This window comes from Zootoca vivipara, chromosome 10 (genome assembly GCF_963506605.1).
Source record: "Zootoca vivipara chromosome 10, rZooViv1.1, whole genome shotgun sequence".
NCBI classification, from domain to species: domain Eukaryota; kingdom Metazoa; phylum Chordata; class Lepidosauria; order Squamata; family Lacertidae; genus Zootoca; species Zootoca vivipara.
Genome location: NC_083285.1, coordinates 31,874,219 through 32,018,397, shown reverse-complemented (window position 1 = coordinate 32,018,397; position 144,179 = coordinate 31,874,219). Strand labels below are relative to the sequence as shown.

General features: G+C 40.9%; 1 protein-coding gene across 4 annotated transcripts; it reads left to right on the top strand.

Annotated features, from left to right (window-relative positions):
- The first annotated feature begins 32,653 nt into the window (after nt 1-32,653).
- PPP1R12A (protein phosphatase 1 regulatory subunit 12A) lies at nt 32,654-133,751 on the top strand. Of its 4 annotated transcripts, XM_035128544.2 has the most exons (25): nt 32,655-33,056; nt 62,178-62,308; nt 75,367-75,485; nt 87,044-87,203; nt 89,382-89,526; nt 93,075-93,149; nt 94,797-94,885; nt 95,413-95,570; nt 97,971-98,089; nt 103,154-103,366; nt 104,269-104,486; nt 105,309-105,476; nt 105,889-106,062; nt 111,318-111,408; nt 112,364-112,561; nt 113,134-113,284; nt 114,338-114,456; nt 115,425-115,490; nt 116,813-116,829; nt 119,104-119,230; nt 120,254-120,358; nt 123,385-123,432; nt 123,920-123,950; nt 124,613-124,663; nt 131,368-133,751. In XM_035128544.2, exons 1-24 carry the CDS (start codon nt 32,820-32,822, stop codon nt 124,642-124,644), a joined length of 2,991 nt encoding a protein of 996 aa, XP_034984435.1. In that variant the 5' UTR covers nt 32,655-32,819; the 3' UTR covers nt 124,645-124,663; nt 131,368-133,751. The 4 variants fall into 4 exon arrangements, with proteins under 4 accessions (XP_060135661.1, XP_034984435.1, XP_034984434.1 ...); XM_035128543.2 differs by lacking the exon at nt 123,920-123,950; XM_060279678.1 differs by lacking the exons at nt 105,889-106,062; nt 123,920-123,950 and having other exon boundaries at nt 32,654-33,056.
- The last annotated feature ends 10,428 nt before the right edge of the window (nt 133,752-144,179 follow it).

Here is a 144,179-nt window from a genome sequence, read left to right as displayed (position 1 = left end):
GCTGCCCCTCTGAGATTCCCTTAATTTATAAATCAGTTTCACAGAACTGAGAATAACCATTAATTTACCATTGAACCAATTATTTAAAGAAAAACCCAAGACTATTTCCAGCCCTTTGATGTGGTCAAACAAGCAGCTACTAATAGAAAAATTATAAGCAGTTTACATATGAAGTCTATTTGACTCATCAGTATTGATAGAAGTCACAGTTTGGGGTTTAAAGGCACCAGTACACCCATTATGTAAGAAATTGCCTTCATTAGCTCTTCCCAAACTTTGTGCATGTTTGCAAGACTACCTCAAGTGCCAATAGATTTGGGGCTTCTTTTACACCGAATGACACTCAAGGCTCTGGGGTTTTTCCCTTCCTAAGAGTGTGCCAACCTATAACCTAACATTCCCCTGGATCTGAGCATCTCTGGAGATGTTTCATAATGAAGCAGTGCTTGCCTTTCAGGGACATTTGTCTACCCTAAATGTTATCACTGAAGAACCCCAATAAACTTCTTAGGAATACAGTTTGAGAACCTCTGAAAAATCTGAACACCCAACTCCCTCTCAATCCAAATATGTTTTGGTTACATCCATGGGGCACATGGAGAAATCATCATATAGAAAGACAGAGATCCTGCTACTGATAATCTGGGATGTAGTTCAAACTTTTGCAGCAGAAAAGGAAGGTGACTAGCCAGACAGGCCATTTTCAAGAAATGTAAATTATCTTGCAGGCTTCTAAGCTCTCAGTTTGTCCACCATTCTCTGAGGGTACCCTTCCTTTGACATCTGGGGAAGGGGCAGAAAGTATAATGCTTATTTCTATTCTCTCTGCTTCTGTACAATGCCCAAAATGAAACATCTCCTCAGCTGTGAGATATGTGTGCATGCTTCTGATGTAGAAATAGCTGGTGCATCTTAGTGCAAGGGAAGCTGGCTGTACCATCTCCAGTTCAGATATGATAAAGAATAATAGAGAGCAGGAAGTTTAAGTCAGCCACACTTCCTGTTCCCCAGCATCTTGAATGTCGAAAAAAAATACCGTTGCTGATTTTTCATCCGTAATGATTTTGTTCTTTAATAAATCTTTCTTTCTTTTTCAGTGCACTGCCTATGTAACAATTCTAGAACCCTTTTAAGGCTTTGTAATAGTTGCTCATAGCCCTAGAAGCTGTCAGAATTGTACACGTGACACGCACACCTTTCTAGATGAATATAGCCAATGAATCAGCACATACCCCTTTGGTCACCCTGCTGCCCATAATGTATATTTCTCAAGCTAATCAAGAAGTTGCTTTTGAGTAGCTTTCATTTTGCCTCTTGCTAGAGAAGAAAAACTATACACGATACAGCAGGGAACATGTTATTCCTCTGAAACAGACACAGCTGCGTGGGCAGAGCAGCCTCTTAACAGCGAGGATTTTGTAGGCATTAAGAGCCTGCAGAAAAAGATTTGCAACCTTAGTGGAAGAGGAAATGATACATCCATCAGCTGTTTATTATTTACAAGGGAGCTAAAGGCTTTGGTTAGCCCAGCTGGTGGCTGCACTAAGATGTGCATTTGGAAAAAGGGGAAATGAGGTTTAGTTTTAAGGGGAGATGTAGTGGACAAATGTGGGTCACCTGTCTCCCTCTCAGTCCATCCATCCATCCATCCACTCTGAGCTTGCTCACATTTTTATACATTATTATGTAATGATTGCAGGGCGTTTTCTGTCACACTGGTGTTGGGAGCAACAGATAACATACCTTTCTCATCATCATTACGGCCAGTTAGTTTTGCCATTGTTCTACTGGCTATTTGTTATTTATTCTATATCAGGGTTTCTCAACCTTGGGTCTCCAGCTGTTTTTGAACTACAATTCCCATCATCCCTGACCACTGATCCTGCTGGTTAGGGATGATGGGAGTTGTAGTCCAAAACAGCTGGACAGCCAAGGTTGGAAAACACTGTTCTATATGATTTATGTTGTGATTGTGATGTTCTATTATTGTTTGTGAGCTGCTTCGTGATTTGTGTGAATGAAAAGTGGCATAATATAATATTATGAGTGCATACGGAAATGGCTATGCAATGACTGCAAATGCCCTTGCCCAGGTGTATGCCCAGCTCCCCTTCTTATCATTCTCTCCATGGATGAGGGAAACATTTAGAAGGATATTGGCTGTGATCTCCATCCTGCTCTGTGGAAGGGCAAAGCAATGAAGATGGTATAAGACATCTTGCTGTCAATTCTAAGTCAGATCATTTGTCGAATGAGTCAAATATTGTCAACAGTGACTGACAGGGTTTCAGTCTGGGTCTTTCCCCACCTTTCCAGGAAATGCTAGGGACTGAACCAGGAACCCCATGCAACGCAAGTGCTCTATCACTATGCAATGTCACACAGGAGTCTCCCTGATGTTATTTGTAGCACTGTGACAGCAAATGCCTATGAGACAATACAGATGAGCAATCACATGTAAATTCTGGTTCATCTTAAATTCACACTGAAGGCAAATTTAGATTACTTTAAAATCAGTTTAAGCATATGGCTTTTGCCCTCTTGTTGCTGGAGCTCAATCTACTGTCCGTAGACAACTGAACGGTCATCTCTTCATAGACCTATAAATATGTGGCTTGATTACATGACTCAGCTAAGCAGGCAAAAGGTCTTCCTGACGAATAACATGATGTTGCATTTATGATTAAAGTTGAGCAATGAAATGTTATAGTAAATAAACAATGGTCCATTACAACAGGGTGCTGTTGCTCACTGTGTTGTTTCTTTGCTTACACATGTGCTTGTGTTACACCCTGAAGGAATCAGGAACTTTTTACAAAATCAAACATTGTTTTTTTTAGGGTACAGAGCAAGCAAAGAAATTCATACTAAATGTAGCAGAACTGGGCTTATTCCGCCCCGCCCCCCAGAGGAAGCAAAATTAAAGGATGTGATGTTGGAGCAAGGGGCAAGCAGAACAGCAGGAGGGGCAGAGGAATATACAGTGGTACCTTTGGTTAAGAACTTAATTTGTTCCAGAGGTCCGTTCTTAACCTGGAAGTGTTCTTAACCTGAAGCACCACTTTAGCTAATGGGGCCTGCTGCCGCCGCCACGCCACTGGAGCATGATTTCTGTTCTCATCCTGAAGCAAAGTTCTTAACCTGAGGTACTATTTCTGGGTTAGCAGAGTCTGTAACCTGAAGTGTTTGTAACCTGAAGCATTTGTAACCCGAGGTAACACTGTATTGGGAATGATGAGATCTACATAGTTGCTCAAAGTAAAAAATAACCGCAGTCAAACTTGAAAGATACAGACGACTTGCTACAAGATGAGCAAGGGCATTACTTACAAAAAAAAAAATTAAGTCATGTAGATCTCACCTTCAAGTTATGCCCACTTCTTCTTCTTTGGCAATCACTCGTAGCCGAGTAAGATTGTCTTCCATGAACATGGTTTTAACAGTAAGTCTGTAAGCGACTATGGAAGCCAATTCTGGATCCACACGTCCTTCCACAGTAGGGACATATGTTTCCAGATGGGAGTTGATCATAGTGAGGGTTTCCCAAGCATGCCTTCCTCTTAGCATGTTTCTCCCTTTCGTCCTGAGTTCAAGCGTCTTCAAAGTCCATGACACCTTTGGTAAAGGCTGTTCTCCAGTATTGCTAGGAGCACAATGTTTGCATGGGAAGGAAAATGGTTGGAGGTGGTGTCACGGCAGGAAAGAAATAGCACTCAAAGATCCATTGAGGGCCAGAGTGCTGGGCTAAGGTTCAAATCCTCACTCGGCTTTGAAGCTTGCTGGGTGACCTTGGGGCAGTCACTGCCTCGCAGCCTAACCCTCACAAGGTTGTTGTGGGGATTAAATGAGGAGGGGTAAATCATGTACACCACACTGAGTTTCCTGAAATGGCAGAGGTATAAACATGTCCATTAGAGTCAACAGTGAGCTCCTAATAAATTTCCCTTCCCAACCACATCAGACTGGCTTGGTGAGACTGGCTTAACAGGATGAGTTGGAATCGAGGCACCTCCACATTTTGGAGGCAAGAGTTGTGGTTGCCAGGGTGTCTGAAGTCACATCCACACCATACATGTAAAGGGCATTTAAACCACATGGCTCCCACTGCCAAAGAATCCTGGGAACTGAAGTTTACACACAGCTACAATTCCCAGCACCCTAAACAAACTATAGTTCACAAGATTCTTGGGATGGGGGCATGCGCTTTAGATGTGTCTTAAATAAATGTTAGTTGGTTAGTTTATTGCAGGTCCAATCACAGCAAGACACACACACAGGGGGGGGGGCAGTGGCTAAATGTAAGATGTGATTAATCTACTCAAGCAGACAACGATCTGGATTAAAAATAGCCACAACTTTATTGATTACAGATATAGGTGAATTTTTGGTTCAGTTATTGGGTTTATAACTGTTCCAGTCCCCCCCTAAACAAAATAATTATTATTTAATTTTTAAAAGGTAAGGGAACTCTGTTCCCCTGAGTTCCTGCTAAAAAAAACCCACAACAACCCTGGGTATGGCCTTGTATGAATGTGCATTTACTTTATTTCCGTGGCCATCTAAAAATAGGTGTTGGGGAGGAGTGGAAGGATGTGCCCAGAGCTTTCCCCACATACCTGCCAGTCTGATGAGCCATCACCTACTCCTGTAGGAGGGTAGCCCAATGATCCAGCATCTCTCTAGTTGCTATAGAAACCATTTTAGGGTGATAATAAGCCTTCTAACTGCCACACTCAGCCCATCTGTTTCCTACAAAGTGCCGTTTTCGGCAGCTCTTGAAAGGAAATGATGGAGTGAGCTCTAAACACACCAGTAGCTAAAGCCCCCAGGAAGCCTATAAAGTCAAAGGAAGACACTTGAAAACTTCTAGTCACAAGTGGGCAGGGGGAAGTCAAAGCAGGCAGCAGGAATCACGTGATCATCTCAGGAAGTTACCTCGATTTCTCCCCTGTGAGTTGCTGGGAGATGTACACAGAATATGTGTTTTTAGGGCTACAAGCTTGTCCTTGCACTTGACTAAACATCTAAAGCTCAAGTTGATTCATTTGTGTAGTGTATAGCAGATTTTTATGGTTTGACAGCTATTAACAGTGAGGCTGAGTATTTTTTATTGTATTATTATTATTTTATTGTATTTTTATCAGTGGGGCTGACTACTGAGAGCAGACTTTTTGTTTTCTGGAATGCTTGGTTCTAGGCAGGGCTTTTTTTTCCAGCGGAAACTCACTGGAATTCAGTTCCAGCATCTCTCAGGGGGTGCCATTGCTATTATAAGAGAATAAGAGATGCGTTCATGGTGAGTTCCAGCACCTATTTTTTTCTAGAAAAATAGCATGGGTTCTAGAGCATTACGCTAACAAGGAATGAAAAAGAAAATATGAAGTAAGGTGCTTCCTCCTAATGACAGCTTTTGTTTCTTGTGTTGTAAGTCACACTTTTTTTTCAATATTTTGAGAGTCACAGGTGCCACTTTGGTGACCCCTCTGCTAATGGGATAATTTCAATTCAATTTAGTCAATTCAGCTAATTGACTAAAATTACATAGATGACCCAGATATTTGTATTTGCAAATACACTTTGGATTTATATGTGTGTGTATATGGATTGCAGTGTTTTAAAACTGAAATATAGCACCATCCTTGACAATGGTCCTGGAATAGCAGCATGTTCCTTGTTTATATCTGACAATCAACAATACACGTGTGAAACACTTTAGGCAAGGCAAGAACCAAGGACAAGTAACTCCACATGGCTTCAAAAGAGCCAAATGCATGACCTTTCACCTCTTCCAGCACATGCCTACCTAAGCCCTAAGATCGTTTCCTGAAGACCCTGCTCTGAGGGCCCGTGCCAAGTGAAGCGAGGCAAGTGTCTACCAAGTACTGTACCTTTCCAGGAGTGGCACCCAGGTTATGGAATAGTGGCCCCAGAGGTGTGTATTCTATATAGCCTGTTTGCCACCAGGCCAAGACATTTTTACTCGGTCCTGGTTTTTCAACTGTGCTTTTTTTTTAAACTATATAAATTGTTCTTTGCCATCTCTGCTGTAAGGACGTATTTTTGGCTCTCTTTCATTGTTGGTTTTAATTATTTCCATAAATACATCAGTTTTTTACATCAGGCTAAATATTCAGCACTGTTGCTGCAGTGCTGAATAGTTAAGTGCTGAGATACCCAGGGGACACTGGTGTTCTAACCCTGTCTCTTGATTTGGCTGTGATTAGATTCCTGTTAGTTTCTAGAATGCCCTCAATGAGCTTTCTGTGATTATAGAACACCATCCTGTCAAATCCTTGGCTTATCTCTGGAATAAGCAACTGAGCAGTTAATGTGATTGCTGCTGCATTTGCTCTCCAGGATTTCAGCAGTTCTTCCAGCCGGCCACCACTCCCCATTTCACATGGTCCAGCGGAGCCCACAACCCTCCCGATGCTTTTCAGGGGGCACAGGGAGAAAGAGAAGGAGATGGGAAACGTATAGGCCTTGTACCAGAACAGAGTTCAATGATTAATCCATCCATCATCTGTGTCTGCTTGGATAGGACTCACCTGAAGATGAGAACAGAGCTCTGATGACCCATACGCTCCAATATTCCTGAGATTAAAATAGGGACATTCCATTCAACATCACCATAGAGCCAACACCTTGCTGACGTCTTCAACCAGGTGACTCACAGGCAGAGCAGCTAAGAGTGGATCAGGGCCCAGAAGCACAGTCTGATAGCACAGCCATGTTGTTTGGGTCTACGAGTGAGGAGTAGCTTACTTATGAGTATCCCTTTATTCCTGAGTCATCCTTGTTCCTTAGGCAGGCATTGCAGCATCTGGCACCCAGTTGAGTCTGTAACTTTAGGTGCCTGCACTCCCTACAAATTGGTGGCCACTGATTCCACAAAAGGCAATGGTGCATAGCTGTCAAGTTTCCCCTTTTCTCACGAGGAAGCCTATTCAGCATAAGGGAATTTCCCTTTTTTTAAAAAGGGAGAACTTGACAGCTATGCAATGGTGGTACCTGTGTTTTGGAACTCTTTCCCTAGATCACCCCGCCAATCTCCTTAACTGTTAGCATTCAGGAAATGCCTGAATATTCCTAATATGACAGGTCACTGTACCAAACATCCAAACTCACTGGGAGTTTTATATTCGTCTACTTCCTCCTGGTTAAGACTTTGAATCCTGGGGCCTTGCTTGTTTTCAGAAAGCAGTTTCTTGACTCAGATCAAGCCTTCAACACTGAGTTTGCCAAGTACCACTTACTCACTAGAATGCATTGAACAGCTACCAGCATTCAATGTTTATCATGCTGTCTGAATCATTAATGGTGTACCCTTATTAACACAACAATGTAATTGCAGGCGTTCTTTTGGTACTATGTATAAAAACAATTATTCATATATATGTGTAGATTATATTTATCTGGCAGCCACCCCTTTGGTTATGCAAATTTGAAAGCTAGCACATTCCTGATCTAAATAGTTGGAATTTGATACTGCCTTTTCAGTTCTGGTGCATATCTGCTTTGGTATCTAATATATCAGGCAATATATATTTGCCTGCAGAGCAGTGAAATAAATAATATTCCATTAAAAAGATTATTTTTGGCCTCTTTCAAACCAGAACACACACAACCCCCCCCCCTCTCTCATACACACACACACACACACAGCCTGATCTTGAGAGATGTCCAAAACAATAAAGTTCTGAATACTGTGATTCTGTTCTGACGCAAAGCCTTGGAATGTCTCCCACTGCTAATTTAGGATTTGTTGTTGAGAGGTTTTAAGATGGGAGTATTCACTATAATTCTTCATGTTGCGAAGAACTGTAGTATCTAAAACAAGCAAATGAAACCCTGGATGTTCACAAGCATGTGATTTTCACTCATTTGTTGATGGAGAAGCTGGGAGAGGTTAGATAATCCTCAAATTCCTTGAAACTCTATGATTTAGGAACAGCCTATGATCTCATATACTGTACAGTACTTTGTTTTCCAGGCAACCTGCTTGCAGAGAGTCATATTCATGTCCCAAAATATGCCCACCAATATCTCAATCACGTCATTGGCAACAGTTTTTTTAAAAAAAACTTTTGGAGTTCTTCTGGAAAGGGTCAGTCCAGATTAAGGCTGTATACACCCCCACTCATTCATCTGCATCTGCTGGTTTGGGAAGTGGTGAACGCAGGACGTTAGACCCAGTTCATATCTATGCCTTATATATCCTGTAGTTTCTTATAAAATACCGGTATTGCATTTTGATGTGTTTCCTGCCCCACCCCCACCCCCAAAACAGCTTCAATGTGAACAGAGAAAAAGAACAACTTAGTTGTGTTTTAAGGGGGCAACGTGTGCAAGATCTAAATGGGAGGAAAATAACAGACTGGCATTTTGATAACAATGATGTCATATGTACACTGCAAAAAAGCTTGCACGCATGAAGAGGACCACCGATCCCAAAATAAACACCTGTTTGGAAGCACCCCCAGGATCTTTTCTACACAGTCTGTGTAGAAGTCCTACTGCAGCGTATTTCCCTGTAGCATATAAATCAGGCATCCCCAAACTCGGCCCTCCAGATGTTTTGGGACTGCAATTCCCATTATCCCTGACCACTCGTCCTGTTAGCTAGGGATGATGGGAGTTGTAGTCCCAAAACAGCTGGAGGGGCAAGTTTGGGGATGCCTGATATAAATATTAGGTTAGGCCATATTTAGAGTACACACGTTGAAAGTGATGGGGGATGAAGGTGGTCAGCAAGACTTTAATTCTCATTAATTACAGTAACACAAGGGTAGCTGTAATTCCTATTGAATTCAATGGTTCTTACTCCCAGGTAAGTAGAAGTCGGGATTACCTCTAGTTTGAATCTGATGCATTGTCCCCCATAAAGATCATTAGGCCCTTAACTAAGTACAAAGGAAGGTAGAGATAGTATCTTTGGAATGAGACTGAAGGAGTTTGCCAAGCTACCTTGACATTTATTCCTTTGCCAGAAAGTAGAGCTTGTCCACAGAAGTTTACCCCATGAATATGCGTCTGGTATTCTTCCTAACTGTCAGCTAGGAAACTCTTGCATTTTGCCATGCAATAGTTATCTGTGCTGTGCAAGAGAGCCAGAGGGAGATGCAAGCTATAAATCCAGGTCCCTAGCTTGGGATGGAATCTATACACATATAAAAACTGTTCTGAAAATGCATTTTTTTTTAAAAAAAGGCATTTAAAAAAATACATTGAATTTTCCATAAGGCTCACCATCTAGTATCATATTGTATACTACACTTAAAACATTTTATCTGAAAAAGTATGCACGCACACGAAAGCTCATACCAATGACAAACTTAGTTGGTCTCTAAGGTGCTGCTGGAAGGATTTTTTTTATTTTGTTTCGACTACGTCAGATCAACACGGCTACCTACCTGTAACTAGAACATTTTATTTGCAGCTGTATAGCTGAGTCCAGAGTTACCAGAAGTCCATTGATTTCAAATGAACAATCTTTATTCTAGGTAATACCAACACTGCAACATATTAGGGGTGCCTTCTCCTAGAGAACACCATAGTTCCAGTGCTATCCAAAGTTGAGTTATAAACCAGCACATTCTCTTCTGAGATTTCTACCCTTCATTCAGGTTTGGGTGCTGCAGCAGACCTGTATGTGCACAGTGTCCAAATTTCACACTTCAGTATGTGCATTTCAGATCAGGATCACATATATGCAGTGCTATTTTTCCAGAAAAAGAAGTGCTGGAATTCACCGTGAACATATCCCTCATTCTCTTAGAATGGCAATGGTGACCACCTGAGAGTTGCTGGAACTGAGGTCTGGCTGAAAAAAAAAAAGCCCTGCACTTCTGTGTGCCTGTACTTCTTCCAAAATATATGGTACTGTGGAGACAGTGCTGAGTTTAAACCAGGGGTCAGCAAATGTTTTTAGGAGGGGGCCGGCTCACTGCCCCTCAGACCTTGTGGCGTGCACACATGCACACGGCGTGGGGGGGCTTCTCTCTTCCCCCCTCTCCAAGCCCCTCTCTTCCCCCTTCTTTTCTACCTCCTCCACTGCTCTGCCTCCAGTTGGGTGGCGAGGCTTTGGAATGGCTGTCACCAATCAAAGCCCAGCTCCCTTCCTCCTCAGGGGGGTAAGAAGCCAAGAGGAGGGAGGGGGCACTGCCACAGTGTGTGAGAGGAAGGGTGCCTGAAAAAAAAATTGCAGGAAAAAAAATGGCACAGCCCGAACGATCATGCCAATCCAAGCGGTGATTCCAGCGCCGTCTGCGGGCAATTGGGCCTGATCCATGGTTTAAACAACTGGAAGTTCGGCTTCAAATCCCCACTGCACTATGGAATGTGAGCAGAGGCAGAGAAAGCAGCAGATAACAAAAGACAAAATGCAACACTTTCCTAACTGCCACTCATTTTAAACCCCTACTTTAAATAAATTACATGAACTTTAATTCTATTGAAATTTGGGGAAGGGATTTACATCTGAGGAATTTGAGTTTGAAGAGATATTGGCACTTGTCTACCCCAACCTCTTGCTGAATGCAGAATCTGCAATGTGGGAAGCAACAACAGCATCTTTGACAGATGGCCATATAGTCTCTGCTTACATACCTCTAGTAGCAGGGTAAGAGAGATGAAAATAATGCCAATATATTTCACATCTGGCAACCAATGGACCCCTTTGGTTTCAGATACCGTAGTACACAGGTAGATGAGTCTAAAAAGCCTGGGACACAAATTTTCATGACCCTCTAGAGCAAGCATCCCCAAACTTCGGCCCTCCAGATGTTTTGGACTACAATTCCCATCATCCCTCACCACTGGTCCTGTTAGCTAGGGATCGTGGGAGTTGGAGGCCGCAGTTTGGGGGTGCCTGCTCTAGAGGCTATGGTGGATCATTTACCAGAAGCAATGTCTTTAGCATTAGCTCTGGAAGTCTGTACTGAATTCCGACCAAACTAAGCCTCCAGGCATATATTTTGCTCTTGGAAGCTTAGTTTGGGAAACCTTTGGGCTTAATGGGTTGAGGTAGGCATGGGCAGGATTGTGCTGCAAACTTATGTTTGATGGCAAACTTATTTTGTGTTAAGTGTGAAATGAACCCTCAATTTGGGAGCAAGAATTAGTGAAAGCAGTGCCAGTATATGTGTCTTTACTTTCCTTGGTTACAAATGGAGAATGTAAACAGGTGGTTTTGTTAGTTTTCTTTGTTGAGTGAGGCTTGCTATGACTGAGTTTAAGGATTCAATATGTACTTAAACCAGGGTTGTTACTGCTTCAGTTCTCATCTAAATGAGTTAATTTATTGATACAAGCTTAACTACTTTAGGTTTCAAATAAACAGTATTACACAGAGTTTCCACTTGTTGGACAGTCCTGACTTTTTAAATAGTTTGTTAAAGCTGAGCAGTTGGGTCCCCCCCCCAACCAAGGCCCACCTTTTGCTTTCCAAACTGCAAGTTATTCGCTTCGGTTTTCTGCTTCATCTTATTTGCAGTGCCATTCAACTTCCATGGTACAAAAGTACTCATTGGTGAACACTGCCAGATCAAGATTTCAGAAAGTTATACTATAAAGCTGTGGTTTGTGGTTCAGCTCTATTGTAAAAGATATTAATTATGGTCTGCTTGACTGAGAAGCTCCAGCCCACGCTGAAATGTACTGGTAAGAACTAGCCTCAAAAGAAGAGTTTCTGTTTAAAAGGAAAAAATAAAATAAAATTTAGCAGCACGATCCTAACCATGTCTACTCATAGTCTGTTTGAATTCAGTGGGGCTTACTTCCAGGTATGCGTGGTCCGGATTGCATCCTAAGAAAATCATCATATTTCATCTTCTTGCTGTAAGAAGCCTATGTTTAAAAAAAGGGAGGAGGAGAAGGATTAAGGGTAACAATCATATCCTGGGAAGTTCCAATAGGCTTCACTCATCTCACCACTAACACAACAAGATCTACTAGTATTAACAGAGTTGCATAGGTTCCACATAGGTTTCTTGAACACAGACATGGATTCCTTATGCTATAATGATATCCTTGATATAATGAGCTTTCCAGATCTAGCGAAAATATATGTTTGAACCCATCTAGATTTTTTTAAAAAATTACTCTACAGCCCTTTAGTCTGCCACTGAGGCATTACTTTCTCACAATTTAGGTGAAACAGAGTTGATATGTAGTTCCCACACAAGCATTTATTGTACTACTGTATCATACAGCATTGCCTTTCCTTATGGCCAGTATCATCCTATAATGTTTGTTCACAGATTTAGCAAAGGGTCTCAGAAACACTGGCTAAATGTTTCCTACATGTTGTTGCTTTCATATGAGAGTTGTTGGAAAATTAGTGTTGAAGAGTGTATCTCCATTTGCTCTTGAAAATTTGCAGGCGGAGTCCCGCCGGTCCGCTGCACAGCTGCGCACGGCGCCCACCTGCCCACCGCGCTGGGAAACGGGGCGGGAGGGCGCCGGAGAGATCGCGCTCTGCCTGCCCGCCTGCCTGCCGCACAGCAGCGCCGCGCCCACCCGCCCACCGCGCTGTGAAACGGGGCGGAAGGGCGCCGGAGAGATCCGGCGCACCATGGTGACAGTGGCGCTTAAGACGGCGCTGGCGAAACCTGCCAATGCAGGAAAATCCTTTCCGACCCTTCACAGTGGCCTTGACGTAGCAGCGCCTGTGAACCTGTAGAGAAAAGGTTAACCTGCAAAAGAACTTGAATGAGGGTGTGGAGGGTGGGAGAACCAACTGGTGCTCAGAGGTAAGATTCAAATTCTATTGTGTGAGCCGGACAGTCCCTCCCCTTACCTGGCCATCCTCTGGCAACACCTCCCCAGGCAGGATTGAACACTAGGCTTGGGTAGGCGGAGACCCCTGGCATCCTACCTGGGAAGGCGGTGCCAGCCCCAAACTACCAGGGAGTCGCCCTCTGGGATCAGGGGGCTGCACGCAACCACGCAAAAGTCGCCCCCCCCATTGATGTGTGGAGCAGTCATTTCTGCTGACCAGAGGAGAGGGGGGCTTTAGTTACTGATTTTCTCTCAATTTTTTTTTCTTATAATTTTAATAGTGGAATAATTGTCATGACTCACAACCAAGAATCTTGCAATGGGTGGTGGAGGTCTCTTATGAGAATAGCATATAGGCTACCTCCTGTACCTTACTGGGAACTTTCCTGACCAAACAACACAGCCCCACCACTATCTTCCTGCAAAATAGGGTGAGAGACATTTAACCAGCCAGCTGCTTCCTCCAGAGAGGCAGAGCTTACTACATATTAGGTCTGGCCAACCTCCATAAGGCTGACTCTAGCTCAGGGGTCAGCAAACTTTTTCAGCAGGGGGCCAGCCTACTGTCCCTCAGACCTTGTGTGGGGCCAGACTATATTTTGGGGGGCCAGACCATATTTTTTTCACCTGCCTGCAAAGAGGCCTGAAGATGCTTCACTTTACCTGTCCCAGTTGTCGTCCCAATAGCTGGGCTTCTCCAGCCAGCCAAGCTCCGTGGCAGGGTAGGAGGCTGTGGTGGCCGGTGAAGACAGAAGCAGCAGCCCCAGCAGAGGAGCTGCAGATAGAAGTAGGGGAACCAGGGCATCGCTGGAGCTTTTACCCACCACCTGCTGCTGCTGTTTCCCGAGAGGCACCACGGAGAAGAAGACAGAACTGCCCACCAACCCGCAAGCAGTGGCCATGGCCACTGCAACAACCCGCCTGAACGCCATGGGAGGAATGAAGGAGGAAGGCTGGGAGGCAGGCGGCAGCAAAGAAAGCGCGCGATGAAGTGGCGCAGAAAAGGAGCACGGGGAAGGAAGGAAGGAAGGAAGGAAGGAAGGAAGGAAGGAAGGAAGGAAGGAAGGAAGGAAGGAAGGAAGGAAGGAAGGGCAGACTGAGGGAGAGGCCAGAGGAGCAGGAGGAAAATGCAGCACCAGCTGGCAGCCGGCATCACACGTCCCCTTCACAGCACCACCCTGCTGAGGCAGGCAGGCGAGCCAACTCCTGCTGTTGACGGCGCCCAGCGTGGGACAAGATTGCTCTGTCCCTGAGGAGAAAAGTGCCACCGTGTGAGGGAGAGGGAGGGAGAGGGAAAGAACGTGCATGCTGGTGACCCACGCGCTAGCGATCCACGCGACGATTCCCAGACCACCCACGGGCCAGATCTAGAAAGTAATTGGGCCTGATCCGGCCCGCGGGCCTTAGTTTGCCGACCCATGCTCTAGCTCCTTGCAGAGGCAACACCTGTAGCTTCAGAGAACAAGGCTCTGCTGGAGCTGTCCAAGGTCCTGCTCTTGTCTGCTCTCAGCTTGACCTTGGCGTAGACTGGCCACTGCCTGTTTCCCCTGTGAGCTCCAAGCCCAGGCAGAACTGAACAACTATACCATATCCTTATAAAAATGAGACTAAAACATTGAGGGAAAAATGAATGAATGAAAGAAAAGCAAGCAAACAGAATCAAAGCCTTCTACTCCCTCTCTCTGTCATTGGAACAGAAACTGACACTGGGCAATCAAGCAGGGTTATTCAAGGGCAATTAATAGGTCATTCAATATTAGTTCCCTCTCCGGCACTCATAAATAAAGCATAAAACTGGCAGAAGCTGCACTTAGGAAATGTCCTATTAAACACAAAGGAGCTCCAATAAGGCTTAATAGTACTTTGTCTAACCACACTGGAAAAGTTGGTGCTGCAAATGTATATTATTATTATTATTATTATTATTATTATTATTATTATTATTTATTTTATATCCCATCAACACAGAAAATTAATCACAGAACAAGTCTGAAAAAACATTGGAAACCATGAATGCTTTGTAAAAACTAACAATGCAATCTTATGTGTGTGTGTTTGGAAGCAAATCCTGTTGCTTTAATGGGGCTAACATCTGGGAAATTGGAATGGTTGTCTCTATCATGTAAGCTTCCCAGGAGCATCTAACTAGCCAATGTTGAAGACAGCATCCTGGATTAGATGAACTTGTGGTCAAATCTAGCAAGATCATTTTTGTTCTTGTAAGATCTGGGTGTGTCCTTTGAAATAATACAGTCAGTTTAGCATCAAAACAGTCCCTTTGCAAGAATATATATCAGTATATATAAAACAAAAAACTGCTAACACTCAAAAACTACACATTAAAAATCTTAATAAAATAGAAAAACAGCTAAGCAAAAAACAAAATTTACAACTACATAGAGACAGAATCTCCACTAACCCCTAAAAGCCTGGCAGAATTAAAAGTGTTTTCACCTGTAAGCAGAAGCCAGTGTGGTGTACTACAGATGTTGGATTGCAACTTCTGACAGCTCTAGTCAGCATGGCCAACAGTCATGCTGTGTTGGCTACCCCTGATGTACACACTTCTTGGGAAGAGTTATCCATAACTCGGGGCTACCGCAAAATGTCCCTGCTTCTCGCAGACTATAACCATACACCATTAAAATGAAATAAAGCAGAGAGGGCTCATAACTGCCAAGTTCTCCCCTTTTTTAAGGGAAATTCCCTCATGCTGAATAGGCTTCCTCGTGAGAAAAGGGAAAACTTGGCAGCTATGGAGAGGGCTATACTAGTCAACCTTAAGGCCTTGTGAGGTAGTGGAGGAGGTTCATACATGAGAAAGTACTCCCTGAAATATTTGGGAAGCAAACCACATTTCATTTTTGTCAAGTAAATTGTTACACTCAGTCCTTTGCTTTATCTCATCATACATCAGATTACCAATTAGCAAGTAATCCTTCAGAGATGAAAATCTTGAAAATGATGCAGGTCTTACTCACTTGCCTACCTCTTTCTTGAGTACCATGATACCGTGATCACAATTGTATTGCATTCAAATCTCACTGCAGTATTTGAGAAATGGACAGATTCAATGGTGCAAAGATCATGCAATGATTTACCCCTGGGGGGCAATTTGTTCCAATTAGTGCCTCAGCAAGCAATTATTGCGGTACAGAACTTTGATTGTTATTCCTGCCTGAGCCAGCTGACTCAGAACGATACAATACTATGAACAAGTGGGACATGCATAGCAGTCCAGTGCCCTTTCTAATAAAGATCTATTGTTAAGGCTCATTTTCCAGTCTGTTTTTTGAATGAAGTCTTTTTTCACTTTCAGAAACATCCATCTTTTCCAAACAATGGCAGATGATGTCTGAAAAGCAATACGTCCCATGCTGAAAGTCTATCTGTACACTAGAGTTAATTCAGCTCATTTCAGCTGCCATGTGACACATTTTGATGAAAATCTAAATTATCCAAAGAAGGGTTTATTGTGCAAAGTGATTTACCATCTTTATGTTCACCCTCATGAGGGCACTTCAGGCAGGTTCCTATTCTTTACACATGGAGTGACAGCACTAGTGATTTGCCCAAGGCCACCCAGTTGGCGTTCTTGGCTGAGGTCTCCCAGGTTTAACTCCCATACTCCATTTACCATTATGTAATGAAAAAAGAAAGAAAGAAAATGTCCATCGTGTAATTGGCTCTCTATCATATTTAAAAATAAATCTGTAACACTGAGCAGAAGCAGGGGTGGAGCGAGGGAAGGGGAACAGCCTCTGGATATAAAACCTTAATGATGATGATGTTTAGGAAAAAAATAATCTCTTTGGATCCCTTTTTTTAAGCATTTCATTTTGCTGACAGCGAACAACCATTTAAGTCAGAGGCAATGTGATTTACTGCAGTGCTAACTGCAGTTCTGACTTTCATACATCTATTTTCCATGTAAATATAGTCAGGAAAACGGAACCACAGAATTGTAGCTTCTCTTCTTGTATCATCCAAAATGGAATACAAATAAGAGATCTGGTTTCATGGAGCATCCCCCATCAATTCTTCTTTTCCTTTTGGCACTCCCCACAGCCCATCACCCGCATTGTAAGAGACTACAAAACTCAGGTTGGCAACTAGCATCATTAACACCCCACCACCACCAACATCATTAAAAATTAAGAATATGGGCCAGCAGTAGGGCCTCTACCCAACTAGAGCTCTGGAGCAATTGGTCTAATAATTGAATCATTATAATCCATTCTATCATGCAACAGGGAAAGACTTCAGAAAAAAATGGTAGGAAATGTGACCTTTCCCTGTTCCCTCTTCCTTCTCTCTACCCCCTCCCTGCCTTCATATTCTTGAACTACTTTATTTCAGGCTTCCAACCTTGTGGCATGGTCTGGACTCCATAAGGAGGAGTAAAAATGAAGGGGTTGATGAACTGCACTAGAAAGAATTAATGAGGCTCAGATAACTTTCACAAGGAGCGACACATCTCTTATCCAGAGTCTAAACCTCCAGCACGTTCTCAAGAGGAACAATTAACTTTCTCCTTGCAGTGAGATTGTTTCATTCGCGTGGAGTAAATGGCATGCACTATAAGAAAACAGTTAAATGTTTGTTTCCCTGGGTTGCTAGACAACATATTAACTTTAATTTGGTTTCCAGTCATTTTAAAGCACTAACAGAGCACCCAATATTAAAGAAAACAATATGGTATCTTTATTATTAATATATAAGAACAAGGCTTCCGAGGGCAATTTGGCTAGCAGATTGTAGTTGCTTATAAATACGTATTTTATGTGTGAAAAAATGTTTAGTACATCAGTGCATAGGGGTGGGGAAATGTTTCAGAACCAGAGTCCTAGGGCTTCCCTTACTCTGCCTGTTTTGATGTTTTTCTTATATGTTCCTTTTGCCTATTGCCAACTGGAAAAGTGAGACATTGACATTAAACTGAGAAACCTGTACGGAGTGGGGAGGGGTTATAATTGTTAGATCCCTTCCCCCGTCACTTGATAAAGCTTTTATTATCACCAACATAGTATGTAAAGCATTTCCAACCTTGCACATTTGACATCTGAAGGGATATTGTTAGGTTGTTGGGGTTTTTTTGCAGCAGTCCCAACCACATTTATCCTGAAACCTTCAGAAAGCTCGGCAATGTACCACTACCTACGCTACTCCCCTGTGAAGCCCACCACCAAAATGGGTGGACTTTGGCCAGTGTCTATTATTTTTGTATCTCGGTGTCTACAGTATTGAAAACTTGTCTTTTAAAGAGGGATGTCTCTGAAGAGTGACTTGGCCATTATACTAGATGGTATCTTGCTTCTGCTTGCATGGCCTGCAAGAGGGCTTCCGGTTGTGTCACCTTGGAAACAAAATGCTGAACTGTAGCCTGAACCAAGAGGGATCTTTCCGTGTTCTTAAACTTGCCACATACTTGTTAAAGAAAGGATTTGATAACCTTATACCCTTTCTCCCAATTCCCTTCTATACCACAATATGTATTTTTATTATCTCCCTTTGGATCCCCTAGCATAACTTGAAATCATAATATAAATGAGCACCTTTTTGTAGCCTGATGCCACAAAAGCAGAAGGCAGATCTATTTCCAGATGTAAACTCTTGCATACATAACGTATGTCTAACTATGGTGTTAGGTGCTTAGAGTGCTATGATGCCAATATAATTCCTCCCTTTATTGAAACTTTGCCTTCTTATTTATTTGTTTGAAAAATGCATTGATTGCTTCATCATTGAAGAATTTCAAAGCAGCGCACAAGAAAAAGTTTTATGGAATCAGAATATACAACAACATTAAGAACACATTTTTTAAAAATGTTCTGTTTTGCAAAACTGACATTGAGCATGGCCGGGATCACCCTTCTGGGAAGGCTTATCTGAACTAAAAACGTCATCAATAGGCACTGAAATCCCAATAGGGTCAACGGCTGTCTGACGGCCCCACTGCATCCCTTCCTTGTGGGCATAAGCAGAACTATGAAACATACCAGTTTCCTGATTCTTCTGCTTCAGCTCTTTAATATTTTTATCGATTTATCTTAAACATATTTACAAACTAGCACATAACCATACAAACATTAGCAGAACCTTAAAAGGAGCATGTTCAGTATAAAAAACAAATTATAGAGATGTAGTTACATATAGCCAAGTTTTTAAGATGAATCTATATAGCAGGGGTCAGCAAACATTTTCAGCAGGGGGCCAGTCCACTGTCCCTCAGACCTTGTGGGTGGCAGACATTACATTCTACTCATGTAAAAACACCCGGCAGTCCCCACAAATAACCCAGAGATGCATTTTAAATAAAAGGATACATTCTACTCATGTACACATTCTACTCATGTAAAAACACCCGGCAGGCCCCACAAATAACCCAGAGATGCATTTTAAATAAAAGGATACATTCTACTCATGTACACATTCTACTCATGTAAAAACACCAGGCAGGCCCCACAAATAACCCAGAGGTGCATTTTACTCATGTAAAAACATGCTGATTCCTGGACCGTCTGCGGGCCGGATTTAGAAGGCAATTGGGCCGCATCCAGCCCCCGGGCCTTAGTTTGGGGACCCCTGCTATATAGCCTAACCACAAGGAGGAGTTCAGCTTCATTATTGACTATGGTTCATACAGTCAGCTTTGGGGATTATTTTCCACTCTGTGCAGACATTGCTTCTCGATTTAAGTCAAATGTGTGCATGACCAAATGTTAGTGTAGCTCATCTTTCTTCAAATGCAATATGAAGCTTTCCCTTAGCGTGCTGGGTGATGTTCCCCCATCTATGGTTTGTGCATGTTGGAAGCTGAAGCACAGAGACAGTTTTCTACATGCCCGTTTTCAACTGGGGGGGGCAGGGGTTAGGGAGGAGAGCGTACCCTCCAACACTTCTCCAATTAAAATAGGGATGTCCCATTCCATAATGATTATTTTACTCTTTATACCCCACACATCTTACTGGGTTGCCCCAGCCACTCTGGGCCCAGCATCTAACACATATAAAAACATAATAAAACATTAAACATTTTTTTAAAAAAACTTTCCCTATACAGGATTGCCTTCAGATGGCTCATGGATCGGATAACTCTATACCCTCCAATATGTATCCAGTGAAAATAGGGACACCCTACCATACCCTCTATCATTTATCCACTGAAAACAGGGATGTCCTAAGGAAAAGTGAGACATTCCAGGATCAAATCAGAAACCGGGATGTCTTCTCTGGATCAGGGACGTCTCTGTATAATAGGGACACTTGGAGGATCTGGAAGAGCAGCTGCACAGATTGATTTAAGTACACCCATCAGTGGACATACCTGCCCTTAAATGATGTAGCTCATTCAGCAAAAGTCAGCTATAAAATATCCCCACCGTAGGACTTTACATAAGTCTACCTAAGTAACTTTTCTAAATGTGCCGTTGTGTCTTGGCTCTGCTCCGTCCCAAATCCAGGCTCTGCCTTTTGTTTTGCAAGGAACCCTTTAGAAACTCTGCACTGGGCTGGTAATCGGGGCTTCCCTGGGGAATGGAGACGGCTGTTTGTCCTTATGTGAACTGTACATAAGAAGGCAAGAGTTCCATGTAGGGGCTCTGCTGCTGACATAAGCCATGAGAACCTCAGAGATGACATTCCAGCCTCTATTTACGTCCCTTTTCTGAACATACCCTTTAATAGAATAGTTTGCAAACGTTCTCTCATTTCTAAAGCCAAGTTCCAGAATTGCACAAGCAGCCTCCTCCTTTCTATATGAACAAGAGAAGGCTGCCCGAGTCATGTGTACCTGTCTTCTGACCAGCAGGCATCCAAAGTCCAGCCCTTTTATTGGCTGTTCCTCAGTGCTGCAAGGATAAATAAATATGCACGTCACACAGCTTGCTCTTTTGTACTACATCCCATCTATGGATCTCGTGAGCTAAAAGCCTGTGGAGCGGATTCTTTCTGGGGAAACATCAAGCCATCCCGCTTTCATTGTACTTTGCAGCCACAACAGGAAAAGGGAGTTTTGTGGCTGAACAGGGATTCGAACCCTGGCCCAGTGTTCTAGCCGCTATCCCACTGGCCCAAACTATAGTGGACTCTCCCATAGTCTGTTTATATCTGATTCACCAATGCATCATAGAAGTGAAACATAATAGTGGGTGAGAATCAGGTACTCACAAGCTTTCTCTTCCCCATAATTTTCTATGGAAAAGAAGGCATGTCAGCAGAGAACTGAGGTATGTGTGTGTGTACATATTAATAAGCATGGCTCTTCTGCAAGGAGGACGATAGCCTTTGGCACAACAACCTCTTATTCTCGATGCCCTAGTGTGACTAAGCCTGAGCATTTGTGAATAAAATAACCACATACCAATTTCCCATTTACCTCCCCCTCCCCTTCTTGTGCCCAACTTTAGACTGTAAGGTCCCTGGGGCAGGGACCTCTTCCTTTGTGGTCTGTAAAGTGCTATGCACACCAACAGGGCACAATAGTCCATGTTGCGCTACGAATTCCATTCTGCTTGCTAACAGAGAACCAGGACATGATATCCAAGTTCTCAGAGGACATTTCTGGCAAGGTCCTGGAAAACTGTAGTTGCATTTAACTATTGCAGTTAGCAGGAACAGCCACAAGCCTGAATCTCCATGCACCAGGATAAAAAAAACCTGAGCTGGGATTCTTATAAAACCAGTTATGGCAAACAGTCTAAAATTCCTCTTGCTCTTTGTCTTCTTCATCTTCTGTACCATAAAAGGAGGGCTTGTTGGTATCCTATGCATTTTGACACACATATTCCAAAGCATAAAGCAACAACTTATAACTGCAGCCGGTCATGAAAGCTCCCGAAAGCAGCAGCACATAAATAAAGAGCAGCCCACTGCTTTTTGCCAGCAGCTACATAGTTGGGAAACTATGCAACAGCTAAACAATGAAATTAAACACATAGAACCTGGTACACTTAAATATTTAAGTGCCATTTTTTTCAAAACAAATCATACTAATGCATAACTGCAAAGCTGACCTTCCTTAGAGTTGTCTGGCAAAGTCTAACATGTCCCCATTTATTACATAATAAAGAATGGGGTTTTTCAAATTGAAAAAAAAATATTAATGGGGAGAATATCCAGGAAGAAACCTCTGTGCATCCAAATTCAACCCCTGTCTGCAATAGATGAATATTCTGATTCAAGAGAAGCGTTAAATTCAACTATCCATCCAAAAGTGTAGAGTTAGTAAATGGAGGTGCCCACCATGAAAACAAAAAGGCTGTTTGGTTTTACCTATGGTGCTTCCTTCCCCACATTCTCCTCTAGCTTTTCCCAAGTCAATTTATCTGCAGATTGGGGCAATACTGAAGAGCAAGACACTGTGGGAGCACACTGACCTCCTCCTCTTCCCATATATTGAAATTGAGTTAGAAAAAATGATGTATGTTGATAGTGACACTCTGTATTTGGGAGAAAACAAGATTTACAGAAGAGTGAGGCTGCAAACGACCAGGCGGTCAGGCAAGTGTGGTGATGCAGAAGTCATCAGGAGAAATGAATAAGCTTTGGGTTCATGAGAAGACAGCAGTGGGACGGCCTCTGCAACAGCTTAGCTCTGATTACAAATGAATGCATTAAATCTTTAGAATCACCGCTGACTTCAATGCTCATCACCATTTGGCATCAATATACAGTCAAATCTTCTTTCTACTATGTAATATCTAAAACAAAACCTCATCCTCTGAGTAAGACTTGCAGCGAAATTATAATTAGATTGAAATGTTTTGCAAGACATTTGGGACAATGTCATGGTAACAGTCTTCAAAGCAGTGGATCTTGCTGCAATAGGACTACTCAATAGTAAGTAGTTTGGCAAATCTGACTATAGCTTGTTGCTAGTCTGATTCAAAGCCAGATAATTTATGAAACGGTTGCTATGATACGAGTTACAGTTTTGATGACTCATTTTTATGCAGTATCTAGAAGGTGACTCCCACCTCAAGCACCTCAAGTTAAAGTAAATAAAAACCATCAATAGGTCTAATGTACCGTTCTCAGATACATAGCTGCATAATTTTAACATCAAAATCAAGGCGACCACTGAGCAGCAGTGGCTCCATAGTGTGGCCCAATGGAATTCCCTTGTTTTCTGGATTCGTAACGGAACAAATCTGATGAAATACTTTCCCTTGCTCAATAGATGGGTTTTATTTCTACTTTGGAGTTGCTGAGTTTAAAATCCCTCCATAATTATTTCACGTTGTCTCTTCTTGGTTAAATAACTAGTGGGGTAGGAGAGCTGAAGAAAACACACACACACACACACACACACACCTGGCAACCAGTGTGCCCCTTTGGTTTCAGATAGTACATGGGTAGACAAGTCTAAAAAGCCTGGGACACAAATTTTCACAGCTCTCTAGAGCAGGGGTAGGCAACCTAAGACCCATGGGCCGGATGCGGCCCAATTGCCTTCTCAATCCGGCCCGCAGGTGGTCCGGGAATCAGCGTGTTTTTTACATGAGTAGAATGTGTCCTTTTATTAAAAATGCATCTCTGGGTTATTTGTGGGGCATAGGAATTCGTTCTCCCCCCCCCAAAAAAAAATATAGTCCGGCCCACCACATGGTCAACCGTCCCACGGCTGAAAAAGGTTGCTGACCCCTGCTCTAGAGGCTATGGTAATTCATTTACCAGAAGTAATGTATTTAGCACTAATTCTGGAAGTGTAGACTCGATTCTGAGCAAACTAAAGCCTCCTGATTTATACTTTGCTCTGGGTATAAAGAAGGACAATCAAATACATTTGATTTTGGGTGTTGAGTCTCATGTTAACAGAGGAATGACAGGAATTTGCAGTGAATTGCTGGTTCAGTTAGTTACAACGGATTGCAAAGCATACCTCTAGGTGTAAAAATCTGATGAATACTTTTAAGAGTTTTATTTATTTTTGGCTGGTAATAGTCTGCAATTGTTGACAGATCCTACCTTCCCCGCTGAAAAATTAATCATACCTTTTAATCTTTATCTATGTTGCATGTAAGAGATGTTGCTGGGGGGAGAGGGGGGTTCAACTACTGGAGAACGGCAACTGTACTTATCTAAGAAACTCTACATTTAGTATTTATTAGTCCACTTTCCCTTGATGAATAAGACTGCATAATCCTAATCCTCTTTTAAAGTACAATTTATCTTGGAACAGAAAATTAATACATAATTAATATGAGGATAACACTTTATGTAGAACACTATTACAGCAATGAGCTGTATTTCTTCTTTTTTCTTAAAAAAATGTTCCCACTCTCCTGAACAGCAGTAGTGCAGTTGCTTTACATACTATCACTCTGTGTTTATTTGTTATTTGTTAAACACTAGCAATGTGCTTAGTGCTGCTCAGGAAGCAAATGAAGGAGGAGCTTAAACTAATGTTTCCATAGCCTAACAGAGTTTGGATTCGATGATTTTGGATGACTGCACAAGCTTCACCAGCGCACTTCTGTGGTAAAGGAGCCCAGGGTTAATTAGCCGCCAGCAAAGTCAATTATTCAGAAAATATCCACTGAGTCCAAGTTCTAGCTTTCATTTGTCATTGCAAATAAACAGACACCTGTTCCTGCACATTTAAAAAACAGAGAGCACAAATCCCCATTCTGTGAATAATTTTTATGATTGATTTACTTATTGATCAATTCATTAAAAGCAGGCAGAGCTGTCTCGGGAGGGAGTTTTATAATTGGGATTGGACCACTGAACAAGCATTTTCTCCAATCTGACTGATCTGACCTCTGCAGGCTTGCTGGATATAGGAAAGGGGGAAAGGGAATGACTAAGTGAAGGCTTGGCTTTTGCCTGATTCAATTTATTCTGAGGATGAGAGGAACATCCAGAACGATGTTATGTAATCCCATAATTAGTGAGAAAAGCTGCTGGTGTTGTTGGCATTTTATTAGACCAAACTAAGGTGCGCAACATATGTTTATGTTATGTTGTATTGGTATCATCCAACCTCTATTTTTATTAGGAGCTCAGAATGGCTACATAAGATTATTACAGAACCTTATAATTAATAATATTATATTATTACCTCATATTATGTTATTCTATTCTTTTTGTTTATTAAATTTCTATACTACCTTTTATTTGAGGATCACACAGCAGTTTACAACATAAAAACACAAAACTGCACAACATAGTAACAAACAAAAGTAATACCCCTCCAGTTTAAAAACAATTGTTTAATTAGCCAAAGGTCTGGGAGAAGAGTAATGCTTTGCCTGGCACCTAAAGATCTGTAACAAAGGTACCAAGAGAGCCTCCCTGGGGAGAGCATTCCACAAACGGGGTGTCACTGCAGAAAACACTTGTTCTCGTGTTGTCACCTTCCTGACTTCTCGTGGAGGAGGCACACAAAAATGGGCCTCAGATGATGATTGCAGGGCCTGGCTCAGTTCATATGCGGGGAGGTGGTCCTTACAGTACTACGGTCCTGAGCCACTTAAGGCTTTATTGGTCAAAACCAGCACTTTGAATTGGGCCCAGAAACTATTTGGCATCCAGTGCAGTCAAGCCAGGATTGGTGTAATATGCTCAAACCATATTGCCCCAGTGAGAAACATGCAGAGAGTTCTGCAAGAGGAAGTTTCTGAACCATCTTCAGAGGCAGCCCTACATATACAGTACGTGTTGCAGTAATCTAACCTTGAGGTTACCAGAGCATAGACGATATAAGTTAGGCTACCCCTGTCCAGATAGGGGCACACCTGGGCCACCAGCCAAAGTTGATGGATGGAAGGCACTCTGGGGCACCAAGGATAACTGAGCCTCAAGCAACAGCAATGGATCCAGGAATACTCATAAGCTATGTACAGTACGGTACCTGCTTGTTCAGATCAAGGGCGTAGCCAGGATCAAAACTAGGGGGGGGCAAGCCATGATCATTCAGGGGCGGGGCCACAAAGTGGGAACGTGGGTGGGGCTACAGGGCCAGCTGGCCTGGCGACATCGTGGTGGCGGCAGCGGCGGCAGCGGCCACCTTGTGCTTCTGGGGCTGGCAACGGCGGCGGCTACCCTGCTTGGCTGGAGAGGACGGGAGGGTCGGGCAGGCAAGAGGGGGTGACAGGGTGGGCGAGGGCAAGGCAAGGCACGGCCGCAGTCACGACGGCTCTGAGGCGTTGCTGCATATCAGCATAATATTTCAACCATGTTGTGGGTTCAAGCCCCACCTTAGGAAAAAATTCCTGCATTGCAGGGGGTTGGACTAGATGACCCTTGTGGTCCCTTCCGACTACAATTCTATGATTCTATTGATATATTGCCATAGCATATGCATCATTCTGCTTTCTTGAATTGTCCTACTCCTAGGCATAGCAGCCAACTCCTAGAGGCCTAGGTGCCTCCCCCCCCAATTACTAGTAAATACCGTATGTCAGGAATGTCAAACCTGCGGCCCTCCAGATGTTTTGGCCTACAACTCCCATGATCCCTAGCTAGCAGGACCAGTGGTTGGGGAAGATGGGAATTGTAGTCCAAAACATCTGGAGGGCCGCAGGTTTGACATGCCTGCCGTATGTGAAAGAGTCATCCCCCCCCCATGTTGATGGGCTTTCTATGTGGGGCTTATCTGCCCCCCCATATTTTATTAAGAATGGAAGAGGGAGGGAAGGAAGGAAGAAATAGAGAGAGGGATAACTCATATTTGTGGGTGCCTCTGGGTGACGCTGTGATGCTGGAACTCTGCAGCAAGAGGACGGGAGGGTCGGGCAGGCGAGAGGGGGTGGCAGAGCGGGTGAGGGCGAGGGAAGGCATGGCCGCAGTCACGACAGCTCCGAGGCGTTGCTGCATATCAGCATAATATTTCAACCATGTTGTGGGTTCAAGCCCCACCTTGGGGGGAAAATCCTGCATTGCAGGGGGTTGGACTAGATGACCCTTGTGGTCCCTTCCAACTACAATTCTATGATTCCATTGATATATTACCATAGCATATGCATCATTCTGCTTTCTTGAATTGTCCTACTCCTAGGCATAGCAGCCAAATCCTAGAGGCCTAGGTGCCTCACCCCCCCCCAATTACTGGTAAATACCGTATTTGAAAGTGTCACACCCCCCCCCCCATTTTGATGGGCTTTCTATGTGGGGCTTATCTGCCCCCCCAGTATTTTATTAAGGATGGAAGAGGGAGGGAAGGAAGGAATAATAGAGAGAGGGATACCTCATATTTGTGGGTGCCTCTGGGTGATGCTGTGAAGCTGGAACTCTGCAGCAAGAGGATGGGAGGGTCGGGCAGGGGAGAGGGGGTGGCAGGGCAGGCGAGGGCGAGGCAAGACAGGGCCGCAGTCTCGATGGCTCCGAGGCGTTGCTGCATATCAGCATAATATTTCAACTATGTTGTGGGTTCAAGCCCCACATTGGGGAAAAATTCCTGCATTGCAGGGGGTTGGACTAGATGACCCTTGTGGTCCCTTCCGACTACAATTCCATGATTCTATTGATATATTACCATAGCATATGCATGATTCTGCTTTCTTGAATTGTCCTAGGCATAGCAGCCAACTCCTAGAGGCCTAGGTGCCCCCCCCCCAAAAGAAATTACTGGTAAATACTGTATTTTAAAGAGTCCTCCCCCCCCATGTTGATGGGCTTTCTATGTGGGGCTTATCTGCCCCCCCCCCAGTATTTTATTGAGGATGGAAGAGGGAGGACAGGAAGGAAGAAATAGAGAGAGGGATAACTCACATTTGTGGGTGCCTCTGGGTGACGCTGTGATGCTAGAACTCTGCAGCAAGAGGAAGATACCGGTACACCTGTACAGGAGCCTTGTAAGCAGCTTTCTCTCTGCTTGATTTACAGCAGGCACGTCCAACAGGTAGATTGTGATCTACCAGTAGATCACTGGATGTCTGTGGTAGATCACTGCTAGATCACTGGCACCCCTAAAAAAAGCTCACCCAAATTTTTCCTCCTCCCTAAAAAAAGCTGAACTATGACCTGAAGCCCTAAACAAAAATGGGCCTCCCTCCTTCCTAAAAGAAGCTCAACAAGTTTGACCTAAACCCCCCAAAACAGGGCTTCCCTTCCTTAAAAAAACTCAACAGCTTTGACCTGAACCCCCCAAAAGGGGGTAGATCACTCCCAGTTTTTAACTCTGTGAGTAGATCAGAGTCTCTTGGGATGTGGCCACCCCTGATTTACAGTATACAGATGCAGGAGGAGGGGCAGACTGGAACATCAATGCTTTTTATAAACATCACTGTGTCTATCAAAGCTACAGCCCCCCCCCTTCTTATTCACTTCCTTTTAGCCTTGCAGGGCCACCTTAGTCAAATTGAAGGGCCGCAGTCTCGATGGCTCCGAGGCGTTGCTGCATATCAGCATAATATTTCAACTATGTTGTGGGTTCAAGCCCCACATTGGGGAAAAATTCCTGCATTGCAGGGGGTTGGACTAGATGACCCTTGTGGTCCCTTCCGACTACAATTCCATGATTCTATTGATATATTACCATAGCATATGCATGATTCTGCTTTCTTGAATTGTCCTAGGCATAGCAGCCAACTCCTAGAGGCCTAGGTGCCCCCCCCAAAAGAAATTACTGGTAAATACTGTATTTTAAAGAGTCCTCCCCCCCCATGTTGATGGGCTTTCTATGTGGGGCTTATCTGCCCCCCCCCCAGTATTTTATTGAGGATGGAAGAGGGAGGACAGGAAGGAAGAAATAGAGAGAGGGATAACTCACATTTGTGGGTGCCTCTGGGTGACGCTGTGATGCTAGAACTCTGCAGCAAGAGGAAGATACCGGTACACCTGTACAGGAGCCTTGTAAGCAGCTTTCTCTCTGCTTGATTTACAGCAGGCACGTCCAACAGGTAGATTGTGATCTACCAGTAGATCACTGGATGTCTGTGGTAGATCACTGCTAGATCACTGGCACCCCTAAAAAAAGCTCACCCAAATTTTTCCTCCTCCCTAAAAAAAGCTGAACTATGACCTGAAGCCCTAAACAAAAATGGGCCTCCCTCCTTCCTAAAAGAAGCTCAACAAGTTTGACCTAAACCCCCCAAAACAGGGCTTCCCTTCCTTAAAAAAACTCAACAGCTTTGACCTGAACCCCCCAAAAGGGGGTAGATCACTCCCAGTTTTTAACTCTGTGAGTAGATCAGAGTCTCTTGGGAGGTGGCCACCCCTGATTTACAGTATACAGATGCAGGAGGAGGGGCAGACTGGAACATCAATGCTTTTTATAAACATCACTGTGTCTATCAAAGCTACAGCCCCCCCCTTCTTATTCACTTCCTTTTAGCCTTGCAGGGCCACCTTAGTCAAATTGAATCCTCTGCACCCTCATTAAATCGCCAATAGAACTGTTAATGCGATCCCTGAATGCCCATTAACAACTCCCACTGAATAACAATAGGGTGAATAGGGTGGACCTTGCCTGAAGGGATATTCTGCTCCATTGTCTTAACTGCTTAAGTACTGGTAGCCACTTTGCTTTATTTATTTGATGTGTTTTTGTTACAGCTGTGTTCCCGCCCCCAGCAAGTGGAGAGCTGCTCTTGCTAAAGCAAAGCCCTTTCCACTTCAGTTTTTGGAGGGGCAAAGTATTGGTTATGGTCTGTAAAATACAATAATTTTTTGCTTCTAGGGGGGGGGCAGCTGCCCCCTCCTGCCCCCCCTGTCTACACCCATGGTTCAGATGGAGTGTAACTCCATCAAGAGCAGGCAACCTCCCATCCATCTGGTCTAGGGAACCAACCACTAACATTGCCTTCTGTCTCATCTGAACTGAGCTTCCATTTGTTGGTTCTCTTCCAGTCCATTGCTGATGCAAGTCCAGCACATTCACTGCCACAACTGCAGATGAAAAGGAGAAATTGATGTGTGTGCCAAGAGCACATTGCTGCCAACATACTCCAAAGCCCTGGATGACCCCACTCAGCTTTTTCATGTAGATGTTAAACAGCATGGGTGATAAAGATCGAACCCTGAGGAACTCTACCTTGAAGGCTCCATGGGGACGAAGCGAACTCTCCAAGCATCACTTTCAGGATATGACCATCCATGAAGGGCGGAACCACTCTGTGTGGTTTGATTAAGAGATAATGCCTTGCTTAAGGTCAAATTGAACTTCATTAGTGAGCAGGAGCTTGATGGCATTTAGAATTGAAACATTCAGCAGAAATTAATTTTAATACGAAACCTCTGCTGGACACCTTACCCTAGATATAATCACATTGAGACACTGGGTTTGCAAAATAAGAGAGCTATGGCGGCGGTGGTGGTGGTGTTTACAGGGAATACTTTTGCCATGTAATATCCCTATCTAAGGTGGAGATGGGAAGAGCCATGCTTGTTCTTTAATCTCAGCAGAACAGTGTTCCAAGTATGCCTGCTTTCATAAGAACGACATGGAGGAGGAAATGAGGTTAGATCAGGAACAGAAGAGTATCAGTCTAACCTGAAGCAAGATCAATTAGGTTAGCACAAGTATAATCTAGGATACTTGGAAGCTCCTCTCTATCCTTTCTCATGCAGGTACATAAGCCTACAGTGCAAGCTGAATTGTGCTGAGACTTCCAACAGGACTCAAACCTGTGTTTCCACAACCCTGCCTTTAACCACCACAGCACACCTGCTTTCATAAACAGGATGTTCTATATTGGCCAAGCACTGCATCTGGCCCTAATGTAGCAAACAGTCATTCTGCCACTAAACCATCAATCTGCCATCTGCTAAGACCAACCCTGTTCTTACAAAATAACAACAATTTGATATTCAAATGAGTTTTAGGTGCCACTCAGTTACCATATCTTAGTTGCTTAGTCATGTAAGTTTCAGTTGATTGATTAAATCAGTATAAGTTTGCATACAATTAAACATAATGGAAATCTGCCTGATTAATCAGAGTAACCAAAAGGCAGAACAAAATTGACTGTCTTTTCACCAAGTCTCTGTAAGCAGCTCTGGTAGTATTTTTTTTGACTTGGGGTATAAAACAACTACAAAGAAATAAAGAGAATCTTAATCAAAAAGTTATTAATGCATTCAGTCAATCCTATTGAATAGTTAATAGTTGAAACCCTAATCTCACATAAGTGCTGAAAGGACTGTAGTAGCCTTATGGTAAAACCCCATTCAAAAGTACGTATGAGATCACTGCATAAACACACAAGCTTTTACCCCTTTGCTGCTGTCTGCAGGCAGTTTTGAACCTTGGTACCTTTCAGAAGAAGGTACAGTATATATAATCTCAGGTTTTAAAGTTGGAGTAATACCGGAGTAAGCCTCATTGAAGGTTGGCGGTTCGAATCCCCACGACGGGGTGAGCTCCTGTTGTTCGGTCTCAGTTCAAAAGCACGTCAAAGTTAAAGTAGATAAACAGGTACCGCTCTGGCGGGAAGGTAATCAGTGTTTCCGTGCGCTGCTTTGCTTCGCCAGAAGCGGCTTAGTCATGCTGGCCACATGGCCCGGAAGCTGCCTGCGGACAAACGCTGGCTCCCTTGGCGTATAGAGCAAGATGAGCGTCGCAACCCCCCAAGTCGTCCGCGACTAGACCTAATGGTCAGGGGTCCCTTTACCTTAAGCTTTATTAAACACAAAAATTCATTCCAGTAGCACCTTAGAGACCAACTAAGTTTGTCATTGCTATGAGCTTTCGTGTGCATGCATACTTCTTCAGATACCTTCTTGCATGCACACGAAAGCTCATACCAATGACAAACTTAGTTGGCCTCTAAGGTGCTACTAGAAGGATTTATTTTATTTTTTATTTTGTTTCGGCTATGCAGCTACCTACCTGTAACTTTATTAAACACAGTGAGACTTCTAAATGACATCTACAGTGTCAGTCTGCATACCTCAAGAGTATTAATCTTAGCTATGGCTACATGTTGTGGTCAGGGCAGGGCACGCCCAGGTTTAACTGCAGGGAAGACTGCAGCCCAACCTTCTGCACACAGGGCTTGTTTACATGGATGCAACCTCTTTGTGAATTGTTGACTACTGTGTTCATCATGTACGCTGTTCGAAAGCTCGAATAAAAACAAAAAACAATCCATCCATTTCGGGGGCACCTTAAAGACCGAAATACTGTGTAACAGATTTATTCCCCACTCTACCCCGTTTTTTTTTTTTGTTTCTTTGCTGAGGACTGCTGCTGCTCCTCGGGAATTTGTCGCGCATGTATAATACAGTACAAGAATGGATGCAAAAGCAGCGCTTGCCGAGACAGCCCGGCAGAGGCAGGCTCGTAGTACCGGCTCCGCTGCCAACATCGCCCACAAGCCCGGCACTTTCTGCCTCTGTAACTCCTCACTCCGGGGACTTTGCAACAATTTAAAGCGCACGCGCTTCCTTCAGGGGTAAAACCCTGCTGAAGTCAATGGAACTCGCTTCCCCGCAAGGGCGCGCACAGGCTCGCCATTGCAGCCTTTGCTCGGGAAGCAACTAAATCCCATCAACTTCAATGGGGACTTGCTCTCGCGTAAGCCTTGCAAGACGGAGATGCAAGCTCCGTGCACATCACACCCTCGTCGCAGCTGCTGCCCTTACTGCAGCCCCTCCGCCCGCTTCCCGCGGCACGCTCGTATCAGCGCCGGCCTCTTCCCTCCAATCACCGCCCGGAGCTCCCTCAAGAGCGAACTTCATTCGCCGCCCGCTTCTCGTCGAGCGCTCTCGCGAGATGTTACGCGGAAGAAGCCGGGCGCTCCTCTCCCCCTCTCTTTCCGCCCCCGCCCCGCCCAGCGCTTAACTAGTTAGGCAGGCAAGGCAAGGCAGAACAGGCACGCGGGGGGATCCTCTCGGGCGGCGCTTTGGGGCGCTTGTGGGCGGGGCCGAGGGAGCGCGCGCGCCAGCCAGCCAGCGAGCGAGGAAGCGTTCGGCCGCGCGGTGCTGTGTGGGAACCAGGCGGCGCTTGGGCTTCCCCGCCTCCCCCTCCTCCTCCTGGGTGCGGAGCGCCGCCGCTGAGGGAGGCAGGCGAGGCAAGGCAGGGCGGTCGGTCGAGTGATAGCTAGCTAGGCGATAGGGAGCGGGGGAAGAAGGGAACCAGAGCCGAGCAGGGCATGAAGATGGCGGACGCCAAGCAGAAGCGGAACGAGCAGCTGAAGCGCTGGATCGGCTCCGAGACCGACCAGGAGCCGCCGGTGGTGAAGCGCAAGAAGACCAAGGTGAAGTTCGACGACGGCGCCGTCTTCCTGGCCGCCTGCTCGAGCGGAGACACCGACGAAGTGCTCCGGCTGCTGGAGCGAGGCGCCGACATCAACTACGCCAATGTGGACGGGCTCACCGCGCTGCACCAGGTCTGTGTTCTGCCCCCCGCCCCAGGGGCTGGGGCCTAGCTGGGAAGGAGCCCTCCGCTACCCGGGGAGTTGGGTAGCGGAGGCAGCCGCCTGAGGTGCTTGTGTGTGGGGTGGGGGTGGAAAATGCGAACAAACATCCGTCTTCCCTCAGCGCAACGAGGAAGACGTTGGGAAGGACCCCCCCTTCTCTCCCGCCTCCCGGCCGTTAGAGAGAAGCCAGGCCGGCTGCGCGCATCCTTGTTTGTGCCGTAGGAATGTTGTGTTTTGCTGAGGAGGAGGAGGAGGCTGTTTCCCTGTTTGCTTGGGCGGGTTAGGCCGGGGAGCCGGGCCTTGCTTTTTTGCCTGCTTGCCTCCCCTCACCCGCTCCCGGCAGGCACTGACAATTGCGAGGCTCCTCTTCCTTCCTCTCTTGCACTTGGCAGGGTTTGAGGTGCGACGTGGGGTGGGGAGACTCCTCTGAGGGGGGAAGGGGACGCTGACTACCGGGAGGGAGGCTCGAGGGCTCCCCCATTCGTCCCCAGTATATGGCCAGGAACTGAGAGAAATAAGGACCCTTCCTTACCTTCGATAAAAGGTTTGCAACCTCTGGCAGTGATGGAAGTGGCTGCCTGTCCCTTTCCTGCCCCCATTGTGAACGCTGTCGTCTCCCTTCCAAAAGATTAGATTCGCTGCTCAAGCTCCCTCTCCTCCCGAATAGTCCTAAATAGTTCGTATGCTCGCTCTCTCAAAACAAAACAAAACTTGTGTTACAGGTCTTGAACGGTACTTGTTCTGCGCTGTGAAACGCAAACTCGAATTCGTGTTTGGTATGCGTGTTTTTGCCCCCCCCCCCAGTCGTTGTGGTAGTTATTGCGTTTTACCTTGTTTTTGTTTGGCCAACTCCTTCAAACTTAACGTTTTAGTGAAAATGGAAGGAATACCACTTGTGAGGTTTTCTCAAAATGGATGCTTTGTGCATGTTAAAGTTTTATAGGAGTCTGATTGGAATCTCATAATGTTAGCCAAATAAGGAAAGACTGTGGCAATCCAGAGATAATGTGGGTTTGCTTGAATACATTAAGGTTCTCTTAGCAGGCCAAAAGCAATAACAACATTGGGGTCGGTGAATAACAGAAAAGCAAGTATAATCACTTTGACAGTTTGATTTTGGTTTTCAACTCCAGTTGGCTTGGTAGCATCATAGAAATATGGTAATTGGACTCTCCTGTTGAATCAGGTAGAAATTATCTTTGCAGTATATTGGCTGGTTAAGTGTGTGGAGTCTTTTACTAATCTCTGAAATACAGATTTCAATTTAGTATGTATTAAAAATTTATGATGATGAAATGAATAGGAGGAAAGCTCTGTTGTGTTGCTTCAAGAGAGCTGAGGATGGCGTGCATGCTGTGCATATCTTGCTTTTTTTATTGTGCAAGGTCTATAATCAGTTGTGTCTCCTGAATAAAACCTGCCATTCTTCTGTTGACAGGTTGCAATGGTTCAGAGAATTCATATATGCACTATTTACAGAATAAATTACAGAGAGAAGAAACCAAAGAGTAACTAAAACCTGTTAGGATGAAAAACGACAAGACTCTAAAGACTTTACTTCACTGTGATTCTTCATCCTGAAGAAATGGCTTTATTGACAAGGCTGCATTTTATTGGGTTATAATCTATTTACAAGTACTAGAAAATCCAAACTTCATAGAACTACTTGTCACAATACTAAAAAGTTGATACTGCAGTGCTAATGAAGTACTGATCACCACAAGATTATAGGTAATGGTACCTCATTGGCTAGCAACTTCTGCACATTCTTGGTAGCATAATTTAACAATGTGGGCTTTGTCCGTGTTAAACTTCCACTTCTGTCCCCTTAGACTAATGTCAATTAACTTAATATCATAAAATTGGTTAGGCTATAATATCAGTAGGCATCTTGGAGGCTTTGTGAACATGTAGGTGGTTGAAAAGAAAAATCAATGCTTAAGTGGTGTACGTTGCTCTTGACTGCATATGTTTGGGAGCAAATCCTAGTGGAATTTTCAAAGTATGCATAAAACGTAGGCCATAGGCTGTGTATGTGGTGAGGAAATCTCTGAAGAAGTTCCATATTGGGACTGGCAAGGAATAAAGAACTTGGTGTGGGGAAGGAATTGCTACTGTCTCTACTGGCTGTATATTTTTTTAGGTGTAGTGGGCCATAAGAATCCCACACAGGAATCATTGAGCCTGCTTATCTCGCTGCAAGCCCCATTAAACACAGTGGAACTTACTTCTGAGTCAGCATGTAAGCCACGGAAAACCAGAGTTCAGTAACTTTGTGCATGATATAATGTGACTGAAAATATTGTTAACTTTCCAAGATATAGTGCATCTGTCAAACTGTATCCCCCAAATAAGTTTTTAAACCTGGAATTTCATCTACTACATAGAGCCAGTAATATGCTCTTCAACTTAAAACTTATTCATACTAAGGAAATGTCACTCAGCTGCTGTTAGGACCTTCTGTACTGTTAATGGAAACTGAAACTTTGCTGCTGCCATTGCTGGGCAAAATATATATGGTGGCTGGGTCAGTTTTTGTTGGTGCATATACATCATTTGTCAAGATTGAGTTCTGAATGCACATGCTCAGCAACATGATATGGTGCATAGAATCATAGACTTGTAGAGTTGCAATAACAGCTATTTACCTTTAAATGCAACTATGTGATTTAGTGTTTTTAAGTAAGGGCCAGTCACGCTGGTTTAATGAGGAAAGACTATTTTGGATCACTACTTTGTTTATTCTTTAGTCTTCTGTAGTGGTAACATGATTTTGGTTTAAAGAGATGAATAGGTTTTGTATATTTGTGCAGAAAGTAAGAAGTTCAGTGTATTCTCCTCTGATGCAAAATGAGAGTGAAAGATGGTTCAATATTGTTGTCACTTGATAGCAGTTATTAATATTTTTGAATTTTGGTGATTTCCTAGATAGGAAATTATTCTGCAGAAGCCATGTTTCCATATACTTACTGGTCTTTGGATGTCAAATCAAACATAACTGGCACAGAGCAGTAGCACTCTTTCTGAGATGAACTAGAATACAACTTCATCTCTTTCCAAAACTTGTATCTTCCTTTGTAAAAAAGGTACATTTTACTTGATGTCTCTTTTTGTAGGTAAATAAATATTAATGACCTCCAAAACCCGTTGTCTTCTAAAGCTCATCTTCATATAGATTCAAAATATATATTCATATGAACTGCATTTATGGCGTTTGAACTTAATTTTCTATTTAAAAGTTGTTTTGATGCATGCTAAAATGTGTTGTTGGCTAGAGTAACACATCTGCTTCTGGCTGTGCCTTTGTGCACATTACTTTAGTTAGGTACAACATTGCATTTCCAAATAGTTCAATGCAGGTTACAAAAATAAAAGTACATTTAAATTAGAAATGCTAGCCAATGAGTTGGAACAAAAAATAAAATAATCACTGAACATGCCAAAAACAATCAACCAAACACTGAGAAGATCATTTCTTTCCCTGAATGGACAAAGCATTCCAGAACAATGGGACTTCAGCAGAAAAGGCCCTCCCCTTGCTAACACTAAATTTATTTGGTATAGATAATGCATATAGAGCAGGGCTGGTCCCTTAGCTATGTGTGTCCCATGGTGTGACATTACATCTTAAAATGAGCACCTTGAATTGCACCAGAAGCACAAAGGCAGCTTTTGCACAGCACAAGTTGTTTGTGGGTGTGCCTTGCAACACCTGTTAGAAAGCAAACAGCCACTTTTGCATCAGATGAAGCTTCCAAGTCCTCTTTGACGCTGCCCCATTTAAAGTGTACTGCATTAGACTAGGTTAGAAGCTATAAAAGCATGGATCAGCATGGTAAGATAGGCATGCTAGCTTTGTTCTAACACAGCTTGAGAGAATCCCAATGGATATTTTTCTTCTTTGAACTACCCTCTTCACACATGCTGCAAGCAACACACAAAGGTGTTTTGTAAAATCATGTGACTAGTATGTTCATTGACAGGATAATGACCAGTTCCGTTTGCACTAATTCCTGTTTAGTACTTCACAATCGAGAAGTAAATTAAAAATAATAATGTAGAGGGTTTTAATTAGCAAGATGACAAATTACAAGGCTTAGTTTAACAGTAAGTCAATAAAACCTTAAGCAGATTCAGGATGGACTTGGAAAAGTGTCTTGAGGTGTTCGGCTGAAACTTTGGGTATGTTCCTGTGAAACTAAATGTCTTAGATCCCATTGTTTTCAATAGGAGAAGTGAGCATTGACTTAAATGTCTTCCACTAAAACCAGTGAATTGAGCTCTGTTTGGGGCATTGAGTATGTTAACAGTGGTAGACTGAGCCCTTGTCAGTTTTACTTTTCTAAAACGTTCAGTTGTCATTATTTTCAAATAGTTCAGCAAAAACTAGTGGTTTATCAGTTACCATATTTTAACTTGGTTTTATTGTGAGTTGACTTGAGCAGGTAGTGTTAGGAAGATAGTATAGAAATTAAAACAATACAATAACTAAAACTGAGTGATAGAGTTGTATATTGATTCCCCCCCTATTTTTCTTTAGGATTTTGAAAGAGAAGTTATTTCATAGTGCGGTGATACTAATGTGTTATTCAGTTGACCAGAGTTCATTATCAAGTAAGCTAAATGATTTTGCTTTTGGATGGTATAATTTGAAGCAATGGACATAACTATCTATGTATGCTCTCTTGCTAGGGTTTCAGCAGATCTTTTATTTGTTGCACAAGTAAATCAACTTGTGATAGTAACTCTTGGTGCTAAATGTTATTAAGTATCAAGCCTAAGAAGCTTTTAACAACAGGGCACATAACTCGGCTAAGGTTGTATAGATAAGCTACAGAGTATACTAGTGTGTTTGCAAGATTTTATGCCAATAGCACAAACATTGAGTTCTTGTTCTGTTGCTTTAGTAGTTAGTTGTTGCTGTATTGGTTCAAGAGAATGAACTTGTTCATTGTGATACCCTTGGTGTAAAACATACAGAAATTGAGATGCTAGGAAGAAATTATTAATAGTGTATCATAGAAAGGTAGCTAGAGTAACCAACCAGTAATATTTCATGAAATGCAGCCTGTCCTATGGGAAGAATGAATATATGTGATATATATGGGTCCCCAGACTACGGTCAGCGGGCTGGATACGGCCCAAAGGCCTCTTTTATCCGGCCTGCGACGGCCCATGCCTACCGCTCTTAGTGGTGCGGCGCGGCTGCCCACTTCTGGGTCGGTTGTGTGCCAGAAATAGCTTGCGCGCATGCGCAAGCGTAACTTCCAGTGCACTTCCGGGTCATAGGAGGCCCGTGCGCATGCGCACAAGCTATTTCCGGCGCTCCTCCGACCCAGAAATGCGCCGGAAATAGCGTGTGCACACGTATGGGCGCATGCTCATGCGCGCTCCCCCGCCCTCTGGCCCGCTGTGCGATCGGAGCTGTAGGCACCGGCCCGAAGCCGGGTATATATATCACCATAAGCTTAGGTACCATGTAAGTCTGCTGTGTCGACCAGATGCATGTAAAAAGACAACTTGGGGATAATCACATGTTAGAAATTAGCCAAATGACAGGCATGTTTTGGTGCAGGTCCAGTTGTGACCATGTGGAGATCTCTGGCTGCCAGGTTGGTGACTGACATCTCCATCTGGCTGGCCCTTCAGTCTTTCTTAAGCAGGTAAGCAGAATTGCTTATTTATTTAGGCAAACTAAGGCCTGGGGGACGGATCTGGCCCAGTTGCCTTCTAAAGCTGGCCCGCGGACGGTCCGGGAATCAGCGTGTTTTTACATGAGTAGAAGGTATGCTTTAAAATGCATCTCTGGGTTATTTGTGGGGCATAGGAATTCATTCATCCCCCCCCAAATAGTCTGGCCCCCCACAATGTTTGAGGGGCAGTGGACCGTCCCCCTGCTGAAAGTTTGCTGACCCCTGTTTATTGTATTTATATCCCACCTTTTTGTCCAAGGAGTACATGGTTCACCTCCCTTCTCAGTTAATCCCTACAATGACCCTGTGAGGTAGGTTAAGAGGCTGTGACTGGCCCAAGGTCACCCAGTGAGATTCATGACTGAGTGGGTATTTGAACTCTGATGACCCAGCTCCTTGTCTGCCACATTAACCCAGGGCCGAAACTAGTCAAAGACCCAGTTTGGCACACCCACCCATACACATTTGCTTACATAGACAGTTGCCCCCCCCCATAGCTTCGGCTCTGCTCTAACCATTACACAACACTGGCTTCCTAGAGTACTTCTGCTATGGGACAGGTATCTAAATTAAGTAGGTAAATATGGAGAAAGCAAAATGACACTTAGAGAAGGATCTGAAATATTTTTCTTGAAGCTTGAATTTGTTTTATTCTGTATTTTGTTTGATGGTTTAATGTGTTGTTAACCACTTTGAGATTTTTTCTTTAAAATACAAAGAGGTACAGTCAAACCTCGGTTTACACCTACCTCTCTTTGCGACCGCTTTGGCGAGCGACCGCTGCGGACCCGGAAGTGTTTACATCCGGGTTCCGCAGTGTCGGATGCGCAGACGCGATCTGCACAGTGCGTGCGCATAAGTGCCCTATCGGCGCTTCATGCATGCGCAGAAGCGTGCCTTCGGGGAGTGACTGCTTGGCGAGCGACCGTCTCCACGGAACAGATTGCGGTCGCAAACCGAGGTACCACTGTATAGAAATGACATAACAACAATAAATTCCATTGGGGAAGAAATGGTGCATAGACATACTGTTGTGGCATCCACAACCTAGGTCAGGCATCCCCAAACTTCGGCCCTCCAGATGTTTTGGACTACAATTCCCATCATCCCTGACCACTGGTCCTGTTAGCTAGGGATCATGGGAGTTGTAGGCCAAAACATCTGGAGGGCCGCAGTTTGGGGATGCCTGACCTAGGTTTAAGGTGTCATTGGGTGATTAGTTTCTAACACTCCACTTGGCCTACGCCAGGCATCAGCAACCTCCGGCCCATGAGCTGCCCACTTGGCAAGTCCCCCACGCGCTGCGGTAAACCAATGCAGCGTGGCACGGGGACTCACTGAGCAGTGCCGGAAATCGCGTCTACGCAGCCACAGAAGTGATTTCTGGCGCTGTGGACATTTTGGAAATGGGCAGTCAGCACCGGAAATCGCTTCTGCACAGCTGCGGATAGTCCGTGGGAATCCTCCGGCCCAACGGCAGAGAAGGTTGCCGACGCCTGGCCTATGCCCTTGATAAGGAAAAACAGTATAGCTGTATATACTAGTGTGAAGACTGCACGTATCTTTTTGCACATACACAAGATAATCTGCTGCTTGCATGTCATTGTAATAGACAGCTTGTATGGTTATAAGGGACACATTCTTCTCTACATGCATGTAAACTGGCCCTAAATTGTTTCAGATGTGGTTTACAAAAAAATAAAATAAATCTCTTTACCTCTGTCCTTTGGTTAGGGAAAGTTTATAGGCAAAGTTTTCATCACTTTTGTTTAGTATTGCGGACTAAATCTATACAAAATTTGTTATTCAGAACTCGTTATAGTAATAAGAGAAAAGTACACCAGAGAATCAAGAAGTTAGCATCTTTTGAATGAAAATGACTATTTTTCATTGAAGGTAGACTGTTAAGTGTTATGGATTCATTCCTGCTTTATTACTGTTTAGAGACAATTTAGTTTGCCTGTTTGAGTACGTTTATTGAGTACATAGTTCAACATATGAAACTGGAAGGATACTGTATTAGGAAATGCAGAGTTACAGGCAGATAGCACTAACTTAAAGGGTCACAACTTCATTTGCATTGTGTACATAAACTGCCACATCATTCCATGCAAATGCATGAAATCCTTATTAGCATAGCTCTGTTTATCTGAGTTTTAAAAATCTTGTTTAACTATAAAAAGGCAAACTCCAGTAGAGCTGCAAAACAGTAGGGCTCCTAGTAAGCAATGCAAGGTCTGATGCTATCTGGTGGGCGGAGACATTCCACATTCTCATGTATTGCTGGATACATTCCTGAAATGACAGTCAGTGGAAAATGTGGCATAGAATGGAGGCTTTCCTCAGCTGTCACCTTCTTATAGTCTGTTAGTGTATTGTTAGAACAATAAAGCAATATGACTGGTTCATATTTATAACAAAATGTTATCCATGAATATTAAGAATGTGCTTATTTCACAATAACTTGATCATATAAATATAGTTATTCTGAGCATTGCCAGCAAATATAGTTTCTTAAAGTCTGAGAATTTAGGAAGTATTGTATATGCCAAAAAGTTCAATGTCACCCTATATGAAAGAAGGAAGATAAGGCATAGACTAGATAAACTGCCATTTTTCAGTAGAACAAAATGCATTGATAGAGGTTCATTGCTGCTGGTTTATTTTGCCACTAGTGTGATGTTTAAGTCTATGATGTACTCTGTCCCACAGAATGAGCATTTACAGTGCAGCCACCAGTATACAGTGATCTGACAGTGCAGTCTTATACATGTCTACTCATAAGTAAGCCCTAGTAAGTTCAATGGGACATAGTTTCTCAGAAAATTATTGTGGGATTGCACCTAAATACATTTACAGGTACAAAGAAACTTAAGAGAAGTTGTATATGTTTACCCAATCAGTTGTTGGCTGTATTAATGCTTGTAGGTTATTGTAATTACAGCCTTGCAGTTAGAGTTGCTCACCTGGGGGCCGGGGCATATAATATTGCTTCTGGGGAAGTAGTTTGCCAGATTCACTGCCTTGTGATACATAGATTAGGTATGCATTGGTGAAAATGCTGGTAGTGTTGTACTTCTGTGAGACTTAATAGAATAAACTTGAATTAGGCTTTCAAAAGGGTTCTGTAACTGTTAAATGGAAACCTGATTGCTACATCTTGATCAGTAGAAAAAGGCATTTTAGTATGTTCCGAACAAATAGCAGGTACAGTGGTACCTCGACATACGAATGCTTTGACTACCGAAGGTTTCGACTTACGAAGTCAACAACCCCGGAAGTTTTTTCGCTGCGCGTGTGCGTTCTGCGCCTGCGCAGAAACACAAAATTGTGCTTCGCGCATGCGCAGAACGGGTGCTTTGACATCTGAAAACCTCGACTTACGAAGAGCACTGCGGAATGGATCGACTTCGTAGGTCGAGGTACCACTGTAGTAGGATTCAAATAGCTTGCAACATCAGCCTGTACAAGAACATGAAAGAAAAGAGTAGCAAGGCACAAGCTTATACTTTTTCATTAAAAAACCTTCAATATAAGTTTACTAACTATGGTTTCTTTTCTGTAAATATTACCGTCTATATATCTTAGAACTGTGAACTGTTTGCAATTTACTTACATAAAAATTATAACGTCATGTGACTACTTCTGTTGCTGTAATGACTTAGCTACAGTAACAAAGATTTGAAATACTAACAGAACAATCCTAAATTTGTTTAGAGTGTGTCTCTCTCCCTCTCCTTCAGTCTGAGGTGGAGTAAACCATACATCCCGAGGAGTGACATCATCTGGACAAGACTGAGCTAACCTAAAACCAGTGTTCGAAACTCCCATTGTTCTAGGTGCATTTTGCGACAGAGAATTTCATTAGCTTTTTTTCATGGACTTTTTTCTGCCTTCCCACTTCCAACTACTGTCTGAATACTGGAGAAGAGACTCACTTAAGAATATTAGGGGGGGTAAGGGAAAGGACTAGACTATGTGGAAAATTAACATAATATTTTAACTGCAGTTCATTCATTTTCAGCTTTGTATTCTTATAAAAAAGAGTGCCTAGATATTATGTTGTTGTGTCTATAACCTCGGAATAAGGTGCCATTTAGCTCCTAGCTTTTCTATCTCTGTTTCTAACACTGACTAAAACCCTTCATAAAACACTAGAAAATTTGCATCCATGCAAAGGAAAACCTCCCTCAAATGGAGCACCCGAGCATGAGTCAGGTTTCCCAGAGTACAAAAAGAGACTTGGAAATATGTTTCAAAGTCCATATGGCATGCTGGGCCTAGGACTTGGACATAAAAAAGTAGGCCTACAATGGGATCTAAAGCATGATCTCATTAAGGAAGAGTTAGAAATAATGATCAGGATCCTTTTCCAATTTTACAAAAATCTGCTGTGGGGTGGTCCACAGTCCCAAAATAGCAAATAGCAGGAATGTATGCTAGCTAACATTTATAACCACAGCCAATGAATCTGGGCCTAAACATGAGGTGGCCATTAAGACCCTTTTTGCAGTTGCAATATAACTTTTGACTCTGGCTGGAAGATTACTGCTGCCAATATATTCATGTGATAGCAGGGTGGATAAAAATCAATGATTTTTTTAAAAAAAATCAAAAAAATCGGATTTTTTTGATTTAAATCTGATTTTTTTGATTTAAATCGATTTTTTTGATTTAAATTGATTTTTTAAAAATAAAATGCTTTTTGAGGAAAATATATTACCATCCAAAGGTTATTCCATCATGAAATAAAGATTAGTTTTTTAATTATGTAGAATAAGGTTGTATATGTTTAATTTTTTGGGTAAATAAATTCCATTAATCCATTCACAATGTCATGCTCTTCCAGAGGTTTTTGTAAGATTATTGGGCAGTTTCTCTGCCTACAAGATGATATCACAGATGCTTGGTTTACTTTAGCAGTTCTCAAAACTGAATTTGACTCAACAGAGATCACATGCCTCTTCTTCACAGCAAAAATGTTATAACATGAACAGAGTTGAGAGAAAAGACCTTAATCCTATTGTTCTACAAACCTATGAATACAGAAACAACCCCTTCAGTGCTAAGTTTCAAGAAGTTCAGTGAATAGAACAGAAACAATATTTTTCTGATTGTTTGGAGTGGACAGTATTTAAGTTTTTCATGTGTAGGCTGGGCTGACAGTCTAAATTTCTTAAAATATATATATTTTGTTTTTGTTTAGCCAAATTAGTTAACAAGCATGGATGTTTGTTTAAGCAGATAACATATGCTGTAATGTTATTGTTTCAGTTGAATAAATCTATTTAAATTGTTATTATTAAGGTAATGATTATTTTTCTCCTTCCTAAGTACAACAGTAAAGTTGTCCAAATATGAATGATTAACCTATTAAACTGGGGATAAAAAACTAATATGAAAAGTTGTTATTCTAAAAATCTTCATCTACTTGCATATTAAAGTTATACCAGCAAGAATTGGTGGAGTCTCCTTCTTTGGAGGTCTTTAAGCAGAGGCTTGACAGGCATATGTCAAGAATGCTTTGATGGTGTTTCCTGCTTGGCAGGGGGTTGGACTGGATGGCCCTTGTGATCTCTTCCAACTCTATGATTCTATGATTCTATGAATTAGTCTTTATGTAGAAAACTATGATTTAAATCAAGCCTTACTGACTAGTGATTTAAATCGTGATTTAAATCGTGATTTAAATCAGTTTGATTTAAATCAAATCCACCCTGTGTGATAGGGTCCAAGATTCATTAGAAAATTCAGACTAAACACCATACCTTTTTTGAACTCCAGCTTAAATTTAACTACCCAAGATGTAGAGAAGACCGTAGCTGAAGCTGGTGCCAGGGGAGAGGATTTGGAACATAATTGCTCAATTTGCTTGCTACTTCCTCAAAGCAGACATGAGAATAGTAGATGATGTAAAGTTGCAGGCGTTTTTTTTTTTTTTTTTTGCTGTGTGTGTGTACCATGATTCAAGCAGTGACATGCTCCAGCAAGAAGACACTTCACATAGTATGCAAAGTAACTCAGAAAGGTAGGAATCATGAGATCCATTCAAGCTCATCATTTATGATAGCATTCTGTATACCAGATTGACCCATTTCATATACCATAATGACCCATAAGGAGGGTGAATGAAGAATAAGTGCTGTTGCTCATCTGAAACTCAGGTGAGTTGGATGGATGGATGAAGAAGACAGTGGGGATGAATGAGAACCCAAATCGCTGACTCACAGACTTCTACGCTAAAAAGTCATGTTTCCTCAAAGTCCCAGTATGCAAGGATCAAACAGTCACGTGCAGGAAAGTTCATCTAAGGATAGCAAAAGAAGTTATGAGGCAACACCAAGATGCAGAGAACACAAATTCTGGTGTTCAGAAAGAATAATTAGCACAATGATTTTGGCTATTTTCAGTTAAGATAGATAAGACAGATACTTCAACATAAATAAGTGGGTCACAAGGTCAGCTAACAAAACTTTTTGCTTGCTGGGTGTGGGGAGTAGTAATGAGGTATTACTGCCTTTTACAGTTTGCCACAGCAAAAGTACCTATGTCCATTCGCATGGATTTCCTGACCTGAGACCTTTTCTGGTGTGGAAGGGAGGGGTTCCTGATGTTTTGTTTGTTAGTGGTTTTGAAGAGTTTTTGTTCCTTGGGCTGGGGGAATGGAACAGATCAGGGTGTTAGTGTCTCAGGATGACTAGATGATGCATATATTGAATGGCATTTTGTTATAAGAGTGGAAGGACTTAGTGTCTAGGCACGAAGGTGAGATTTTCAAAAAATGAACTAGTGTTTCTCCAGGAATTGCACCCCAAATCTCTCAAACTAGAGGAAACAAAATCTCGTGTTCTGTATGTTTGTTGAATGGTACACCACTCTGGGTATGTCGGAGGTATGGGAGTGTGGATATAGGAATTGTTTAACGGATAAATTTTATATTTAAAGATTGAAAAAATTCCCCAACCACATCTAGAGTCCCTTCTGACCCATTGGTTTTAGTCAGTGGAGGGGAAAACATGTCCCAGCTTCAAACTGGTTTGAGACTGATCCATGGATATATTGGAGGAATGAGGGGGCTTAATTCCAGTGGATTGAAAGCTGCCCACATAACTCCCATTGAGCACCCTGTTTTGACTACTGCTGCTGGCTGCAACACTGCTATCAGTAGATTTACACCAGCTGTGGGGAGCTTTAGGTGTTAGATGTTGCTGAACTACAACTCTCATAATCATTGGCCATGCTTGCTGGAACTGATGCGAGTTGGCGTCAAGCAACATCTAGAGGGCCAAAGGTTCTTCACACCTGATCAACTGACAACTTTAAACACAATTTTGAAATAACATTACTCCTCGAAGGAATTGGTGCCTTTTGGGGGGGGCAGTTATTGGTGTGTCTAGTACAGGTACATTCTATCTGGAAATTCATCTGGTGTGTTGCAGTGGGAATTGATAGTGAACACATATGTTCATATTGCTATTTAGACTAAATAATAAATAATTATAATTGTTTTAATATTTTCAGAATTCTGTGACTGCCCAGATTCATCTGAAAATATAAATCAAACAGTTGAGTCAAACTCTTAGAATCTTTCATTTTACAACAGAACACTGTCATCTTAGCATGCAAGTTACAACAAATAACCTCTCCTTTGAATATAAGATACTGTATATTCCTGCGTATAAGACTAATTTTTAACCCAGGAAAATCTTCTCAAAAGTCGGGGGTCGTCTTATATGCCGGGTCATATTTCTTATACGGCGAGTATATCCCAAACTATATTTTAACTGGAAAAGTTGGGAGTTGATGCATACAGAATTGCTCTGGTCATTTTTTAAGGAAGTGTGCATACTCTTTCATTAAAATCAGGTTTGAAAAGTATTGTATTTATATCTTTTATCTTACGTTTCATAAACTCTGAACTATGTTTGAATGAAGATTATATTATTAACTGCTTCAAGAGGTCTGAGTTCAAATCATGTTAAATGGTAAGATGTTCTTGAGTAAAAGACGCTTCCATCAGCACACTTGTATGTAGTTCCCCTTTTAGATTGTCTAGCCAGAAGCTTGGAGTTGGGCTATTTAAAGTTTGAGGGAAAAATAGCATTTAATGCAATATAGTCTTGATACATTTTGAAATGGGTATTTGCATTTTTAACAAATACAATAATTTTTTCCATGTGCTAGGCGACTTCTGTCTGCTTGGCTGTTTACTTTTCAGCTGCATCAAGTATATCTGTAAATGCTAAACCTTAACATTTGAACTATTGGTGCTGCCTAGCCAACAAGGTTGCTCCATTTTTGTTTTTGTTTTGTTCTTTGCAGATAGTTGACCAACCAGTACAGTGATTCAGTTAGCAGTTAAAATGTAACCGGAAATAATTGCCTAATTTTTGTGGTGTATGATACCAACTTCTGTTCCTGTTCTCCTTTTTCTTAAGTGTATGAATGTCCCTAAATAGATCAGAACTAAGTTGCCTCTTCTGTCAGTGACGACCAGAATTACAGAAGCCTTGTTCAGAGTTTATGAAATATTGTTGGTTAATAATGTCATTTGCAACCACATAGAGCAGAAACAAATAATGTTATCTATTTGAAACAAGCAAAACCCATGGAGTTAAGTTTGCAAGTATTGTGTGGGATCCAAATGTGCTGGGGTTTTAAATTGCTCTTTAGGGTTCGGTTGGGGAGGACCTAATGTGGGAAAGAGATTGTTAGACCATAGCTCCTTGTCTTCAAAATCTTATACAAGTTGAGTTGCTGTATTATGTGAAAATCAGTAATGCTGTAGTGTTCTTGTAGAAATGGTTTTGTCATACAAATGGGACATTGAATCCCTGCCATTTATCACATAGTAAATGTTTAAGACTGGATCTACTTGTGTTTAAATTTGGAAAGCAGTGTGACACAGCATTTGCACTGTAATTTGTTTCTTTTAACTTGTTAAAAAGAACCCCACCATATGCATAAGTACTCCAAATATCTTCCATAAGTAAGCTTGGGATTGTTAACTCAAAATAAAACCAAGATAAGATCTGATCAAACTTTATCCCTTTAACTTGGCTTCATTTTGGCCATAAAAAGCAAATCCAAATAAAAAGCATGTTAACATTTTTGGCATTCCTTAAAAAGGAAGCAAAACAATAATGAGTTCTGAATGAGAGAACTCTCCCGTCTTGTGAAGTAGAAATGGAGTAGTTGCTAATGATTGGCTTGCTATCTTGATATGTTTTAGCCATGTGATTTTTCTAATTTTTGAACACAAAATTAAGACTTACTGTCTTTATAGAGTAACCATTGTTCTCAGATAAGAGGCATGCTCTTAATTTTGAATATTAAATGCAACTTGCCATTTTTTGTTGAGATATTTAATTGTACTGGACATTTTAAAAACGTGTAGGCTGCCTTCTATAAAGACTGTTTACAACCTTAAAAGGCAATCTAATAGACAAAATTTAAAGCCAGTAAATACACATTTCAGTAAATAAAATTTAAAATACAACCATACGTTCAGTAGGTAGAACAGTTCTCAAAGCCTCAGTAACTCCTAAAGGCTTAGATGAATGCATGCGTCTTCAGGGGGCACCAGTAATCTACAATGTAGACTCCAGCCTTATTTTCAAGAGGACATAGTTCCATAAACTGAGTGCTAACACAGAAAATGCCCTCCCCCTGGACTGCTCTAGTTGTGGGACATCTGACAAAGTCCCTCCTGAGATTTTAGTAGCTGGGCTAGTCTGTATGGACATAGGTGTTCCCTTGGGTAACTAGGTTGCAAGTTGTTCATGGCTTTAATTCATCAATAGAATTGTAAACTTGACCTAGCAACAAATTAATTCCTAGTGCTGCTCTATCAGCAGGTAAATTACATTAACATAGTGGGCTCCACATAGATCACATGACAGTAGTCCAGCTTTGAGATTGCCAGCACATGGATAATTGTGGCCCGGACATCCCTGTCTAGTAGCTCTTATTTGGTGCACCAGCTGAAACTGGAAAAAGACTTTTGGTCACTGCAGACACTTGTGCCTCCGATAACACTGGTTCCTTGAGCACTTTGGGCTCCTCCCTTGCACCACAATGTATCATTTGCTGTCTTATAACAGGGAGCATTTCCCAGTACCATGTAAAATGTACAAGGTGTCCACACTTTCTCTCGCAGCATGCATGCAGGCCACAAACACAAGTATCATCTATCTCACACACTATACAGCCACACATATGTCTCTTCTCTTTGCCCAAGTGTATCCCTCTGTCTCTCTCATGCCTGTGCTGTCTAATCCCCCATTTAGAAAAGACCCTACATGTATGACAGAAACACCTTCCATTTCTCAAACAAACAAAAAATCCCCCCGACAATGAAAAGAAATGGGCACTGGATTGCATGAATGGTCACTGGATTGACAATCCCTATATTGGACTATAAGAACAGCTTAATTTGTCTGAATTGATATTCTCTACTTTCCCCCCTGAATATTTTGTTTTAAGACTCTCTTTAAAAGTTCAGGAGCCTCTGCACAAATGCCAGCGTAAACAATGTATGCCTATTTTAAGGTCCTAAAGACTAATTTGGCCATGGTATAGTTGAGGGCAATTTAAAGTAGTATGTTCTGTCATGGGAAGTAACATAATCGCCTAGGTAAAGTTTTATTTCAAAGCTGTATCATTACCCTTGAATACCCAAATATGTTTGTTTTGGTTAGGGTAAACAAGTGTTCTTATAATTCTATCAACCACATAGGCTGTTTCTGCTTGAGAGATTGTGTATTCATCAGTTGTCATTTCCCCCCTGTTCAAAATATCTTTGGATGCTAAGGCATCACTCTCCTGTATCATAAATTTCAAGTGCAACCTTGGAGACTGGTGGTAAACATATTCTTCATTGAAATGTAGGGTGGGAGTCTATTTCATTGCTTACAACCATTAATTGACACTCAGTCCAAGTTGCAAATAAGCATTGTTTTTTATGCTCAATCAGAACAGCAACTCTTAGCTTGTAAATAGATGGGCTTCAAACCTACCCTGCTTTATGTACTTGTTTATAACTATGAAGAGTAGTTTCAAATTGTTTCCTGTTTCTGACAAACTAGTAATGAAAATAGATCCAATTGAAAAGAGCTCTTAAGTTATTGCTGCAGACAGAGAATGTTCATTAGCAGGTGGTCATACAGTAAAAAGGCGTCTGAATGATAGAAATAATTCTAAACTTGACACATGATGAAACTAATAGTCTTCTAATTTGATACTATGAGCACATAATTTTCTTCATTATATTTTGTATTCCTTCCAGTCTTCTTCTCAGTGGCATTTTAGTGTCATAATGAGTTTTTCTGAGTGCTGGTAGCATGTGCTGACTGAGAATTTGAACTAAGTTTCTATATCAAAGCCCATTGCTTTAGCCTAGGGGTTTGTGAGCCTTTTTTCCAGTTGAGGATTGCATTCCCTTGAGGAGCATCTTTTGGGGGTTGCAGGCTAGCAGTGGCTAGGGCACGAATTGGTGATGAATGAGTTTTCTTTTCTCTTTTTCTTTCTCTGCTGAAATCCACAGTGCCCCCTCCCCCCTCCATGTCATCTCTATCTTTCTGTTACCCCGTCTGTATCTCTTTGTTTGGGGCCTTTTTCTTTTCCCCCTTCCATATTAATGCAGATAGGAAGTGATCATGGTCAAATGCTTCTCCTTTTCAGCACACTCTACTTTTGTATTTCCGTCCTACTCTCCTTTCCTCTCCTAGTTTCTTCTACTCTGTTGGTCATTGCAAGGCTCTTTTTGGCCTTGGGCTTACCTAAAAGCCACACCTCCCCCCTCCCCCTTTGTGCAAAAGAATCAATTTTTCAGAGGGATGGCTAAGAGAGCAAGAGTGAGACTGCTGCACCTAGAGGGCTGCATAAAAGGCTTGGGGACCTTAGCTTCCTCATCATTGCTCTAACCACAGCAGCATTGGTTCTGAGAAGTAATTCTTATGGTAGGGGTTCTACAAATCTTTGGAACCAGTTGTTATGTCCTGCTTTTCGAGATTCTTAATTCCCCACATGTTTATGCACTTCTCTGTTTTGGCGTTACTGATTATTGCCTACCATATAATTAAGTTCCTTTAGAAAGCTTGTAACTTGCTGAACCTCAAAAACATGATAATATTTCTACAGGGAATTTTTATAGTCATTTCTGTGACTATAATCACCCCAGAACTAAGAGGATCCGTGGGGAGCAGAAGCTTAAAAGGAGGGGGGGGTCTCCTCTAAGTTCTAAATGGGTGTGTGGGTGTATGATTTACCCAAATCTTATTTGAGGTGCACATATCCCATTTCCTAATTCCTTTCTTCATATGTTGGCTATTGGTATGGGGGTAAAATGCTTGATGATATGCAATGCCATTTTGTAGAAGACCGTCTTATGGAGGTGTTGCTATATCACCGTGGAAGCCCAAAGCTTATTTTAAAGATTACACTCCCATGTTTTTTTTATTAGTCCACAGTTAAATTGTCTCTTTCCCAACAACTAGATTTTCTTTGCTTTTTTGTTTTCTTGTTAGTGAGGATGGTAGGCACAGTTACCTTGAGTCTGTCTATTTTGATAATGACTTCTGTGTGGAATGAGAACAGCAATTTGTTGTTCCATTCCAAAGTCTATCTGTTCACCATCTGCCCATCACTATCTGACCATCATTCAGATGGTCCGCTCCCGCCACTTAATGGATCCAATTGGCTTCCAGAGAGTGGTAGGGGTTGTTTTATTCCATGTTGATGGCCTTTCAGCTGATTCCCTGGTGGCCCGCTGGAATGTGGAGTTAACCAGGGCTATTGGCTGTCTGGCTCCGAAGCACCCTCTCTGATTGCATGGAGCCCGGACAGCCCCGTGGTTTTCCCCGGAGCTGAGGGTGATGAAACAATCGCTGAGACGGCTAGAGCGCCAGTGGTGGAAAACTCATTCTGAATCAGACCAGACATGGGTTAGAGCTCAACATCGAGCCTACCAAGTGGCAATGGCGACGGTGAAGAGGACCTTCTTTGCCGTTTCTATTGCATCTGCAGAAAACAGCAGCAGGAGACTTTTTCAGGTGGTTCACAATATATCAGAACCACCTTCATCATCGGAGCCTGGTAGGAACCCCAAGATCTCCTGCAATGCTTTTGCAAAGTTTTTTTTCAGATAAAGTCGCTCAGATTCGGAAGGAGGTAGACTCCACCATGGGAGCAGGGCCAGGGCGGGAGAGTGCTAGAGCCCTGTCTAGTCATGTTATATGGGATCAATTCAAATCTGTTACCTCCGAGGATGTGGACAGGCTGCTTGGACGAGTGAAACCAACTACCTGTCTCCTTGATCCTTGCCATCCTGACTAATAAAAGCAAGCCGGGAAGGGCTGGGCGATGGGCTCCGTGGGGTGGTGAATGCTTCCCTCTACGAGGGAGCCTTCTCAAACCCACTGAAAAAGGCGGTCATTAAAACGCTTCTTAAAAAACCATCTTAGATGCAGCCAATATGGCCAACTATCGCCCAGTCTCAAATCTACCATTCTTCAGCAAGGTGGTTGAGTGGGTGGTTGCTGAACAACTCCAAGCACGCCTGGAAGAAGCGGACCATTTGGATCCCTTCCAGTCGGGATTCAGGCCTCACCATGGGACTGAAACTGCCTTGGTCGCGCTGGTCAATGATCTCCGGCGAACTAGGGACAAAGGTGAGAGCTGTTTCCTAGTTCTGCTGGATCTCTCAGTGGCCTTTGACACCATCGACCATAACATCGACCATAACATCCTTCTGGACCGTCTAGAGGGGCTGGGAGCTGGGGGCACTGTTCCCTCTCGCAATGAGGTTCCGCTCCTTCCTCCTGGGCCATGTTCAGAAAGTGGTGTTGGGGGATGAATGTTCAGACCCCTGGGCTCTCACTTGTGGGGTGCCTCAGGGTTCTGTCCTCTCCCCCATGCTTTTTAATATCTATATGAAGCCGCTGGGAGAGATCATCAGGGGGTTTGGGCTGGGTGTTCATCAGTATGCAGATGACACCCAGCTCTACCTCTCTTTTAAATCAGAACCAGTGAAGGCAGTGAAGGTCCTGTGTGAGTACCTGGAGGCGGATTGGAGGATGGATGGCGGCTAATGGATTGAGGTTGAATCCTGACAAGACAGAAGTACTGTTTTTGGGGGACAGGAGGAGGGCAGGTGTGGAGGACTCCCTGGTGCTGAATGACACAGCTGTCCATGGAAGCACAGGTTAATTCTGTGTCCAGGGCGGCTGTCTACCAGCTCCATCTGGAACACAGGCTGAGACCCTACCTGCCCACAGACTGTCTCGCCAGAGTGGTGCATGCTCTGGTTGTCTCCCATTTGGACTACTACAATGCACTCTACGTGGGGCTTCCTTTGAAGGTGACCCGGAAACTGCAATTAATCCAGAATGTGGCAGCTAGACTAGTGACTGGGAGTGGCTGTCGGGACCACATAACACCGGTCCTGAGAGATCTACATTGGCTCCCAGTACGTTTCCGAGCACAATTCAAAGTGTTGGTACTGACCTGTAAAGCCCTAAACGGGCTTGGTCCTGTATACCTGAAGGAGCGTCTCCACCCCCACCATTCAGCCACTGAGATCCAGCACCGAGGGCCTTCTGGCGGTTCCCTCATTGCGAGAAGTGAGGTTACAGGGAACAGGACAGAGGTCCTTCTCAGTAGTGGCACCCGCCTTGTGGAACGCCCTCCCAGCAGATGTCAAGGCAATAAACAACTATTTTACATTTAGAAGACAACCAAAGGCGGCCCTGTTTAGGGAAGTTTTTAATGTTTGATGCTGTACTGTTTTTATATTCGGTTTGAAGCCGTCTAGAGTGGCTGGGGAAACCCAGCCAGATGGGCAGGGTATAAATAATAAATTATTATTATTTATTATTATATTCACATAGGCACTTTAAAATGAGTTGAGCCCTGTATTATTGCTTTGTTGTGGAAGGAGAATTGTGCTGATCAAAGGGTCCTTCTGTAAACTGAGTGTCAATGTAGTATCAAACCCATTGTACTTAACAGAAATACTTCTATTTCATGGTATAATGGACACATCTACATCTACTGTGTGTCACTGTGTGCTGTATAGTCAAAAGCTGTTCTGTGTATTGGAGAAATGTGCTGCTGATTTTAATAATGCATTGCTGTAATCCACCCTGGGGCATTGTGGTGAAGGGTGAATAAGAAATCGAATTAATAATAATAAAACAAGAAGGGATTGTAAGGAGCTTCAGATGTATGTCTCCATACTAGCGCAATGGCAAATGGAATTCAGTGATTTTTTTAAAAAAAATTGTATTGCAAATTTCATCCAGTATTCTTTCCATTACATTATGTGGAACAATTGGTCAGGCAATAACATAATGAACTTTTATATGCTTGTGGTAGCTAGAATTCTCTGTGTGAAATACTGGAATTCACCATTAACACCCAAAATCAAATAGTGGAAGGATAAAATATTGGAGTTTGTAGTTATGGCTAAGTTGACAATTTCTTTAAGATATTAAGGAAACAAGACAAGTTTCTGGTAATATAACAGAATTACATCGATTGTAGGATGTATGGCTTATTATCCAATGAGTTAGGGTTTACCATGGCTTAATGCATAATCATACAATAGGCAGATCAGTGGTACATATCTATCAATCTATATCAATCCATCTGCTTGAAACTGTGTTTCAAGAAATTTGAAATACATGTTTGTATTGTGGTTAAGTATTTCTTCTAGGAAAAAAAGCAAAATGATGCATATAGGGAATAAAAATTATAGCTTCATGTATGTATTTGCATGGTTTGAACCAGCAGTGGTTGTCTGGAAAAATTACCTTGGGTTCATGGTATATAGCAGGGTTGACCCAACACCCTTTGGTGCCTGAGGCAAGATGTACCCCCTGATCTAGGCCCACACCCGGTGGTGGTGGTAGGGGGCCCAACACAGTCACTCCATGGGACCATCCCCTTTTCACTGGGAGTCTTGGTGAAAAGGGGGCATTCTGCAAGGCAGTGTTGCTGCTCTCCCCATCTTTGGCTTTCAGCTAAGTTGTCGGCTCCCCCAAATCCCAGTCTGGATCTCCCACCCACTGTGAAGCATGCCACCCAAGGTAGGTTGCCTTATGCAGCCTCATAGGGCAGCAAGCTAGCTTCAATGTTTCAGGGCAAACCACAAGTCATGCCTTTCTAGCCTCTTTCTGCCCCTCAGGATTTGCTGCCTGGTACATATATGGTTTGATGGATATCTTGCCCCAGTGTGCAGCAACTTTGATAAAGACAAATTATGTGTTAGGGTTCAATAGGAAAGGTGTTGAAAACAAATCTATCGATATAATGATACACAAATCTTTGGTGTAACAATACATGGAATACTGTGTACAGTTCCAGTCATCACACCTCAAAAAAGGGTTAGTGTAGAGCCGCAAAAGGTTCACAAAAAAGGCAACCCAAATGATCATGGAGCTTGAACAATACTCCTATGAGAAAAGTTTGCCAATTTGCGAACTTTTAAGTTTAGAGGAAAGACAAGTAAGGTATATAGTAGGTGCATAAAAGTATGCATGGTGTGGAGATGGAGTGGGTTCTCATTCTCATAAAACTGGAGACTATCCAATGAAGCAGTCTGTTGGATGATTCCAGGCAGATAAAAGGAAGTCCACAGTACATAGTTAAATTATGGAATGCACTCCCACAAAATGGCCACCAATTGGTTAGCTTTAAAAGGGGGTTAGACCAGGGGTCAGCAAGGTTTACCTCGCCCAGGCCGGTTCACTCCAGCGGAGATCCCTCCATGGGCCAGATCGCACCCACGATTTCCGGCGTCTGTGCAGATGTGATTTCTGGCGCCGCGGAAGCGAGTCCCCGCGCCGCGCCAGTTTAGCACAGCCTGCAGGGACTCGCCAAGCAGGCCTCTCTGTTCAGGGGCAGCTCGTGGGCTGGTTAAACGACCCCCCGTGGGCCACTTGTGGCCCATGGGCCTTAGGTTGCTCACCCCTGGGTTAGACCAACTTAACAGAGGTTAAGGCTTTCAATGGCTACTAACTGTGTGCTGTGTACAAGCTCCTGTACTGAAGGTGTTATGCCTTGCTGGGGAGCGCGCGCACACACACACACACACACACACAGAGTGAGCGAGAGATATTCATCTAATCAAACTAGAGTATCTAGTAAAAGTGAAGTAGGAGACATGATAGAGCTTTAGAGCTATCATTGGAAGCAGACCTCTCCTGTTGTTTTGAACACAAGTTATCTACTACTGTTCCCTAACTAACTGAAGACTCTAAAATTTTCCAGCACAAGTACTATTTAAAGTGGACACATTTGCTGTTGCTATCTTTGAAAGAGCCATATTCTTGATCTGCTAATACATAGGCACTTCAGGCTCATTTTAGAAGCTTGTTTGATTTTAGCATACATATAGTTAATATAGTTGAGCCTTTTGCATGGGAATCCCAGAGCCTTATATGGTCAGCTAACTTTGTTCTGCAGTGAACTGAAGGCACCCATCCAAAGGAAAAAAATTCCAATTGTCTTTAACTATCTAGTACCCTTTCATTGGCCTCCTGCGGTAGTACAGTAGCTAACACTCTAACAATTTAAATGTAGGCTTTTACAAAGATTAATTTTGGTAGTATTTGAAAGCTGGATATATTTAGAGAGCAGAAATATTACTTTAGTAAAGGTTCATAACAAGGTCTATAGCTGCTTCATGTAGAGATCTGAAAACTAGCATCACTTTGCGTGAGGACTTCTAATTATTTATAATACTGATCTTGGTGGTTCTGTGCCTGTCTGCATAAAAAGCGGCAACTGACAGAGCAGGTAGTGATTTTTGCATACTTGGAGGACTTTCTAGGCATGCAGAAATCAAAGTCAGACCATACAGCATGAGACTCTCAATCTCAGGGTTGTGGTTTTGAGCCCCACATTGGGCAAAAGATTCCTGCATTGCAGAATGCTGGACTTGATGATCCTTGTGGTTCCTTCCAACTCTACAATTCTATGATTCTTTAAAATCAAACAGCTCAACACAGACTGAGTATCACAGTGGCCTCTAGGGGGGGTGTCAGTTAAAGAAAAAGGGGAAGAGGGGGAATTGGCTTGCTTGAGCTGCTAACAGGTTACAGTTTTGGAAGTGGGGGGAAAGATCAGAAGGAATACATGCTAGAAGGTTAAGTATCCTATCTGAGCTATTAGGGGAGGTTTCAGGAGGGAGCAACTGATGTGCCTCACTTTTGTTTCCCATTCTGCACAAATTTGTTCCTTCTACTGCTGTATAGAAAAACGTGCTCTTTAACCTAAACCTTGGGGAAAGGTTTTAGGAGAGATGGAAAGAGAAAGAATAAAAATACAACCTACAACTTGGTGTGCAAATACATATGTGTTATGTAGTGTGTCGAGGAGTCAACCTGGAGACTTTGATGAGCTTTTGATGATGGTTCACCTTTGGTTGCCTCCTGCAGCCTTCCTAAAGCCTGATTTCTTTCTTTTTTTCTCTTTTAGTTGATATTTAATGACAAGTAACAAAACATACCCACACAGGGAAGCCCTCTGATTTCTTAGTGGAGTTGCCTGCATTCAGAATAGCCTATCCTCGTCCCCAAGGAGGTACTAGTGATATGGAAGCTCTGTTCATTTGCCGGTAATTTTTAGTTGTGTGCTGGGACACACAACTACTGGTCTAAATTGGTGATTGATAAGCCCATTACTCAAATGTTTTATGTGAATCTGAAGTACCCATCCACAAAATAAGTTGCTAGTGATCGTGCTTGATTCTGTTTTAGCTTTGCTTGCTTCTATTCAGCCTTTGCTGTGCTTGGTAATTGACCATGTTCTTACTTGAGGTGTGATTGAATGGTCCTGTTTCTTGTAGCTGAATGACATATCCTGAAATAGGTATATCATATTGAATCATGGAGGGTGGGAATGTACTGTTTTGGAGACAGAAACATTATTGACTATTGCACACTTTAAAATTAAATCTTATAAGATATAGAAGTGAAATTTGTTTCCAGTTCAGATTCAGAAAAACTGTGATCCTGCTATGAGAACCTTAGAATACAATGCCCTAGGCCGTGACTGTGGAGTGTGTTCATCTCTCTTTAGTCTAGTGCAGGGTTTCCTAAACTTGGATCCCCAGCTGTTTTTGGACTACAGCTCTCATCCCTAGCTAACAGGACCAGTGGTCAGGGATTATGGGAATTGTAGCCCAAAAACAACTGGAGACCCAAGTTTGGGAAACCCTGGTCTAGTGTTGACTACTCAGAGTTGACTATTTCATGGGCAAACCAATTTTGGACAAGACAGTGGCATATGCCATTGTTTGCTGGTTTCATTAAGAGATTCAGGGGAGAAAAAGTTAAATATGTAGAATTATATGGATCATCATTGTAGTGAAAGTAGTAGTGAAATTTCAGGGCATTAGTTTGTTTCAATAAGTACAGAACAACTTTCCAGAATTTGAACTGAGAAAGAGGGTGTTTTTCTTGCAATTGTTTTATGACCATCTGGACTTCATAATTCTAAATCACCTCATAGATTGCTTAATACTTTAGGGTGACAGCTGCCTGGTGGTGGTTGGTAGCATAGAAAAAGCGGGGGGAGAGAAAGAAAGATAAAAATTTCTTTTAGAATTGTCTTGATTGTTTAAGGGAAAATAGGAACAAAGAACCTTAAAAAGGATTGATTAGAAAAAAATGTTTTGTGCAAAACTTCATCAGAATTGAGACAACTTTTGGGCTGTATTGTAGCAAAAGGACGGCAAAATACAGACTTCACAATAGCTGGCAGTTTGTGATTGTGACACCTATATGATTAGTATAGGTAGGATTACCTTGACTTTTATTTACCTTTAATGACACCAGCAAATAGATAAATCAGACTATATAGTGTGATGACATCATCATGTCCAGTAGATTGTGCCTTCCTTGGTGGGATCATTTGAGAAACAATGCAGAAAAAGCTATCATTTTTGTTCTCTGCACTCTTATTTTGTCTTCACTTTGTAGTCACCAGTGTCTCACCAATACAGGCACAATTTTATGAAGAGTTGCATCCTGATAACTGGAACAGTGCCTTTGCTGTTGCTACCAGTCATTCATCTCCACTTCCACAGTTCCTAGAAGGCACCTGAGCTTGCTGTGTGAGTTGCTCCCAATGGCAAGAAACTTGGAGGCAAGCTATTTTGGTAACAATCAGTTGCTTCCTGCTGCTTTTACCTTACCCTCACTACCTCTGCCCAGGGATGCACAAGCAAGGGTACCTGTTGCCCATTAGTAACTAAGACAGCAGTTATATCCCTCTGCGTTTTTTCTGAAATGCAGCGTCTTCTTTTCTTTAACTTGCTGTGTTGCACCCTTTTTTCCACAGGAAGTCACACTTGCACCAGCTTCTTTTACAATAAGATAGCTGCTACCATCATGCCCAATTAGCACTAACTCACTGTTTCATCACTACCTCCCATATTCTCTTTCAAAAATGGCCTGTATTCCAGACACTAGGAATTCTAGCCTTGTCAGCTCACTTTTGGAGCTTGAGAGGAGGCTGCAGGAGAAAATACAGTGGTACCCCACAAGACGAACGCCTTGCACAACGGAAAAATTGCAAAATGAAAGTGTATTGCGATTTTTTGGACGACTCGCAAAACGAAGCCGTCTATGGCCGTGCTTCGCAAGACGAAGCAGCCTCGCGACGGGAAGCCGCCGCCGCTGCTCACCTTTAGGACTCCGCCAGTGATGTCCATGGCCGCTGCTTCTGCCTCCTGCGGCGGCGCGGTGCTCATGGCGGCCTCCGTGGCTCCGGCCTTGCCCTCCTTGGTGGCCATGGCGGCCTCCACGGCTCCTCCCCAGCGGGCTGGCGGGGTCCGGCAGTAGCAGCAGCGGGGCTCGCCAGGCGGCCCTTGGCAGGAACAGCGGCGGCGCCTGAAGAAGCGGAGGCCGCGGTGGGAGGAGACCCCTGGCCCTCCTCCTGCTTCCCCCTCCCCAGAGCCTTGAAGACCTCCGGCCGTGGTGGGTGAGTGGGTGAGCGCCTTTTTTGCGCTTCTTTTCCCCCCATAGGAACGCATGAATTAAATTTCAGTGCATTCCTATGGGAAACCGCGCTTTGCAAGATAAAATTATCGCAAAACGAAACGACTCGTGGAACAAATTGGATTTCGTCTTGCGAGGTACCACTGTATAATGGGATAACTCAATGCATACTTTTTTACTTGGGAGTAACAATATTGGAGCAGGAGCAGCTGTATAGTGCATTATTGTTAATATACGAGATTATCTAGTCAACACTCCTCTCCATAATCTTACATTCAGACATTAACTGATATATTTCTTGAAATCATTGATTTGCTTTCTATACCCAGTTATTAACCTGCTATATCGCAAGAAACCACCAACACACCCATAGCAGGCCCCACGTCCCTAGTATCACGTCCATAACATGAGGTTGCACCATAATCTCACTTTTTCCAAGGCCTCTGGTTGGTAGGTCAGGACCATCTCACCCTGTATCACCAGATGTTGCACTTTGCAAGGCCTCTGGTTAATGGGTTAGTTACACTTTTACCCATGCCCATAGCATAACTGATTTTCCAGGCATCTGGTAGTTTTTATTTCTCTTTCCCTTCAGAATGTTCAGTGCATATACCAATCCAGTTTTAAGTCTGTAGTCACAATGCAGTGGTTTTCACCCAAGCGCTCTATATGGATGCATATGATGACCCCTTCATAAAGAACATAGATTATAGCCTCATTTTTGGTAAAATAGTGCCCCATGTTTTCAGTTTCTATGAGCCTTTGAGCAAAATTGCAGTAATGTTGGGCTGGCTAGTTTGAACCATGTTGAAATTGTCAGTGAAGTGCACATGAATGAAAAATGACTGTAAACACCAAGCAGCACAGGTTTCTGCTGCTGCATAAATTCTCTTGGGCCTTTTGGGTAGACATGTGTAGGGTTACACTGAGTGTGTTTTAAGACAGTGATTTTTTTTAGTGTTTTCATGTGTACATGTGTTGATGGTGCCCATGAGATTACCTTTACCTTTCTGAATGGTTTATAGTTCTCAGTCTATAATGGAATACTTGCACTGAGTGAGCCATGCTGTAAATGAGTAGCTAGTCAAGTGGAGAAGGAAAAGGCATTTGATGTTGTTTCTGTTAACCTTAACGATTTGCAGGCTGTAGGCTGTATTCTGATGAGGTCATGGCCTTTTGCTCAGGGGTTTCATTGGAGTCCTGAAGATGTTTAGGATTAGAAAGTAACAGTTCTGACATAGAATTGTTGGACATAGTTTTTGCTTTCTACAAAAGCAAACCTTCAGACACCCAAACGGACAGAAACGTGACATTGTTGTGGTTGGATTACGTGCCTTGAGTGAAGGCATTGGATTTTGATAGTTTAATGTTGTATAGCTCCGTGTTACTGTTGGAGGTCCCTGTGTGGCTTTCCCCCTTGCACATGGCACCCACATGGCTCGAACATGTCGTAGTATGGCTTGCCATGTTTTCTGAACCCAGTTTGTGGCTGAGTGGTAAGCCATAAATAAGCCAAGGTTTGTTCTTGGTTTACTTCTGGTTTATTGCTTATGGTTTGTCTGAGAACACCCCCCTGGATTTGGATGGCACAAAGGCCATAATAGAGCTGTGTGGGTACTGTGCTGAGTTGAGGAGCAACCCATGTGGGGTCCCACATGGCAGGGGGGCATAGTCACAACTAAGCCGTTATTTGAGACAAACTGTGATTTACATGTGTGACTAAGGCAATTGAAACTGTATTTTAGTTATACATATAATAAAAATCTTAATTCCCATAGAGGTTGCTCAGGGTATCTAGGTACCCAAGCATGCATGGTTTTACAGTACTGTATAAGCTCAAAACTGAATTGCATCCTAAGGAAACTGACATAATTTGCTGTTTGCTATATCTTGTGATGTGTGTTTTCTCTTCTACATCTTTCTTTTAGAAACTCTGCAGGGTCTGTTTTGTTCTTCACACTGTCAAAAAGTGAAGAGTATTAGGGTAGCTTATGGCAGATAAGACATACAACCTCACAGTTCTGTATATATCACAAAGTGGAGACATGCTCTCTGCATTCTCTTCTATCCTTCTAAGGCTGGTGTGAGCTGGCAGAGAAGAAATATACCAAACAACCACGTATAAGAACATTTTGTCATGAATGGAAGGAACATGTTGCAGGTGGCTATAGTGAACTCGAAATGGCAATAGAGATTCCTATGCAGAATAAATAAAAGAAAACAATGGGCTAATTCATGTAGCATGAATCATGTGAACATGTGCTTTATGTGGGATAATGACATTGCTGCCTGTTTGGTTGCGGAATGGGCTGTTTGCGGTTAGATCTATTGTCATAGAATGACATTTGGCCAATTGGTAAAACAACCTTAACACTTTTTTCTTCTGTTTATAGGCTTGCATAGATGATAATGTAGATATGGTGAAATTTCTGGTGGAAAATGGAGCCAATATTAATCAACCTGATAATGAAGGCTGGATACCTCTACATGCGGCTGCTTCCTGTGGATATCTTGATATAGCAGAGTAAGGACTTTTCCCCTATATTTAACATAACTTACCTTGATGTTTGGTAGACTTATGATGCAACCATTGCTAAGAAGCTGTTTAACGACAGGATACTTTGAGCAATGTATTCCATATTTTATGAGATGAGAACTGGGTTCTTTATGACAAGAAGAAAAATGCAGTTCCCTCACTCCTCATAATAAAATTATGTTGAACGGTGAATTTGAAATTTGCGGCAGTCTTACATTTGTTAATCATTTTGTAACAAAGATATATCTGAACATATATTCTAGAAATGAGCGCTTGATACTTTATTTGAGGCCTGTGTTTTTTCACTGTGAAATAGTCAACACTGGAGCACCAGACCTTTTGTTGATACTTAATTATATCTAGGGTTAAAGAACAAGCACTGTATTTAGCTAAAGTTTGTCTTTCTTATCTTGGGATGTTGATAGAATTTTCTGGGAAGTTTACAAATAGGATGGCTGTAGCTTTTAAGGATAGCTCTCCACAATCTTTAACCTTTCAATTTGATGTATTGGGTGCCCTTATGAGGAAGAACTCTGAGCTTGAGAAGCCTAAACCTGTCCAGGCTATACATTGACACCTCTTGCATTGCATATAGTAACGTAGGATCCTGTTTGTCCTTAAAAGGAAGCAGTACTAGCTGTATTCTTTCTGACTCTGCAGTATGTGTCAGAATTCTGTTTGAGCTAACATATAAACTAGAATGGCCTTTTAGCAGCTGTAAGTTTCAGTAATTTTTTCATGTGGCAGCTGAAACTACTTTTTAAGGGGTACATGAGTAGGTTTATTGTATATGGTTTTCGTATCTCATTTGTTCTTCCTCTGATGTGTGGGACTGAAGTTTCAATAGTTATTTGCCCATGGCGTTGCTAAGATTTAAAGACACCTTGCATGTAATAGTAGAATAAATGTGTGTAATTCCAGTACTTATGCTGTACATCAGTACACACACACATTCACACCCCTCCTTTATGTATTACACATACAGATGTGTCTGTATGTGTACATATATAATCTATTAATAACTTATTATATATCAATAAAAATTATAATTAGGAAATACAAACATATTACTACTTTTGAGTCTCTCTCTCTGCATCATAAAAATACATTTTTATGTTTGCAGAGCAGTTGTACATAAATGTTCCACTTTTCAAGTGTGAAGGTAATAGGCATTTCATCCAGAGCACACCCTCCTAAACAGTCTTGTTGAAGATGAAAGAAATAATTGCTTGCCAAACAAAAACTAGTAAAGAGGATGTGACTGAGAGGTTCACAATGTAGTTTATGCTTTTTAGGGAGTGTGCTGCAGAAAGTAGGGACTCAGCAGCTGCAGACATCCCTGGAGGTTTCTCATTTTATTGATCTGGGTTCTTTCCTGGTGATAGGAATGAATCAATCTTAGTGGCCTTAATCCTTTGTTGTGGGCACAGCACAGGGACTCCCCCACCCCCATTCCTCTGTGGCTTTTGATGCCATTGTCCATAGTATCCTCCTGGACCAACTTTGTGAGATTGGCATTGGAGGTCTAGTTCTTATTCTGCAGTGTTAAGTTCAGCGAGTTACCCTGAGAAAATGTTCATTGGCCCCATGGTGTTTTTGTTATGGTGTCCCACAGGGGCACATTTTATCCCCAAAGTTTTTTTGGGATCTAAATGATACCAAAGCTTTTTAGGATCTCTCTGAAATGATTGAAAGCAGACATTAGGAGTTTAGAAGCAGGATGCCTTCAGTATGCTGATCACAATTGAACTTGATTTCTTTTGCATCTAAATAGGGTGAGGCTGTAGAAGCCTTGGACCAGGGCCTAGCTGCAGTTAGTGGGCTGAATGAAGACCAGTATAATGAGTTTGAATCCTGTGGCAAAATGTCTATTCTGGAAGAGGTTGAGCTCTTTCTCATGGAACAGGTTCACAGCCTGGAGATGCGCCTGAGTCCATCTTTATCACTTGGGGCCCAATTGGTCTCTACAGCTGGGAGCTCCTTCTATAAACTTTTATCTGATCAGACAAGTGCGGCCATTATTGGGTTGGCCACTGTGATTCAGGCATTAGTAACCTTAAAACTAAGTCACTGTCTACATGGGGCTTTATTTTGATGCATTGCAGGGGGTTGGACAAGATGACCCTTGGAGTACCTTCAAACTTGCAGTCCAGATCTCAAACAAATAATTTACTTACGGTTGAATGCCTATGTTAGGAGTTGTAAGCAGGAAGTTTTCCTGGCTTGGTTGAGGATTAAGACACAGGGTCCATACTCATCCATACATTTTTGGGGTAGGGTGACTCTTGTGTGGTTTTCTCACAGCATTCCCAGAACTGTTAAAAACATCATGTATTGCTAGAGTGTCCACATTTTCTCAGTGCTTGACAAAAGTTTTTGTGAACCTGCCCATCTGATCTATGCTGTGTGGTCTAGCTTCATTCTTGGTTGAATTTAGTTAATAATTTTTTCTTCTTCATGTTTCTAAAAATAATAAATTAGTTAGTTTTCTTTTAAGACAGGGATGGAGAATCTGTGGCCCTCAAGATGTTGCTCACATCATCCCTGACTGTTGGTTATGCAATCTGGAGCTGTTTTAAGACCTTGGTGTTGTAAGAGATATGCTTCACTCATGATTAGATTGGACAATCAGGACTGCTATCTGGTATACAGCATGATATAGCTAAGATATCACTGTGCTATAAAATGCCTATGATTCGCTCAGATACATAAGTTTGTCACCAAATGGCACCTTAAACCTGGGTTGCCATTTATATGAAATTTATATCGTCACCATCATCACCATTACTGTTATTATTAGTTTCATTTTTCTACTGCTTTATATGTTAAAGGAAAAATCTCAGAGCAGTATACAACACAATAAAGCATCAAATGAAACAAACCAGAAAAAGACAGCGACAAGAGATCACTACAAATCAACAAGCTGGCTGGTGCTCAACAATATCTTTTGATACTGGGGAATGTGGGGGCATGCACAGCAGCAGAAAACGTTGTTGCACGCCAGCCAGATGGCGGAGATGTCAGTCTCCAAACCTGATGGCAATATATCTTCCCTTGGTTGCAGGTTGACTCACATCAGTCCCAAAATGTGCCTAGTGCCTGGGGGATTTTGAACAGTGCTCCCTAGGTACCAGAAAGTTTGATCTGCATTGTGATAGAAGTGAACAGCTGATTTGATTATGATTATTTTTGTGACTTGCTGGACTTGGCTTGACTATTTGTAAAAAGTTGACAACTTGTAAGACACATGAGACTCAAGGCAAGAACTCCTAATTGATAGTTTAATCACAACTGATGTTTCATATCCTTTGTATTATCGAGTTCTGCCAAACTGAATAGTTGGTCACACTATTTCTCTGGCTCAGATAGACAAAACCTGCTTAGGACTATTTTCTCCTTCCGCTGGGTTTGTAATTAAAATGATAATAGTTATTGTTACCTCAAAGAGGTGTGGTCAGTCTGCACCTGCTTCCTATCGTCACTGGCTCTCAAAGCTTTGTTTGGATCATGTGGGCATAGATCTGCCTTTCACCAAGACTAAAGCTGCTTTTTTGCTTAAGACGAGTGCAAAGCTACCTGGGAAGAAAGTACCTGAGGTTGTGCAGTGTGGCCAGAAGAACAATATTTGCTTCTTTGTTGTTGTTGTTGGTTATACCCCTTATTTCTAATCTATTGACTTCCTCCTTCCTCCTCCTCCTGCGATTCTTTACATTTGCTTCTTTGTTTTGAATCAGTATATGTTTGGATAATGGTGTCAGGTGGAGGGAGAGAGTTGCTTTATGGCTCCTGCAAGCTACAAACCTGAAATTGATTCTTGATTATGCTTTCAAGGAGCTGACTTTAGGCACCAGGTCTGTTGACAGACCAACTCTGCATTATAAAGATGTCTGCAAACATGACATGAAGGCTGAGAACATTAGCCTTATTGTGTGGCAATTCCTTGCTGATGACCATAGTGTCTGGAGACAGGCAGTCAGGTCATGCATCCATAGCAGCGACCAGAGGAGGAATGACTGCTGGGAGGAGCACAGAGAGAATAAACATCATGCATCTGCAGCAGCACAACTGGATGCCTTCATCTGCCCCAGCTTCAATAAAACATGGCTCTCCCGTATTGGTCTCTACAGCCACAGTTGGTGCTGTAACTCTCTAATGGTTTGACTTTACCCCCAATGGCGCCCTCTTCCATTGTCTCCCAAGACAGATGGATGCCAACAGCAACTTTTAATAAATATGTTTGCCGGGGGGTGAGTGGGTGGGTTAAAATTAGCAAGGAAAAAACGCAAAGGCTGTTTAACCACAGATTTATTTAACCCACTTACTAAAGTCAAGTGTAGGAGGCTACTAAATCAGTCTGCATTTATTCATCTAGCACTACTTTGACTCTTAGGCAGAGATTCTATCACCTGTTACCTGATTTTTTCAATCAGAGATGCCATATCTTCTCTGTAGGATCCTCTCCATGCAAACCATGTGTTCTCTTTCTCATATAAGTAAACATGCATAGCATTGCACTGTTAAAGTTAAAATAAACAATTTAATGTGTTAATTGACCTTCATAAACTCTGAGTAATACATAATTTCACTCACATTGAAACTGCTTTGGAAGTTTATAATGTTGACATTTAGTACGGTATGACTAGATAGCACAGTTGACTGTTAGAAACTTTATTTGTAAGTCCATGGGAAGAGACCATTTTGTTCAGTGCTGCATACTTTACTTTCCTTAAATTCTGGTGTTGTGCTCCTTTTGGAGCAGTTCTAGAGGTAACTCGGAGAATGACCATCTAGGTTCTTAAGGTAAGAAGGGCAATTCTAGGAATCTCTAGTCCCACTGCAGGAAACTTATTGTTTTCTTTTTGAAAGGTTGGAGAGAGGAATGTGGACTTTGAAACCTAATTCTTATCTGGAAGATGTAATTATTTGGGGACACTTGTTCTTTGGAAGGAAATTAGTGATCTTCGCATCTACTGGAACCATCCTGTTTTCACCTTTTCAAATTATGTTGAGGTTTCCTTTTTGTATTGTTTTATTCCTGTTGCTTTAGAAGCCCTTGACAGAAAGATTGCAGGAAAAGACCTGTTTTTTTCCTAAAGGAGGGTTTTTGTTTTTGTTTTAAACTAACTTCTGCATGTCTGCCTCTTACCCTGATCTTGGAAATGCAGTCCGTACTGTTGGAGTAGCAGTTTGACTCAATGAAGACAGCTCAGAGAGAAAAGCTCAGTTTGCTGTTCTGCTTAGATGACGTGCAAACCAGTTAGATTTGTAGTTTATTTAGTGGGGAATGGAGCAGAAATCCTCAACTTCAGACAGGTTTCCACTTACTTTGGTATAGTATAACTACAGTGGTACCTCTGGTTACGAATGCTTCAGGTTACACGCTCCGCTAACCCGGAGGTAGCTGTTCATGGTTGTGAACTTTGCCCCAGGATGCGAACGAAAATTGTGCGCCAGAGGTGCGTGAGCAGCGGGAAGCCCCATTAGCGAAAGTGCACCTCAGGATAAGAACGGTTTCAGCTTAAGAACGGACCTCCAGAACAAATTAAGTTTGTAACCAGAGGTACCACTGTACTTACTTTGGTCTTGTTCTATCTTTTACGGGATGTTTTTCTCCTGTAGGTAAAATTAAGAAAGTAACTAGCCTAGTGTCATGTTCTGTTTGTGCTTTCCTTCATAGTTCTAGTTCCAATATGGTATTCAGCTCATGAAAGGAGGCATGACTTTCTTGAAACAGATGTTATTTATTGCATGATTCGCTTTGCATACATATGAATTGAGAAACCATACTTTTTCTAATGTTGAAAAACAGCTTGTAATGGATATGTGCTGAACAGATATCCTGGGCCTCAGTTTCTGGTGCTCCTGATACTAGTGACCTGATGGGGCAGACTATTTGAGATACTTCATGATTAAGTATTGGCTGGGAAACAAAAGTCTAGGGATTGGCAGCCACTGTTGATGCCAGTCTGGCCATCATTCATTGTTTTAATAGTCACTTCCTTTTCCTGTACTTTGCTTTTTAATTCAGTGGCTGCATAAGGCCAATAAAAAATGGATACTATCGATGGATTAATTTGCTTGTGTCTCAGATGTTGAATAGGTTGAAATGAGCATAACGTCAAAGAACATACTTTGAGATGCCTCCCACACTGAATATTTTTTGACTAGGATGACACTATAGAATACTGGATCACTCAAGGTATTCATAAGATTGCATTTTCTGGTTGTTGTTTTGCTCATTTCATATTAGGTAATCACTGTGGTTCTTAAGACTGTTTATGGAAGACAATCTTACTCGGCTACAAGTGATTGCCAAAGATTATGATAGTTTAGCTTTGTACAGTATGCTTTTCTTTGAAAAGAATGAATTTCTATACATAAAGATATCACTTCTACTTCTAGCATTCCCTATTCCATTTTTCTCTCTCCCTTATTTTAAAGCCTGTGTTAAATTTAACAGTTGCTGTAACAATTGGTCGCTGCTCCTACTTAGTGCACACCAATGTAACAATGATTTAAACTGCTTTTAAGAGAACCATCTGCTGAACTTTATCAGCATACAAGCGAGGCATTTTAGGCTCTCTGTGCATGCAACGAAGCCAGCAATCTTAGGCATATGTCCTACTGAACAAAATGGGACTTCTGACTAGTGATGTTAAATTCTTGAGAATAATCTTTTGGAGAATATTCTTGAGAATATTCTCGATTAATGAGAATATTAAAGAACTTTCATTTAAAATAGAATATTCATTTTAATGCATTGAAAATAATATAATTAGTTAATATCCATGTTTATTCATGGGTAAACTTGTTCAGATGGTAACCAAAAACTGTACAGATACTCAATGGGGCAATGCAGTGAATGCACATTCTTTGATTTTTTGCCCCAAACTTGAAATTGAAAATTCAACGTGAATGACTCACGTTAATCGCTAAGCCTGTCACTAACCATATATTTACCATCAACTTTGAATTCTAATTATGTTTTGTATGTATGGAATGCAGCTTTTAAGTAAAAGGAATATAAAAAAGACTCAGGTCCACTACATGAGTATGTACTTTAATAAGCATATCTACGTGGTACAGTATTTTCAGGCAGCACTAATAAAATTAATATAAAGTTTAAAATAAATGCTATTTTTTCCAGAAAATAAAACACAAAATAATCAGCAGTGACAAGTTACATAACATCAGAAATGCAAATTACTATCTGCTTAGACAAGTAAGGCAACACACAACATATTTAAATTATAACTGATAAATTGTAACAAGAAATAAATTTATTTTTTAAAAAAGTAGGCTTTAAGTAACAAGTCTCAAATGGTTATACAAATTTATATTGACTCCTCAAACATCTTAAGAGGATAAGTCATCATCTTCGTCTCCACGATGTCAATCTGTGGTAAATGGCACTGCAAAAACCAGTTACTAGCACTAAATAAAAATGTAGAAATGTCAACTGTTTAAATCAAGGCCACCTCACATGCCGTTACACATAATTGTATAGGCCTAGGTACTTTAAGTGTATAAAGCATTAAAGCTACTTTCTGCAAAAAAATAAATAAATCACACTGTATGGCCAAGGGTATAGAATTGCTAAGAATAAGGTCACACCAAATAGGAAAAAAGCTATTACATATAGTTGAAAAACATATGAATTCAAACATTCATCAAATTAAATGAATAACATTTTTAAAAACAAAACAAAAAATGTTTTCTGTACCTCACATTTCAGAACTGCCAATGGTGACACAATGCCCAGTAATGTAACTGGATCAAAAAAATCATTATTCATTACTTACACATATCACAGATTGATTTATTATTTACTAGATTTTTAAAATGTGGGTTGTAAAACTGGTTCTTACATTAGAATTTACACTTTGTGGAGAATATTCTCCGGAGAATTTTCTAGCAGAGAATATTCTCAAGAATATTCTCTGGAGAATATTCTCACCTTACATCACTACTTCTGACTAAAGCATACATAGGCTCAGGCTGTAATTGCCCAGATTTTGCTAATCCCTGGATCCCTTAGAAAACACACAATAGTACATAAACTGTTTTTAGATTAATTTAGTCTGTCCTGCTTTTGGCATCAAATTTGCCTTGGTTATCCTGATGGATGACATGTGCAGAGAGAGACAGGTGGAGTATGACCCTGTTATTTCTCCTAGATTGTTAAGTTTAGGGCAGGGGTCCTCAAACTAAGAGCCATGGGCTGAATCCGGCCCACCAAGGTTTTGGCTCCAGCCCGCCCACCAGTTGCAGAACCTGCTGCTGACTCCTTCCCTTCCCTTCGGGGTAGAAAAGGCGGGCATGTTCTCAGAGGAATGGGGGTGGGGGAGGCAACCTCTATGGGAGAACAACCCAAGGCGGGGGAGGACTTCCTCCTCTGCAGGAAGGCTCCACGGAGAGATGGGCATCTCGAGGATTCAGTGCCAGCTAAAGATGGGATATGCTTTTGGCCAGCTATAGTTTTTGCCATAACGCTGGGGAATGGGAAGGCCACAAACCTTCAAGTGAGTGAGTTAAATATTCATTCATATTTTTTTCAAACTGTAGCCCGGCCCATAGCTGTCAAGCAAGGAAGCCTACTCAGCATAAGGGAATTTCCCTTAAAAATAAGGGAGAACTTGACAGCTATGGTCCGGCCCCCAACAGTGTCTGATGGACAGTAAACTGGCCCCCTGTTCAAAAAGTTTGAGGACCCCTGGGTTAGGGTGTCCTGCTTTTGTGATGCATGTGTTTTTTCTAAAAATATAATCCATGACTTGTTTTTTTGAATAACAGGTCATTTTAATGATTGATCCTTTACTGCTTTAATTATTTGTTTTTATATTGTTGTACACTATCCTGATATTTTGTGACAGGGTGGTATAAAAATACTTGTATAAATAAATAAATTCCTGGCAAGTTCTGTGTTCATGACAAAGTGTTTGTTTTCTTTCTTGTGGGGTAGATGTTAGTGTATGAACACAATTGTCATGTTGGATCAGATGAAAAGATCCAACTAGTCTAGTATACTAAAGGTAAAGGGACCCCTGACCATTAGGTCCAGTCGTGACCGACTCTGGGGTTGCGGCACTCATCTCGCGTTACTGGCCGAGAGAGCCGGCGTACAGCTTCCAGGTCATGTGGCCAGCATGACAAAGCCACTTCTGGTGAACCAGAGCAGCACATGGAAACGGTGTTTACCTTCCCGCCGGAGTGGTACCGATTTATCTACTTGCACTTTGACGTGCTTTTGAACTGCTAGGTGGGCAGGAGCAGGGACCAAGCAACCGGAGCTCACCCCGTCGCGGGGATTCGAATCACCGACCTTTTGATCGGCAAGGCCTAGGCTCAGTAGTTTAACCCACAGCTAACTTAATACAAGCCTAATGCTTTGGAAGGCAGAGGGCCTCCTTGGTAGTGGTGCCCTCCCTTCAGATGTTAAGGAAATAAACAACTATCTGACTTTTGGAAGACATCTGTTTAGGGAAGTTTTAAATGTTTTTTTATAACAAGCTTCTGATAGACTTTATATTCCATTTATATGTCTGAACCAGGGTGAGCCAATGTGCTGTTCTCTAGACGTTTTGGACTAAAATTCCCAGTGTTCCTTAGCATTGACTGTGCTGACTGGGACTGATGGGAATTGCAGTCCATAGCATCTGGTAGGCTTCCCCTTGTCTAAACTTATTAAATGCTGTCTCAGGCTCTTGATGTATTTCATGACCTCCCATCTTAACATGAAGCTGACAGAAGAGATGCTGAAAGAAACAAGATGAAATCAGTTATGATAATCTGTGAAGACTTTTAGGATTAGTCATAACAGAAACCTTTTATTCATATCACAGTGGATTTTTTTTAGATTTTCATGAGGACTTTAGTCTCCACAATGTTTATAATTTATCAATTTAGGTAACTTTATATAGATGAAGAAGTCTCAGTTTAAAGATAGTAAATAATTTTTGTAGCACTTCCAGTTCTGATACTATTCTGGAAACAGAATAGCCTCAACTTTAAATAGTATTCTAAATGTGGATACACCACAGGTTACTATAATGACAGACATTTAAATAACCTAGATGCCTGCAGTGACTATGGATTACCTCCAGGAAGATTTTACAAAAGTTGCTATTTTCTTTTATATGCATGGAATGGGAATCAAGTTGATTCCTTCTAGTAATTGTTTTCTCCAATGAAATTTTTCAATTTCTTAAGTTCATTACTAACAATGAATGGATGCCAATGGCAAAAACAATATTAGGGCAGATCTTTTATTGTTAGATTTAATTTTAATATACCAAACTGAGTACTTACTGTTTTAATATATTCAAAGTTTAATTTAGTATATTCAGCGAAATAAAAATAAAAACCATAGCTCTTACAGTCAGAAAGGCCCTGAGATGACATTACAGGGGGAATGTTTTGCCTAATAGTTGTTTTAGTCTACATACTTCTGTTATGCTGATGTTTCAAGGAACTTTGAGAAGCTCCATGTCATATAGATGGCTTGCTCCTGGAGAGGGAAGATTCCTTGAAATGTAGAATTCCTTAAGGTTAACTTCTTAAAATGGTGCTTATCTGATCTTTAAGCAATGACATCTAAGGCAGGGTTGACTAACCCCCTGCCCCCGCCCTCAGGGCCACAGTGCTGGTCTCCCATGGTGGGTGTGGCTAGTGTTTGCTGTCTGGTCTTTGACTGCAGTAAAGATTGATTGATTGGTGTGACATATAAGCACATATGTACCTGCCACACACATTTAGTAACCATAACATATACTAACCAGACATGCCATCAGTCAGTCCTCCCTTCCACCCCCTCCATCACCATTCAAGTTCTTCCCACTCCAACACTCAAGGATCTGTTCAAAGTTTAAAAGCCAATGTTCTTGAACGAGCAAACAGGGGGATTCATCTCCAAGCTCAGTGCTTTGGTGCTTAGTGCTATGATCAGAGGTTAAAGGTCCTTCTTAATACTCTTTAGAGAGAGGATCTTGAAGCAGGCTACAGATTCATTTATTTTCCTCTCTGGATGAGTTTGTGTTGTAATAGATGGTTTGACTATTTACTGTACCACAACCCCCATCTTTCCAGTGAAAAACTATTATTTCCCCAGACACTAGTGTGTTTGTCAGTCTGTATACATTTGTATATCCTTGAAAAAACTAAAGCAGGCATCCCCAAACTGTGGCCCTCCAGATGTTTTGGCCTACAACTCCCATGATCCCTAGCTAACAGGACCAGTGGTCGGGGAAGATGGGAGTTGTAGTCCAAAACATCTGGAGGGCCGAAGTTTGGGGATGCCTGAACTAAAGAAAATAAAATTGATGCGTGAATACAGTCTTACCTCGGGTTACAAATGCTTCAAGGTTGTGTGTTTTCGGGTTGTGCACCGCGCCGAACCCAGAAGTACCGGAATGGGTTACGTCCGGGTTTCAGCACTCGCGCATGTGCAGAAGCACTAAATTGTGCTTTGCGCATGTGCAGAAGCGCCGAATCATGACCCCCCGGCACGCAGATGTGGTGCTGCAGGTTGCAAACGTGCCTCCCTCACGGATCACATTCGCAACCCGAGCGTCCACTGTATGTGTTGATCCCACATTTGTCAACATGTGAGGAGGGGGTCATGTCAGCCCCCCGTATGTGTCTCAGTAATTGCATCTTTGTTTCTTTCATTTAGAAAGGGAGGATATAGCTGCCATTTGGAATTTTTGGGACAGTGCCATTGCTCACTTGTTCACCTTCATTCTGCTTATACTTATATACGTGTTCAGTTTACTCAGTTTTGCAGCATCACAGAAATAATTTATTGTAGGTTGTTCTCTACTTAGTTCTGAAGTTGGCATTAGCAGTGTAAGTAATTCTAATGCCATGAAACTGAGCAAACAAAACTGCATACAACTTCATCAAATAACTGGCTAATTACTGGAGAGCTGCTTTTGCTGTGAAGAGCTGTGTTCCAAACTAGTTGTCTCTGCTTTGAAGGCAATTTTCTACTGCTGACACGGCTTTTTTTATTTCTCTCTTTACCCCACCCCCCTCAGTGTCTAGTTTGTTATCCATCACATGATCACATATCTTTTCTTCTATCGGGCCCAAGAAAACATTTTTACATTACACTGTGATGCCATATCTCTTCACAGCACTTGATCTTGGTCTAAGTTTTTATTGTTGGGAAGGGTATGTAGCACTTGATTTGCATGCAGAGGGTACCAGATTCAATTCCTGGCATGTCCTGTTAAAAGGCTTTCTGGCAGCAAGAGGTAAATCACTTAATCTTTTGAAATTCTCTTAATATATAAAATGCATCTTAAAACCAGTAAAGCAGCAGCATAAAAGCTTATAAAAACAAATGGGAAGGAGATTCAAATACATAAAACAGGTTCTGTTCTTTTGGGTTGGAGGAAGCCTAAACAAATAAGTCTTTACAAGATAGCTGAAACAACTGGTGGTTGCTGCTTCATGTATAGCAGAATTAAGGGCATTCCATATTACGGGGCAGCAACAGAAAATTCAACTCAAGTACAGTGGTACCTCAGTTTACGAACTTAATTCGTTCTGGAAATCCGTTCTTAAACCGAAACCATTCTTAAACCGAGGCACACTTTCCCTAATGAGACCTCCAGCCGCCAGTGCCCTTCCACTGTTCGGATTCTGTTCTTAGGTAAAGTTCTCAAACCAAGACACTGTTTCTGGTTTTGCACAGTTTGTAAACCAAATCCTTCTTAAACCGGACTGTTCTTAAACCGAGGTACCACTGTAGTATATCCAGTTGAAATACTTCAAAAATTGATGTGGAGCTTATTGTTAGAAACTAAGCACTTGGAGAGCTGTTGTTTTATAAAGAAAATATTAAGAACTTGTATGATTGACAGCACATTAGGAAAAGTAATTTGAAAATTATTTTTCAAAAATGTAAGGAAGGTGGTGCTATCAGAGACTTAGTGTGTGAGGCTTTGGTTTATATTTATGTAGCTTGTTCACTGAAATGTATTTAATACTTGTATCAAAAGGTGTGCTTTCATATTAACAGCAAGCTATTTCTTCTGTTTCAGATATTTAATTAGTCATGGAGCACATGTAGGAGCTGTAAATAGTGAAGGGGACACTCCATTAGATATTGCTGAAGAAGAGGCAATGGAAGAGTTGCTTCAAAATGAAGTGAACCGGCAAGGTAATTTCAAAGGTTTACTGCATAAAAAAGCATAAAAAGAAACTGTATTAAAACCAAAATGTTGCATAAGATTGACCATATGCAATTAAAAAATGCCACATAACTATAATTAATTCTGAATACAAAATTAAGAGCCCCTGGTTATGTAAGAAAATACACTGTAGAAATAGGAAGAATTATGTTTCTGGAAAATTCAATAAAATATGTGTTGACAATGTATTTTTATAGGGCTTGCCATTTATTTAAGTGTGCTGATTAGGTTTGAGTTTACATCTGAAAAATAACTGAATCTAACAAAAATGTGTTTCCAAAATGAGCATGATAGAAACATCCATTGTCTTTTAAAAGATTTTTGCATATGATTAGCCTTTCAGTTGTTTTGTTAGTGACCAGACTGAAGCCAGTTTATGTTATGTTTATCTCAGTTTTGCAGTTTGCCATATGTGGATGCTTGGGTGAAAAAAATGTCCTGCCAGACTAATAAAACACTGTGTGCCTCAATTGCTGATGTTCATATCTGTGAATCTGTATGATCAAGCACCACAATAGGATTCAGTGGAAACTATAGGTGAATGAGAGAATATTTAAGAATATCAGTGTTAGTGAAGAAATAGCATTATCTGTGCATTTTAAGATGCAAGTATCAAAGTGGAAGTAGAATGAACTGTATCTCCGTTGCTGCTACAATCTTAAACAGAAGTAGTATAAATCTTCATTATGGACATCGAAGAGATTCCTGAACTGAATTCTTGTCTGAGCAACACCTTTTATACACATTCTTCCCAGATTATAAATATGGCACTATGCTTGTCGGCTATGTTTTTCCCCGCCTAAAGTGATTACAATTACATTATGGATATGTGATCCTAGGGCCTTTCTTTGTGTCCAAAGTTATAACTGAGTAAGATTGCTGAAGAAATCTAAAAATTTCATTTCATGAAATTTCTGCTGCATTATTAAAAATGCAGCTTCTTAATGAGCTGAAAGAGGAATTGAAAGAGGAGACCCCAGCAAGGTGGAGGAGAGCATGCTTTGAATGTGGAATGTTCCACATTCATCTTGTGCCTTTTCCAGGTAAGGCTGTGAAAGTGGTAGAGTACAGAGATAGCCCAGGCCTAAATTTAGTTTCCTGGTAGAGAAACCAAGATGTTGGGCCATTTATCTACCATAAGAAGTGGGAAAGGAAAGGTTTTGTATAGGACTCTAATAATAGAACAGTCCTGCAAACATTTCCCCTAAAATCCAAATTCATTCAGTTGGGCTTTACAGCCTAAGTGTTTTTTTGTTTTGTTTTTGTTTGTAAAAATCTGATTATTCATATCTTTCTACTTCTTTATTGTCAAATTTTAAGTCGTATGTTCTAGTGTGCTTTGTATCTAGATGGGAAACTTTCTTTTTTCTTTTTTTTTCAAATTATTTTTATTAGCATTTTAAACTTTAAGATTTCCATTCATTTCTCCATCTTAAATCATAGTATCATACAAGCAAACATCAGCAAAAACATACAGTAAAAATAAAAAAAGAAAAAGAAAAAAGAGCAAAAAAACAAAGAAAAACAGAAAAAATAGAAAAAAGAAAAAACCAATCTAATATTCATAACAGTTTCGTAACTTTGACTTCCCCGCTCCCCCCGTCCCGAGCCTAATTGTAACCCCTAATTGGCAATTTTCCTATTAAACAATTCTAAAAATCTAATATCATACCAAACATCAAAATTCCATATAGCACATAAAAAATTCCTTCTTACTCTGATTACTAATCCTCTAATTTTTCCCCTTTAGCCTCTTAATTTTGCTAAAAATATTCTAACTTATATGATCTAAAATTCTTTCACTTCAATTCATAATTAGAACCTAAAAAAATCCCCTCTCCTCCACCAGATGGCAATCCCCTGGATATCCCAACCAACTCCTTTGTTCAGTCCATTTCCAAACCATTTAATCAGTCCTTAAAATACAATAACCTCTCATCCCACTCCGTCTCTCACCCACTCCAGCCCATCTTCTTCTTTCCCCCGGCCCCTCTGCCAGCCCCAGTCCAAATTCCCTTTTTCTTTGATGTCCCAATTGACATATTCTTCGCCTGGTTCTTGCCCCCCCCTCTCACTAGGGAGGTTCGAATCCAGGCCATTTCTTTAGCCTTTGACACAGCTTGCCTGTTTCCCAGAACTTGCTCTCCCCCTCTCACTGAGAGAAACAGTTCCTGGGCATCTCTATACAATGTAGCTCTTTTGTTGCAGCCTCCGTCCCGTGCAGTCTCTCCCACCGACTGCACTTCGATCGGTGTCTGGAGCTCCTCTTGTACTTCTTCTCCCGAAAGATTTGTGTTGTTACTTTCAATTGTTTCAGACTGTGTCACCATGTCATCAGAAAGGGATCGGTTTAATGTTGCAATGCATAACTTTGTAACTCTTGTATATTCTTTTACTCCCATCATCACCTCATGGACTTTTTCCCACACGCTTTGCATCATTTTCTCACACATCATGTCCGATTATTTTGACTAACTCAGTCCTTTGTCTTCTCCAATTACAATATGGCGCATGGGCTGTTGTGGCCAAGAGAAAATCCTTGCTAGCTGGCCAGTGCAGCCAGGTTCCTGCCACCCCGCTGCCGGAGAGCTCGTTCTTTTTTTTTAGACTCAAATTTTGCGGCGATCCAAATTAAAAAGTCCACTCACCTCCCCTTGGCTCCGCTACCACCAGGGAGGTGTTTTAATAAATTTTTTGCAAAGTCCAAAGTCCCGTTCCAGCACTATGGCTGCAGGCTCGGCAATTGCAGATTGGTTTCTTGGTGGGGGGGGGAACGACCTCTGTTTTCTTTTGAATTCCCCTCCTGAGTCCGAATTTCTTCCAAATTAGAAAATTTCCTTACTTACAAGTCCAGATCGTTGCTTTGGAGGTATCTAGCGCCCGTTGTTGCCGGCTCGGAGCTTAACGCCTCAGAGATAGCGAATTTACCCAAGGCTCCGTCCCGCTCTGCCTGCGCATGTCACCCCCTCGAAAAAAGGAGGTTGTCGGGCGGCGAACGGGGCTTGAAGGAGCTCCGCTGGGTATCCAGGTCCCCAAAAAGCCAAATTTGGGGGTTCTAAGGGTGGCCGCTTCGCTCGAACGGCTCAACCCCCCCCCCTGGGGCGCCGGGAATTTCGGAGCCCAAAAATTCCCCGCCAGCTTTCAATGGCGGCTAGACCGGAAGTCCCTAGATGGGAAACTTTCTGTAAGTTTGTCAGGCTAATAAGAGAACTGTTCTTAGATGCAGTGTTTTACTTGGGGAGAATTAGGGTTTGGACACCTTTGGGAAGGCAATTTTAGCTCAGCCTCTTGTTTCAACTGAAGCAGTGACTTCAGTGAATGGGTGGCTGGGTGGGAGCAGGGTAGGATATTTAGTCGAGCTGTGGACTTGCAAAAAGAACTGGAACTTCTCAACCCTTCCCATCTTATCAAAACAATAGCTGCCAAGTTTTCCCTTTTCTCACGAGGAAGCCTATTCAGCATAAGGGAAAATCCCTTTAAAAAAGGGATAACTTGGCAGCTATGCAAAACTGATTGACATTTAGCTAGTCAGCAATAATTGAAAGAACATCTTCAGACTCCAGCAAGGCATATTTGAGTACTGTAATGCTGAAATGCAAGGAGATTATCAGAATACATTTTCAACTAGGCTGATAAAATAGTCAAAACATTTGCTGATTAACATGCAAGTGTGGCTCCACTGCAAGAAAATGCAGACAATGTTTTTCAGTGGTTAATGCATTGGGGGGAAGGTCATGCATAGTGTTTCAAATTGCCTACTGCTGTTCTAAATCAGAATCCTTCGTTGTGTAAAATATATCATGAAAGGACTATTCAGAGGGCTTTTGTCTTTCATGTTTGATAAAAGTAAAAGAAAATATTTATTTTATGCCCATGCTAGTTTAAAGCTTTCTGCAAGCTTTCTAAAATTAATGTCTGAAGCAAACATACTTATTAAATATTTGCTTTGTTGTTGTTGTTTAGCCATTTATTCTAGGCTAGATACAGAACTATAGTAATGTAAGATTGCATGTCTTGTGTAAGATCCCATGTCCTATCTAATGTCTAGTAAAGGTAGCGCTCTGGTCTAAACCACCAAACTTCTTGAGCTTGCTGATCGTAAGGTTGGCACTTTCTCCTGACAACCTAGCAGTTCAAAAGCATATGAGCACAAGTAGATAAATAGGTACTGCTGTGACGGGAAGGTAAATGGTGTTTCCATGAGCTCTGGCTCACCCCATAGTCAAATGTGACTGGACTTAACTGTCCATGAGTCTTTTACCTTTACCTTACCTAATTTGTAGTCTTAGTGACTGCTTTAAGGATGAAGACAATTCAGATCTTTAAGAGAACAGAATTAATTAATTATAGTTGATTTTTAAAAATAGGAGGCATCATAATGTTATCAGCCCCTTGCCTATACAATATTTTGGCTATGGTTGTATAAAATCTTAATGTGAGAGTGAATCTTGTGACTTGAATTCTAAGATGAGTTGACTTAACAAAGCTAATGGAATTAAAATTTCCCACCCTATCCCAAATGGTTCAGCACCCCTCTGCTCTCTGGAGAGGCTTTTGTGGGGAGGTGCAGTTGGCTGCAGAGGTGAAGAGACAGTAAGCTTTCCTGGCATAAACTTATTTGTTTTAGCTTATCCTAGGAGTCAAACGTATATATTTAATCATTTTTGTCAGTGGAATAAGGTGATCAAATATTAGGTAATCTAGCTGTTGGTAGCTTCTGAATAATTATTATGAGTAGAAAGAAGTCCTTCTGATTTGAAAGTGGGGGAATTGACTTGACATGTTCTGATAAATCATTCAGGTCTGTGTTGAGAAGACACATACACTGTTTCCCCGAAAATAAGACATACCCATAACATAAGCCATAGCAGGATTTCTAAGCATTTGTGCAATACTGTATAAGCCATACCCCGAAAATAAGACATAGTGATAGGCGCAGTTCTGGAGGGTGCCAAAGAAGAGGCGAGGCTGGACGCGTAATAAAAAAATAAGACATCCCCTGAAAATAAGCCATAGTGCAGGGGTCCCCAAACTTATTTCGCTGCGGGCCAGTGCCGCTAGTGCCGATTGTGCTGCGGGCCGGAACACACAGGAGCACGCGTCCATATGCATGCGCACGGTCGCCAGAAAAACGGAAATAGCTTGTGTGCATGTGCATGGGCCTCCTCCGGCCCGGAAGTGCGCTGGAATTGACGCTTGCACATGTGCACAAGCTGTTTCTGACACTTTAGCGACCAGGAAGTGGGCAGCCACGCCAGGCCACACTGGTAAGAGTGGGCGGCGGCAGTGAGTGGTAGGGGTTGCCGGGGGCCACATAAATGAGCCTTGTGGCCGCATCTAGTCCCCGGGCCATAGTTTGGGGAAGTCTGCCATAGTGTGTCGTCTTGAGGAAAAATAAATATAAGACAGTGTCTTATTTTCATGGAAACACAGTAGATAATTGAGCAGATAGCTTCTAGAAGAGCAGGTTTAAGAATTCTGGCTGGACCACCAAGGGAGGCAAAATGAAGTCTTCTCTAATAAAGACAGGGTTGGGAAGTGAGGTGCACCTTTAGATTTCTATAGCTGGTTCAGATGTTTGTGTTTATACACATTTTGCTTTTATAATGCTGCTGGTCAGCAAGTGTGCTTAAACAGAGATATCAGTCAATAAATGGATGTCCCTGCACTTTTGTTGATGACTTCTGGGCTGTGCTTCAAGTTGTAAGGCCCTATGTTAAATCCAGGGAATTTAAGTAACAGTGTGCAGTGGTACCTCGGTTCTCAAACGTAATCTTCTGGAAGACCGTTTGACTTCTGAAACGTTCGAAAACTGAGGCACAAAGGGCTGGCTGCAAGTTCAATGGAGAAAGTCGAAAAACATGCAGCAGAAGCCGTTCGACTTCCGAAGTGCGTTCGGAAATGGAAGCATTTACTTCCAGGTTTTGGGTGTTTGGCTTCTGAAATGTTTGGCTTCTGAGGCGCTCGAAAACCGAGGTACCTCTGTACACTCACGTGGCATTAACAATAGCACATACAGCATTTACTGTTGAAGCTATTAAAAGCATCTTACACATTAAATAATTGCTGATTGTTCTTGGGAAAATAACTGCCAAATCCCTTCTCCCAGTGACCTGCCTTAATATGTGCATCTGTTTTAAGTGATACATTTTGATTCACTGTGGATGGGTTTTTCTGCAGACTATCTACAAATATCAAGTTCACTAAAACTAAACATCTATGTAAAAGTAGAAAGATAGAAAAGGGCTCCTAGTGGGTCCCGTTTTCTATAAGAGCATTGAATATGTATCTAAATATAAATAGTATAGCAATAGTTCTGATCCGACCTTGAAAAACAGCAGCTATGTCGGTCTATACTATACTGCGAGCACTCCAATTGGGGAGTAGCCTTTACCAAAGGCATCATGGGCTTTGAAGAAACATGAACTCTGGATGAAAGGGAGAAATGAGCTAAGAGGAAGACACATTTGGCAAATCCTCACCATGATCAGCTCCCGCCTGAAAACCTATGTTCCCACTGTGGAAGGGCGTGTGGATCCAGAATTGGCCTCCACAGTCACAGTCACACCGATAAGACCATGTTCATGGAGGACAATCTTACATAGCTACGAATGATCGCCAAAGAAAGAAGGACTTATTTTTATTTATTTATCAGAAATGTACAGCCAAACAATAAAATAATAAAAAGTTAAAAACAAGTTAAAAGCAAAAAGAAAATTAAAACAAATATCAATAGACCACTGTGTGTGGGTATGTAGTATTGATTCCCTGGTAGGCCTGGTAGGACAGAATAGGCCTGGTAGAACAGAATGCAGTGGTCTAGGCCAGGGGTCAGCAACCTTTTTCAGTCTTGGGCTAGTCCACCGTCCCTCAGACCATGTGGTGGGCTGGACTATATTTTGGGGGCGGGAAATGAACGAATTCCTAAGCCCCACAAATAACCCAGAGATGCATTTTAAATAAAATGACACATTCTACTCATGTAAAAACATGCTGGTTCCCAGACCATCCACAGGCCGGATTGAGAAGGCGATTGGGCCGCATCCGACCCACAGGCCTTAGGTTGCCTACCCATGGTCTAGGCACTGAATAGCAAAACTACAGGTCACCTCAAGGCATGGTAACACAGCGGCCCCTTCTGTGAGACTGGTCACTTATTATGCCATTTCTGCAGATAACCATATAATAAAATAAATTAAATAAAAATAAGATCTCTGAAATGCAAAGACAGGGACCTTTTAAAGGAAATGTCAGCATTTATATGATCATAGATGCTGTTGTTGTTGTTGTTTAGTCATTTAGTCATGTCCGACTCTACATGACCCCATGGATCAGAGCACGGCAGGCACTCCTGTCTTCCACTGCCTCCCGCAGTTTGTTCAGACTCATGTTCGTAGCTTCGAAAACACTGTCCAACCATCTCATCCTCTGTCGTCCCCTTCTCCTTGTGCCCTAAATCCAAATCTTTTCCAGGGAGTCTTCTCTTCTCATGAGGTGGCCAAAGTATTGGAGCCTCAGCTTCAGGATCTGTCTTTCCAGTGAGCACTCAGGGCTGATTTCCTTAAGAATGGATAGGTTTGATCTTCTTGCAGTCCATGGGACTTTCAAGAGTCCTCCAGCACCATAATTCAAAAGCATCAATTCTTTGGCGATCAACCTTCTTTATGGTCCAGCTCTCACTTCCATACATCACTACATGGATCACTGCCTTGTCGTGGCGAAGGGGCTTGAACAACTGAGAGAAGCTATGAGCTATGCCATGCAGGGCCACTCAAGATGGACAGGTCATAGTGGAGAGTTTTGACTAAACGTGATCCACCTGGAGAAGGAACTGGCAAGCTACTCCAGTATCCCTGCCAAGAAAACTCCATGGACAAAGACAACAGATGATCATAGATATAAAATAGAATTGGTAGACTTGTGGGATGCATTTAAACTTACAAATGTTATTAATACTAAGCAATGGAGGACCTCAATGGGGTCTTTAGAGACAGGATTGTGTTAGTGTTGTTTGGACCTCAAGATAGCCAGATGAAAGGTTTTACTGTAGCTATGGTTGCCCATGAAACATGTTAAAAGATCAAGAATGCTGTGGTACCTTGAGCATGACTTAGGTCGTTGGAATGAACTTTTGTAGGCAACAGCCATCTTGGTTATATTCATGAAGCAGAATGAAAAGGCAATATGTATATATCCACATAGCCTGAAAACCAAGTTTTAAAAAATCCTCTTTGGGCAATATACATATGAGTATACATTCAGAATGTTAGAAGCTGTGTTGGAGTGTAGGGTCCAAAAGTTGTTTTGTTTTGTTTTTTTAAAAATGACCACACACAAGCAATAGTATGTGTGCCAGAATAGCCACAGGTAAAGCTTTGCATGTAATTGTATTTCAGTTGTAGAAGAGGCTTAACTTGTTTCATTTGTGTCAGCAACACAGCCATGCACAAGGCATCATTTGCTTGCTTCTGTACCTGTGCTTTTTGCTGCAAGCTGCTCCCATTGGAAGAGAGTAAATCTCTTCAGTCAGAAAGATACAGGAAATGCTTCACATTCCTTTCTTCTGATTGCTTAGCAACAGTGATTTAACTGAGTAATTGTCATTGGCAACAGCAGCATCTGCCTAATAAGCCTTGGAGCCTTGCCTCCACATTTGCGCGCTCTCTCTCTCTCTATATATATATGAATATCAAAGCTGAGTGTCCAGGTTCTACCTCAAAATGAACACAATTCACCCAATGATTACTTTTAGGTGTAGTTAAGAGATTTTAGCGCTAGTTCATTCCAAGCACTGGATGTGGTCACTAGTAGTTGGCTGGTAATGAAGCTATCTGAGTAACAAGAGTCTGACCAAAACAGTAGCGAGTACAGCAACTCTGCATCATTTTGTGTGTGTGTGCATGTGCACTTGCATACAGACTGTTTTGATATGGGACAGAGTGTTAATGGCGACATCTTTGAATATCACCTGTGTGCTGGAATCTTTGGATGAAGTCACCCAGTCACTTTATATGGATGTCTAAAAGCATGCGGTGGTGGCAGCAATGGTGAGGTTGAGCAGAAGTTCTATAATGTTGGCTTCTGGAATTGACTTTACAAATAGACTTTACAAATCCTGTCCAGAAGGAATCCTTGGTTGATGGTATCAAAAGCTGCCAAAAGATCGAAGAGAATGATCAAAGCCCCATTTGCGTCTCTTGACAGAGGTCATGCATCAGGGGAATTTAAGGCTCTCAGTGCCAAATCCAGACCTGAAACAGGATTTAAATGGATCTAGATAATATGTTTCAAGCAAGGGAGATAAACATTAGACAACCGCCTCTTGCTTGAGCATCTTGCACCCAAAGTGATATGACTGGGTAATAGTTATTACAGTCCTCTGGGTCTGCAGAGGATTTTTAAAGGAGTGACTGCATAGCTTAGGTTTGCCATATGTCCGGAATTTCCTGGACATGTCTGGGATTTAACTGCTGAAAATAGCATCCGGGGGAATTTAGGAAAATAGGCAAAATGTCCAGGATTTTGAGGTTGACTGCCTAAAGAAAGCTCAACAATTCCCCCCCCCCCAAAGCTCAGCAACTTCTGTGTCCTGAATTTTACTTGTAGAAATAGCCTAGCATAGTTGACTTACTCAGTTGCCACTGGTCAGTATCTAAACTGCTTTCTTCTTTCCATCTTTAAGTGTAAAGATTGATTATGCAAGGTTGGTAAGTGCCCATAGCTTGTGACACAGCAATACTTGTTGGCAAGCTAACAAATGCTGAGAATTAAATTTTGAAATGTTTTAAAATGCTTGCTGAGCAATATATTTTAGAATTAAGCTAAAAAAATTCAGCTGATTAACTAGTAAAGGTAGCTAATTAGTCTCCCCCCCAACCAACCTTTATGTAAAATGATTTTGTAGTGTACCTGAGAGATCAAATAACATTTTTAAGGAATAAACTGAACACTGAGCTAGAGATGCAATATTGCCATCTGTGGACCATTCTTAGAATGTACTTTGTGCCTTAAACTTGTATTCTTAAACTATGCTAAATATTAAAATAAATAAATATGAGATTCTCAATGCATAATGGATATATGAATTTTTGGAGTTACTTATTAACTTACGCCAATTTATATGCATAAATTGATTGGAGGATGTGGCTTGAAAATAAGAGTAACAGTAATAATTGTATTCCATTTATTATATGCTTTTTTAAAATAAAAAGTGACCTGAAGCAACTTACAAAATAATACAAACATTAAAACTATATATAAAACCAAAAGCTACGTACATGACAAAGCTAGATAATAAAGAGGACAGAAATGCACACAATACTCCAAATTAAGGACTGAAAGCCTGGGTTTAAATAAATGTTTTTTCCTGACACCTAAAAATAGATAATGATATTTGCAGGTGTGCCTCCCTGCAGAATGTGGGGGGGGGCACCAATGAAAAGGGGGCAAATGGAAAAAGGCCCTGGATGACCAATGCAAACCCCAGTTTAGCTCATGTGGGAAAAGACAGTCCCACTTTTCCTTTGTATTCCTTTGTGTCATATGTCTTTTGCCTGTTTAAACTGGCATGGCCATGCCTTTTTTTCACTACATGGAAGGGTTGAGCATTAGATAATTTTAATTGTGAATGAATGTATAATACATTTCACCCTCCCATTTCACCTGAGCTGGAATGGGAGGTTTTCCTGTAGGTGAAGGAACTAATTCCCATTCCAGGGGTGGGGGAGACCCCCTAAAGTAGGTCACCAGAACTGTTATATTATGATTTAGTTTCACAGGCTGTGCATTCAGAGTTGCTGCCTAGCCATGGAAACTAGAGAACACTGAAGACGATAGCTGTATCTTCTGGAAATGAAGAGTATGGAAATAAGGAATTCCTGGGTCCTAACCCACACAAGTTTTTTTACCTGTTTCTCCTGCCAATACCATACTCATCTAGACTACCTTTTATGACCTTTGATTGTCTCTCTGACCTGCTGTTTTGCCTTGCTTTTATGCTGGATGTCTTGGCTTAGCCAGTTTGCTGAACAGGATCCAACCAATCTAGGTCTTCTTTTGCTCACAAGATGCCCTGACTCTTCTTGGGGGTGCCACCTTCAGCAGTGTATCGCACAGACTGGCATTGCCTTTACTTTCCTCTCAGGTGGTGCTGGGAAATCATTGGGTGGCTCAACTTGAGTACCTGTTGTAGATCCGTGCTAGCTTTCTGCTATATTACAATGTATGCTGATGCATGGCTACTGGTCCTGTTCCACACTGAACTTTGAGCCCATGACTCTGCCAAGGCATTATCTATTCTGTGTTTTATGAAAAGTAATACAGTATTGAAATGGTTCAGTGTGTGAAGGAGTACCATTGCCCTTCCTCATTTCTCTTTCCCTCCAAAGTGGAGCAGAGGCGGCAGATTATTGCAGTCAGCTTCCATAATGCTGGGTGAGGCTCCTGTGATATCTTGTGTCAATGTTTATGTCATTTGAATAAGAATTTATGTACATATTTTGAAATGAAAATATTTCTTTCCATTCAGGGGTTGATATAGAGGCAGCTCGCAAAGAAGAAGAACGAATAATGCTTAGAGATGCAAGACAGTGGCTTAACAGTGGTCATATAAATGATGTTCGGCATGCAAAATCTGGTGGCACAGCACTCCATGTAGCTGCTGCTAAAGGGTATACAGAAGTATTAAAGTAAGTTAATTTATAATGCAGATTCACACTTTGTAGTTACAAATTTCTGTTGTTTAGACTATTCCACATGTAAACTCTTTGGTTTACATGTTAAAATTGTGACTTTTTAAAGTCTTTGTGAATACAACCTTTTTAGTCAATATAGAAATATTTAGCATATATTAGTGTATGTTCTGAAAGTTTCTCACTGTGAGTGTAGTCTACTGAAAGCTAGACTTAAGCTCAAATGGATGTTTGTTGTGTGTCCTGCTTTTCCATCGATGCCCACAACTTCTGCTACCCTTCCATGGATGATATTCAAGCATGGCTGCCTGGCAGTGAAGCAGACTTCCTTTAGAACAATAGGAGTTCCCCTTCCTTTTCTCTGTTCTGTGCACCCCCAAAATATGTAGCAGATGGGAGAGAGGGCAGGGGGGCAGGAGGAAGAATTCCTGCTTTGTCAGTAGGTGTCTGCTTGTGCAGTGAACCCTATACAGTGGTACCTCTACTTACGAATTTAATGCGATCCAAACGTACATTCGTAAGTAAAAAAAATTGTAAGTCGAATCCCATAGGAATGCATTGGGAGAAAAAATTCGTTAGTCGAAGCAACCCTATCTAAAAATTAGTAAGTAGAAAAAATCCAATTTAAACCACATCCAAGATGGCGGACAGAGCTCCATTCGTAAGTAGAAACATTCGTAAGTAGAGTTACAGTGGAACCTCTGTTTATGAACACCTCGGTTTATGAATTTTCGGTTTACAAACATCGCGGACCCATCTGGAACGGATTAATTCACTTTCCATTACTTTCAATGGGAAAGTTTGCTTCAGTTTATGAACGCTTCAGTTTATGAACAGACTTCCAGAACCAATTACACCCATGCTTCGGGTTAAGTACGCTTCAGGTTGAGTACTCTGCGGACCAGTCTGGAACGGATTAATCTACTTTCCATTACTTTCTGTCACGGATGCAGTAGTGACTACTCTAGAGTAACGACTTCTCACTGCGTTGCCTTTTCATCATTTTATTCAGTGCAAGCTATTTACAGTGCAGAGACAGTACTATGTACATGTTGTCAGTCTGGGTCAGAACCTCCGAATGGAGGTTCACACGTCTTTTTCCAGCAAAGAAGCCTGGGAATACTGAATCTCCGCCCCCGGCGTCTCCTGCGTAATTCCGGTGTCGGCGGGATCGGCCTCCTCCCCTGCTTCCCTCTTCCCTTCCAGCCCGGGGCAGTGGCTCTGGTACTCTACCTGAGCATCGTCCTCCATTTCCGGAATCCCCGCTGGAGATATCCCCCTCCCCGCTTCTGCTCGCGCTGGGCGACGAACTGGTACTTAAGAGGGGAGGGACCTCCCGGTAGCTCCTGTCCCTCACACTTTCAATGGGAAAGTTCGCTTCAGTTTATGAACACTTCAGTTTAAGTACTCCGTGGACTGTCTGGAACAGATTAATCCACTTTCCATTACTTTCAATGGGAAAGTTCGCTTCAGTTTATGAACGCTTCAGTTTATGAACAGACTTCCAGAACCAATTGTGTTCATAAACCGAGCTACCACTGTATTCGTAAGTACCACTGTATGTTTATTGCTAGTTTAAAATCTGAAAATAAAAATATAGTATATTCTTAAGTTTTTGTAATATTCAGTAGAGCAGGCATGTCAAACATGCGGCCCTCCAGATGTTTTGGCCTACAACTCCCATGATCCCTAGCTAGCAGGACCAGTGGTTGGGGAAGATAGGAATTGTAGTCCAAAACATCTGGAGGGCCGCATGTTTGACATGCCTGCAGTAGAGTAAACAAATAATGGTGGTCCATGTGAGAAAATATAGTGGTACCTTAGTTTTCAAACTTAATCCATTCTGGGAGTCTGTTTGACTCCCAAAACCGTTCAAAAACCAAGGTGCGGCGTCCAATTGGCTGCAGGAACTTCCTGCACTCATGTTCAGCTTCCAAAAAAAGTTCGAAAGTGGAACACTTACCTCTGGGTTTGCGGTGTTTGGGAGCCTATTTGTTCAACAAAAAAGCTGTTCGGGAACCAATGTACCACAGTAATGCAATTTCTATGCTCATTAAACCCTTCACATGGTTCAGTGCTCTGAAAATGCCAGCAAATTCTTCAGTTTTTTAAATGTTATAGCACTTTATTTCAGTTGTTTTGCTGTTTTTAATTTGATTTATCAAATTTATTTAGACTTTTAATACAGGCTGGCTATGATGTAAATATTAAAGATTATGATGGCTGGACACCACTTCATGCGGCTGCTCATTGGGGTAAAGAAGAAGCATGTCGAATATTAGTGGAAAACTTGTGTGATATGGAGACTGTCAACAAAGTGGTAGGACTTTTGCATAATCTTTGTCAAAATGTGTTGTTATTGATCTATTGATTAAAATTAGGTTATTTATTATATATTAGCTATTGCTACTTAGACACTTTGCTGTACATCTTAGAAACAAGTGAAACTAATTTGTAATGATCCTAGCGGTCTAAAAATAAAATGCTGCTTTGAAATTTGAACTATTTTTAGTTGTCATATAAAATATATTTGAATTTCACCAAGGGATTACCTTAATGTGACCATTGGCAGTTCAGATGTGCATCTGAGCTGCCATGTGATCATTTAAAAATACTTTATAAAGAATTATGAAATAAGCCACTTTATTAGTTTGCTATTGTTTGAAGTACTTGTTTAAATCATGGTTTAGCTACAATTATAAAGCAGTTCGTACACAATTTGAATTATTAGGTATTAGAATCATTGCATTTACTGTTAAACCCATGATGTAAAAAAACAGTTCTCAGTCACCCCTCCACAGATCTTAAAGCTGAGGATGGGAGACATTGGGAGACACACTTGTGACCCAAACTGTATAGGGCTTTGTGTGATGCAGCTGTTAATGTCCTTACATAATTGCTGACTGTATTGTGTATCGGTGTGAGAATACAGTATGGCTGAAGTCATTCTTTATCATGGCTGGATGATTTCCATATCTAAGTTAGCTTATAAATAAAAATCCTGATCTGATATATTCTGCTTGGAGGGGCAGGCCTGGGTGAATGCAACCAATTTTTAATCCTTAATAAAATGCAAGAAATCAGTTCATTTAAGTACAGTTACTAAACACACACATTTTTACTTCATTAAGAGGAGCATACTGTTCAGGAAACAACTGCATAATTCCAGAAAGTCCTTTTTGTATCTTGAGTACACATTTTAAAATACAAAAGTACACATCTTTCCCCAATGATTTTATGTTAAAATGTGTTAAAACAAATGTTAGGAGATTGCGCAGGGAAGAATATAAGGACTGAATGGCTAAAGTAAAAGATCTGTTGGCTGAAGGTTTCAAGTGGAGCTAGATTTTTGAATAAATTCTGGTGGCATGTCTTGTCTTGTTTTCATTCTTATAAACACCATCTGGTTTCTTCTCCCTTTTGTTGAAGCTTCCCCAGCCCCTTGCCAAATCTCATATCTTGTTTTCCCACCCTATGGGCCTATTTGGAAAGAAGTATTTCTGAACTGCTACTCCAGCCAAATTTACAGAGAAGAGCTGTATCTTAAACTTTTTATGAAGATTTATTTTGAAAAGCATTACACTTGATTACAAAGTTTGCAATAAGCTTAGACACTCTTATCACAGTGCTGTCATATTCAGTGGAGTGATAGGGTGGCATTTAAGTTTTGAGGAGATTTATCTGTCTATGAGCAGTCGACATTATTCAACTAGTAGATTTTGTTAATGGAAGTGTTTTACACCTCTAAAGGCTGAGACTCAAAGAAGCTACTAAGGTTTGCTAAATAGTTGCAACTCTAATTATTTTCCTTTGAACTCACGATTTGTGAGCTATATCATAAAACTGCCCTCACCCCTCGGGACACCAATATTTTACCAATTCCCCTAGCTATTGCAATCCTTGGCATGTCCCTTCTATTATAAAAGGGTTGCAAATCTTCAAGAACAGCTTTTGGGGGAATCAGCTGAGGAATTGGCAAAAATCGCTTGTCTTGTCCTTGTGTATCTGGAAGTCTTTCTGCAGAGGCAGTGCCACCATTGGATAAAACCACTCAACCATAAGCAGTATGCATGAAGTAAGGCATTGAGTTGCAAGATGAGTGACAAGCTACAACAGAACATTGCTAGAGATGTGGTATAAGAAAGTTGTGTGCAAATTTGGCAGACTTCCTAATAAGTTTTACTGTACTAGAGTATAATGTGATGTATAAAGGGGAAATGAGAAGAATTACTTTCTTCCCAAGAAGGTTAAATAAATATGGGATAGGCAAAGAAAGTGTATTCCACTCTAGTTATCTCAGTGAGGATTATTTCCAATGTAGGACTTTCTATTTAAGATCTCTGTCTCAAAGGTATATCTAAATTCAGAATTACTCACTGTAACCTTTTCTCTTAAGGCTCTCACACATAAGAGAAACAAGCAGTAGCTGACTATAGACATGACAGCCGAAAGCTATACTAATAAAAGATTGAGAACTTAGCCATTAATGCATCTGTGTAGTGAATCGTTTAAGCAGCATCTTCCCTTCCTCATAATCCTATATAATAAAGTCCCTGTGTCTCTGCATCCAGTCCTTGAGTCCCTGTGTCCGCGCTAATGCGCATGTGCCCCACGGACACAGGGACTTGACCGCCGCCTCCTCCTGACAACCCTACCTGGCCTGTGGGAGGAGCGGCGGGGCCGCGGCCTTCCCTCCCTCTCTGCGCTCGGCCGCGGGACACGACAGGAGAGCGCTTTGTTTAATTGTGTTCCTGGCGCGCCCCGCGGCCGAGCGCAGGAAGTGAGGGAAGGCCGCGGCCCCGTCGCACCTCTAGCGCCTGTTTTCTTAACGGGCTGAATGAGACTAGTATTAAATATAAATGCCAAACATAGAAAATGGAGCAGTTCAAATCATAGCATATTACTAAAGAAAAATAAAAAGTTGACATTCTGAAGACTCTCCAGTATGAATTGTGCATTTAGCCAAGAAAACTCTTAACATGTTTGGCTTATTCCTTTACTCATTTGCAGAATTCTTTATAACTCAGTGAACAAAGTGTTTTAAGTAAATCATTTCCCCTTCTTTAACTTCCTGAATGTCTACAGGAATTTAAATAGAAATTATAGTTTCCAAATCACCAGGAGTGACAGTCCACTTTATACTGGACTAATGTGGAACTGTTACTTCCTGTGACTTGGAAACTATTGTCCAATTCACAATCATTTGCAGGACAACCACAAAAGGAACAATTCTGACACATGCTGATAGAATGATCACCTTGAAACTGATTGTATTTGTGGCCCTTTGATTGAAACAGTCCCTATGATTCCCATTATTTAGTAACTGTAGAAGGGAATCACTATGTAGTGCGATGGTCTACTTTAGATTGATTGTCTAAATGATAAAAACAAAATAAAAAAATTCCTTCCAGCAGCACCTTAGAGACCAACTAAGTTTGTCATTGGTATGAGCTTTTGTGTGCATGCACACTTCTTCAGATACACTACATCAGGCATGTCAAACTTGCGGCCCTCCAGATGTTTTGGACTACAATTCCCATCTTCCCCAACCACTGGTCCTGCTAGCTAGGGATCATGGGAGTTGTAGGCCAAAACATCTGGAGGGCCGTAAGTTTGACATGCCTGCACTACATGGTGCTGCTGGAAGGAATTTTTTAATTTTGTTTCGACTACGTCAGACCAACACGGCTACCTACCTGTAACTAAATAATAAGTCAGTCTTCACATTAAACTCTTCTCCCTTCATGCCCCCAAAGCTCACACTTCATGCCCATTCTTTGTGTTGGGCTTAGCATTATGGCATACTCCCTCCCTGTACGACAAGTTAATGGTACCATAATTTAATTTTGTTGCTTATTTCTCCTTCAGGGTCAGACAGCATTTGATGTAGCAGATGAAGACATTTTAGGATATTTAGAAGAACTTCAAAAGAAACAAAATATGGTGAGCTCCTTCAGTACTGTGAGAACAAACTAACCAGATCATTGGTTTCTCTAGCCTGGTATTGTCTACTCTGACTACCAGAGTCTTAAGCTGAGGGTATTTAATGGAAGATACCAAGATTGAATTTGGGATTATCTGCATGCAAAGCATTGGGCTCTACCACTAAGCCTATTCTTTATTTTATGTTCAGTTCATAAGTGTCTTGTTTTAGCCAAAGGCCATAATCTTTATTTTATGTATGTTTCACTTTATGGAATAGGTGCTTGGTATTTTTTTTAAAACACGAATAGTGCACTGATGTTCTTTCCCATTATCCCTCTCCCACACTATGCAGAGAGTTAGGTAGTAACCAGAACTCCGAGCGTGAGGATTCTCATACCAAAATCCTACAATTACAGTACTTTACATCAGAAGGGAAGCACTACTGGAGCTGTTAATGAGCTGTTAATAAAATGAACAGCTATAAAATTCCCTCCGAATAAGAAGGTTAAGTGATGGTTCTGCATGCCTAGCAATAACTGTTCCCCTCTTGGGGACTTAAAAGTTGAAATGGGAAGCAGCAGTGACTGTGACATAATTTTGCTCCTGCGTGTGCTCCCATTCATGGAAGTGCAGATGAGTAGCTCTGAACTTCCTGGTGGTGGTAATTTTTTTATAAAAAAAATGTTGGCATATGTTCAGTGGTTGAGTCCATATTTATCAGAAGTGTGGATGAACTGAGGATGTTCCTTTGTAAACCTGGACACAGTCAATTTCTGTGTCCTTGTGCTAATTTAATTTTTGATGATGAAGAAAACACAGTAAATGAGAAATCTTACTGAAAAGGAAATTTGTGCAGTATACCTAGCCTTACACTGTATCAAGTGACGTAGTTACTTTGATATTACAGATTTTGCTTCTGATGCTTTAATTCAGAAATGTTCAAAGACTGAAACACATTGGCCACATTTGTATATCACATGAGTCATAGCTTAAAGAGTTCTCCCACCACCACCACCCCAAGTTACTGAGAGGAGAATTTAGGCAGCTTCTACTTTGGGCTTTAATTATCCATTTTTTAATTATGTCATCTGTTGTAACAAATTGTGTTTTAACATTTACTTCAGTCATTTTCAAGAAAGCCATTTTCATTTCTTAGCCTGGCTTGTTTAAACTAACAATAATTAGAATTAATCTGAGTACAGAGTGCGGGAAACATGGCAAATGGCCAGGAAAGAAACTGAAAGTAACAGCTTCCAAAGTCATCTTCCCCAGCCATGTGTTATGTGGAGGGGGGAGACAAAGCTTAATTGCAGCTATAGTTTAGTGTGATGTGCAAATACAGCTGTTATTATTAATTGTCCTTAAAAAAGTGTTAGCAATGTTGAAATGTTAAAAGGGTTTATTATATAGCTATTTAATATTTGTCTGTATCTGAAGAAGTGTGCATGCACACGAAAGCTCATACCAAAATAAAAACTTAGTTGGTCTTTAAGGTGCTACTGAAGGAATTTTTTTATTTTAATATTTGTCACTTAACATCTGTCCTGATATCTTAATCTTGTAAATGCTTTTTAAATGTTATACTACTTCAGGTGACTTGAAATGTTTTTGTGTTTGCATCTGCACTTGTAGAAGTCTAATTGAATCTTTTCATATCTCTTAAAGCTTCATAGTGAAAAAAAGGAGAAGAAATCACCCCTTATTGAATCTACAGCAAACATGGACAATAATCAATCTCAAAAACCATTTAAAAAGTAAGTAGATTAGTTAAAATAAACTGTGTAGGGGGGATGTTGAAGACGTTTACATGTTTACTTGGAAGGTATAGGTAAATGATCTTACACTGATTTTACTGATCAAAGCTTTGCGTAGGTGGGTGGGGAAATAAATAGAGCAGAGGAAACCCTCCCTTCATTGATTCATCACCCCACCCACCCACCGTCCAAAACTGTGATCACAGGCTTACTTGGCTTTGGGAAGGCAGTGCAAGGGCTCTAGCAGGGTCCTAGAGCCCTCCTGCCTCCTTCCCAAAGCTGGACAAGTGCTTACCAGGGTGTGTGTCATGGGGATTCTTGTCTTTATTCATTTTTGCACATACACATGAACCCTCATGTAAGAGGCAAGTGACCTTTACTAAATAAACATAGGAAGGAGTGGAGTTGTCATAATAACACTGAGCCCATATCTGTGCTCCTGTCACAGCCCACCCTGGTATCTTTTCTTTTTTTCTGAAGCCAATAATTCAATAAATATTTCATGCTTCAAAACAATGTTGTTCCAGTAAAGAGACTTTGATCATTGAGCAAGATAAGAATGCATCAAACATTGAGTCTCTAGAGCAAGAAAAAGCTGATGAAGAGGAAGAAGGAAAGAAAGATGAGTCCAGTTGCTCTAGTGAGGAAGATGAGGAAGAAGACTCCGAATCTGAAGCAGAAACAGGTATTACATAGAACAACAATTTTACTTTACAATTGCTTTTACATTCAGTTTAGTTTAATTCACCATTGGATTACAGTGGTACCTCTGGATATGTACCTGATCCATTGCAGGGTGCCGTTCTCACCCCGAAAAGTATGTATTCAGAGCGGCGCTTTTGAGTATGTGCGAAGTGCAGATAGAGTGCTTCTGCACACGCGCGAAGCGCACAGAACGCTTCTGTGCATGCGTGAAGCGCGCAGAATGCAGAAGTAAACACTTCCAGGTCCGCCGTGTACTTAACCTGAAAATACACAAGCTGAAGCAGACACAACCAGAGGTATGACTGTACTTCCTCAAGTTTGGAGGTCATTAAGGGACAAGTATAAAATTCATTGATGTGCAAACCATGAGATATGTCATTTTAAACAAAATTAACTATATTTATGTCACTTGATTGTCCAGAAACCTGAATGTGGTAATACAGTAACTAGAAACTGTACAGAGCAAACTCACACATGGTGCATCTATTTGAATTCATATATAATAAATCTATATCTGGAAGATGTCAAGAATGTGCTAATTAGCTGTGAAAAACTGTCAGATTCTGCATCAGAGAGCTAACTAGCACTATGACAATGCAATTTCAGCCATGCAGATATCTAGAAACGCCCTGTTCCTTACCTTTTCCTCATGGTTTTTAACACATTTTAAGGTTAAGTTTAAAATAATGAATCAAAAGGGATCTATTTATCTCACTTAAATAGCAGCTATAAGCTGGAGGAGCACAATTTAATATATAGTATCTGCATGTCTTCCACTAACAGCTTAAAAGTTTCAGACTCATCATGTCAGCATTTCTTGAGTTATATGACTCTCATTACTGTGTTTTCTTTGTTGCTACTATGCAGTCTTGTGCCAGGAAAATATGACTGTGACACAAGAATTAATTTATGTAAACTTAGAGGTTTTTAAATATCAACAAGGCTTTCATCATACTTTATTTGGCATGCTAGAGAACTTAGGCTTTTCCCTGGAGCTGAAACTCTGTGTTCCAAATTCGTACCTTCCCCTTTCCCTCTTACTCATTTAAAGGTGGATTCACAATAAAATTCTTTGGAACCTGGAATATTCTAGGTGGATTAGAGCCTGCTCTGGTGTATATTTTGTGTAGTGTGAATTTAAATTTAATATTTAAATGAAAGGAGCTTTGAGTGATTTGAGAAATAAACATTGGAATGTTAAAAGGACTTAAATTTCCCTTGTTCAAGTGGAGAAATACTAAAAAGCAAACACATCACTGTATTTCTTGGGAAACTGTGTTATTAAAGTACAGTTATTTAAACACAGCTCTGTATTTTTAAACAGACACTGGGGAAGTTCCAGCCCCTCTCCACATCCATTCCCTTCCATGTGCCAAGTGTGTATTGCTTTTTAATGGAAAGATGTGGTGAAAATATTTTTAATAAAACAGAAGGGGGAAGGCTCCTAAATGGTCAACATTCACCTGCCCTGGTAGTCCTGCTTCTACTGCATGCAATGTTAGGCTTGTGAGGATGTGCACAAGGTGTCAGACGGTATTGTCCCCTTAATTTATTGCAGTATATATAGTATATATATATATATAGAGAGAGAGAGAGAGAGAGAGTACTGCCTTAAGTGGTGCTAATGAAATTGAATCCAGGTTCAGAGATGATGGGCAATCATGGTTCTCAGTTCTTGCATATTTCTTGTGATTTTATTATTCTCTAATGTTATCATAGCATTACAATTTTGTCTGTAGCCATAATGACTAGAAACATTTTAAAAAATAATATAGCTGGTTTTTTTTTTGTTTCAAGTCCATGCTTCTCAGTGCTCTTCTATGCCCAGGCATGGGCAGAGCGGCACCGGAAGTCGCTTCTACACATACCGGACATACGTAGAAGCGACTTCCGGTGCCGTGCTACCCATGTCTGGGCACCGGAAATCGGGCGGCACCAGCACCCAAAATGCAGCCTCTGGCAGGTAGGAAATCCGGGATTTTTTTCCATTTGGGAGAACAGCAGGAAACGGATTAAAATCCAGGGGTTTCCAACGAAAAACAGGAGACTTGCAGCTATGACTGGGACACTTATTCCATAGTGGACCAAACCCCTTATTTACTTTGTGTGATACCAGGGCCAGTGGTGTGGGCTGTTCCTCGTCACATGATTGCTGGCAGGAGCAAACAATTGTGAGAGACAGCCACGCTCCCTTCAGTTTTTCAGACTCACCAAGCAGCAAAATAACCAATGGGAACACCTGAAAGAAAAAGAACATACCTGTCTACCCCACCCCACCCCACTCCGGTGCCTGTAAACTTTATTGTGCCTCTGTAATGTAAAAAGTATTATCTTTAAATGGATTGTGAATTACTTTATCCTCTAAATGATTTATTTACAGACAAGAACAAACCTACAACAAATAATTCAAATACCACCAATGTGCAAGCTGCTCCTATAGCTGTGACAACACCATCAGTTACTACTGGTCAAGTGACACCTACATCCCCCATGAAGAAGGTAAAACAGTTTGTTTCAGTTGTTTAGTTAAGAGAAAAGTGTACACATGATATCATGAACTCTTCGCACTATTAAAATGCCTTGATTGATCAACTGTTGCATAGGAAGCTGCCTTACATCGAGTCAGATCATTGACCCAACTAGCTCACTATTGCCTACACTGACTGACGCTGGCTCTCAAGGTTTCAGATATTATGCCAAATAAGATTATAGGTTTGTATCCAATGGTGTTTTGACCAGCGGAAGCTTTCCTCAGCGGATGGGAGAGGAGGCCATTTTTGCCACTTCCAATTCCCCCTCCATCTTTTTCCCAAATTGGCTTCAGATGGTTGGGTAGGAACAGCATAGAAGGTGATGGGAATCAACAAAATTGCTTCATTCTCTTTGTGTGGAAGCCTCCAATCAAAGAGGGGGCCTATTGGATACAATCCATGGCATGTTCATTCAAAACGGGAGCAAGTTGTACCTGCAGATACCAGGCTCAGATTTGATGTTCAAGAGTTCCCTGAGGAAGAGGTGGTTTTTTTAAAAAATGCATTGGGCTTACTAAAACATCTTTTCCCCCTTGTACACCTCTTTTCACTTGAGATTGGGGCCTTACTGCCTTAGTTTACTGTAGTCTACATATAGCCATTCATGAAGTTGGTGTGTGTTCAAATGAATATGGTTTTCATCCTTTTAGCTTAGTCAGGAAGGTTGTTTAAAATGTAGAGGGCAAACTTCATGTAGAATAAACATAGTTGGTCACTTTTAATTACTTTGTTAGCTTTCTGTATTAGAACACATAGAGATGATGTCAATTCTGCAAAAATTCTTAGTTTGCTTCATTTGAGGAACAGTCAGTAAATACCTGTTTTTGTTGTGTTATCCCAAGAGAAAGATCTAGTTTTAATACTTGTTGCCCGAGTATTTTTTTTAACACACCTGTAATTTTGAGTTCTCTTTTTATGACCTGCAATGCTTTCCTCCTAAGATGCACCTTCAGATCAATTACTAGATACGAGTTAATGCCCCCCAAAGCCTCAAATTGATATTTTCGGGTAAATTGCAAATAAGAATTTGAGACGTCATTTTTAAAATTCATTCTTATTAATTTATTATTCACCTTCCATATATGTCTTAAGGTGCTGTAGAGAATACAATATAAAGCAGCTAAAACAATTTTAAACAGTATCAAAAAGGAATTAAAAGGGGGGGGGGAGAACGCCAAATAGATACCCGTGGCAGAGACCTGTTCATCCAGCTGAGAAGGCTTGTTGGAACAAAAACATCTGATTGTTTCCAGAAAGTACAGATAGTGAGCGCCTGTCGTATCTCGACAAGAATGCTGTTCCACAGAACAAGGACAGCCACACTTAAAACCCTGCTCTGAGTTACTGTTGAGTGGGTTTCTGAGATATTTGGTCTTGCAGGAGACCCATACCTGCCAGGTATGTAAGGAATAAGGCAGTGTTTCAAGGAACAAATTCACACAATAGATAAAAGTGTGCATAGATGATAAAATAGCAATATCAAAAACCCCTGAAGGTATATCTTCCAAAAAGAGCCTTGTAATTTACTACTCACCCTGTTGCTTTCATTAAAGAAAGACTGCAGCTTTGCACATGCAGCCACCTTTATAACACAGAGGAGGCTGTATGTTTCTTTCCCTGCTGTTTTTTCTTGATTGGACAAATATCTAGGAGAATCCCACATTGATTGTGTGAGAAGGTGGTGGCAGCAGCAGCGTGGAGCTGGTGGGATGAGGTGTCATGATATGGATGAGTGTTGGTGCTGTAACAACTGTTTGCAATATTGTTGTGAAATACCAATTCTGAAACAGTGACAGCCGTGTAGAGCTGGTGGGGAAGAGGAGGCATAGCATGAGTGACTTGTGAGGCTGTAACAGGCAGTTACAAGTTGATCTGAAATACCAACTCTCTTGAGGAGGTTAAAGTGGGGAAGAATGAATCACCACCATATACATGATTAGAAGAATGCTAGCACAATTCAATATAACGAGTAGTATTCTGACAGAAGCCAAGATGCTCATAAACCTAATTTGATAGATTTTCCTGTATTTTCATTTTAAATGTGAAAAAATAGGTTTTTATTTCAACTATGGAATTGTAGCCAGTCCTGTCTGAGGGAAAGCCCACTTATAAAATGGGTCTTTCAACCTTCTCCTCATACTACAGTTTCCCTCTCCTCGGTCCCCTAATCTGTGTCTGGCTGAGATTTTTTGAGAATGAAAGCCTGTAACAAAATGTATACACAGTTGTGAGGTTACTCATGCACTGCACAGCTGATTCTGCTCTCACCCTATCTTAAAGTAACCATGTAAAGGAGTAACAACGAAAGTACGTAGTCATGGAACAGAGGTGTGCCCGCCCATTCAAGCACAAGTACTAATTTTCATGTTGTTTTTTTAAATTACAACCATAGATAGAGTTCTGGTGCCTAAAGTATGGGTGCAAAAGAAACATACTGCCTATCTTTCAATCTATTTCCTTTCTTCATTTTCCTTCTGCTTCTCCATTCCAGTGCATATCCTTTTACCCAGCTCTTCCTTTCCAATCTCCATGCTGCTTTCTTTCACAAGAGAAAAAATAAACAGGGCTAGAGCTATTTCCCTCTTGAATTTCCTGTTTCCCTGTTCAAAGATAGGACCTCTTCTGACTTTTGTACACTTCTGCTCATATACAGTGGTATCTCGGGTTAAGAACTTAATTTGTTCTGGAGGTCCGTTCTTAACCTGAAACTGTTCTTAACCTGAGGTACCACTTTAGCTAATAGGGCCTCCCGCTTCCGCCACCACGCAATTTCTGTTCTCATCCTGAAGCAAAGTTCTTAACCCGAGGTATTATTTCTGAGTTAGTGGAGTTTGTAACCTTAAGTATCTGTAACCCGAGTTACCACTGCATGGCTATAATTCTGTGAATATGTGCTGAAAAAAGCTGACTGCTTTTACTGCAGTTCCATAAAAAGTAGGCATTAAAACATGTAGACCTTTAAATTAAAAGCCAACATATTTTTTCGTTCAATCTTTATATCTCTTTTATATGTCTTGTCCCAATTGGCTTTAGTATGACTTTCTTCCTGCTATCATGCCTGTGGTGGACTCTGTAGATCCTGCATCATGGAGGCAGGGCTTACGTAAAACTGGCATTATTCTTGTTCCCAGTAAAGGTGAAAAGTCTCTGGTGAGGGCTCTGTGTGTGGTTTCCCCCTCCAGGTTGCAAAATAACAAGTGTTAATTCAAATATTGGCACTGTAGCTGCATGATTTTAAATGGTGTGTCTCTTTTGCATCTTATTGTTAATTAGTAGTTTATAGTGTAATGTTTACAAAGCTAACCTTTGAAAAGTTGATTTACCAAGTGTTTGGAATTTATTAACTTGCTCAGGAAATTGTGTGAGGTCTTGCTTCCTTTTCCACATACATACAGTATACATCCATAGGGAGTTTTATTTTGAAATATACCATGAAGCATGGAATTCTGGAATTAAAAATACTGAGGTTGAGAATGTGTCTTTCTTCTGTGATCTCTGTATAGTCCCACTTTCTGCTGTGAGCAAACATAGACCACCATGTAGAAATTCTTAGGCTTTGACAGAAGTCATTTGCTTGTACCTATTACCTTGGCAGCCATGTTTGCCCTCATCTACATGATCCAAGGTTGGGTGAATGTCTTTAACTGCCACAAAATATTGCAGCTAGCAAGCTCTGCATTGTGTTATCTTGGATGACTTGGCAGGTTCTATTTATCTTTCTCCCAGTACCCCCTTTCCCCTGCTATCTTATTTAACAGTTTAAATTAGATGACTTTTGGTGATAGGGCAGGTTTTAAGAAGTGTATACCTTGTAGGGACCCAGGTGGCGCTGTGGTTAAATCACTGAGCCTAGGGCCTGCTGATCAGAAGGTCGGCGGTTCGAATCCCTGTGACGGGGTGAGCTCCCGTTGCTTGGTCCCAGCTCCTGCCAACCTAGCAGTTTGAAAGCACGTCAAAGTGCAAGTAGATAAATAGGAACTGCTACAGCGGGAAGGTAAACTGCGTTTCCGTGTGCTGCTCTGGTTTGCCAGAAGCAGCTTTGTCATGCTGGCCACATGACCTGGAAGTTATACGCTGGCTCCCTCGGCCAATAATGCGAGATGAGCGCGCAACCCCAGAGTCGGTCACGACTGGACTCAATGGTCAGGGGTCCCTTTACCTTTACCTTTATACCTTGTAGTAAAGATAATTCCTTCCCCTTGCCTCTATTTTGAGGAAGGCCACCCACAACCCGGGCACTAGCAGATTTAATCAAGGATTCATGAAGGAGGCTTACTGGAACTTAGGTTTTGGGTCAGAGTACATTTCTCCAAAGGAATATTAGTGATTGCTGAACAGAACACAGTGGTAAGCAGCAAGGTTCAGGGTGGATTTCTGTAGCAGCTGTGCAAAATCAAAGTTCATGTTGCTCTGAACCATGTTTTACAATGGACAACCATTGTGTTAAGAGTATAAAGCTAAGTAAAAAGAGAGCTGTTGGATGAATGGCTAGCATTCTTCCCCAATACCTAAACACACCAAAAGCGACTTTGCATCTGGGGCAGTGTTGGAATTCAATAAGAAGGGAGTGAAGCAATGCCAAGTCCACTACTGCTTTCCCTGAATCTAGAGTCCATGGTGGATAAATGTGTACTAGACAATGTTGCTTACTTGCTTGTCAAATGTGGGACTTCACAAAGATCACGAAGGAGATAACAGGGTTGCTTGCCTGTAATCCCTGTTCTCCAAGTGTGCTCTGTGCAGTTGCACATCCTACCCTCCTTCTCTAGCATAGAAACTCAACTTGTCTTAAAAATTATTGGTTTGCCACCAGTGGTGATCTCATGTGAACTGAGGAGAAATACATTAGCCCCGTGGTTCATGCTCACAAGGGCAAATATGTCAGCGAGAAGGGCACAGACATACTCCATTCCTGTCAAAGTTGTGGAATTACTCATTTTGTGGCCTGTGTATGTACACTTCCAAATGTTTGACTGCACAGAGGACACTTGGAAGAACAAGACTTACAGAAAAGCAACCCTGTGTTTTACAGTTCCCAACTTCAACTAAGGTTTCTCCCAAAGAAGAAGAGAGGAAAGATGAGTCTCCTGCTTCATGGAGACTAGGTCTTCGAAAGACTGGCAGTTATGGGGCACTGGCAGAGATTACAGCTAGCAAAGAAACTCAGAAAGAAAAGGATTCGACAGGAGTTATGCGATCAGCTTCAAGCCCTAGATTGTCCTCTTCATTAGACAACAAAGACAAGGTAACATTTTTCCAGAACACACGACATAATTAAATTATGGATGGTGATGGTTTTTTTATTTTTTAAAAAAGAAAGACCAGTGTCTGAAGATGATGAATTCCTTACCAAATTCTGACTTCCACATATCATGGAATAAAGTTTCTACTCCTTAAAGCTGTGAAGACAAATCATGAACTTATGTGCCTAGTTTCTGGTGAAGTCTTAAGAGGCACTAGTAGTTGGTATGTGGTGTACCATGAAAGATTTCCGTTCATCAAAGACGGGTTCAGTGATCTTTGTATGTCTTTCTGCATTTTTCATCTAGTTCCTTGGGCAAAGTTTCCAGGGGAAAGGATGTGCTTTCAAGAATGGTGTGGCATTTTTTCCATCCTTCAAATAGGAGATGCTTCCTAATGTGTAGTTGCTCTGTGTACAAGGTTTAACTACTTTCTTTCTTTGTAGTAGATCACTTTCAGTGTAGTTCAGTGATGGGAATGCCAGACTTTCCAGACAACTTGTGTAGGAAGCATAATTCTGTACAATTACCAGTCATGTCTGTTAGGCTCTGTAATTTAGTTCAGGTTTGACAACTAATTATTTGTTTCCTCAAATGCCAGTTTCTATTTGACATTGTTTACAGTAAAATATGCAAAGCATAAGGGGCAGCCTCCTTTTAGAATTTTTATTGATAGATGCTTATTTTTACACATGAACTAGAAACTCCAGAAACAGTGTGCCTGTTTTAACATTATTTCACTATTTGGCCCATAAACTGATGGGAGCAAGTTGTGTATATACATATATATATGTATGTATGTATGTAATTAAAATTGGGGTCATGTTTGCTACACATGCAGTTAACCTTTCAAAAATCGTAATCTAAGTCAAACTTGTAAACTTTGTAAAAAAAATGTCTCTTGCAGGATAAAGATACAAAAGGAACTAGGCTTGCATATGTTGCTCCTACAATTCCAAGACGACTGGCCAGTACATCTGACATTGAAGAGAAAGAAAACAGGGATACGTCAGCCAGTTTAATACGTGGTAGTGGTTCTTACACAAGAAGAAAATGGGAAGAAGATGCAAAGAAAAATATCTCAAATGAAGGATCTTCACCACTAAACACAACCTATCAAAGAAGGTAAATAGTGTATGTTTTGTAGATGTTAAAAGTATAAGGAATTCCAGGTGTTTTTAAAGAACTGCATGGTGGTAGATAATAAATTTTATACTGTCTGCATTTCAAATAGTACTATAAAGGACAGCAATATCCATGTCCTTAAAAGAAGGTTAGGTGTAGTTTTGTGTATTATACATTAGTTATTTACCTGAAACTGGTAAGAGCTGTTTTATTATTATACCTTCATTGGATAAACACTACAAAGCCATCAGCTGAATGAGGAAATCAGTGTTTGGCAAAAGATGGTTCTGGTGCTTTCCAATCCCAAATGAATAAAGACTGCTAGTCACAGCTTCTTCAGTTATTTGCTTCCAGAAAAGCTGCACTTTCAGTTCTTATAACAGCTTCCTTGTTGCCTCTTAATGCTAAACTGTTCATGAGGCAACTGCAGCAGTATCCTTGCCCTTCAGTGATGGTCATGCTCGGTGTAAGTGATGTCTAAGACACAGTTTGGCTCATATATTTTAGTTGATGATACTTTTAATCCGCAATGATTTTCTGTATGTAAGTGATGGCCTGTAATAGCAACAACACAGTGTTATTAAGTGTGCTATAAGATTGCAAGCAGATTTATTGGTATGATGTTAAAATTGGGTTTACAATCTTTGTAGTCTTTGTAGGGAAATTAGAGTTTTTGTAATTATGCTTATCTTTTTTACAAATATCTGGAGCTATTCAGTAGATGGAAATCGAGGGCTCATCAAACTGGTAGAAGAATGGGTGGTGATTTACAACTTAATAAATACACAATGCTTATTTTTGTAAATTCAATTACTTTTCCAGTAGTTCCTTTGGTAGAAGACAAGATGACTTGATTAGTTCTAGTATTCCAAGTATTACGTCAGTATCAACAGTTACCTCCCCCGCTGGTCTTCAGAAAAGCCTGCTTTCCAGCACAAGCACTGCTACAAAGGTTACAACGGGTTCAGCAACAGCAGGCATACAAAGCAGGTGGGACCATCAATGTCGTTTGTGTTATGTCCACTGTGTGCTTTATGTATGTGCATGCATTTTTGTGTAGAAGGTACTGGGCTCTGGATTTTTTTCATTTTTGCTGTTACCTGTGGTCAGTATGCAATCTGGCTCAAAATGAAGCTTGCATTATAAAGCAATAGCTATGCATGTCTGTGAACGGGTAAAAAATTATATATAGGAATGGGGTGAAAATATAGTCAAAGCTTTACTTTTAGTAAAGCTCCCCAGGAGCTATGTAGATACTTCCGTAGCAAAACCAGTCTCAAATTTGTATGTTTTTTTAAAAAAAGAAAAAATCCATCCCTTTGTATCACACTGTTTTAGTAAAGTGCTTTCATTGTTTAGCTGTTTCCTTTTCTCTTTTTGTGTTGTTGCTATGATGCTATAGTACCTCAAATCGTTTATGGGCTGAGGATAGTACTGAGAGAGACAAAGACAATGTTCCTACGGCAGTGACCGTTCCTGTTGCACCATCAGTTGTAAATACTGCGACTACCACAGCCTTGACTACAACTACTTCTGGCACTGTGTCCTCAACTTCAGAGGTCAGGGAGAGACGCAGGTGTGTAAAAAGTTCTGAGAATGATGCTTCACTTGTGCTGTGATTCATTAATGTGAGGTGAACAAATGCCTACTCACAAAAGATACATTAATACAATTGTAAATAGGTTGATATTTTGCCCACATGTAATATATGTGATGGGAAACATGTAGACAATCCTCAGCTTCCATCGTCATCATCAGTTTATTATTTATACCCCGCCCATCTGGCTGGGCTTCCCCAGCCACTCTGGGTGGCTTCCAACAAAATATCAAATATAGAATAAAACAAGGAATAAAATAAAAAATGGGAAGCCATTTTAGATCTTCTGTGTTCACTAGTTCCCATGGTTCTATGACACTTTTTTAAAAAAAAAAATAAGGTGGAGAGTTGTATGCATGTTCAGTGTCTCCACATTCACAGCAGTTCTTTATCTGTAGAGAACTGGGAAAAGTTTTTCAGTTTCATGAATTGTGAGAAGAATTTATCAGCTTTTTAGATGGGAAGAACTGTTTCCAAACATATAAGATTCTGGTCAATATAGATACACCATATGTATTTAAACCTTGATAAACATAAATGCAACAAGTTGTACATGTCAGTGTTTGAGAGCACCTTTTCTTCTACGTTGCTGTTTTTATGTTTTCTTGTTTTTCCTGTGGAAATGTGTCGTTTGGGCCCCAAATCCTTTTTGTCATCTTTCTTCCCAAGTGACTTTGTGTGTTAAGGAAAATGCCATGGTTTGAACTTGCTGTGCATTTCCCCTCTCAGAAATAAGAAAAAGCTTTTTTTAAAAAAATAAAAAGGCTGCTGTAATATCTGTAAAGACATGCCAGTAGATTTATCAGGTACTGTAGATATAGAAAGTAGCACACAATATCTCTTTAAGAAGTGGCCTTCGATACAGAGAGCCAAGTATTCTATTTTGAGGAATGGTCAAAGCACTGCAAAGTTTCATATTAGGGACCATTTGATCTTGCCAAACAAACAAACCTGCCTGTCCACTGACCTCACAAAATATTCTAGGGAGGTAGAGAAGAAGGTATTTTGGTGGGGAGAAGAAGCAACACCAGAATTTAGACTTAACCTAGGCATTTTCAAAGTATATATACACAAACCAGCTTATCTTCCTGTTTCATTCATCTGAAGATGTAGGTTGTTAATTCTGAAAGCCCATGCCCGTAACCTATTATGTTTTTAAGGTGTGGCAATGTTCTTAGTTTGTTCTGGCATAAATGCACATAAACTTGAATGTTCTGAGACTGCATTCTTAGTTTCTTTCAAAGATCAATGTAGAAGACAATTAAGTATTGCCATAATGCACATTGTATGCTTTGAAGAAGGATCGTGTCTGGAAATATAGGAATAAAGTTGGTGAACCAGGCAACTTTATTCATTAAAAGTGTTGCATAATATATGTAGGATTAAATGCAAGGTGTATGTAATGACTAAATTTTATTATAAGTGTTTTTTTAATTTATTTTAACAATACTATACTGTAGTTAAAAAGCCTGAGAGGAGCTGAAAAAGCAAGGAAGTTCAAAATTCAGGCATTCAGTTTGTTTCTTCACTCTCACCAGTGTGTCAAGGTTTTGCATGTGTGTTGCACAGGATGAAATAACACATTTAGATTTCTATTGATGGTCTAAATTACCTTGATTTTTAAATTGTGTTGTCCAGAAGGTGCCTACCTCCTTTTTGAATTCTGTGGTTTTACATATGAAGATGTAATAACAATCATCTGTTCCTTAGCAGGTCTTGAAATTAGGTAAATACAACCTCAGATGAACAACAACACATGATATTGCTCCTAACCACGGTGGTTCTACAAGCTATTGAATTGTAAGGTGTACTTAGTTTTCCCCACATGGCTTTTCCATTTCGGCTTCATTTCTGTTAAATAAATCATGACACAGTGCAATATATCATGTGTTGTTTTCTGTAGGACTTTATCTGTCTGTCAAATTGTTGTGGCGGATTTTTGGCCCATTCTTCTTTACAACTTTGCTTTAGTTCATTGAGGTTTGATGGCATTTGTTTATGCACAGCTCTCTTAAGGTCCTACACAGAATTTCAATTAGGCTGAGGTCTGGATTGTCACTGGGTCATTGCAACACCTTGGTCCTGTTCTTTTTCAGGCATTCTGTTGTAGATTTGCTAGTGTGCTTGGGATCCTTGTCCTGTTCCATGACCCAATTTCAGCCAAGCTTCAGCTATTGGGCAGATGGCCACACATTTGACTGTAGAATACTTTGGTATACAGAGGAGTTCATGGTTGATTCAATGACTGCAAGGTTCCCAGGTCCTGTGGCCCAAATCATCACCCATCATGCTTGACGGTATGAGTTGCTTGTGCTGATATGCTGTGTTTGGTTTTTGCTAAACGTGGCACTGTGCATTAGGGCCAAACATCTCCACTTTGGTCTCATCTGTCCAAAAGACATTGTTCCAGAAGTCTAGTGGTTTGTTCAGGTGCAACTTTGCAAACCAAGGCCATGCTTTCATGTTCTTTTTAGAGAGACGAGGCTTTCTCCTGGAAACCATTCCAAACAAACCATGCTTGTTCAGTCGTTTTCTAATTGTATTGTCATGAACTTTTAACATTTAACATGCAAACTGAGGCCTGTAGAGCCTGAGATGTAACTCTTGGGGGTTTTGCAATTTCTCTGAGCATTGCACTGTCTGACCTTTGGGTGAATTTGCTGGGACGTCCACTCCTGAGATGTTTGGAAACTCTATTGAATGTTTTCCACTTTTGAAAACCTTTTTCACTGTAGAATGATGGACTTAACATTGGTTGGAGATGGCCTTAGAACCCTTCACAGTTTCATGGGCAGCAGCGCTTGCTTCTCTAAGAGCATGGTGTCATCTTTCCTCCTTGGCATTGTGTTAAAATACACCTGAATGCTCCAGACCAGCAAACTGCCCAAACCCCAGCTTTTATAGAGGTGGGCACACTTGCTGATGATCAAATAAGCAAGGGTGTTTGATTAGCAGCCCATCTGCTACTTAGCCTCTTAATTGCTATGGCAGCAGTAAGGGTGTACTTAGTTTTTCTACACATGATTTCTCCATCTTATGTCGTGAATTTTTGTTCACCTGAGGTTGTATTTACCTAATTTTAAGACCTGGTAAGGAACAAATGATTGCTATTACGTCCCAATATGTAAAACCACAGAATTCAAGGAGGGTGCACTTTCTTTTCCCCATGACTGTACATCTTGGTAGTTATTACATGGCCCCAAGGTAGTTGCAATTTATTCATGGAGAGTTCAGTGTTTGGTTATGTGAGTTTGTTGGCTGCTTAGAATAACCTAGGATGACCGAATTGCCTACTACTAAGAATATGTTGTGGAGTGTTTGTTTGCTGTTCATATTTCCCCCACTTTCTTTAAATGGTCATACTTTAAACCGTCTTAGCTGAGGCATAGGTTATGAGGCATAAACATAATAGCTAACTGTAAGGCTTAATGCATTTTTAATGTATGTTAGTGCAGTATGCTTAACACTTATGACACTTGGGTTTCTGGTATCTTTAAGATATCTCATCTGAAGCAGGGCAGAAAATAAATGAAAGGAAGTGGCACAGCAAAATGTTCAGAAATGTACATACCACAAACTTTCTGGATGAGCTGAATACTTTGTTAATGTCTATCAAGATGTGTTCTCCTTATGCTAGAAATTAATTTGAAGGTGGTATTTGGGGTAATTCGAGAAATGTTTACTTTTATAAATAATGAGGTCTCTTTTTACTATTTAGCTTAGTGACCTGACAGGTTCCCCCCCCCATTAAATTTAAACTCAAGAAAGGGTAGTCTGTTCCAGCAGGTTGGATTCAACAAGTCCTGACCTATAATCACAATTGGGTTCTGGTTTGTTAAGTAAGTACATGTAGAATGAACCAGTCTCCTGAGTTTGAACATAGCTATGGTTTATTCAAAAACCCGAAGGAAGTGTCCAGTTGTTTCTTTTGGTTAAAGGAGAGATGAGGAGCAAGTTTGTTGCAACACATTTTTGTAATTGGGAATCATGGTATCCCATTGCATCTAAACTAGGCCATTGCCATAGAATCCTTGCGTGATTGAGTGTTGAGAGATCTAATAGTATGAAATGATGTTTTTAAAACCAGTTTTGCAAAGCAGCAACACTTCAAGTTGGTTGTAAATAAAAACATTTGCTAGTATAGTTCATCAGCAACTAGTTTACTTGGAGTACCATTTGGAGGGAATAATAAAGATTCCCAGTCAGGGCTTTTGCCCTCCCACACCTACATCTCATAGCCATTTGCCATGAACTCATTAAAAACACTGTTGCATATGTATTAGGAAAGTGGCAGGTAATACCTCTCAGAAGGCTCAGTTTGATCCTGGTTATTTCTGTTGCTGATCCTTAGGTTAAAGTGCTAACTTGATATTCTAATTACAGATAGGTAGCCGTGTTGGCCTGACATAGTCGAAACAAACAAAAAAAATCCTTCCAGTAGCACCTTAGAGACCAACTAAGTTTGTCATAGGTATGAGCTTTCCTGTGCATGCACACTTCTTCAGATACACTGAAGTCGTCAACAGGTTTACCACTCCTATCAGCCAATCACTCATTCCCACCACCCTTCTGAGTAATACCCCTCCCCACCTTCTGACTATACATAAGGGTCTGGTGACTTCTGTTTCAGTGTATCTGAAGAAGTGTGCATGCACACGAAAGCTCATACCTATGACAAACTTAGTTGGTCTCTAAGGTGCTACTGGAAGGAATTTTTTATTTTTTGTTTTGATATTCTAATGCAGGGGTCAGCAAACTTTTTCAGCAGGGGGCCGGTCCACTGTCTCTCAGACCTTGTGGGGGGCCGGACTATATTTTGGGAAAAACTTGAAGCAATTCCTATGCCCCACAAATAACCCAGAGATGCATTTTCAATAAAAGGACACATTCTACTCATGTAAAAACATGCTGATTCCCAGACTGTCTGCGGGTTGGATTTAGAAGGCGATTGGGCCGCCTCCGGCCCCCGGGCCTTAGATTGGGGACCCCTGTTCTAATGTAATTGTATTAACAGAATATGAATTTTGTATCTGCTCAGTGCAGAATTACACCAAAACGCAAGCAGTGATCTTGTTGCCACAAAAGAACCATGTTATTGTTTGAAACCTTCAGTTTCCTAATTTATTTGTGACTTAGCTGAGAGGCTTCGTTTGCTCCTTTTTCTATCAAATTATTGTCAAAAAATGCAATTACTTTTTACAATGATTACTAGCTAGCAAATATTTTAACTCCAGGTCATACCTCACTCCAGTTCGGGATGAAGAATCTGAATCCCAAAGAAAAGCTAGATCAAGGCAAGCAAGGCAGTCCAGAAGATCCACTCAGGTACAGGAATCTTATATGTTTAGGGGATATGTGTTAGTCCAATACACTGACGGTACAATACCTATGAATTGGTTTCTGTTCATAGAGGAAGAGAGAGTGAATGAAAATGTGAAAATGGAAGTATGTAATAATATACAGGCAACTTGCAGCTTATGTGAGGGTTTGATTCCAGGGTTTCACGTGTAAACCCAAAATCATGTGAAGCTAGAAACCCCCAGAACTCCCCGCCCCTGCATGCCTTCCTGTCTGGAGCAGGCCTTTCCCTCTGCCTCACTGGGCTCTAGGTGTTTTCCAGGACCCTCACACAACTTTCCCAGAGGCAAGTATTATCATTTATTTATTTTTTAGTGCAACAGAGAAATACAGCTCCTCTTCAGAAAAGCAAGTTAAATATTTGCATTCTGACTTCAAGCTACATATCCACATGCACACATCACATGGCAGTAGCCTACCAATTCGTTCTGGGCTAGGAAAATATATTTTCCCCAAAGCATGCCATCAGGGGAAAAGTTTTTTTAAGCATCTATTTATTTTTATCCCATAAAATACTGTCCCTCCCAGCTGTTTTGAAACAACATTAAAAATACAAGGGAAGAGCTTTTAGATCAGGCACCCCCAAACTGCGGCCCTCCAGATGTTTTGGCCTACAACTCCCATGATCCCTAGCTAACAGGACCAGAAGATGGGAATTGTAGTCCAAAACATCTGGAGGGCTGAAGTTTGGGGATGCCTGATGTAGATGCTATGAAAAATGAGGACGAAACAAACAAGAAAGAATGAACTATGAGATTAGGAAATGGGGTGTAACCTCAGGGTTTTTGTGTGTGTGTGTGTTGTTGTTGTTTCACAAAATACCATTTACCTTTAATAAGTTATTGTTTGAATGTCTACATGTCAAATTAGATACTGGAGATTTGACATGTTATCCTTTTTGGGGGGCGCAATTCTTCTAAAGGGGGTAACGCTGACTGATCTTCAAGAAGCCGAAAAAACTATTGGCAGAAGTCGTGGTACACGAACCAGAGAGCAAGAAAACGAAGAAAAAGAAAAGGAGGAAAAAGAAAAACAGGACAAAGAAAAACAGGAAGAAAAGAAAGAATCTGAATCGAAAGATGATGATTATAGACAAAGATACACACGGACCCTAGAGGAGGTATTTCATGTTTCTGTTGTTGTACAGGCGTGAATCGGCCAACTGTGCTTCGAACACTAGGCACAGTTGGCTTTTATCCCCAGTTAATGGATTAGAGTGGGAACTTCTGCACTCAGCTCCACCAACCAGGCTCTGCCCCGTGGGCTCCCCATGATTGGGCAATTTAAACCAGGCTTCCTCAAACTCTGCCCTCCAGATGTTTTAAGACCACAATTCCCATCACCCCTGACCACTGGTCCTGCTAACTAGTGATCATGGGAGTTGTTGGCCAAAAACATCTGGAGGGCCAAGTTTGAGGAAGCCTGATTTAAACTTTAGACTTGGTGGGCTATCGTACCCTGCAATGCAGCTGGTCAGGGAATTTACAATGGCTGGCTGTTGGGGATGTGACTCCCAACATCCCTGGGAATGAAGGGCAGCTTGAAAGGGGTCGCAACTGCCACTCACGCGGAGCAGGGTAGGCGGCCATTCTGAAATTGTAGGAGGCAGCTTACTTGATTAAAATGATTTAATCTGCATTTCTATGCTTCCTAATATTTCAAAACTGATATGGACTTCTCCCTGTTGACTAGCCATATCATCGCTATAGAACTACATCTACAACTACTTCATCAACTTCTTCAGTTGCCACATCTAGTTCTTCAAGCCAACTAAACAGACCAAACAGCCTTATAGGTATAACTTCTGCTTACTCCAGAAGTGGAGCAAAGGAAAATGAGAGAGGTAAGGCTTCTCTTATTTTTTTCGTTTTGTGTGTGTTGGTGTTATCAAATAAACCACTGCCCCCTTCAAGAAAGTTTGGTATACCTTAGATGAGCAATTGGGAATCCTCCTGCAGAATCACCACCTGAAATCAGTATTTCAGCAATTCCTCAGTAATTATACTTTTAAATTGCTTTCTGTAGAGCAAATTTAAACTTACTCATCAGTTCCCATAATTCCATGGGCTCTAAATTTTAATGTTGAGTTGTTATAGGAACAACTTTTTTATATAAAAGAAAAAGTTTAGAGTGAGGCTGAGTATTGTGTTACCTTAATATAGATTCATTTTTCAGCCCTGAAGACTGGAGCAGTGAAATAAACAAGTACCTGGATGTTTGTGATTTCTTATGTTAATTCAAGGGTAAACACTTGGATAAAGTGCATGATAGCAAAGGAATGTTATATGCTTGTGCAGCCCTGCTTAATAATTCTTGTATAAGTTAATAAAAGCATTTTGGAGTTGAACAATCAGTTTGAAAGGTTAAACTTTGATCTTTCTGACACGTTACTTTAAATATTAGTTTATAGAAGTGGCACCTTACCATGGTCTGAAAATTGCTGGATTTCATTAAATGCATTACCATACAAAGAAAAGCAAATCTAGCTAATTTGAACGCAAATCTCTCTCTGAAAGAGTCTGTTGCACGCTGAATTCTTGATGCTTCTGGCTAAACAAATACTTACCTGAATAAGTGTGCTCTGGTTGCTTTGATGAATATGTGTTTGTAGATGTCATAATATATACATATGTGTTAGGCTTTGATTCTTAAGGTTAAAGTCCATATAATACTACATTGAAATTTTATAGTTAGAACTGATGGAACAATGTATAAAGAGAATAATGGCACATTAAAAGTGAACAACATTTACCATATTCTCAAAAGCATTTTAGGATTTTCATAAACTTGGATCCTGAATGTTTTGCTTCAGGAATGACAACAGAAATGTAATGTGTTGCAAATTAGTATATTTACTGGACTTCATTACAACCTCAATGCATTGCTATTTAAATAGAAACAGGGAAGAAAGAAGAAGAAAAAGAAGAAGATAAATCACAGACAAAATCAATAAGGGAAAGGCGACGGCCAAGAGAAAAACGAAGATCTACAGGAGTTTCTTTTTGGACTCAGGATGTAAGTAAAAACCTATAAAATTACATATACATGAATTATTTTATTAGTGAGACAACAAACTTCTTTATCACTGTTATCACAGCTTTTTTGGACAATTAATGAATTCAGTTACTAGTCATTGCCTTAAAGTAAAATCAGTATCCAACTAAGTTCTACTCGAAAATAATGGACCCAAGTTAGTCATGGCCATTAATTTCTGTGGGTCTACTCAATGCAAACATTGATATACCCCCCTGTAATATGGAAAATGTGTGACATTAACTGTAACACATACATAATTCATAATACATTGGATAAGCATGCATTTTAGCTAATTACGGCTTTGATGATGATGTGTGTGACTATAAATCAGAAACAATGAGATGCTTCAATGAGATGCTGTAAAGTAGTTAAGTAAAAGTTCTTGTATGTAAGTTAACTGCTTAAACATTAATATGGACTTGCCACCTATAAATTGCTGTTTGTATATCATCATCATCATCATCATTATTATTATCATTATTAGAATTTATATACTGCCTATGCCCGGGGGTCTCAGTGTGGTTCACAAAATAAAATCAAGATATAGAACCACAAAATACCTAATAAAAATAAAAACAACCCAATAGCCCCAATACAATCTGAAAATACAGATTCTGTTTATCCGCTGTTTATAGGGAAAGAGTGTCTATTGTTTTACTAAAAAAAATTAAGTTCATTATGATTACAGTAGGTTCTCCCATAATTGAAGAATTGGACAAAAATAGTTGAAATTTTGTTTTAGAAGAGTGCAAACATAGATTATATTCCAGTATAAATGTGTAAGTGGTGGTGAGCAACTAGGATAGAAGTTTATTGGCAAACTATCTGCTTGTTTGAAGCTGTTTGAAAGCTGAAAATGTTGTTTGCAGGAAGCCATCCTTCTAAGTTGTTCTGTCCAGATGCAGAATGTAAATATATGCTAATTTTAAATGGGTTTCCTCCCTCAGAGTGATGAAAATGAACAAGAACACCCATCTGATTCAGAAGAGGGAACAAATAAAAAAGAAACACAGGTAATTGTTCTGTTTTGTTTTCCTTGCATAAAAGACATAATCTCATGCTATGGTTTTATTCAAGGTTCTGTGACAAAAATTGTGTCTTCTGGGGTTAAAACATTAAGTTCAGAGATTGTGATAATTTTATTTGGCCTTCTTAGAAGCGTAACCTGTTGATTATCTTTCATAGTGCACAAAGTTGTTTTCATAGTGCAGCGCTGTTCCATGTATCTTTTCCCCTGTTCTCTTTTATTCTGATTCTCATTTGAGTGCCATATTTTACAAAAGCTACACTCCTACAGGTATTGCATCCTGTATTGTTTAAATTCAGTAATAGTGCATTAACTGAGGTTGCATACATTTTGCTGTGATAATGCCAACATTATCTGTTTCATGTGAACATGTCACTTGAATGAGCTCTAAGTGGGCCCTACAAAATACATTCAAACAAAAGAATGGTGTAAAGTTGACTCAAAATTACCACAGTAACTTGTCCACATAAAATGAGAGAGCAGTTGGAATACATAGGATACTGAAAGAACAGGGAGGCAGAATCATTAACTCTTTAGAACTTAGTCATAACATGGGGTGTATATTTCTAATATTAGTGATCTTGTGAAGATTCTGCAAATTGTTGCTAGGATCCAAACATGCAGTTACTTTCATGTGGCTATGGAGACTTTGGGCTTGTATCACTCAAACAGCAGTTCCCTAAGAATTACTTTTGAAATCATAGAAGTCTTTGAAATGCTCTTCGGCTTGGAAGGTCTGTTCTTCAAAGAAAGAAGTCCAAAATGCCTTTGGGCATGCCCAATCCCTTGGTGTATTTAAGTTAGCTATTTGGATTCTCACCTATGATTCCATACAGCAGGGATAGATAACTGCATAGCACAAGGGGGCCAGATCCTTCCTTCCCCTCAATCTAACACGTGGGTGGGACTGCCCACCTGTCAATCACCTGATGTTGTTATGACATTGGGTGACAACTTGAAAAGAACTTTCCTTTGAAGACTGTTTTGCAGATAAGTTTCAATACACACGGCTTGGAAATGGACTTCAAAGTCATAGCAGACACGCCTTTACCTGCCATATACCTGATGTCACATATGGCATCAGGGATGGGGCAGCTGTGGTTTGGGGGAAATGGCCTCCCAGGGCAACTTAGAACCCCTAGCTGACCTGAGTGGACCTGTAAGCTGGTGGTTCCATACAGTATATTTTATGGTCCATTTTATTTTAGTTGCTGAGCTTACTTAAATGCTCATTAATTGTCTAGTAAGCTGTGAATAATTTGCTTGTTAAACAGTCTTTTAAAATATTTTCCCCTCTTTCTCCTTCAGGGTGAAAGCATTTCAAGGTATGTGTACTCTTCACATTTAGCTCTCCTTATGATGTGAGGTATAACATTCTTAATTGTTTAATGTTGCTAATGAAATGAGAGATTAAGCATGCTTTTATGGAAAAAGGCACTTTGCAAATGATGTGATGCAAGAAGTTGCCCACAGCTCAGTTCTCCATAAATACAAAAACTGTAGAAGATTACATCCAGTTTCAACATGCCCACAGAGTTGCTATTATGCTGGCATGTTGACCGTCAGCATGGCAGCACCATGACACCTTGAGGAGTATAAAATGTTCCAGTAGAGCCAAACATGATTAAGGTTGTATGCTTTGCCACATCTAAATTGAGGGGATTTTAACGATTTATCTGTAAGATTCAGCTTTTGGGAAGTCCCCAAGTGGAAAGTGTTCCCTGATAATATACCCTAGTTCACATTTGCATTTGTACAAAATGGAGAGAAGTGGAAGGTGGCATACACATTATTTGAATTCACACTGTATCTTTAGTTGAGTTATAATATTAATATGTCAGTGACTTAATTCAGATGTCATGTCATACCATCATTTTCAGAGCTCAACTATCGTTCGTCACAATGTTCAAATTTGACAAATCATAGTTTGAGAATGTTGAAACCATGAGGTTAATAAATTTCCCAATTGACAAGGTCAATTGTTGGTGTTCCACCCTCTGAGGGCATCATGCCACAAAACAGAAATTAAGAATATGAGAAAGACAAAAATAGAGCACCAACTCTCTTGTCTTAAGTCTTGCTGATGTCTACCCGAAAGCCATTATTTCTCTATTGATCTTTCTGCCCCTAGGTGTTAAACCAGTTCCCATTCAAAATAAAGGCAGGCACTTGGATTACATGATTTTTATTTATCGAACAACTTCTATAAAAGAAACTGAATCAAATGAATAACTTTTAGGCTTTTAGCCTAAACCTATGGTCTCCCATTTCTCCCCAAAGACTGGTGTTTTAAAACTTATGAAAAGCAAAGAGTTATGAAAAGCAAAGGTAGCAGTTATCACTAGTGGCTGAAATTGAGGGAAGTTGTAATGTAGGTCATGAAAATAGCAGCCAGGAGATGTGGTAAAATGGAAAGTGGTGCCAGGGATGGGGGAGCACTACCAATAATGAAATGATGCTTTCCCTTTTTTCATGGAGAGTAGCTATGGGTGCCCTTAGAGCAGTGGTGGCCAAACTTGGCCCTCCAGCTGTTTTGGGACTACAATTCCCATTATCCCTGGCCACTGGTCCTGTTAGCTAGGAATAATGGGAGTTGTAGTCCAAAAACAGTTGGAGGCCCAAGTTTGGCCACCACTGCCTTAGAGGGACTTCTTTCTTTTTGGACATTTATCTAGTCAACATTCATTCTCCCTCCCAAAATACTATTTCATTCCAAGGGATATGGAACCTGCAACATTGGTGGGAACGTTGCTTTGGAGTGTGGGCAGTGGTTTTGAGTGGACAAAGCCAGGAAGAAAAACGTCCCACCCCCTAGTTCTTTGCTCAGCTTGGAGTGTCCCCTGCACCTGAAAAAAAAACACTTCTTAATTACAGAGAGGTGAAAGACATCAGGAAGAGGGGAATGCTCCTTGGCAGAAAGCTGGCTGAGAAAGCATTGTGCTGCACAACTGAGAGCAAATAAAAAGAAGAATGTTCTCAGTTGTGCTGCCCTTTTTAGCATTACTGACTAATGGCAACAAGGCAGTATATCTGTGGTTGTGTTGCCAGAAGTACAACAAGTTGAAGTGGTTTGTAATTGCATCTTGGAACCCTTGGAGGAGACAACTAAGGAAAAATTGTATAAATTGTGTTTTCATGTAGGGCCCAGTTTTGCATGTCACAGTAAACCATCATTAATAGTTTCCCATGAACATGGAAATCACTGCGGCTTTACTCCTTTCATAGTGCCAGCAGGAACAGCAAACCATGATCTCTGATGTAGCATTATATCTGAACGAGGGATCAGGCTTGTTTCGTTGCCCCAATCCCCACCTTGGTAAGCTAAGAAGAAACATTGGCTTCACATTGTGATTTGTTTGGAGTAAAACAAATCATGATCCCAAGCTCAGACATTACAATACACCAGGGATTGTGATTTGTCTCTCGCGCTAGGGGAGGAGCCACCTGCACGATCATGCTAAACAATTAACTACAGACAGTTCTGATGTGCAAATGAAGCCACTGTGACTTAGTTTCTAAATTAGAGCTAGCTCAGACCATAGTTTGTTGAAATTCTGAACTGAGCTGTGAGAGATTGAACTTTTATTCTTTTTTGGAAGATATGACACAGGATCATCAGGAGATCGTTACGATTCAGTACTAGGACGGACTGGATACAGTTACTTGGAAGATCGGAAATCATATTCCAGCAAGCTAGAAAAAGAAGATACAACAGATTTTAAAAAGGTATCTGACCCCCTGACTTATGTGTTAACAAGATGACTTCATTACAAGTTTGTGAAGTCATTCTGTATGGTTCTCTTAATTCTGTTTGACATCATATGCATACATACACTCTGGGGACTATAAGGTGCAATTTCAAGCTCTACGGTATTGGTTTTGAGGTAAATTTTGATTGATGCCATTGTTAAGGTGCTATTTGTAAAGCTACTTCAAATGCATGGCCACTTTACCCCACCTGCTTTCTCATTTAGAACAGGGATGGGGAACCTCAGGGCCAGGGCTGAATGTGAGCCACAAGGCCTCCCTTCGTCACCCATTGGACTCTCCCCAGGCTACACCCCTTCCCTAGGATGCTCCCCTCACCAGCCCTTCGCCCTCCTCTAGTGCTTTTGCCTAACTGGAATGTGTCCTTGAACCAGTATAATGTCTCTTCCTTGCCTGAATGAAGAGAGGTGACTGTGGTGTATGGAGAAAGTTGGTCATTGCAGGGTCCAGCTTGGTGCCTATGGGAAGAGGCTGTCTTTGAGATATTGTGGTCCTGAACCGCTTAAGGCTTTATAAGTCAAAACCAGCACTTTGAATTGGGCCTGAAAACTGATTGGCAATCAGTGCAGGATCAGTGTAATATGCTCAAGCCGTCTTGCGCTAGTGAGCAACCTGGCCGCTGAATTCTGCACCAGCTGAAGTTCTTGAACTATCTTCAGAGGCAGCATTGTGTATAAAACATTGCAGTAATTGAACCTAGAGGTTACCAGAGCATAGAGGATGGAAGTTAGGCTAAATCTTTATTTCAGACATGATATATTGGAATATCTCAGTGTTTAGCTGGTGATATATCACAATGTTGAAAACCTATATTGCCCAGCCATACACAGAATCCAGAAATCTAAACAGTGGCTCCTTGCCTACTGCCCTTCTAATCCTAGGAGTTAAATTTTATGTCTCTACAGTTATCACTTTATAAATGCAGTTATGATAGAAGTTTGAAGGAGTGCATGATTTATAAAAGTATTGCATATTTTTTAGCTTTATGAACAGATTGTAGCTGAAAATGAAAAATTGAAAGCACAGTTGCATGATACCAACATGGAACTGACGGATCTCAAACTACAGTTGGAAAAGGCAACTCAGGTTTGTATTTCTAAACTCTCGATTTAATTTTATTTCTTCAAAGGATCTTCAGGCTGCCTTATATGATATCCTCTCTAGGCAGCTTACAAACATATAACAAATAAAATAACAAATTTCTCTGATACAGTTTAAAACAGATTACAAACAATAAAATGCCAAAATAACAGGCAGAGCAGTAAGTACAAATTAGAGAACCCTTCAAATTTTTGCTGGCCTGAAAATTATTTTATCAGGAAATCTAGTAACAAGCAGTCTTAACTCTATACTCTGAAATCTAGCAGCAACCGTAATAAAACCATCATTGTTAAAAGCCAAACAGAACAGATGGGTCTCCAAAGCCATTTTGAAGGCTGGCCAATAGTCCAATGTCTAGGGAGGGAATTCCATAAATGAGGCGCCACCACAGAAAAATCATGGGTAGGTTCAGTAAAATGTGTCTCACTAAGGATCACCTTTGCATTTCCCAAAGATATGGAAACACACTTTTTTAATAGTTCCTTTTAAACGTCATGCTTTAATTCTGTTTGCTATAAACCTGGCACAAAAGTTCTATTAGAAATATAAATCAATAATGAACATTTCACATATTAGAAGGTTTCTATTGGGCTTCATCAGCGCTCTTGGAAGTGTATGGAATCTGAGTCTCTTAGGTGGAGTTCAGGAAATAACTTGCAGTGAGGTGGCAAACTAGAAAAATGAAATGTGAAGTGCAGTATTTTTATACATTTTAAAAGTTAAGTGTCCAGAATGGTATTTCATACACAACTTACATAGGGCAAAGTTGTAAATTACCGTACTTTATATTGATGGAGGAGGAGGTGAGCGGCACACTCCTTGGAGTGTGAATCTGCTGCTCCTCCCACCTGTCCCCAGCCTGCCACCTGAAGCCTAGGCAGGCCAGCCCTGACTTTCTCCTTCCCTTTCATCATTGCTGCTGCCTTTCTCTCCATGGTTTTGGGTTGCTAAGAGCCCACTAATGGCATGACACTAGTAGTGAGTGAGCCCAAACTGATTTGTACGTCCTTCTGCCTCTGGTGAATGCAGGACCTAGGATTGTAAAGAGAGTGAGACAGAGGGGCTGGGGAGTAATTAATTCATCCTTCTTTACAACCCCAATTCCATGGGTTCTCAAAGTGCTGAAGAGAATCCCAAGTTGGGATCCCAGCTTTGGGCAGCAGAGTAAACGGGCCTCACTATGGCTCTCAGCTCTTTTTGTAGATAGCAAAAGATAATGAAGGCAAAATAGATACAAGAGAGGCTGCTGTTCTTCAGCAAATGTGGCCTACTTTAAAACAGGGAGAACCTGAAAGAAAGACCTGAAAAAACATATTATTCAACCTCTGATCCAGAGTACCGTAATTTCTTCCCTTCTCTCTGTCTCTTACTTTCTTAACACACCCTTTGGATAAAGCTCTATTGAACACTGTGGAACTTGCTTCTTCATGGAACTTGCATAGGATCTGGTTACTTAAATTTATCTGTGGAGCTGGTGGAGTAGGAAGTAGTACATGTTACCATGTGAAGAAAAGGGGGCAATGTAGGACTATTATATCTGGAGTAAAATTAACTCATTCACTGTCTTGACACTGAAATCTGTCACTTTACTTTTTAGAATGATCACTCAGGTACCTGTTAGGAATGGTTTGGGGAAATTTGATATTTTCTTAATAACCATGGTCCATAGCTGCCAAGTTATCCCTTTTTTACAGGGATTTTCCCTTATGCTGAATAGGCTTCCTTGCGAGAAAAGTGAAAACTTGGCAGCTATGCCACGGTCTGAAGTTGGCTTGTTTCAATAGACTTGTGGTTGATGCTAACCGCTGTTTGCCCAGGTTTCGATTTGATGATAAACTGTGGTTACTGAAAACCGGAAGTGAAAACTGGAGGTGGAGGCATAGCAGGCTCATTCAGCACTGTACCATAGTTAATCATTATGTCCAAACAAGGCATAGTCTTTAACCCTTGAACGTTTCTGCTTTAATTGCTGTATAAACAACTTCAAAATTTATGTGATTATGATGGGAAGACAGTGTTCTTAATATTGTAGAGTTGAGTTGGAAGTCTTCCCCCTGCAAGCCATCTGGCCCTTCTCAATGGAGAGCTAATGTTAGGTGTCAAGTTTTATCCCTAGTATTACTGCTCCATAGAAGTGAACAATAATCATTAACTTATATGGGTAAAAAGTAAGGTGGTGAGTTCATGGAGTGTAAGGAAGTTGCTGCTGATAGAGACTGATTTTAAGCTTATACCTTCAAAAGGAGCAGTGTGTTTGTCCTTGAGCAGCAACTTCTATTATTCGAAATTGATATATGATGGCAGAAACTTCCTGAGAAGAAGTTTAGAAGCAGGATGGGAAATGTTAAGTGGCCACCTGATTAATGACTACTAAAACAGGCAGAGGTAGGCTTGAATGTGCACATATCCTTATAAAGACTCTTTAGTGTATTCGTTCATGTTCACTATGACATTCCAGACACATTGGAGATCTGATCTGATTAGCTAGATGGGCCCCATGCTGTGTTATTGTGTTCTTTGAAATTATTAGTAAATGTAACTCTGGCCTTGTATCTGTACTTAATTGATCTCCCTTGCAAGAAATCTATAGATAATCAGTAGCCATTTATTAAAGGATGGCTTGTGATGTTCAATACCATTAACTATGTTTCTGGCGCCTACCTCATTGTTTTCTGTATCTTCTATTTCTCCCCCAAAAGTATTTATGGTTTCCTGTTGAGATTATACTCAGCAAACCTATGAATCTGAGAGTGCCCATGAATTTCAGGCACTCTTTGTAGTTCATGTTACAGGAAAAAAATGAATAAATATTGGTTTGGATTCAGACATAGCAGACGTTAATTCCCTTAGAAATGAGTTGGTTCTGTTGTTTTCACTGTCTAATTTAGTCTGGATCCTACCCACCACTGGTAATGCAACAATGCTTTTCTAAATTGCTTCTCTCCCACGTCCATTTACCACCTTTATTTTTCTTGTGAGTGACATTGCATGTGATCACTTATCTATTTCAGAGGCAGGAAAGATTTGCTGATAGGTCTCTGCTAGAAATGGAAAAAAGGGTAAGTTTTTTCCTGGGCTTTTGGTCCTCTAGGTTTATATAATAGTCTTATAAAACAATTTGAATTGGGAAGCAGTATGCAAAAAAGAACAAACTGCAACAATTTAGTTAAGCAATTAGATTTCTGGACAGACTGTGTGTACACAAGGGATGCACTTTATGTATTTATATAAGAGCAATAATAATCAAATAATTAAATTTAAAATTCCACGCTAGATTTGGTCTGGCAACTTTTAAAAAACATACGATTGGTGGAAATGGCTTAAATCTGTTAACTCACTGTTACTTAACTGAGCACTGCTACAAGTAAACAAGTTTTTTAAAAACGAAACTTGGTTCTTATCACAGAGGGTTAAATGAACGACAGTGACCAAAATGAATTATGACTGTACTAAACTCTTGAAATTAATTGCTAAAACTGGGTAAAATATGTTTAGGAACTCACTTAACTATGATTAAACTAAATTCAAATGGTTTGTATCTGAAAGGTGACCGACAAGAGTCAGTATCCTCGCAGCGGTATGATCTAACCAAAGTTTTACACACCTCAGCTGATGCTGCTTGTTTTGCATAACACTGTTGAATGTATACTTTGTAGCAATTTGCTTTTGTCTTTCACACTTTGAAAATATTTGAATGTCAGATACTGGGTACAGCAGCTGCTTTTTAATGAGACTCACTGCATTGTCTTAACACAAAGCAATACTTTAGCTTTAAGACCTGTTGTCCATTGAATGATGACAGAATATGCACTAGGACACACACACAATTAGTATTACTTGGGTGTAGTACAGAATGCAAACTAACATTTGCCTGTCTATGGAACGTAATGCTTTGTGCCTCCTTTTCCTTAAGGCAGTTGGTGTCTTTTCTGCATTTCTTGTATGCTAAACTACCACAAAATACAGTTAAAGGTGTAATACCCAACTGATGTTACAAAAACTATTGCCTGATCAGCTTTATATAAAGAATGTATTTAACTAGCAGAATTTGACAAAATTAGTTCTGTTGTCTTGATTTTAAATTCGAAGTTTTTTTTTTTACACATCACTGGCCTCGCAAGTTTCTTCTCCTCACTGTGCTTATGGTTGTTTAATCTTGAAAATCTGAGATTGCTCTACAGAGATGATGCTTAAAATATATATCCAAATTGTGTTATTAATGCAAATGGTTTTCTGTAGGAAAGAAGAGCTCTAGAAAGGCGGATATCTGAAATGGAAGAGGAACTCAAAGTAAGTGTTCTTCAACTATTTTCATTTAGGGCAGTAGCATTGTTTATAGGCTACAGTGTGCACATTCTTATTTTTATGTATTGATTAGGAGTGCATCAAATTACAGAATAACATTTTCTATGCCTTTTTACTACATGGTCAGCCATGTAATCACAGCTCGTGCCAAAGCTGTCTAATAGAATGCAGCTTTTGTAAAGGATAGAATATTGTGCCATACAGTTTTGTTTACAGTAACAGAGGACTTTTACCTGAGATTGTCTGAGTTGGTCCAGGTGCTATTGAGACATATGGTTCTATTAAAAAGCAAAAGCCTATATCAGTTGAATATGGCTATACTTTTCCCAAGTGTGTGTGTGTGTGTGTGTGTGTGTGTGTGTGGTGTGTTTAAAGTATAGGCGAAACATTTTTATAATTCAATAATGAAGTACTTTTGATTTAACTCAATTGTGAAAATGAAAATACAGGTTCCTCTGCTATCAGGCAGTCTTCACACCAAGGGTAGTATTTCCTTTAGGCTACAGTCGGAGTTAAGGTCACAAAAATTTCTTAACCTATCACTTGATTTTTCTCTCTCTCTTATCCAACCTTTAATTCACAGGGACCCAATGAAGAAATAAGCTCTCTCTCTCTCTCTCTCTCTCTCTCTCTCTCTCTCTCTCTCTCTCTCTCTCTCTCTCTCTCTCTGTGTGTGTGTGTGTGTGTGTGTGTGTGTGTGTCTGCCTGTCTCTCTCTCTCTCTCTCTGTCTCTCTCTCTCTCACACACCCACACACCCCACACCCACACACACATACACACATGCAAATTAGAGATGGGCAAGATTGATTCCTGAGGCACAATATGGCTTTCTTCTTACACCCCATTGGAAAGACGCTAATTGGCTTAATAAAAAAGAAAGCCTCAGTTTAACAAGGCAGATAGGCTCTCCTTCCCTCCTCACTCCTGGACAGGGAAGAACCAGACTGAGAAGACAGATAGTTGTGAGTTTCTGCGTCGTTTCAGCAGCCTTGAAATGGCACCCATCAGCAATTACCGTATTTTTCGCTCCACAGGAAGCACTTTTTCCCTCCTAAAACGAAAGGGAAAATCTCTGTGCGTCCTATGGAGTGACGGCGAGAGCCGCGCATAGCGGGAAATGGGCTCTCCGGCCGCCTCTTTGACAGCGAGGGGAGGAGAGCCCCACCCGATGTCAAGGAGGTGGCCCCAGAGCCGGTTTCCCGTGGCTACCAAGCCTGCCCCTGCCAGAGCCGGTGGCAGCAGAGGGATGCTGCTCGTTCTTCCCCGCCAACCCCATTTGCGAAAACAAACCTGCTTTCGCGAATGGGGTTGGTGGGGAGCAACCAGCAGCATATCCTCCGCCTCCCCCCGCCTCTGCCGCGATCGGCAGGGGCGAGGGGGAAGCAGGATAACCCCAAATCGGGCTATTCCGCTCACCTCCTCCTCCTCCGTGATCGCAGGGGGGAGGGAGGAAAGGGCAGACCCTTTGCCATGCCGCGGACAGCATCTCTCTCTCTCTCTCTCTCTCTCTCTCTCTCTCTCTCTCTCTCTCTCTCTCTCTCCTTCCATCTGTCCTTCCTTCTTTCCTTCCTTCTTTCTCCCTCTTTCTTTCACACTCTCACCCCTTCCTTCCTTCCTTCCTTCCTTCCTTCCTTCCTTCCTTCCTTCCTTCCTTCCTTCCTTCCTTCCTTCCTTCCTTCCTTCCTTCCTTCTCTCTCTCTTCCATCCCTTCCTTCCTTGTCTTTCTCTCTCTCACACCCCTTCCTTCCCTCCCTCCCTTCCTCCCTCCCTTCTTGAGGCTGTCCTCAAGGTCTGCTTGGGAGGGATGGACGGGAGCCCCTTCCACCCCTCCTCCCAGCCTTTTAGAGGAGGAAAACCAGAAAAATATTTTTTTTCTTGTTTTCCGCCTCTAAAAATGAGGTGTGTCCTATGGTCAGGTGCATCCTATGGAGCGAAAACTACGGTTCAGCATATAGATGTCCAGATACCAATATAGGTATAATTTCAAAAAGGATTCTGTGAGCTGTCTCTTCTTTCCTGCCTTTTTTAAAAAAATCCTCAGTTGTCTGAGAGTCTTCATACAGTGGAATCTTGGTTTTCGAACATAATCCATTCCGGAAGACCGTTCGACTTCCAAAATATTCGAAAACTGAGGCGCAATGAGCAGTCGGCAAAATCCATTGAGAAAATTGGAAAACACGCAACGGAAGCCGTTCGACTTCCGAGGCCCGTTTGAAAATGGAAGCAATTACTTCCGGGTTTTTGGCAATCGAAAATGGAAACATTTGGCTTTTGAGGCGCTTGAGACAGAGGTTCCACTGTAGTCATATAGGGACACAGGGATTTGGGCCCAGATTGTTTAACGCTTGAAAGGCTACCAGCAGCACCTCCAGGGGTGAAGTCAAATCACAGCGCCTCCTGCGTTATTTTTGCTGCACCAAAGTGACTTCTCCAGGCACAAGCCTGGGCAGTGTGTATGGAGGTCCTGGGCTTCCCAGACGACAACCCCCCACTCTTAGCCCACTGATGTGGTCTACAAGAAAGCAGAGCAACACATTTGGCACCAGCCTTTCCACAGTCACTGATTCCCTATATATAGTTAGTTTCTTAGTTTCACACAGAACAATCTGCTGCTAAAGAAAGGATTATCTTTACATCTCTTTCTTTTTTCTTATAGTTGTCTTCACCTGTGATACCTTTTCAACATGCCACAATTGCATTTCTCTCATTGGCTGCTGTTTCTTTGATTCCTGCAGAATACATTTCAAGTAAAGCATGTTCAGACTTTGAGACATTTAAATGAGCGACTGCTGACTGAGAATAGGGCCTTGACCAGAGTGGTTACCAAGCTGTCAGGTGCCTGCAGGCATCGACATTCTGTGGACTTGTAATTTCCCCTTTTCTTTTTTCTGTAGCTGGGCAGGTGTTGACTTTCAGTGAGTGTTATGGCCTGCATCTCTCACTATTAATGCTTGTGTGTCTGAAGACTGGCTTATTGCTTGACTATAAGTTCAGCTTAAATACACAGTTTCCAGTATTCCAATTTTACCCTATTACTAACAGATCTGTTGATGTTGTTTAGTTGCAAAGGAGTTCAGAAACTTTTACTTCTTCTTTTGAATAGCCACAGCTTTCCATGTTGTCTGGACCAAGAACTGATCAATCCTAACTATGGCGAGTGTTAGATAAACCAGCTTTAGAAACTATGGTTTGAAGCTGGCTTGTTTGAAACTAGCTGTAGTTGCTATTAACCACAGTTTATCAGGGCATATGGCATGGCAAACTGTAGTGGAAAAAAAAGCTTCCAAACACTTCCTCCCAGTCACACGGGAGGAGGAGAGGGTAGGGATGGAGTGCTTGAGCCTGAGGCTTATTGTGATACATTCATTTATCACGTTGTGCTGTGGTTTAGCATGGCATATGTATATGGTGAATGCATTCGTGTTGGCAGATTACTTTGATGTTAATCTGTGGGCCTCACTACCTACCACAGTTCAGAGATGCTCCATTCCTTGGATATGTATAAGAATATTGAGGAGCTGAAAAACTAAACCCTAATCTGAATAGTTGAATTGACACTTCACTGGAAGCTAAGTACTACACCTGAATATAAATTTACTGAAAAGCACAAGACCCTTCTGTGCCAATTGGAAATCTCTGGTATCAGCATACTACTTAAAGTGGAAAATGTCACAGGGTTGTGTTGATCTTTTCCAAATTGTCATATTAAACTTTATATATATATTAACATTGTTGTATACTCGGGGTCCATCAGAGTAGACCCACTGAAGTTGATGAGCATGACTAATTTTGGTCCATTAGTTTTAATAGGTTTGCTCTGAGTAAAACTTAATTGGATAAAACCATCAGTACCAAATTCTAGTGAGTGGTTGGAAAGCAATGTGTCAGATGATATAATAATAATAATAATAATAATAATAATAATAATAATAATAATAATAATATAGTGGTACCTCTACTTATGAATTTAATGCGTTCCGAATGAACATTTGTAAGTCGAAAAAATTTGTAAGTCGAATCCCATAGGAATGCATTGGGAGAAAAAAATCGTAAGTAGAAGCAACCCTATCTAAAAATTCGTAAGTAGAAAAAATCCTATCTAAACCGCATCCAAGATGGCGGACGAAGCTCTATTCGTAAGTAGAAACATTCGTAAGTAAAGTTATTCGTAAGTAGAGGTACCACTGTAATAATAATAATAATAATAATAATAATAATAATAATAATAATAATAATAAATAAAATACAGAAGAAATGATCAGTTGCAATATTTTGCATTAACTGTTTGAGGCAGCTCATAAATACAGCAGAATAATTTTTTTATATGAGCCTAGATTTCCCCCTAAGTGATTAACATGTGCCATGCCAATGCCACAGAGGAGGCATGAGCTTTTATAGCTGAAAGTTAAGTCTCATTACTGTGAAACTGAAAATTTACCTTTGCAATCAACAGTAGCTAAAAAGAAATAAAACACATGTAATTTCTATATGTCTGAATAGGCTTGCCTAAAGAACAATACTTTAAGCAGGTGTCAAAATGACTATAGTGAATGTACCATATTAGAGATACCTCATGCATTCTAGAATATGTTCATATACGTATCACGACCCAATCCAAAGAGATCACACATGTATAATAATTTATTTTAAATGCAGTTTTGATTTCTCAAAGAATATGTTTATTAACTCTTGGCATTTGGTGCTTTGCAAAAAAAATAATACAAAGCATTTTAATACAAAGTATTTTGATATTATGCATGGCGTAACCTTGCTTATTTGAGCGACTCGCAAAAACTCTTTTCCCTTTATTTATTTTGCCATTTATATCCTCCTTTCAATACAAAAAAATCTCAAACTTAAGGCATTTACAAATAAGAAATGAAGCACAACAAAATCCAGAACCACCCTAAGAATAATAATAAGCTTTAAAAAGCATCCTGAAAATCATTCAACATCCAAATTGAACCCATTTAATAGCAGGTTAAGGTGGAGCCAGTTCAATTTCTTTTGGGAAATTGTTCCATAGTCAGGGTACCACAGCTGAAAACACCCCCTTTCTTGTTTATTTGCCAATAGAAATGCAATAAGGACTGCAGAATTCATGTGAGGAGACAATTCCTGAGCTGGCATTGCCCAGGCTAGGCTATTCAGGTTTTAAATGTCACAGTGATCACTGTCAATTTTTCCTGTAAGCCAATGAAATTGAGAAAACTGACCTGATGTGGTCTGTCCTGTCAGGCCCAAACAAATGTCTGCCCTCAGCATCCTTAGCCAATTGAAGCTTCAAGGCTGTTTCCAAGGGTAGCCCCACATAAAGTATATAACAGTAAACCAACCTGGATGTAAGTCCTATTTAATTCAGTGGGGTTTGCTCCCAGATAAGTGAGGGTTAGGATTGCAGCCATTGGCATCAATGTCTTGGACCATGTTTGATTTCTTCAGGATAACAATGCTGCTGGTGAACCTGAGTGCCAGTATTGCCTGCCTTTGGCCCCCATCATCCCTGACCATTAGCCACACAGTGTCTCTTGTTAGAGATGGTGGATCTGGTTGTCAGGCTTCCAATTTCTGAGGGCACATGTCGAAAGTGCTTGGTTAAGCAAAGGCAATTTTCCATCTTTGGGTGTGTGTGTTTTTTCTGGTCAGGTGCTTGTTCGTGCCCTGGACTTAACAGTTAATCTTGTGGCATCACATCAGTGCCAGTCATTCTCATCCATCCGCTCCCCACCTTGTGCCCTTTCTAGTTCTGTAAAAAAATATTGGGGGAACTATGGTGCAAAAAAGAAGAAAATAGTATTTAAGCTCTTGTATTCTTTCTCCATACTCTCTTTATTCTTCACTCTTACAATTGTACCTACCTCATTAGGAATTGGACTTGATATTGAAGCTTTCTCTTACCTTCAAGAGTTTAGTAAGAGCAGAAATAGTATTGTGCTGTTCCAAGTGCCTCTTGCCCTATTTTAAATCCAGCATACCAGTATTTTTCAAAGTAATATAGTGGGTTCCACAGGAAGATGTTGTTGAACCTATTTTTTCTGGTTTCTAGGGGGAAATTTAGAAGACAAGTTTTTCAGCTCCTGAGTGGAGTAGCAGTAAAATGTTCTGTAAGGATGACTTTTTTAAAACTTAGATGATAATTTATCTGCTGGCTAGATGCATATTGAAACTTCATAAACTTGTAGCAAGTGTGGCAAGAGCATTATCATATCACTTGGAACAAAGCAGTAAGTATATAATGGGAATAGAAATAAAAGGCATGTTGAGGCTCAGCAGATTGTCAGTTAAGTGAGCATTTGATACCTATTTATTTCAGTAACATTGCCTGGTTTGCACAAATGCCACATATAGGCATATCTTATAACTTGCCTTATCTTACTTGCCTTATCTTCTTTAAAAAAACAAAAACAAACGCACAAATGGTTTGTTTTATATTTCACTTCTCTGTGATTATAAAACAGTAAGTTGCTGCTGCGGATGGACCTTGAGTTCTAAACCATTAGCTACATATTCATGTCACCAGCCTGCTTAGCAATATTTTAATATCAATTGGTTTATAAATGGTATTAAATAAACAAACCATTTGGCATTTGCAGGAAAGGAGGACTATTTGTCTTTGAAGAGACTTTGTATTTAGTATATTGTTATTTGTCATGCGTTGCACACTTTACCCTCTGTTTTTCTCTGATAGATGCTACCAGACCTGAAGGCCGATAACCAGAGGCTAAAAGATGAAAATGGGGCCTTGATCAGAGTTATCAGCAAGCTTTCCAAATAAAATTGTTTACTCCAGCTGCAAATCATGGGATTGCACATAATTAGTATCTCCAGTGGACCATAGCATGGAAGTCACTGGAAGTCTGAGAAGATTTCTTGGAGACTGTCATTTTCAGATATTCTGCCAAATGCCCTCTTACCTGGGTGTGTGTGTTTTTTAAACCAAGATCATTGTTTCATGTGTTAAAGCAGCTGCTGAGAAGACATAATGACTGAGAAATCTTGTTTACAGCTACTGCATATAAGGAAAGTGTTCAAGGCCAGATAAGCCTCAGATATTTAACCAGTAAGCCTTAGTTGTACATAAACACATGCATCAAAAAAGCTTTCTGCTACCACAGACAGTTACTTTTATTTTGTTGTGTCACGGTTCCTGGTTGTTGTTGTTTTCTATCCTGCAGTTTTTCTCTCTTACATCTTAAGTTTGGATTTGTGTGTGTTTCCTTCTAATTATTCATATACCAGATTTTTTTTTGTTGTACAGTATTTTCACAGCTTTACATTTACACACCCCTTTAAAAATGCAACATGTAGCTAACTAAGCCTGTATTGTCCAGCCAGCCACCCCAAAACAGAGAGGTTTTGTGGAACCTTTGCTTTCACTGTTGTGCAATATGCATTATTTCCTATAAAAGATGCTTTAAAAGTCAGTTGCAAGTAGATTGGTTATTTTAAAACTCCTGTCTTCTGCCTTTATTGGTCACTTTTTAAAAGAAAAGAAAAAGGTTTGTAGTGCAAGTTGTTAGATCCTGTAACCATCACATTCATTTTAGCAGGTACTAAGTGATGCTGTATATATTAATGTATATTGTTTGGAGTTTTCAGACCACCACTTGACATGCTTGAATATATTTCCCTATTGCAATTGTGTGTTAAAACAAAATAGGCTGCTCCACAGTAGTGTTTAACAAAGTCCATTTGGTTTAAATTTAGAAATTCTACTTTGTATGGAGTCAGTCTTTACAAAAAATTGAAACTAAAAACAATATTTTATCCCCTTCCATTTTTTATTTGAGTGATCACCCATAATAAAACTTAAGTATAACTTCTTCACTACATTTCACATATCTGTGTTTGAGTGCTGTCTGAAACTGTTGTGCTAGCCAAAGTAATATTTAAGTCATTTGAAAGCCCTAACCTATTCATTTACGTGCACTGCTAATGCCATCTGAAGAGGCATCTAAGTTGATACCACCACGTTCAGACCATTTTATACATTTCAGTGGCCTTTTAAAACGTACTCCAGTGAAGATAGCTTTTGTTAGAAAACAAACAGCTTTTATATTTTCACTAAAACCTACTAAATATAACCATCTTCTGGCCTACAGACTATTGCCTAAAAACCACTGAACAGCTCAGCCATTAAAATAAATTGTATATTGTAAAGCTTGTAGTAGCTATTGTATTATTGATTATATTGTATACTATATTAAATGTGAATTTGTACCCCTTCATTTTAAAAGGTCATTGTGTTCTACTTCCTACTTCTTGGGGATGGGACTCACTTCATTTTGGGGTGGTCAAAAGAGAACAACTGTTTGGGGCAAGGAGGACATGAGTCCCCTTCATAGGGTTGGGTGATTTGGGGAGGGGGGGGAGGGAGGTTTTTTGAAGATGTAAGGTTTTGCTCTTACTACCAAGCTCAGGATTCTTGATTTTAAAGGTACAAGGATAGTTCTGGGATATCTTGTTACAGTAGGTCTGTATGAGTCATAAGTTTGAAGGTGGACATATTTCATGGTCTTAAGCTAATACAAAGCAAGCAGAGAAAATATCCATCTGAATGGCTGCAACACGCTGCATAGTGTTGTTGAATTGTTAGGCATACTGTGGATTATATTTGGTCAAGTTCTGGATGCCTGTGAATGATTAAATGTGTATCTAATATTTTAGTGTTTTATATATAGGTTATTTATTATTTACAAACTGAATGGCTACTGTGTTACGTTGATTTTATTGGTAGTATTGAGCAGACCTTGCATCTGCATGAAACTACTTGCAAAACCCACTATTTTGCAAAAAAAAATGTATTTTGACATATACAAATAAAATGAATAAAACTATTTTAAATGTGTGGATTTTACTGAGAAAACATTTTAAACGTGAATTTGGTATTTAAATTCTTTGTGGGCATTTTTTATTGCTTCACTGGGATGCAAAATACTTTTCAGAGATTGTAATCAAATTGTGTTTGCACAGCTGTAAATGCAAAAGTAAAAATGCCATATTTATGCAATCTGTAACAAAATTGAAAAATGTTTATATATTTTACATAAACCTGTCTGCATGGAGAAACTACATGGAAACCAGTTTTTTATGTGTTGTGCCATGGTAAGAATGTATGATCTTAGAATGTTGCTTAACTCACTAGAATATTTTGTAGCTGAACATACCAGAGGCTTGATACAAATTCCTTTAGCTACACTAGCAACTGCTCCTCCATCCCAGCACATTTTAATGTTAAGTTCAGATTTTTATTTAGTTTCCTGCTGGAAATAAGCTTGTGATGTTTGGATACTGGACTATGAAAGAAGTGCTAAATCATCAGAGAAATGTCACTTGTTTGTTTGAGGAAGCTAATTGCAGAACATGCAGTCAGTTTATCCCACGATGGAGTGCATTTACTGTTATGGAGTTCAAGCAGTAATGAACATAGCTGAGATGTTAACTACATGGATTTGGCTGCACATCAAAATAATGGCAAGATCTAAACAGGATTTGAGGCAAAATGGGTTGAAGGAAGAATTGTGTTTCATAATCTGTCTTTGCCTATGGGGAACCTAGAAACTGAATGTTGCCCATGTCCTTGTTTTATGCACCAGCAACACTTCCTGAGATAATGTCAATACCATATAAGCTTCCTTTCTTCCTGTTTGTTTCCTCCTTATTTTTCTTGGCTTTTAAATGTTAGTTTTCCTATATAGTTTTAGAATAACTGAATATTTTATTGGGTTTTAAAAATTCCTGCTTGTACAACCTGGAGAAAAGAAGCCCCTCTTCACAGCCCCACCCCACCCTTGTGGGTTTCTGCTGTGTGTGTGTGCACGCGCAAGTCACAAAGGACATGGAAAAGCAAAAAGGACAGAAGATAGATAGGCAGGTCTCCTTTCTCTGAGGGGAAAGGACCAGGAAGAGTTGAAAGAAATAAGATAAGACTAATATTGTTTGTTGTTATCAATAAACAGAGAAAAAGAGAAAGGTAAGCGAGGAAAGCAGTCATCGGAATAAGTGAATGTAAAAGGACCAGTAAAGAGGGATGGAAAAAAGCTGGTAAGGTACTTTTGCTGGGAGTCAGAGCAGGGAAGGTACAAGTTGAATGTGAAAGGAGAATGGAAGAAGAAATTTCAGGAGATGGGTAAAAATACTTTGAGAGGCATTTGGAGTTTGGAATGGAAAACCCCTTTAAGCAAATCCTGCCTAAAGCCCTCTCAAGTGGGCCTTGCAGGGTACAACCCTTGGTGTACATCAAATTCAGCAGGGGTTACTTCTGAGTTGTTGTTTAGTCGTTTAGTCGTGTCCGACTCTTCGTGACCCCATGGACCATAGCACGCCAGGCTACTTCTACTTCTGAGTAGACTTCCCACTATTGGGAGTTCTAATCTGACAAACCTATGGTGAATATTGAAATAGCGCAGTCTTGATTCTGGATTAGTTAATCCAGTGTGCTTTTATTTATACTTATACCCACCATTAACATGCAACATACCCACCAACTCTGGAAGCAGTGTAAAGAGTTGTAAACTGCTCCTTACATAAGTACTGTGTGCTCCCATCATAGCTGCCAAGTTTTCACTTTTCTCGCGAGGAAGCCTATTCAGCATAAGGGAAAATCCCTGTAAAAAAGGGATAACTTGGCAGCTATGGCTCCCATCTGTAATACACGTCTGACATTCTCAAACAAAACTTTGGGGTGGTGGTACCTTTTTAGGGTTGCCATTTGTCCTCTTTTTCCAGGACACATCCCCTCTTTTTTAATAGATATGTAAAATTAGAGTCATCATAGCGATCCATAGTTAAAAGTAGAAGTCGGCAAATGCGTCCTCTTTTTTGCTCTTCAAAATATGGCAACTCAGCTTGATAGCCACAGAACTGCTTATAGTTATGGATGTGTGTTGGTTGTACTGAGGGGATCTTATCAGAATGAAATTAAGTCCCCTAAAGTGCCATTTTCCTGTTTTGATGACTTCTAGGTTTGGAATTTGGGCATAAAAGTGTCTACTCTCTCCTGGAGCATATTTTAAACTACATCTGAATGTTTATTTGCCCTTTCACATTTAAAAAGGAAGTAACATTCTAAGCTCTTAGACTGAATAAGTGTTTGATACGCCTCTTGGGAACATAACAAGTGACCAGCCCTGTAACCAATTCCTATGCGGATTTACTTTGGAGTGAGTTGCATTCAGTTTGCTCTTGTCTGTGGTCCCATTGTCCATATCCTGCTGCTGCTTCACCCTTGTGTCACCCACTTCAAAGAATTGTAGAATTATAGAGTTGGAAGGGACCCATTCGTTGACTTTCCCCAGTCACACAAATTTCCACAATTTATTCCAGTTGCAGAATGTGGGTGATAGAGCAAAAACTGACATTTTCAGAATAAAACAGAGCACACAATCTAGTTTCACTGTGTACGTTAAGACTGAAAATCTCACGGTGGGGAATCTTACCTGCATTTTCCAAAGAAATTAAACCAGCTGGATCGCACCTGTGCATTATGCACAGCAATGCATTCCAGAGCAGAGTAACTGCTCATTTTCTAAGCAAATTGAACCATAATTCCCCACAGAGGAAAGAGATGTTAGGTTTATTATTATTATTATTATTATTTCTAAAGTGATTACAGTGTTCCAGTGGAGTGGAAGTGGACAAGAAGTCTCACACTGCTGTGTGATGTGGGAATGTTATGCTGGGCAGTATGCCTGCTGATAAATGTGATGCTCAGAACATAAGGTCATAAACTTTTCTGTGGAGGGAAGCTCTTGCCTTATGTAGAGAAAAACAGTTAATAGGCATGAATGTTCCATGATTTAAAACCAGTCTAGCAACCTTTGAGTGATATCCAATAAACAAATAGTGCTTCTAAAAGCACCACACTAGAACTACAGAAAGAAGGAAAGACCGTTCTTATCACTCTTAAGTGAAACTTTACATTTTGCTGTTTAAAAAATTATTATTTTTAACTGTAAGAAAAACTTGGTCTTTAACTAACCAACTAATTTTTCTCTTAAATAGCATTGCTTATTGTACAGTAGTGAGCAAAAGTCATTTTGTGACTTTCTTTCCTTTAACCTTTTCTGTGAAGAGGGGTGCATATGTGTAGGTTATCAGTCTTGAGAAGTTGAGGGGAAAATAGAGCATTAGGATAATGCCATAAGCAACGTTTATTAATGTATAGTGTCAGGCACACAATTTTAAAGGAATCCAGGTTTGTCGATGAATGGAAGGCCGGGGGGGGGGGCTGCTGCTGCAATCACTGAACCAGCTGATCCCAATTATGACATCCCTGCATTTTAAGCTAGTGCTGATTAGATATAAAAAGTGTATATGACTCTTATTACCTTTGTGTGGTCACCTGTTGGATGGGTTGAAAGGGAGAACAGTTTAGCTTTGCAGCTCTCGTAAATTGGTGCTCATCTCCCCAAAAGACTTGAGGGTTATAATAGTTAACTACTATCCATTCTATATTATATTGCTGCATAAACGGCTCATAAACAAGGCTAATGCGAAGTTCATTTTGCCTTGGGAGGGCAAGCTCATTTGTACTTAAAATGTGAGGCATGTAAATATGTTGAAACCAGAACACAAATTTTATTGCGTGATTTATTTATTTTTAATCCACAGTGCCTTTGCTTTTTATGGTTTTCAAAGGCAGCTATGCTGGTCCATAAGCAGAAGGGAATTCAACAGTGCATTTTGGTGTCACTATGTAATATAAATAGTATACAGGTGAAACTTGGAAAATTAGAATATCATCGAAAAGTGCATTTATTTCAATAATGAAACTTATTATTTTTATTTTCCTTTTAATTTTTACAAATGCTTTCTTTTGGAAATTCCACAGTAATATAACAAATAGTTACAATAATACAAAAATAAACATCGCTATTACATTTCATTAATTACATTCCATTTATAATTGACCCGCCTAACGACAAATAATTACAATTACAACAAATAAAGGCTTGACATATCTTGCTTTGCATGTCATGCATCTATCTCATATATTGGTTTCACCTTTTAAGTTGCGTTACTGAAATAAATGCACTTTTTGACGATATTCTAATTTTCCGAGTTTTACCTGTATATCCAATCAAATGTGGTTTCTTCAAATCAGATATGTTGCATTTAGTAACCCAGATGCTGCAGCAAACTATCCCACTTCTTTTAAATCTTCAGTTGTACTCTCAGCATATTAATAGTGAAGAGCTTGCTACAGGGACTAGTTAAGAGCACAAGGAATCTCCAAACCATTAACCAGGAGGCCATTTAAACTCCCCCTGGCACTACAACTAGTGACACTCTGAGAAGTGAGTGGTAAAGAAATACTTCTCACTTATGTCATAGTCTGATGGTGGTGACAAATGATGTTCACTCTATTGGACTAGGCAGGGAGGGGTCAGCAAACATTTCCAGCAGGTCCACTGTCCCTCAGATCTTGTGGGGGGGCCGGACTATTTGGGGGGGGGGGTGAACGGATTCCTATGCCTCACAAATAATCCAGAGATGCATTTTAAATAAAAGCGCACATTCTACTTGTAAAAACACAGATTCCTGGACCATCCATGTGCTGGATTTAGAAGGTGATTAGGCCGGATCCTGCCCCCGGGCCTTAGTTTGCCTACCCATGGACTAGAGCCACTATGGACTGAGTTAGCCACATGGCATAGAATTTTATCTCCATCTTCTACCACAAAATGTCTGAATAATAATAATAATAATAATAATAATAATAATAATAATAATTTATTATTTATACCCCGCCCATCTGGCTGGGTTTCCCCAGCCACTCTGGGCGGCTTCCAACAGAAATATTAGAATACACTAATTTCTTAAAGATTAAAAGCTTCCCTAAACAGGGCTGCCTTCAGATGTCCTCTAAAAGTCTGGTAGTTATTTTTCTTTTTGACATCTGGTGGGAGGGCGTTCCACGGGGCACCCGCGAAGGCCCTCTGCCTGGTTCCCTGTAACTTGGCTTCTCGCAGCGAGGGAACCGCCAGAAGGCCCTTGGCACTGGACCTCCATAAACTTACACAGAAATTGAATTTTAATAAATGGTCCTAGTTGGGCAAGACCAGTACCGGTATGTGATTAATGTTTTCTTGGATTATTCTCGGTTTTAGGCTTAAACTGAAGCAGGAGCTTGTAGTTTTGCATACCTGACTTAAAAATTCGTAGAATCGTAGACCAAATGATCCAATCCCCTGTAATGAAGGAATATGCAGCTTTCCCATAAGGGGATCCAACTTGCAAGCTTGACATCATCAGCACTACGCTCTAACCAACTGAGCTATAGAGAACACACAACTTTCTAAAATTTATTGTAGATGGGATGTCTTGCCTAGTCACATGGTATGGAGTACCTTTTCTGTTCCAGCTTGCCAGTTACATTTTTTAAAAAAAATGCGTTTCTAAGTCAGCACTGCTGTGGTCACTGCAGGAATGTTGTGTGGTTTTGAAACCGAGCTGTTTCCTATTAAATCTCCCTGGATTAATATGTTGTGTATGCTGTGAAGGAGTCTGAGAAACTTGACATTATGTTTGCCTTCTGGTATACATCCTGCTCGGCAAGAATACACAGAGGAATTATACCAGAAAGATATGGAGGTCTCGTACACCCCAGGTAGTGTGGTTGCTGACCTTGAGCCAGACATCCTGGAGAGTGAAGTCAAATGGGCCTTAGAAAGCATTGCTAATAACAAGGCCAGTGGAAGTGATGATATTCCAGCTGAACTATTTAAAATTTTAAAAGATGATGCTGTTAAGGTGCTACACCCAATATGCCAGCAAGTTTGGAAAACTCAGCAATGGCCAGAGGATTGGAGAAGATCAGTCTACATCCCAATTCCAAAGAAGGGCAGTGCCAAAGAATGCTCCAACTACCGCACAATTGCGCTCATTTCACACGCTAGCAAGGTTATGCTTAAAATTCTACAAGGCAGGCTTAGGCAGTATGTGGACCGAGAACTCCCAGAAGTGCAAGCTGGATTTCGAAAGGGCAGAGGAACCAGAGACCAAATAGCAAACATGCGCTGGATTATGGAGAAAGCTAGAGAGTTCCAGAAAAACGTCTACTTCTGCTTCATTGACTATGCAAAAGCCTTTGACTGTGTCGACCACAGCAAACTATGGCAAGTTCTTAAAGAAATGGGAGTGCCTGATCACCTCATCTGTCTCCTGAGAAATCTCTATGTGGGACAAGAAGCTACAGTTAGAACTGGATATGGAACAACTGATTGGTTCAAAATTGGGAAAGGAGTACGACAAGGTTGTATATTGTCTCCCTGCTTATTTAACTTATATGCAGAATTCATCATGCGAAAGGCTGGACTAGATGAATCCCAAGCCGGAATTAAGATTGCCGGAAGAAATATCAACAACCTCAGATATGCAGATGACACAACCTTGATGGCAGAAAGCGAGGAGGAATTAAAGAACCTTTTAATGAGGGTGAAAGAGGAGAGCGCAAGATATGGTCTGAAGCTCAACATCAAAAAAACCAAGATCATGGCCACTGGTCCCATCACCTCCTGGCAAATAGAAGGGGAAGAAATGGAGGCAGTGAGAGATTTTACTTTCTTGGGCTCCTTGATCACTGCAGATGGTGACAGCAGTCACGAAATTAAAAGACGCCTGCTTCTTGGGAGAAAAGCAATGACAAACCTAGACAGCATCTTAAAAAGCAGAGACATCACTTTGCCGACAAAGGTCCGTATAGTTAAAGCTATGGTTTTCCCAGTAGTGATGTATGGAAGTGAGAGCTGGACCATAAAGAAGGCTGATCGTCGAAGAATTGATGCTTTTGAATTATGGTGCTGGAGGAGACTCTTGAGAGTCCCATGGACTGCTAGAAGATCAAACCTATCCATTCTTAAGGAAATCAGCCCTGAGTGCTCCCTGGAAGGACAGATCGTGAAGCTGAGGCTCCAATACTTTGGCCACCTCATGAGAAGAGAAGAATCCTTGGAAAAGACCCTGATGTTGGGAAAGATTGAGGGCACTAGGAGAAGGGGACGACAGAGGACAAGATGGTTGGACAGTGTTCTCGAAGCTACGAACATGAGTTTGACCAAACTGCGGGAGGCAGTGCAAGACAGGAGTGCCTGGCGTGCTATGGTCCATGGGGTCACGAAGAGTCGGACACGACTAAACGACTAAACAACAACAACAACAACATACATCCTGCTCCTGTCTGTTTTTAACAGTGGATGAAATCTTAACTGCTGCTGGTAGGGTTTTGTTTTGTTTTGAAGTAAAAGTGCTTATTTGGCTTCAAATTGTAGCAGGGCTGAAATAGTCATGTTACAGCGAGGCATTCTCGCTGGGACACGTATTTAATTCCTGTAAGATTTGGGAAGTAATTTTAAATTCAGACAGTAGGTGGCACCCATGAGCCTTTCCAAGTCACAGTTTCGCAAGCAAGGACCTTTTCTAAGCAAAACCTTACACTGTATTTGCATAGTTTATCTCAATAACAGCTTTTAATTAATATAGCTCTCCAGGTTGAATGTATTGAATTTAATGTATCATTTACAGGTTATTGAGCTTTCAAAGTACAGTGGTACCTCGGGTTAAGAACTTAATTCGTTCTGGAGGTCCATTCTTAATCTGAAACGGTTCTTAACCTGAAGCACCACTTTAGCTAATGGGGCCTCCCGCTGCCGCTGCGTGATTTCTGTTCTCATCCTGAGGTAAAGTTCTTAACCCGAGATCTATTTCTGGGTTAGCGGAGTTTGTAACCTGAAGCGTCTGTAACCTGAAGCGTCTGTAACCCGAGGTACCACTGTAGTTGCAATGAAATACTGCATAATATACCCTCTAGCAAGCATAAGACACAGAATCAATATAGTGCCACTATCCCACTCCTTGATGGTCCTCTTCTGGAAATATTTTTATAAAGTCTCACTGGAAAGTTACTTGCTATATGCTGCAATATTTCAGCCTAAGTTTATATGCCTGCTGTCATACATTTGATGAAGCAGGCTTAGAAATGTCATAACTTTTTTTGCTGTTAAAAGTTTAATACTGTTGTTTCATATCCTCATGTTCACATATCTCAGAGCCCCATTTCAACTACCAGGGTTTATTTCAGCACAATCCTGCATCAACACTAAGCTGTTTTGGAGACTGCACTACACAGGGAGTACAGAGGTATGGACTTGCTTCGTAAACGATAGATACCGTATATTAGCAGCAGTTACTCTCTTCATCATTGCAGAGACTTGTAATACCAGAATATTGGTCTCTCAAGACGTTCCTTTACCAAAAAGACAGCTGGTGTTTTTTTGTTTTTTGTTTAATGTGCCATGTTTTTGAGATTTCCCGTAATGGACCATGGGTTGGACTAGCTGATGACAAAAGCAAGCAGAGAGAGACAGATGCACAAAGGTAGGAGGAAAATAGTAACGCTTTGGGATATTTGGACAGTAAGCAGTCTATAAATGCAAATAGTAAAAAAAAAAAAGGATAAGCTTTGTAGCAGTTCAGTCTACCTTGGGTAACCTACATATCAAAATTTTCTCAAGCTCCAAATTGTTGTCAGGTTGTTGTGCAGCATATTGATTTTTATGCTTGGCTGAGCTGTTCATGTGTCGTGTTGTTTTCTCCATCTGATAAAGGAGCCCCTGAAGGAAAGGAGATGCACCTACCTACCCCTATGCAATGCAACTAGTATGATCCAGCTTTCTACAGTATATGGTTATAATGGAACAGTTCTGGTTACAACAGCAATGTTGTGGTTTCTCTTCCATGCTGAATCATTGAAAGAATCTTGAGTGCTTGTGCCAGCCATTGGGTGTAACCAAGATACCTCCCTTCTATCAGAGTGGTGGTCATGTTCCTTCCATTGCTTTAATGTAAAGAAAGTAGTGCACCAGTCACTGTAACTGAGTATCTTCACTTACTATCGTTTCTCTTTTCTTCTTTCTTTTGACAACATTGCTCACATTCCAGGTTCCCTAATGGAGCCACTACTTCATTGTACGCTCCATTACTAAAACCAATGTCCTTTTAATTTCAAAGGCTCCAAACTATATAAAAATGAAGGGACTGTCTTTAGTTTTATTTCATCCAGGCTTTTTTTCTAAAAAAAATTTAAGGGGTACTCTCATTTTCCTACTCATATTGAAATACTGGCCCCTCAATGAGGCCTAACTTAGATTCACAAAATGTTTATGTGTACCCCTGTGTCCTCCCAGAAAAAGCACTGGTTTCATCTAAAGGCATTTGTAGGAGCAAAGAAGAATTTGCCGCTGCCTAAAAGATGTAGATGCGCTTCTGCCAAAGTGGGAAAAAAGGAAGTGGCCTACAAAGTTGGTCCATCGAGGCGAGGTCAGTATTGTTTACACCAAGTAATAATCACTCTCCAAGGCTTCAGATGGGTCTTTCCCAACCCTGAAGATGCTAGGAATTGAACCTGGGACTTTTGCATGCAAAGCGGAGGTCAGTTGCATCCTTTGAAGAAACATTCCCAAACTTAATTGGAAAAATTCCTTGGCAAAGCAATAATTAGCCAAGTCTCATAGCAGAATCCAAGACTGTATTAAAGAATGGCACTGTAATTTTGGAGTGTCTATTCATCTCTAAAAGAAGTGTGCTTGTGCTGCAGTATAGCTCTGCTTCTGCAATGGAATTACCTGGCCACACCAAGGCAAAGTTTTCAGGAGGGGGAAAAAACAGGTAGAAGTGTACTAAGTGGGACTGCAGCCATGCAATCACTTTACTGTTTCCCATGCAGTACGGTATTTTTATAAACTCCAGGTACACAAGTATTGCACTTCCCACTTTGCTACAAATGATTAGTTCATTGTGTGGGCTAGAGTCAACAAAACCTAGTTCCCTGCCTGATTAGAATTGCTATGAGGACCTTTTCAAAAATAAAAAAGCTGAAAGAAAAGGCTATGCAGCAAGTGATCACCTTCCAAGCCTGGAGAAGCTTTCTATGAGACTGATGCATTGAATATAATAGGGTATTTCTGAAGTTTTTTGCACAGACCCATCAAGTTGCTAAAATTCTGTTTTTAGAGGTTTGACCGAAACTGGTTTCATTTTTTAGCCAGTTCTTGCTTAGGGGTGCTAGGTATTATTCTAGTGAGCATTACAATGTCTGAATGATAGTTAATAGAGCTTTAACTGATAGCCAAGATCAAATGAACTGTTAGGAGCATAATACAAAACAGGGTCTCAGCAACCTGATCAATATGAATACAAAAGTGAAGTATGAAAACATTCAGAGCGGTTAATTGGGAGGGATGGGGGTGGGAAGAGAAGGAAGGCTGGGTTTCTAGTAACTAGTAAAAACATGATTCAGATTGAAACAGACAATAAGACAGTAACTGCTAGATTGGATATTAATATCTTGGGTATGTTCCCCTTTGAAGCTGTAAGGTGGCAACAGCTGGAATGCTGTGTTTAAGATTGAGCCAATTAAACAAGTTAGAACACAGATAAATAATGTCTCGCATGCCTGGTAGAGATGAAAATGAATTCCTCTTCAAGGCACTGTCTTTTAAC

What these genes read in the sequence shown, in the direction of transcription:
- PPP1R12A (XM_035128543.2), top strand. Translation starts at nt 32,820, where the DNA reads ATGAAGATGGCGGACGCCAAGCAGAAGCGGAACGAGCAGCTGAAGCGC. An exon ending in AGTCCAGAAGATCCACTCAG is followed by an intron (nt 111,409 to 112,363) that starts GTACAGGAATCT and finishes ATTCTTCTAAAG; the next exon opens with GGGGTAACGCTGACTGATCT. An exon ending in ATACAACAGATTTTAAAAAG is followed by an intron (nt 119,231 to 120,253) that starts GTATCTGACCCC and finishes CATATTTTTTAG; the next exon opens with CTTTATGAACAGATTGTAGC.